The sequence below is a fragment of the Podarcis vaucheri genome (assembly GCF_965113315.1).
Source record: "Podarcis vaucheri genome assembly, chromosome: 3".
Taxonomy (NCBI): Eukaryota; Metazoa; Chordata; class Lepidosauria; order Squamata; family Lacertidae; genus Podarcis; species Podarcis vaucheri.
Window position 1 is genome coordinate 115,015,804 of NC_138761.1, and position 144,179 is coordinate 115,159,982.

A 144,179-nucleotide genomic window follows, 5' to 3' on the forward strand; every position below is an offset into this window, starting at 1 on the left:
GAACGTCAGATTTTTAGCAGAAATTGTGACCGCGCGGGTTAGGGATTTTTTCAAAAAACGTTGTCCAGACGTCGAGGGCTAATTCTGTTTCCGATGATAAAAACCCATCTGTTTCCACCGAAAAACATTTCAGGGGATCACTTGCAACACTTTGCCAACCTTTTTGAGGGAATTGCAGAACGTCAGATTTTTAGCAGAAATTGTGACCGCGCGGCTTAGGGATTTTTTCAAAAAAAGTTGTTCAGACGTCGAGGGCTAATTCTGTTTCCGATGATAAAAACCCATCTGTTTCCTCCGAAAAACATTTCAGGGGATCACTTGCAACCGTTTGCCAACATTTTTGAGTGAATTGCAGAACGTCAGATTTTTAGCAGAAATTGTGACCGCGCGGCTTAGGGATTTTTTCAAAAAAAGTTGTTCAGACGTCGAGGGCTAATTCTGTTTCCGATGATAAAAACCCATCTGTTTCCACCGAAAAACATTTCAGGGGATCACTTGCAACACTTTGCCAACATTTTTGAGTGAATTGCAGAACGTCAGATTTTTAGCAGAAATTGTGACCGCGCGGCTTAGGGATTTTTTCAAAAAAAGTTGTTCAGACGTCGAGGGCTAATTCTGTTTCCGATGATAAAAACCCATCTGTTTCCACCGAAAAACATTTCAGGGGATCACTTGCAACAGTTTGCCAACATTTTTGAGTGAATTGCAGAACGTCAGATTTTTAGCAGAAATTGTGACCGCGCGGGTTAGGGATTTTTTCAAAAAACGTTGTTCAGACGTCAAGGGCTAATTCTGTTTCCGATGATAAAAACCCATCTGTTTCCACCGAAAAACATTTCAGGGGATCACTTGCAACAGTTTGCCAACATTTTTGAGTGAATTGCAGAACGTCAGATTTTGAGCAGAACTTGTGACCGCGCGGCTTAGGGATTTTTTCAAAAAAAGTTGTTCAGACGTCGAGGGCTAATTCTGTTTCCGATGATAAAAACCCATCTGTTTCCACCGAAAAACATTTCAGGGGATCACTTGCAACACTTTGCCAACATTTTTGAGTGAATTGCAGAACGTCAGATTTTTAGCAGAAATTGTGACCGCGCGGCTTAGGGATTTTTTCAAAAAAAGTTGTTCAGACGTCGAGGGCTAATTCTGTTTCCGATGATAAAAACCCATCTGTTTCCACCGAAAAACATTTCAGGGGATGACTTGCAACAGTTTGCCAACATTTTTGAGTGAATTGCAGAACGTCAGATTTTGAGCAGAAATTGTGACCGCGCGGCTTAGGGATTTTTTCAAAAAAAGTTGTTCAGACGTCGAGGGCTAATTCTGTTTCCGATGATAAAAACCCATCTGTTTCCACCGAAAAACATTTCAGCGGATCACTTGCAACAGTTTGCCAACATTTTTGAGTGAATTGCAGAACGTCAGATTTTGAGCAGAACTTATGACCGCGCGGCTTAGGGATTTTTTCAAAAAAAGTTGTTCAGACGTCGAGGGCTAATTCTGTTTCCGATGATAAAAACCCATCTGTTTCCACCGAAAAACATTTCAGGGGATCACTTGCAACACTTTGCCAACATTTTTGAGGGAATTGCAGAACGTCAGATTTTTAGCAGAAATTGTGACCGCGCGGCTTAGGGATTTTTTCAAAAAAAGTTGTTCAGACGTCGAGGGCTAATTCTGTTTCCGATGATAAAAACCCATCTGTTTCCACCGAAAAACATTTCAGGGGATGACTTGCAACAGTTTGCCAACATTTTTGAGTGAATTGCAGAACGTCAGATTTTGAGCAGAAATTGTGACCGCGCGGCTTAGGGATTTTTTCAAAAAAAGTTGTTCAGACGTCGAGGGCTAATTCTGTTTCCGATGATAAAAACCCATCTGTTTCCACCGAAAAACATTTCAGCGGATCACTTGCAACAGTTTGCCAACATTTTTGAGTGAATTGCAGAACGTCAGATTTTGAGCAGAACTTATGACCGCGCGGCTTAGGGATTTTTTCAAAAAAAGTTGTTCAGACGTCGAGGGCTAATTCTGTTTCCGATGATAAAAACCCATCTGTTTCCACCGAAAAACATTTCAGGGGATCACTTGCAACACTTTGCCAACATTTTTGAGGGAATTGCAGAACGTCAGATTTTTAGCAGAAATTGTGACCGCGCGGCTTAGGGATTTTTTCAAAAAAAGTTGTTCAGACGTCGAGGGCTAATTCTGTTTCCGATGATAAAAACCCATCTGTTTCCACCGAAAAACATTTCAGGGGATCACTTGCAACACTTTGCCAACATTTTTGAGGGAATTGCAGAACGTCAGATTTTTAGCAGAAATTGTGACCGCGCGGCTTAGGGATTTTTTCAAAAAAAGTTGTTCAGACGTCAAGGGATAATTCTGTTTCCCATGATAAAAACCCATCTGTTTCCACCTAAAAACCTTTCAGGGGATCCTTTGCAACAGTTTGGGACCATTTTTGAGGGAATTGCAGAACGTCAGATTTTTAGCAGAAATTGTGACGGCGCGGCTTAGGGATTTTTTCAAAAAACGTTGTTCAGACGTCGAGGGCTAATTCTGTTTCCCATGATAAAAACCCATCTGTTTCCACCGAAAAACATTTCAGGGGATCATTTGCAACAGATTGTCAACATTTTTGAGTGAATTGCAGAACGTCAGATTTTTAGCAGAAATTGTGACCGCGCGGGTTAGGGATTTTTTCAAAAAAAGTTGTTCAGACGTCGAGGGCTAATTCTGTTTCCGATGATAAAAACCCATCTGTTTCCACCGAAAAACATTTCAGGGGATCCTTTGCAACAGTTTTGGACCATTTTTGAATGAATTGCAGAACGTCAGATTTTTAGCAGAAATTGTGACCGCGCGGGTTAGGGATTTTTTCAAAAAACGTTGTTCAGACCTCGAGGGCTAATTCTGTTTCCGATGATAAAAACCCATCTGTTTCCACAGAAAAACCTTTCAGGGGATCATTTGCAACAGTTTGGGACCATTTTTGAGTGAACTGCAGAACGTCAGACTTTTAGCAGAAATTGTGACCGCGCGGCTTAGGGATTTTTTCAAAAAAAGTTGTTCAGACGTCGAGGGCTAATTCTGTTTCCGATGATAAAAACCCATCTGTTTCCACCGAAAAACATTTCAGGGGATCACTTGCAACCGTTTGCCAACCTTTTTGAGTGAATTGCAGAACGTCAGATTTTTAGCAGAAATTGTGACCGCGCGGCTTAGGGATTTTTTCAAAAAAAGTTGTTCAGACGTCGAGGGCTAATTCTGTTTCCCATGATAAAAACCCATCTGTTTCCACCGAAAAACATTTCAGGGGATCATTTGCAACAGATTGTCAACATTTTTGAGTGAATTGCAGAACGTCAGATTTTTAGCAGAAATTGTGACCGCGCGGGTTAGGGATTTTTTCAAAAAAAGTTGTTCAGACGTCGAGGGCTAATTCTGTTTCCGATGATAAAAACCCATCTGTTTCCACCGAAAAGCATTTCAGGGGATCCTTTGCAACAGTTTTGGACCATTTTTGAATGAATTGCAGAACGTCAGATTTTTAGCAGAAATTGTGACCGCGCGGGTTAGGGATTTTTTCAAAAAAAGTTGTTCAGACGTCGAGGGCTAATTCTGTTTCCGATGATAAAAACCCATCTGTTTCCACCGAAAAACATTTCAGGGGATCACTTGCAACCGTTTGCCAACCTTTTTGAGTGAATTGCAGAACGTCAGATTTTTAGCAGAAATTGTGACCGCGCGGCTTAGGGATTTTTTCAAAAAAAGTTGTTCAGACGTCGAGGGCTAATTCTGTTTCCGATGATAAAAACCCATCTGTTTCCACCGAAAAACATTTCAGGGGATCACTTGCAACACTTTGCCAACATTTTTGAGGGAATTGCAGAACGTCAGATTTTTAGCAGAAATTGTGACCGCGCGGCTTAGGAATTTTTTTAAAAAAAGTTGTTCAGACGTTGAGGGCTAATTCTGTTTCCGATGATAAAAACCCATCTGTTTCCACCGAAAAACATTTCAGGGGATCACTTGCAACACTTTGCCAACATTTTTGAGGGAATTGCAGAACGTCAGATTTTTAGCAGAAATTGTGACCGCGCGGCTTAGGGATTTTTTCAAAAAAAGTTGTTCAGACGTCGAGGGATAATTCTGTTTCCGATGATAAAAACCCATCTGTTTCCTCCGAAAAACATTTCAGGGGATCACTTGCAACCGTTTGCCAACATTTTTGAGTGAATTGCAGAACGTCAGATTTTTAGCAGAAATTGTGACCGCGCGGCTTAGGGATTTTTTCAAAAAAAGTTGTTCAGACGTCGAGGGCTAATTCTGTTTCCGATGATAAAAACCCATCTGTTTCCACCGAAAAACATTTCAGGGGATCACTTGCAACCGTTTGCCAACATTTTTGAGTGAATTGCAGAACGTCAGATTTTTAGCAGAAATTGTGACCGCGCGGCTTAGGGATTTTTTCAAAAAAAGTTGTTCAGACGTCGAGGGCTAATTCTGTTTCCGATGATAAAAACCCATCTGTTTCCACCGAAAAACATTTCAGGGGATCACTTACAACAGTTTGCCAACATTTTTGAGTGAATTGCAGAACGTCAGATTTTGAGCAGAACTTGTGACTGCGCGGCTTAGGGATTTTTTCAAAAAAAGTTGTTCAGACGTCGAGGGCTAATTCTGTTTCTGATGATAAAAACCCATCTGTTTCCACCGAAAAACATTTCAGGGGATCACTTGCAACACTTTGCCAACATTTTTGAGGGAATTGCAGAACGTCAGATTTTTAGCAGAAATTGTGACCGCGCGGCTTAGGGATTTTTTCAAAAAAAGTTGTTCAGACGTCGAGGGCTAATTCTGTTTCCGATGATAAAAACCCATCTGTTTCCTCCGAAAAACATTTCAGGGGATCACTTGCAACCGTTTGCTAACATTTTTGAGTGAATTGCAGAACGTCAGATTTTTAGCAGAAATTGTGACCGCGCGGCTTAGGGATTTTTTCAAAAAAAGTTGTTCAGACGTCGAGGGCTAATTCTGTTTCCGATGATAAAAACCCATCTGTTTCCACCGAAAAACATTTCAGGGGATCACTTGCAACACTTTGCCAACATTTTTGAGTGAATTGCAGAACGTCAGATTTTTAGCAGAAATTGTGACCGCGCGGCGTAGGGATTTTTTCAAAAAAAGTTGTTCAGACGTCGAGGGCTAATTCTGTTTCCGATGATAAAAACCCATCTGTTTCCACCGAAAAACATTTCAGGGGATCACTTGCAACAGTTTGCCAACATTTTTGAGTGAATTGCAGAACGTCAGATTTTTAAAAGAAATTGTGCCCGCGCGGCTTAGGGATTTTTTCAAAAAAAGTTGTTCAGACGTCGAGGGCTAATTCTGTTTCCGATGATAAAAACCCATCTGTTTCCACCTAAAAACCTTTCAGGGGATCCTTTGCAACAGTTTGGGACCATTTTTGAATTCATTGCAGAACGTCAGATTTTTAGCAGAAATTGTGACCGCGCGGGTTAGGGATTTTTTCAAAAAACGTTGTTCAGACGTCGAGGGCTAATTCTGTTTCCCATGATAAAAACCCATCTGTTTCCACCTAAAAACATTTCAGGGGATCCTTTGCAACAGTTTGGGACCATTTTTGAATGAATTGCAGAACGTCTGATTTTTAGCAGAAATTGTGACCGCGCGGCTTAGGGATTTTTTCAAAAAACGTTGTTCAGACGTCGAGGGCTAATTCTGTTTCCGATGATAAAAACCCATCTGTTTCCACCGAAAAACATTTCAGGGGATCACTTGCAACCGTTTGCCAACATTTTTGAGTGAATTGCAGAACGTCAGATTTTTAGCAGAAATTGTGACCGCGCGGCTTAGGGATTTTTTCAAAAAAAGTTGTTCAGACGTCGAGGGCTAATTCTGTTTCCGATGATAAAAACCCATCTGTTTCCACCGAAAAACATTTCAGGGGATCACTCGCAACAGTTTGCCAACATTTTTGAGTGAATTGCAGAACGTCAGATTTTTAGCAGAAATTGTGCCCGTGCGGCTTAGGGATTTTTTCAAAAAAAGTTGTTCAGACGTTGAGGGCTAATTCTGTTTCCGATGATAAAAACCCATCTGTTTCCACCTAAAAACCTTTCAGGGGATCCTTTGCAACAGTTTGGGACCATTTTTGAATGAATTGCAGAACGTCAGATTTTTAGCAGAAATTGTGACCGCGCGGCTTAGGGATTTTTTCAAAAAACGTTGTTCAGACGTCGAGGGCTAATTCTGTTTCCGATGATAAAAACCCATCTGTTTCCACCGAAAAACATTTCAGGGGATCACTTGCAACACTTTGCCAACATTTTTGAGGGAATTGCAGAACGTCAGATTTTTAGCAGAAATTGTGACCGCGCGGCTTAGGGATTTTTTCAAAAAAAGTTGTTCAGACGTCGAGGGCTAATTCAGTTTCCGATGATAAAAACCCATCTGTTTCCTCCGAAAAACATTTCAGGGGATCACTTGCAACCGTTTGCTAACATTTTTGAGTGAATTGCAGAACGTCAGATTTTTAGCAGAAATTGTGACCGCGCGGCTTAGGGATTTTTTCAAAAAAAGTTGTTCAGACGTCGAGGGCTAATTCTGTTTCCGATGATAAAAACCCATCTGTTTCCACCGAAAAACATTTCAGGGGATCACTTGCAACACTTTGCCAACATTTTTGAGTGAATTGCAGAACGTCAGATTTTTAGCAGAAATTGTGACCGCGCGGCGTAGGGATTTTTTCAAAAAAAGTTGTTCAGACGTCGAGGGCTAATTCTGTTTCCGATGATAAAAACCCATCTGTTTCCACCGAAAAACATTTCAGGGGATCACTTGCAACAGTTTGCCAACATTTTTGAGTGAATTGCAGAACGTCAGATTTTTAACAGAAATTGTGCCCGCGCGGCTTAGGGATTTTTTCAAAAAAAGTTGTTCAGACGTCGAGGGCTAATTCTGTTTCCGATGATAAAAACCCATCTGTTTCCACCTAAAAACCTTTCAGGGGATCCTTTGCAACAGTTTGGTACCATTTTTGAATGAATTGCAGAACGTCAGATTTTTAGCAGAAATTGTGACCGCGCGGGTTAGGGATTTTTTCAAAAAACGTTGTTCAGACGTCGAGGGCTAATTCTGTTTCCCATGATAAAAACCCATCTGTTTCCACCTAAAAACCTTTCAGGGGATCCTTTGCAACAGTTTGGGACCATTTTTGAATGAATTGCAGAACGTCTGATTTTTAGCAGAAATTGTGACCGCGCGGCTTAGGGATTTTTTCAAAAAACGTTGTTCAGACGTCGAGGGCTAATTCTGTTTCCGATGATAAAAACCCATCTGTTTCAACCGAAAAAAATTTCAGGGGATCACTTGCAACCGTTTGCCAACATTTTTGAGTGAATTGCAGAACGTCAGATTTTTAGCAGAAATTGTGACCGCGCGGCTTAGGGATTTTTTCAAAAAAAGTTGTTCAGACGTCGAGGGCTAATTCTGTTTCCGATGATAAAAACCCATCTGTTTCCACCGAAAAACATTTCAGGGGATCACTCGCAACAGTTTGCCAACATTTTTGAGTGAATTGCAGAACGTCAGATTTTTAGCAGAAATTGTGCCCGTGCGGCTTAGGGATTTTTTCAAAAAAAGTTGTTCAGACGTCGAGGGCTAATTCTGTTTCCGATGATAAAAACCCATCTGTTTCCACCTAAAAACCTTTCAGGGGATCCTTTGCAACAGTTTGGGACCATTTTTGAATGAATTGCAGAACGTCAGATTTTTAGCAGAAATTGTGACCGCGCGGGTTAGGGATTTTTTCAAAAAACGTTGTTCAGACGTCGAGGGCTAATTCTGTTTCCGATGATAAAAACCCATCTGTTTCCACCGAAAAACATTTCAGGGGATCACTTGCAACAGTTTGCCAACATTTTTGAGTGAATTGCAGAACGTCAGATTTTGAGCAGAACTTGTGACCGCGCGGCTTAGTGATTTTTTCAAAAAAAGGTGTTCAGACGTCGAGGGCTAATTCTGTTTCCGATGATAAAAACCCATCTGTTTCCACCGAAAAACATTTCAGGGGATCACTTGCAACCGTTTGCCAACATTTTTGAGTGAATTGCAGAACGTCAGATTTTTAGCAGAAATTGTGACCGCGCGGCTTAGGGATTTTTTCAAAAAAAGTTGTTCAGACGTCGAGGGCTAATTCTGTTTCCGATGATAAAAACCCATCTGTTTCCACCTAAAAACGTTTCAGGGGATCCTTTGCAACAGTTTGGGACCATTTTTGAATGAATTGCAGAACGTCAGATTTTTAGCAGAAATTGTGACCGCGCGGGTTAGGGATTTTTTCAAAAAACGTTGTTCAGACGTCGAGGGCTAATTCTGTTTCCCATGATAAAAACCCATCTGTTTCCACCTAAAAACCTTTCAGGGGATCCTTTGCAACAGTTTGGGACCATTTTTGAATGAATTGCAGAACGTCTGATTTTTAGCAGAAATTGTGACCGCGCGGCTTAGGGATTTTTTCAAAAAACGTTGTTCAGACGTCGAGGGCTAATTCTGTTTCCCATGATAAAAACCCATCTGTTTCCACCGAAAAACATTTCAGGGGATCATTTAGAACAGATTGTCAACATTTTTGAGTGAATTGCAGAACGTCAGATTTTTAGCAGAAATTGTGACCGCGCGGGTTAGGGATTTTTTCAAAAAAAGTTGTTCAGACGTCGAGGGCTAATTCTGTTTCCGATGATAAAAACCCATCTGTTTCCACCGAAAAACATTTCAGGGGATCCTTTGCAACAGTTTTGGACCATTTTTGAATGAATTGCAGAACGTCAGATTTTTAGCAGAAATTGTGACCGCGCGTGTTACGGATTTTTTCAAAAAACGTTGTTCAGACCTCGAGGGCTAATTCTGTTTCCGATGATAAAAACCCATCTGTTTCCACAGAAAAACCTTTCAGGGGATCATTTGCAACAGTTTGGGACCATTTTTGAGTGAACTGCAGAACGTCAGACTTTTAGCAGAAATTGTGACCGCGCGGCTTAGGGATTTTTTCAAAAAAAGTTGTTCAGACGTCGAGGGCTAATTCTGTTTCCGATGATAAAAACCCATCTGTTTCCACCGAAAAACATTTCAGGGGATCACTTGCAACCGTTTGCCAACCTTTTTGAGTGAATTGCAGAACGTAAGATTTTTAGCAGAAATTGTGACCGCGCGGCTTAGGGATTTTTTCAAAAAAAGTTGTTCAGACGTCGAGGGCTAATTCTGTTTCCGATGATAAAAACCCATCTATTTCCACCGAAAAACATTTCAGGGGATCACTCGCAACAGTTTGCCAACATTTTTGAGTGAATTGCAGAACGTCAGATTTTTAGCAGAAATTGTGCCCGCGCGGCTTAGGGATTTTTTCAAAAAAAGTTGTTCAGACGTCGAGGGCTAATTCTGTTTCCGATGATAAAAACCCATCTGTTTCCACCTAAAAACCTTTCAGGGGATCCTTTGCAACAGTTTGGGACGATTTTTGAATGAATTGCAGAACGTCAGATTTTTAGCAGAAATTGTGACCGCGCGGGTTAGGGATTTTTTCAAAAAACGTTGTTCAGACGTCGAGGGCTAATTCTGTTTCCGATGATAAAAACCTATCTGTTTCCACCGAAAAACATTTCAGGGGATCACTTGCAACAGTTTGCCAACATTTTTGAGTGAATTGCAGAACGTCAGATTTTGAGCAGAACTTGTGACCGCGCGGCTTAGGGATTTTTTCAAAAAAAGTTGTTCAGACGTCGAGGGCTAATTCTCTTTCCGATGATAAAAACCCATCTGTTTCCACCGAAAAACATTTCAGGGGATCACTTGCAACAGTTTGCCAACATTTTTGAGGGAATTGCAGAACGTCAGATTTTTAGCAGAAATTGTGACCGCGCGGTTTAGGGATTTTTTCAAAAAAAGTTGTTCAGACGTCGAGGGCTAATTCTGTTTCCGATGATAAAAACCCATCTGTTTCCACCGAAAAACATTTCAGGGGATCACTTGCAACACTTTGCCAACATTTTTGAGTGAATTGCAGAACGTCAGATTTTTAGCAGAAATTGTGACCGCGCGGCTTAGGGATTTTTTCAAAAAAAGTTGTTCAGACGTCGAGGGCTAATTCTGTTTCCGATGATAAAAACCCATCTGTTTCCACCGAAAAACATTTCAGGGGATCCTTTGCAACAGTTTTGGACCATTTTTGAATGAATTGCAGAACGTCAGATTTTTAGCAGAAATTGTGACCGCGCGGCTTAGGGATTTTTTCAAAAAACGTTGTTCAGACCTCGAGGGCTAATTCTGTTTCCGATGATAAAAACCCATCTGTTTCCACCGAAAAACATTTCAGGGGATCACTTGCAACACTTTGCCAACATTTTTGAGTGAATTGCAGAACGTCAGATTTTTAGCAGAAATTGTGACCGCGCGGCTTAGGGATTTTTTCAAAAAAAGTTGTTCAGACGTCGAGGGCTAATTCTGTTTCCGATGATAAAAACCCATCTGTTTCCACCGAAAAACATTTCAGGGGATCCTTTGCAACAGTTTTGGACCATTTTTGAATGAATTGCAGAACGTCAGATTTTTAGCAGAAATTGTGACCGCGCGGCTTAGGGATTTTTTCAAAAAACGTTGTTCAGACCTCGAGGGCTAATTCTGTTTCCGATGATAAAAACCCATCTGTTTCCACCGAAAAACATTTCAGGGGATCACTTGCAACCGTTTGCCAACATTTTTGAGTGAATTGCAGAACGTCAGATTTTTAGCAGAAATTGTGACCGCGCGGGTTAGGGATTTTTTCAAAAAAAGTTGTTCAGACGTCGAGGGCTAATTCTGTTTCCGATGATAAAAACCCATCTGTTTCCACCGAAAAACATTTCAGGGGATCCTTTGCAACAGTTTTGGACCATTTTTGAATGAATTGCAGAACGTCAGATTTTTAACAGAAATTGTGACCGCGCGGGTTAGGGATTTTTTCAAAAAACGTTGTTCAGACCTCGAGGGCTAATTCTGTTTCCGATGATAAAAACCCATCTGTTTCCACAGAAAAACCTTTCAGGGGATCATTTGCAACAGTTTGGGACCATTTTTGAGTGAACTGCAGAACGTCAGACTTTTAGCAGAAATTGTGACCGCGCGGCTTAGGGATTTTTTCAAAAAAAGTTGTTCAGACGTCGAGGGCTAATTCTGTTTCCGATGATAAAAACCCATCTGTTTCCACCGAAAAACATTTCAGGGGATCACTTGCAACCGTTTGCCAACCTTTTTGAGTGAATTGCAGAACGTCAGATTTTTAGCAGAAATTGTGACCGCGCGGCTTAGGGATTTTTTCAAAAAAAGTTGTTCAGACGTCGAGGGCTAATTCTGTTTCCGATGATAAAAACCCATCTATTTCCACCGAAAAACATTTCAGGGGATCACTCGCAACAGTTTGCCAACATTTTTGAGTGAATTGCAGAACGTCAGATTTTTAGCAGAAATTGTGCCCGCGCGGCTTAGGGATTTTTTCAAAAAAAGTTGTTCAGACGTCGAGGGCTAATTCTGTTTCCGATGATAAAAACCCATCTGTTTCCACCTAAAAACCTTTCAGGGGATCCTTTGCAACAGTTTGGGACCATTTTTGAATGAATTGCAGAACGTCAGATTTTTAGCAGAAATTGTGACCGCGCGGGTTAGGGATTTTTTCAAAAAACGTTGTTCAGACGTCGAGGGCTAATTCTGTTTCCGATGATAAAAACCTATCTGTTTCCACCGAAAAACATTTCAGGGGATCACTTGCAACCGTTTGCCAACATTTTTGAGTGAATTGCAGAACGTCAGATTTTTAGCAGAAATTGTGACCGCGCGGCTTAGGGATTTTTTCAAAAAAAGTTGTTCAGACGTCGAGGGCTAATTCTGTTTCCGATGATAAAAACCCATCTGTTTCCTCCGAAAAACATTCCAGGGGATCGCTTGCAACCGTTTGCCAACATTTTTGAGTGAATTGCAGAACGTCAGATTTTGAGCAGAAATTGTGACCGCGCGGCTTAGGGATTTTTTCAAAAAAGGTTGTTGAGACGTCGAGGGCTAATTCTGTTTCCGATGATAAAAACCCATCTCTTTCCACCGAAAAACATTTCAGGGGATCAGTTGCAACACTTTGCCAACATTTTTGAGTGAATTGCAGAACGCCAGATTTTTAGCAGAAATTGTGACCGCGCGGCTTAGGGATTTTTCAAAAATAGTTCTTCATACGTCGAGGGCTAATTCTGTTTCCAATGATAAACACCCATCTGTTTCCACCGAAAAACATTTCAGGGGATCACTTGCAACACTTTGCCAACATTTTTGAGGGAATTGCAGAACGTCAGATTTTTAGCAGAAATTGTGACCGCGCGGCTTAGGGATTTTTTCAAAAAAAGTTGTCCAGACCTCGAGGGCTAATTCTGTTTCCGATGATAAAAACCCATCTGTTTCCACCGAAAAACATTTCAGGGGATCACTTGCAACAGTTTGCCAACATTTTTGAGTGAATTGCAGAACGTCAGATTTTTAGCAGAAATTGTGACCGCGCGGCTTAGGGATTTTTTCAAAAATTTGTCCAGACCTCGAGGGATAATTGTGTTTCCGATGATAAAAACCCATCTGTTTCCACAGAAAAACCTTTCAGGGGATCACTTGCAACACTTTGCCAACCTTTTTGAGGGAATTGCAGAACGTCAGATTTTTAGCAGAAATTGTGACCGCCCGGTTTAGGGATTTTTTCAAAAAAAGTTGTTCAGACGTCGAGGGCTAATTCTGTTTCCGATGATAAAAACCCATCTGTTTCCACTGAAAAACATTTCAGGGGATCACTTGCAACACTTTGCCAACATTTTTGAGTGAATTGCAGAACGTCAGATTTTTAGCAGAAATTGTGACCGCGCGGCTTAGGGATTTTTTCAAAAAAAGTTGTTCAGACGTCGAGGGCTAATTCTGTTTCCGATGATAAACACCCATCTGTTTCCACCGAAAAACATTTCAGGGGATCACTTGCAACACTTTGCCAACATTTTTGAGGGAATTGCAGAACGTCAGATTTTTAGCAGAAATTGTGACCGCGCGGCTTAGGGATTTTTTCAAAAAAAGTTGTCCAGACCTCGAGGGCTAATTCTGTTTCCGATGATAAAAACCCATCTGTTTCCACCGAAAAACATTTCAGGGGATCACTTGCAACAGTTTGCCAACATTTTTGAGTGAATTGCAGAACGTCAGATTTTTAGAAGAAATTGTGACCGCGCGGCTTAGGGATTTTTTCAAAAAAAGTTTTTCAGACGTCGAGGGCTAATTCTGTTTCCGATGATAAAAACCCATCTGTTTCCACCGAAAAACCTTTCAGGGGATCGTTTGCAACAGTTTGGCACCATTTTTGAGTGAATTGCAGAACGTCAGATTTTTAGCAGAAATTGTGACCGCGCGGCTTAGGGATTTTTTCAAAAAAAGTTGTTCAGACGTCGAGGGCTAATTCTGTTTCCGATGATAAAAACCCATCTGTTTCCACCGAAAAACATTTCAGGGGATCACTTGCAACACTTTGCCAACATTTTTGAGGGAATTGCAGAACGTCAGATTTTTAGCAGAACTTGTGACCGCGCGGCTTAGGGATTTTTTCAAAAGAAGTTGTCCAGACCTCGAGGGCTAATTCTGTTTCCGATGATAAAAACCCATCTGTTTCCACCGAAAAACCTTTCAGGGGATCACTTGCAACACTTTGCCAACCTTTTTGAGGGAATTGCAGAACGTCAGATTTTTAGCAGAAATTGTGACCGCGCAGCTTAGGGATTTTTTCAAAAAAAAGTTGTTCAGACGTCGAGGGCTAATTCTGTTTCCAATGATAAAAACCCATCTGTTTCCACCGAAAAACATTTCAGGGGATCACTTGCAACAGTTTGGCACCATTTTTGAGTGAATTGCAGAACGTCAGATTTTTAGCAGAAATTGTGACCGCGCGGCTTAGGGATTTTTTCAAAAAAAGTTGTCCAGACCTCGAGGGCTAATTCTGTTTCCGATGATAAAAACCCATCTGTTTCCACCGAAAAACATTTCAGGGGATCACTTGCAACAGTTTGCCAACATTTTTGAGTGAATTGCAGAACGTCAGATTTTTAGCAGAAATTGTGACCGCGCGGCTTAGGGATTTTTTCAAAAATTTGTCCAGACCTCGAGGGATAATTCTGTTTCCGATGATAAAAACCCATCTGTTTCCACAGAAAAACCTTTCAGGGGATCACTTGCAACACTTTGCCAACCTTTCTGAGGGAATTGCAGAACGTCAGATTTTTAGCAGAAATTGTGACCGCCCGGTTTAGGGATTTTTTCAAAAAAAGTTGTTCAGACGTCGAGGGCTAATTCTGTTTCCGATGATAAAAACCCATCTGTTTCCACTGAAAAACATTTCAGGGGATCACTTGCAACACTTTGCCAACATTTTTGAGTGAATTGCAGAACGTCAGATTTTTAGCAGAAATTGTGACCGCGCGGCTTAGGGATTTTTTCAAAAAAAGTTGTTCAGACGTCGAGGGCTAATTCTCTTTCCGATGATAAAAACCCATCTGTTTCCACCGAAAAACATTTCAGGGGATCACTTGCAACAGTTTGCCAACATTTTTGAGTGAATTGCAGAACGTCAGATTTTTAGCAGAAATTGTGACCGCGCGGCTTAGGGATTTTTTCAAAAATTTGTCCAGACCTCGAGGGATAATTCTGTTTCCGATGATAAAAACCCATCTGTTTCCACAGAAAAACCTTTCAGGGGATCACTTGCAACACTTTGCCAACCTTTCTGAGGGAATTGCAGAACGTCAGATTTTTAGCAGAAATTGTGACCGCCCGGTTTAGGGATTTTTTCAAAAAAAGTTGTTCAGACGTCGAGGGCTAATTCTGTTTCCGATGATAAAAACCCATCTGTTTCCACTGAAAAACATTTCAGGGGATCACTTGCAACACTTTGCCAACATTTTTGAGTGAATTGCAGAACGTCAGATTTTTAGCAGAAATTGTGACCGCGCGGCTTAGGGATTTTTTCAAAAAAAGTTGTTCAGACGTCGAGGGCTAATTCTCTTTCCGATGATAAAAACCCATCTGTTTCCACCGAAAAACATTTCAGGGGATCACTTGCAACACTTTGCCAACATTTTTGAGGGAATTGCAGAACGTCAGATTTTTAGCAGAAATTGTGACCGCGCGGTTTAGGGATTTTTTCAAAAAAAGTTGTTCAGACGTCGAGGGCTAATTCTGTTTCCGATGATAAAAACCCATCTGTTTCCACCGAAAAACATTTCAGGGGATCACTTGCAACACTTTGCCAACATTTTTGAGTGAATTGCAGAACGTCAGATTTTTAGCAGAAATTGTGACCGCGCGGCTTAGGGATTTTTTCAAAAAAAGTTGTTCAGACGTCGAGGGCTAATTCTGATTCCGATGATAAAAACCCATCTGTTTCCACCGAAAAACATTTCAGGGGATCCTTTGCAACAGTTTTGGACCATTTTTGAATGAATTGCAGAACGTCAGATTTTTAGCAGAAATTGTGACCGCGCGGCTTAGGGATTTTTTCAAAAAACGTTGTTCAGACCTCGAGGGCTAATTCTGTTTCCGATGATAAAAACCCATCTGTTTCCACCGAAAAACATTTCAGGGGATCACTTGCAACCGTTTGCCAACATTTTTGAGTGAATTGCAGAACGTCAGATTTTTAGCAGAAATTGTGACCGCGCGGGTTAGGGATTTTTTCAAAAAAAGTTGTTCAGACGTCGAGGGCTAATTCTGTTTCCGATGATAAAAACCCATCTGTTTCCACCGAAAAACATTTCAGGGGATCCTTTGCAACAGTTTTGGACCATTTTTGAATGAATTGCAGAACGTCAGATTTTTAACAGAAATTGTGACCGCGCGGGTTAGGGATTTTTTCAAAAAACGTTGTTCAGACCTCGAGGGATAATTCTGTTTCCGATGATAAAAACCCATCTGTTTCCACAGAAAAACCTTTCAGGGGATCACTTGCAACACTTTGCCAACCTTTTTGAGGGAATTGCAGAACGTCAGATTTTTAGCAGAAATTGTGACCGCGCGGCTTAGGGATTTTTTCAAAAAAAGTTGTTCAGACGTCGAGGGCTAATTCTGTTTCCGATGATAAAAACCCATCTGTTTCCACCGAAAAACATTTCAGGGGATCACTTGCAACCGTTTGCCAACCTTTTTGAGTGAATTGCAGAACGTCAGATTTTTAGCAGAAATTGTGACCGCGCGGCTTAGGGATTTTTTCAAAAAAAGTTGTTCAGACGTCGAGGGCTAATTCTGTTTCCGATGATAAAAACCCATCTATTTCCACCGAAAAACATTTCAGGGGATCACTCGCAACAGTTTGCCAACATTTTTGAGTGAATTGCAGAACGTCAGATTTTTAGCAGAAATTGTGCCCGCGCGGCTTAGGGATTTTTTCAAAAAAAGTTGTTCAGACGTCGAGGGCTAATTCTGTTTCCGATGATAAAAACCCATCTGTTTCCACCTAAAAACCTTTCAGGGGATCCTTTGCAACAGTTTGGGACCATTTTTGAATGAATTGCAGAACGTCAGATTTTTAGCAGAAATTGTGACCGCGCGGGTTAGGGATTTTTTCAAAAAACGTTGTTCAGACGTCGAGGGCTAATTCTGTTTCCGATGATAAAAACCTATCTGTTTCCACCGAAAAACATTTCAGGGGATCACTTGCAACCGTTTGCCAACATTTTTGAGTGAATTGCAGAACGTCAGATTTTTAGCAGAAATTGTGACCGCGCGGCTTAGGGATTTTTTCAAAAAAAGTTGTTCAGACGTCGAGGGCTAATTCTGTTTCCGATGATAAAAACCCATCTGTTTCCTCCGAAAAACATTCCAGGGGATCGCTTGCAACCGTTTGCCAACATTTTTGAGTGAATTGCAGAACGTCAGATTTTGAGCAGAAATTGTGACCGCGCGGCTTAGGGATTTTTTCAAAAAAGGTTGTTGAGACGTCGAGGGCTAATTCTGTTTCCGATGATAAAAACCCATCTCTTTCCACCGAAAAACATTTCAGGGGATCAGTTGCAACACTTTGCCAACATTTTTGAGTGAATTGCAGAACTCCAGATTTTTAGCAGAAATTGTGACCGCGCGCGGCTTAGGGATTTTTCAAAAATAGTTCTTCATACGTCGAGGGCTAATTCTGTTTCCAATGATAAACACCCATCTGTTTCCACCGAAAAACATTTCAGGGGATCACTTGCAACACTTTGCCAACATTTTTGAGGGAATTGCAGAACGTCAGATTTTTAGCAGAAATTGTGACCGCGCGGCTTAGGGATTTTTTCAAAAAAAGTTGTCCAGACCTCGAGGGCTAATTCTGTTTCCGATGATAAAAACCCATCTGTTTCCACCGAAAAACATTTCAGGGGATCACTTGCAACAGTTTGCCAACATTTTTGAGTGAATTGCAGAACGTCAGATTTTTAGCAGAAATTGTGACCGCGCGGCTTAGGGATTTTTTCAAAAATTTGTCCAGACCTCGAGGGATAATTGTGTTTCCGATGATAAAAACCCATCTGTTTCCACAGAAAAACCTTTCAGGGGATCACTTGCAACACTTTGCCAACCTTTTTGAGGGAATTGCAGAACGTCAGATTTTTAGCAGAAATTGTGACCGCCCGGTTTAGGGATTTTTTCAAAAAAAGTTGTTCAGACGTCGAGGGCTAATTCTGTTTCGAATGATAAAAACCCATCTGTTTCCACTGAAAAACATTTCAGGGGATCACTTGCAACACTTTGCCAACATTTTTGAGTGAATTGCAGAACGTCAGATTTTTAGCAGAAATTGTGACCGCGCGGCTTAGGGATTTTTTCAAAAAAAGTTGTTCAGACGTCGAGGGCTAATTCTGTTTCCGATGATAAACACCCATCTGTTTCCACCGAAAAACATTTCAGGGGATCACTCGCAACAGTTTGCCAACATTTTTGAGTGAATTGCAGAACGTCAGATTTTTAGCAGAAATTGTGACCGCGCGGCTTAGGGATTTTTTCAAAAAAAGTTGTCCAGACCTCGAGGGCTAATTCTGTTTCCGATGATAAAAACCCATCTGTTTCCACCGAAAAACATTTCAGGGGATCACTTGCAACAGTTTGCCAACATTTTTGAGTGAATTGCAGAACGTCAGATTTTTAGAAGAAATTGTGACCGCGCGGCTTAGGGATTTTTTCAAAAAAAGTTTTTCAGACGTCGAGGGCTAATTCTGTTTCCGATGATAAAAACCCATCTGTTTCCACCGAAAAACCTTTCAGGGGATCGTTTGCAACAGTTTGGCACCATTTTTGAGTGAATTGCAGAACGTCAGATTTTTAGCAGAAATTGTGACCGCGCGGCTTAGGGATTTTTTCAAAAAAAGTTGTTCAGACGTAGAGGGCTAATTCTGTTTCCGATGATAAAAACCCATCTGTTTCCACCGAAAAACCTTTCAGGCGATCGTTTGCAACAGTTTGGCACCATTTTTGAGTGAATTGCAGAACGTCAGATTTTTAGCAGAAATTGTGACCGCGCGGCTTAGGGATTTTTTCAAAAAAAGTTGTCCAGACCTCGAGGGCTAATTCTGTTTCCGATGATAAAAACCCATCTGTTTCCACCGAAAAACATTTCAGGGGATCACTTGCAACAGTTTGCCAACATTTTTGAGTGAATTGCAGAACGTCAGATTTTTAGCAGAAATTGTGACCGCGCGGCTTAGGGATTTTTTCAAAAATTTGTCCAGACCTCGAGGGATAATTCTGTTTCCGATGATAAAAACCCATCTGTTTCCACAGAAAAACCTTTCAGGGGATCACTTGCAACACTTTGCCAACCTTTCTGAGGGAATTGCAGAACGTCAGATTTTTAGCAGAAATTGTGACCGCCCGGTTTAGGGATTTTTTCAAAAAAAGTTGTTCAGACGTCGAGGGCTAATTCTGTTTCCGATGATAAAAACCCATCTGTTTCCACTGAAAAACATTTCAGGGGATCACTTGCAACACTTTGCCAACATTTTTGAGTGAATTGCAGAACGTCAGATTTTTAGCAGAAATTGTGACCGCGCGGCTTAGGGATTTTTTCAAAAAAAGTTGTTCAGACGTCGAGGGCTAATTCTGTTTCCGATGATAAATACCCATCTGTTTCCACCGAAAAACATTTCAGGGGATCACTTGCAACACTTTGCCAACATTTTTGAGGGAATTGCAGAACGTCAGATTTTTAGCAGAAATTGTGACCGCGCGGCTTAGGGATTTTTTCAAAAAAAGTTGTCCAGACCTCGAGGGCTAATTCTGTTTCCGATGATAAAAACCCATCTGTTTCCACCGAAAAACATTTCAGGGGATCACTTGCAACAGTTTGCCAACATTTTTGAGTGAATTGCAGAACGTCAGATTTTTAGCAGAAATTGTGACCGCGCGGCTTAGGGATTTTTTCAAAAAAAGTTTTTCAGACGTCGAGGGCTAATTCTGTTTCCAATGATAAAAACCCATCTGTTTCCACCGAAAAACCTTTCAGGGGATCGTTTGCAACAGTTTGGCACCATTTTTGAGTGAATTGCAGAACGTCAGATTTTTAGCAGAAATTGTGACCGCGCGGCTTAGGGATTTTTTAAAAAAAAGTTGTTCAGACGTAGAGGGCTAATTCTGTTTCCGATGATAAAAACCCATGTGTTTCCACCGAAAAATATTTCAGGGGATCACTTGCAACACTTTGCCAACATTTTTGAGTGAATTGCAGAACGTCAGATTTTTAGCAGAAATTGTGACCGCGCGGCTTAGGGATTTTTTCAAAAAAAGTTGTTCAGACGTCGAGGGCTAATTCTGTTTCCAATGATAAAAACCCATCTGTTTCCACCGAAAAACATTTCAAGGGATCACTTGCAACACTTTGCCAACTTTTTTGAGTGAATTGCAGAACGTCAGATTTTTAGCAGAACTTGTGACCTCGCGGCTTAGGGATTTTTTCAAAAAAAGTTGTCCAGACCTCGAGGGCTAATTCTGTTTCCGATGATAAAAACCCATCTGTTTCCACCGAAAAACCTTTCAGGGGATCACTTGCAACACTTTGCCAACTTTTTTGAGTGAATTGCAGAATGTCAGATTTTTAGCAGAAATTGTGACCGCGCGGCTTAGGGATTTTTTCAAAAAAAGTTGTCCAGACCTCGAGGGCTAATTCTGTTTCCGATGATAAAAACCCATCTGTTTCCACCGAAAAACATTTCAGGGGATCACTTGCAACACTTTGCCAACATTTTTGAGTAAATTGCAGAACGTCAGATTTTTAGCAGAAATTGTGACCGCGCGGCTTAGGGATTTTTTCAAAAAAAGTTGTTCAGACGTCGAGGGCTAATTCTGTTTCCGATGATAAAAACCCATGTGTTTCCACCGAAAAATATTTCAGGGGATCACTTGCAACACTTTGCCAACATTTTTGAGGGAATTGCAGAACGTCAGATTTTTAGCAGAAATTGTGACCGCGCGGCTTAGGGATTTTTTCAAAAAAAGTTGTTCAGACGTCGAGGGCTAATTCTGTTTCCAATGATAAAAACCCATCTGTTTCCACCGAAAAACATTTCAAGGGATCACTTGCAACAGTTTGCCAACATTTTTGAGTGAATTGCAGAACGTCATATTTTTAGCAGAAATTGTGACCGCGCGCGGCTTAGGGATTTTTCAAAAATAGTTCTTCATACGTCGAGGGCTAATTCTGTTTCCAATGATAAAAACCCATCTGTTTCCACCGAAAAACATTTCAGGGGATCACTTGCAACAGTTTGCCAACATTTTTGAGTGAGTTGCAGAACGTCAGATTTTTAGCAGAAATTGTGACCGCGCGGCTTAGGGATTTTTTCAAAAAAAGTTGTCCAGACCTCGAGGGCTAATTCTGTTTCCGATGATAAAAACCCATCTGTTTCCACCGAAAAACCTTTCAGGGGATCGTTTGCAACAGTTTGGCACCATTTTTGAGTGAATTGCAGAACGTCAGTTTTTTAGCAGAAATTGTGACCGCGCGGCTTAGGGATTTTTTCAAAAAAAGTTTTTCAGACGTAGAGGGCTAATTCTGTTTCAGATGATAAAAACCCATCTGTTTCCAACGAAAAACCTTTCAGGGGATCGTTTGCAACAGTTTGGCACCATTTTTGAGTGAATTGCAGAACGTCAGATTTTTAGCAGAAATTGTGACCGCGCGGCTTAGGGATTTTTTCAAAAAAAGTTGTTCAGACGTCGAGGGCTAATTCTGTTTCCGATGATAAAAACCCATCTGTTTCCACAGAAAAACCTTTCAGGGGATCACTTGCAACACTTTGCCAACATTTTTGAGGGAATTGCAGAAACTCAGATTTTTAGCAGAACTTGTGACCGCGCGGCTTAGGGATTTTTTTCAAAAAAAGTTGTCCAGACCTCGAGGGCTAATTCTGTTTCCAATGATAAAAACCCATCTGTTTCTACCGAAAAACATTTCAGGGGATCACTTGCAACAGTTTGCCAACATTTTTGAGTGAATTGCAGAACGTCAGATTTTTAGCAGAAATTGTGACCGCGCGGCTTAGGGATTTTTTCAAAAAAAGTTGTCCAGACCTCGAGGGCTAATTCTGTTTCCGATGATAAAAACCCATCTGTTTCCACCGAAAAACCTTTCAGGGGATCGTTTGCAACAGTTTGGCACCATTTTTGAGTGAATTGCAGAACGTCAGTTTTTTAGCAGAAATTGTGACCGCGCGGCTTAGGGATTTTTTCAAAAAAAGTTTTTCAGACGTAGAGGGCTAATTCTGTTTCAGATGATAAAAACCCATCTGTTTCCAACGAAAAACCTTTCAGGGGATCGTTTGCAACAGTTTGGCACCATTTTTGAGTGAATTGCAGAACGTCAGATTTTTAGCAGAAATTGTGACCGCGCGGCTTAGGGATTTTTTCAAAAAAAGTTGTTCCGACGTCGAGGGCTAATTCTGTTTCCGATGATAAAAACCCATCTGTTTCCACAGAAAAACCTTTCAGGGGATCATTTGCAACAGTTTGGGACCATTTTTGAGTGAACTGCAGAACGTCAGATTTTTAGCAGAAATTGTGAACACGCGGCTTAGGGATTTTTTCAAAAAAAGTTGTTCAGACGTCGAGGGCTAATTCTGTTTCCGATGATAAAAACCCATCTGTTTCCACCGAAAAACATTTCAGGGGATCACTTGCAACGGTTTGCCAACATTTTTGAGTAAATTGCAGAACGTCAGATTTTTAGCAGAAATTGTGACCGCGCGGCTTAGGGATTTTTTCAAAAAAAGTTGTTCAGACCTTGAGGGCTAATACTGTTTCTTATGATAAAAACCCATCTGTTTCCACCGAAAAACATTTCAGGGGATCACTTGCAACACTTTGCCAACATTTTTGAGTGAATTGCAGAACGTCAGATTTTTAGCAGAAATTGTGACCGCGCGGCTTAGGGATTTTTTCAAAAAAAGTTGTCCAGACCTCGAGGGCTAATTCTGTTTCCGATGATAAAAACCCATCTGTTTCCACAGAAAAATATTTCAGGGGATCACTTGCAACACTTTGCAAACCTTTTTGAGGGAATTGCAGATCGTCAGATTTTTAGCAGAAATTGTGACCGCGCGGCTTAGGGATTTTTTCAAAAAAAGTTTTTCAGACGTAGAGGGCTAATTCTGTTTCAGATGATAAAAACCCATCTGTTTCCAACGAAAAACCTTTCAGGGGATCGTTTGCAACAGTTTGGCACCATTTTTGAGTGAATTGCAGAACGTCAGATTTTTAGCAGAAATTGTGACCGCGCGGCTTAGGGATTTTTTCAAAAAAAGTTGTTCAGACGTCGAGGGCTAATTCTGTTTCCGATGATAAAAACCCATCTGTTTCCACAGAAAAACCTTTCAGGGGATCACTTGCAACACTTTGCCAACATTTTTGAGGGAATTGCAGAAACTCAGATTTTTAGCAGAACTTGTGACCGCGCGGCTTAGGGATTTTTTTCAAAAAAAGTTGTCCAGACCTCGAGGGCTAATTCTGTTTCCAATGATAAAAACCCATCTGTTTCTACCGAAAAACATTTCAGGGGATCACTTGCAACAGTTTGCCAACATTTTTGAGTGAATTGCAGAACGTCAGATTTTTAGCAGAAATTGTGACCGCGCGGCTTAGGGATTTTTTCAAAAAAAGTTGTCCAGACCTCGAGGGCTAATTCTGTTTCCGATGATAAAAACCCATCTGTTTCCACCGAAAAACCTTTCAGGGGATCGTTTGCAACAGTTTGGCACCATTTTTGAGTGAATTGCAGAACGTCAGTTTTTTAGCAGAAATTGTGACCGCGCGGCTTAGGGATTTTTTCAAAAAAAGTTTTTCAGACGTAGAGGGCTAATTCTGTTTCAGATGATAAAAACCCATCTGTTTCCAACGAAAAACCTTTCAGGGGATCGTTTGCAACAGTTTGGCACCATTTTTGAGTGAATTGCAGAACGTCAGATTTTTAGCAGAAATTGTGACCGCGCGGCTTAGGGATTTTTTCAAAAAAAGTTGTTCCGACGTCGAGGGCTAATTCTGTTTCCGATGATAAAAACCCATCTGTTTCCACAGAAAAACCTTTCAGGGGATCATTTGCAACAGTTTGGGACCATTTTTGAGTGAACTGCAGAACGTCAGATTTTTAGCAGAAATTGTGAACACGCGGCTTAGGGATTTTTTCAAAAAAAGTTGTTCAGACGTCGAGGGCTAATTCTGTTTCCGATGATAAAAACCCATCTGTTTCCACCGAAAAACATTTCAGGGGATCACTTGCAACGGTTTGCCAACATTTTTGAGTAAATTGCAGAACGTCAGATTTTTAGCAGAAATTGTGACCGCGCGGCTTAGGGATTTTTTCAAAAAAAGTTGTTCAGACCTTGAGGGCTAATACTGTTTCTTATGATAAAAACCCATCTGTTTCCACCGAAAAACATTTCAGGGGATCACTTGCAACACTTTGCCAACATTTTTGAGTGAATTGCAGAACGTCAGATTTTTAGCAGAAATTGTGACCGCGCGGCTTAGGGATTTTTTCAAAAAAAGTTGTCCAGACCTCGAGGGCTAATTCTGTTTCCGATGATAAAAACCCATCTGTTTCCACAGAAAAATATTTCAGGGGATCACTTGCAACACTTTGCAAACCTTTTTGAGGGAATTGCAGATCGTCAGATTTTTAGCAGAAATTGTGACCGCGCGGCTTAGGGATTTTTTCAAAAAAAGTTGTTCAGACGTCGAGGGCTAATTCTGTTTCCGATGATAAAAACCCATCTGTTTCCACCGAAAAACATTTCAGGAGATCACTTGCAACAGTTTGCCAACATTTTTGAGTGAATTGCAGAACGTCAGATTTTTAACAGAAATTGTGCCCGCGCGGCTTAGGGATTTTTTCAAAAAAAGTTGTTCAGACGTCGAGGGCTAATTCTGTTTCCGATGATAAAAACCCATCTGTTTCCACCTAAAAACCTTTCAGGGGATCCTTTGCAATACTTTGCCAACCTTTTTGAGGGAATTGCAGAACGTCAGATTTTTAGCAGAAATTGTGACCGCGCAGCTTAGGGATTTTTTCTAAAAAAGTTGTTCAGACGTCGAGGGCTAATTCTGTTTCCGATGATAAAAACCCATCTGTTTCCTCCGAAAAACATTCCAGGGGATCACTTGCAACCGTTTGCCAACATTTTTGAGTGAATTGCAGAACGTCAGATTTTTAGCAGAAATTGTGACCGCGCGGCTTAGGGATTTTTTCAAAAAAGGTTGTTGAGACGTCGAGGGCTAATTCTGTTTCCGATGATAAAAACCCATCTCTTTCCACCGAAAAACATTTCAGGGGATCAGTTGCAACACTTTGCCAACATTTTTGAGTGAATTGCAGAACGCCAGATTTTTAGCAGAAATTGTGACCGCGCGCGGCTTAGGGATTTTTCAAAAATAGTTCTTCATACGTCGAGGGCTAATTCTGTTTCCAATGATAAACACCCATCTGTTTCCACCGAAAAACATTTCAGGGGATCACTTGCAACACTTTGCCAACATTTTTGAGGGAATTGCAGAACGTCAGATTTTTAGCAGAAATTGTGACCGCGCGGCTTAGGGATTTTTTCAAAAAAAGTTGTCCAGACCTCGAGGGCTAATTCTGTTTCCGATGATAAAAACCCATCTGTTTCCACCGAAAAACATTTCAAGGGATCTCTTGCAACAGTTTGCCAACATTTTTGAGTGAATTGCAGAACGTCATATTTTTAGCAGAAATTGTGACCGCGCGCGGCTTAGGGATTTTTCAAAAATAGTTCTTCATACGTCGAGGGCTAATTCTGTTTCCAATGATAAAAACCCATCTGTTTCCACCGAAAAACATTTCAGGGGATCACTTGCAACAGTTTGCCAACATTTTTGAGTGAATTGCAGAACGTCAGATTTTTAGCAGAAATTGTGACCGCGCGGCTTAGGGATTTTTTCAAAAAAAGTTTTTCAGACGTCGAGGGCTAATTCTGTTTCAGATGATAAAAACCCATCTGTTTCCAACGAAAAACCTTTCAGGGGATCGTTTGCAACAGTTTGGCACCATTTTTGAGTGAATTGCAGAACGTCAGATTTTTAGCAGAAATTGTGACCGCGGGGCTTAGGGATTTTTTCAAAAAAAGTTGTTCAGACGTCGAGGGCTAATTCTGTTTCCGATTATAAAAACCCTACTGTTTCCACCGAAAAACATTTCAGGGGATCACTTGCAGCAATTTGCCAACATTTTTGAGTGAATTGCAGAACGTCAGATTTTTAGCAGAACTTGTGACCGCGCGGCTTAGGGATTTTTTCAAAAAAAGTTGTCCAGACCTCGAGGGCTAATTCTGTTTCCGATGATAAAAACCCATCTGTTTCCACCGAAAAACCTTTCAGGGGATCGTTTGCAACAGTTTGGCACCATTTTTGAGTGAATTGCAGAACGTCAGTTTTTTAGCAGAAATTGTGACCGCGCGGCTTAGGGATTTTTTCAAAAAAAGTTTTTCAGACGTAGAGGGCTAATTCTGTTTCAGATGATAAAAACCCATCTGTTTCCAACGAAAAACCTTTCAGGGGATCGTTTGCAACAGTTTGGCACCATTTTTGAGTGAATTGCAGAACGTCAGATTTTTAGCAGAAATTGTGACCGCGCGGCTTAGGGATTTTTTCAAAAAAAGTTGTTCAGACGTCGAGGGCTAATTCTGTTTCCGATGATAAAAACCCATCTGTTTCCACAGAAAAACCTTTCAGGGGATCATTTGCAACAGTTTGGGACCATTTTTGAGTGAACTGCAGAACGTCAGATTTTTAGCAGAAATTGTGACCGCGCGGCATAGGGATTTTTTCAAAAAACGTTGTTCAGACCTCGAGGGATAATTCTGTTTCCGATGATAAAAACCCATCTGTTTCCACAGAAAAACCTTTCAGGGGATCACTTGCAACACTTTGCCAACCTTTTTGAGGGAATTGCAGAACGTCAGATTTTTAGCAGAAATTGTGACCGCCCGGTTTAGGGATTTTTTCAAAAAAAGTTGTTCAGACGTCGAGGGCTAATTCTGTTTCCGATGATAAAAACCCATCTGTTTCCACTGAAAAACATTTCAGGGGATCACTTGCAACACTTTGCCAACATTTTTGAGTGAATTGCAGAACGTCAGATTTTTAGCAGAAATTGTGACCGCGCGGCTTAGGGATTTTTTCAAAAAAAGTTGTTCAGACGTCGAGGGCTAATTCTGTTTCCGATGATAAACACCCATCTGTTTCCACCGAAAAACATTTCAGGGGATCACTTGCAACACTTTGCCAACATTTTTGAGGGAATTGCAGAACGTCAGATTTTTAGCAGAAATTGTGACCGCGCGGCTTAGGGATTTTTTCAAAAAAAGTTGTCCAGACCTCGAGGGCTAATTCTGTTTCCGATGATAAAAACCCATCTGTTTGCACCGAAAAACATTTCAGGGGATCACTTGCAACAGTTTGCCAACATTTTTGAGTGAATTGCAGAACGTCAGATTTTTAGCAGAAATTGTGACCGCGCGGCTTAGGGATTTTTTCAAAAAAAGTTTTTCAGACGTCGAGGGCTAATTCTGTTTCCGATGATAAAAACCCATCTGTTTCCACCGAAAAACCTTTCAGGGGATCGTTTGCAACAGTTTGGCACCATTTTTGAGTGAATTGCAGAACGTCAGATTTTTAGCAGAAATTGTGACCGCGCGGCTTAGGGATTTTTTCAAAAAAAGTTGTTCAGACGTAGAGGGCTAATTCTGTTTCCGATGATAAAAACCCATCTGTTTCCACCGAAAAACCTTTCAGGCGATCGTTTGCAACAGTTTGGCACCATTTTTGAGTGAATTGCAGAACGTCAGATTTTTAGCAGAAATTGTGACCGCGCGGCTTAGGGATTTTTTCAAAAAAAGTTGTTCAGACGTCGAGGGCTAATTCTGTTTCCGATGATAAAAACCCATCTGTTTCCACCGAAAAACATTTCAGGGGATCACTTGCAACAGTTTGCCAACATTTTTGAGGGAATTGCAGAACGTCAGATTTTTAGCAGAACTTGTGACCGCGCGGCTTAGGGATTTTTTCAAAAGAAGTTGTCCAGACCTCGAGGGCTAATTCTGTTTCCGATGATAAAAACCCATCTGTTTCCACCGAAAAACCTTTCAGGGGATCACTTGCAACACTTTGCCAACTTTTTTGAGTGAATTGCAGAACGTCAGATTTTTAGCAGAAATTGTGACCGCGCGGCTTAGGGATTTTTTCAAAAAAAGTTGTCCAGACCTCGAGGGCTAATTCTGTTTCCGATGATAAAAACCCATCTGTTTCCACCGAAAAACATTTCAGGGGATCACTTGCAACACTTTGCCAACATTTTTGAGTGAATTGCAGAACGTCAGATTTTTAGCAGAAATTGTGACCGCGCGGCTTAGGGATTTTTTCAAAAAAAGTTGTTCAGACGTCGAGGGCTAATTCTGTTTCCGATGATAAAAACCCATCTGTTTCCACCGAAAAACATTTCAGGGGATCACTTGCAACAGTTTGGCACCATTTTTGAGTGAATTGCAGAACGTCAGATTTTTAGCAGAAATTGTGACCGCGCGGCTTAGGGATTTTTTCAAAAAAAGTTGTTCAGACGTAGAGGGCTAATTCTGTTTCCGATGATAAAAACCCATCTGTTTCCACCGAAAAACCTTTCAGGGGATCGTTTGCAACAGTTTGGCACCATTTTTGAGTGAATTGCAGAACGTCAGATTTTTAGCAGAAATTGTGACCGCGCGGCTTAGGGATTTTTTCAAAAAAAGTTGTTCAGACGTAGAGGGCTAATTCTGTTTCCGATGATAAAAACCCATCTGTTTCCACCGAAAAACATTTCAGGGGATCACTTGCAACGGTTTGCCAACATTTTTGAGTAAATTGCAGAACGTCAGATTTTTAGCAGAAATTGTGACCGCGCGGCTTAGGGATTTTTTCAAAAAAAGTTGTTCAGACGTCGAGGGCTAATTCTGTTTCCAATGATAAAAACCCATCTGTTTCCACCGAAAAACATTTCAAGGGATCACTTGCAACAGTTTGCCAACATTTTTGAGTGAATTGCAGAACGTCATATTTTTAGCAGAAATTGTGACCGCGCGCGGCTTAGGGATTTTTCAAAAATAGTTCTTCATACGTCGAGGGCTAATTCTGTTTCCAATGATAAAAACCCATCTGTTTCCACCGAAAAACATTTCAGGGGATCACTTGCAACAGTTTGCCAACAGTTTTGAGTGAATTGCAGAACGTCAGATTTTTAGCAGAAATTGTGACCGCGCGGCTTAGGGATTTTTTCAAAAAAAGTTTTTCAGACGTCGAGGGCTAATTCTGTTTCAGATGATAAAAACCCATCTGTTTCCAACGAAAAACCTTTCAGGGGATCGTTTGCAACAGTTTGGCACCATTTTTGAGTGAATTGCAGAACGTCAGATTTTTAGCAGAAATTGTGACCGCGGGGCTTAGGGATTTTTTCAAAAAAAGTTGTTCAGACGTCGAGGGCTAATTCTGTTTCCGATTATAAAAACCCTACTGTTTCCACCGAAAAACATTTCAGGGGATCACTTGCAGCAATTTGCCAACATTTTTGAGTGAATTGCAGAACGTCAGATTTTTAGCAGAAATTGTGACCGCGCGGCTTAGGGATTTTTTCAAAAAAAGTTGTTCAGACTTCGAGGGCTAATTCTGTTTCCACTGATAAAAACCCATCTGTTTCCACCGAAAAACATTTCAGGGGATCACTTGCAACACTTTGCCAACATTTTTGAGGGAATTGCAGAAACTCAGATTTTTAGCAGAACTTGTGACCGCGCGGCTTAGGGATTTTTTTCAAAAAAAGTTGTCCAGACCTCGAGGGCTAATTCTGTTTCCAATGATAAAAACCCATCTGTTTCTACCGAAAAACATTTCAGGGGATCACTTGCAACAGTTTGCCAACATTTTTGAGTGAATTGCAGAACGTCAGATTTTTAGCAGAAATTGTGACCGCGCGGCTTAGGGATTTTTTCAAAAAAAGTTGTCCAGACCTCGAGGGCTAATTCTGTTTCCGATGATAAAAACCCATCTGTTTCCACCGAAAAACCTTTCAGGGGATCGTTTGCAACAGTTTGGCACCATTTTTGAGTGAATTGCAGAACGTCAGATTTTTAGCAGAAATTGTGACCGCGCGGCTTAGGGATTGTTTCAAAAAAAGTTGTTCAGACGTAGAGGGCTAATTCTGTTTCCGATGATAAAAACCCATCTGTTTCCACCAAAAAACCTTTCAGGGGATCGTTTGCAACAGTTTGGCACCATTTTTGAGTGAATTGCAGAACGTCAGATTTTTAGCAGAAATTGTGACCGCGCGGCTTACGGATTTTTTCAAAAAAAGTTGTTCAGACGTCGAGGGCTAATTCTGTTTCCAATGATAAAAACCCATCTGTTTCCACCGAAAAACATTTCAAGGGATCACTTGCAACACTTTGCCAACATTTTTGAGGGAATTGCAGAACGTCAGATTTTTAGCAGAACTTGTGACCTCGCGGCTTAGGGATTTTTTCAAAAGAAGTTGTCCAGACCTCGAGGGCTAATTCTGTTTCCGATGATAAAAACCCATCTGTTTCCACCGAAAAACCTTTCAGGGGATCACTTGCAACACTTTGCCAACTTTTTTGAGTGAATTGCAGAACGTCAGATTTTTAGCAGAAATTGTGACCGCGCGGCTTAGGGATTTTTTCAAAAAAAGTTGTCCAGACCTCGAGGGCTAATTCTGTTTCCGATGATAAAAACCCATCTGTTTCCACCGAAAAACATTTCAGGGGATCACTTGCAACACTTTGCCAACCTTTTTGAGGGAATTGCAGAACGTCAGATTTTTAGCAGAAATTGTGACCGCGCAGCTTAGGGATTTTTTCAAAAAAAGTTGTTCAGACGTCGAGGGCTAATTCTGTTTCCAATGATAAAAACCCATCTGTTTCCACCGAAAAACATTTCAGGGGATCACTTGCAACGGTTTGCCAACATTTTTGAGTGAATTGCAGAACGTCAGATTTTTAGCAGAAATTGTGACCGCGCGGCTTAGGGATTTTTTCAAAAAAAGTTGTTCAGACGTCGAGGGCTAATTCTGTTTCCGATGATAAAAACCCATCTGTTTCCACCGAAAAAACATTTCAGGGGATCACTTGCAACAGTTTGGCACCATTTTTGAGTGAATTGCAGAACGTCAGATTTTTAGCAGAAATTGTGACCGCGCGGCTTAGGGATTTTTTCAAAAAAAGTTGTTCAGACGTAGAGGGCTAATTCTGTTTCCGATGATAAAAACCCATCTGTTTCCACCGAAAAACCTTTCAGGGGATCGTTTGCAACAGTTTGGCACCATTTTTGAGTGAATTGCAGAACGTCAGATTTTTAGCAGAAATTGTGACAGCGCGGCTTAGGGATTTTTTCAAAAAAAGTTGTTCAGACGTAGAGGGCTAATTCTGTTTCCGATGATAAAAACCTATCTGTTTCCACCGAAAAACATTTCAGGGGATCACTTGCAACGGTTTGCCAACATTTTTGAGTAAATTGCAGAACGTCAGATTTTTAGCAGAAATTGTGACCGCGCGGCTTAGGGATTTTTTCAAAAAAAGTTGTTCAGACGTCGAGGGCTAATTCTGTTTCCGATGATAAAAACCCATGTGTTTCCACCGAAAAATATTTCAGGGGATCACTTGCAACACTTTGCCAACATTTTTGAGTGAATTGCAGAACGTCATATTTTTAGCAGAAATTGTGACCGCGCGCGGCTTAGGGATTTTTCAAAAATAGTTCTTCATACGTCGAGGGCTAATTCTGTTTCCAATGATAAAAACCCATCTGTTTCCACCGAAAAACATTTCAGGGGATCACTTGCAACAGTTTGCCAACAGTTTTGAGTGAATTGCAGAACGTCAGATTTTTAGCAGAAATTGTGACCGCGCGGCTTAGGGATTTTTTCAAAAAAAGTTTTTCAGACGTCGAGGGCTAATTCTGTTTCAGATGATAAAAACCCATCTGTTTCCAACGAAAAACCTTTCAGGGGATCGTTTGCAACAGTTTGGCACCATTTTTGAGTGAATTGCAGAACGTCAGATTTTTAGGAGAAATTGTGACCGCGGGGCTTAGGGATTTTTTCAAAAAAAGTTGTTCAGACGTCGAGGGCTAATTCTGTTTCCGATTATAAAAACCCTACTGTTTCCACCGAAAAACATTTCAGGGGATCACTTGCAGCAATTTGCCAACATTTTTGAGTGAATTGCAGAACGTCAGATTTTTAGCAGAAATTGTGACCGCGCGGCTTAGGGATTTTTTCAAAAAAAGTTGTTCAGACTTCGAGGGCTAATTCTGTTTCCACTGATAAAAACCCATCTGTTTCCACCGAAAAACATTTCAGGGGATCACTTGCAACACTTTGCCAACATTTTTGAGGGAATTGCAGAAACTCAGATTTTTAGCAGAACTTGTGACCGCGCGGCTTAGGGATTTTTTTCAAAAAAAGTTGTCCAGACCTCGAGGGCTAATTCTGTTTCCAATGATAAAAACCCATCTGTTTCTACCGAAAAACATTTCAGGGGATCACTTGCAACAGTTTGCCAACATTTTTGAGTGAATTGCAGAACGTCAGATTTTTAGCAGAAATTGTGACCGCGCGGCTTAGGGATTTTTTCAAAAAAAGTTGTCCAGACCTCGAGGGCTAATTCTGTTTCCGATGATAAAAACCCATCTGTTTCCACCGAAAAACCTTTCAGGGGATCGTTTGCAACAGTTTGGCACCATTTTTGAGTGAATTGCAGAACGTCAGATTTTTAGCAGAAATTGTGACCGCGCGGCTTAGGGATTTTTTCAAAAAAAGTTGTTCAGACGTCGAGGGCTAATTCTGTTTCCGATGATAAAAACCCATCTGTTTCCACCGAAAAACATTTCAGGGGATCACTTGCAACAGTTTGCCAACATTTTTGAGTGAATTGCAGAACGTAAGATTTTGAGGAGAAATTGTGACCGCGCGGGTTAGGGATTTTTTCAAAAAAAGTTGTTGAGACGTCGAGGGCTAATTCTGTTTCCGATGATAAAAACCCATTTCTTTCCACCGAAAAACATTTCACGGGATCACTTGCAACACTTTACCAACATTTTTGAGGGAATTGCAGAACGTCAGATTTTTAGCAGAAATTGTGACCGCGCGGGTTAGGGATTTTTTCAAAAAAAGTTGTTGAGACGTCGAGGGCTAATTCTGTTTCCGATGATAAAAACCCATCTGTTTCCACCGAAAAACATTTCAGGGGATCACTTGCAACACTTTGCCAACATTTTTGAGGGAATTGCAGAACGTCAGATTTTTAGCAGAACTTGTGACCGCGCGGCTTAGGGATTTTTTTCAAAAAAAGTTGTCCAGACCTCGAGGGCTAATTCTGTTTCCGATGATAAAAACCCATCTGTTTCCACCGAAAAACATTTCAGGGGATCACTTGCAACACTTTGCCAACATTTTTGAGTGAATTGCAGAACGTCAGATTTTTAGCAGAAATTGTGACCGCGCGGCTTAGGGATTTTTTCAAAAAAAGTTGTTGAGACGTCGAGGGCTAATTCTGTTTCCGATGATAAAAACCCATCTGTTTCCACCGAAAAACATTTCAGGGGATCACTTGCAACACTTTGCCAACATTTTTGAGGGAATTGCAGAACGTCAGATTTTTAGCAGAACTTGTGACCGCGCGGCTTAGGGATTTTTTCAAAAAAAGTTGTCCAGACCTCGAGGGCTAATTCTGTTTCCGATGATAAAAACCCATCTGTTTCAACCGAAAAACATTTCAGGGGATCACTTGCAACACTTTGCCAACTTTTTTGAGTGAATTGCAGAACGTCAGATTTTTAGCAGAAATTGTGACCGCGCGGCTTAGGGATTTTTTCAAAAAAAGTTGTCCAGACCTCGAGGGATAATTCTGTTTCCGATGATAAAAACCCATCTGTTTCCACAGAAAAACCTTTCAGGGGATCACTTGCAACACTTTGCCAACCTTTTTGAGGTAATTGCAGAACGTCAGATTTTTAGCAGAAATTGTGACCGCCCAGCTTAGGGATTTTTTCAAAAAAAGTTGTTCAGACGTCGAGGGCTAATTCTGTTTCCGATGATAAAAACCCATCTGTTTCCACCGAAAAACATTTCAGGGGATCACTTGCAACACTTTGCCAACATTTTTGAGGGAATTGCAGAACGTCAGATTTTTAGCAGAACTTGTGACCGCGTGGCTTAGGGATTTTTTCAAAAAAAGTTGTCCAGACCTCGAGGGCTAATTCTGTTTCCGATGATAAAAACCCATCTGTTTCCACCGAAAAACATTTCAGGGGATCACTTGCAACACTTTGCCAACCTTTTTGAGGGAATTGCAGAACGTCAGATTTTTAGCAGAAATTGTGACCGCGCAGCTTAGGGATTTTTTCAAAAAAAGTTGTTGAGACGTCGAGGGCTAATTCTGTTTCCGATGATAAAAACCCATCTGTTTCCACCGAAAAACATTTCAGGGGATCACTTGCAACGGTTTGCCAACATTTTTGAGTGAATTGCAGAACGTCAGATTTTTAGCAGAAATTGTGACCGCGCGGCTTAGGGATTTTTTCAAAAAAAGTTGTTCAGACGTCGAGGGCTAATTCTGTTTCCGATGATAAAAACCCATCTGTTTCCACCGAAAAACATTTCAGGGGATCACGTGCAACACTTTGCCAACATTTTTGAGGGAATTGCAGAACGTCAGATTTTTAGCAGAAATTGTGACCGCGCGGCTTAGGGATTTTTTCAAAAAAAGTTGTTGAGAAGTCGAGGGCTAATTCTGTTTCCGATGATAAAAACCCATCTGTTTCCACCGAAAAACATTTCAGGGGATCACTTGCAACACTTTGCCAACTTTTTTGAGTGAATTGCAGAACGTCAGATTTTTAGTAGAAATTGTGACCGCGCGGCTTAGGGATTTTTTCAAAAAAAGTTGTCCAGACTTCGAGGGATAATTCTGTTTCCGATGATAAAAACCCATCTGTTTCCACAGAAAAACCTTTCAGGGGATCACTTGCAACACTTTGCCAACCTTTTTGAGGGAATTGCAGAACGTCAGATTTTTAGCAGAAATTGTGACCGCGCAGCTTAGGGATTTTTTCAAAAAAAGTTGTTCAGACGTCGAGGGCTAATTCTGTTTCCGATGATAAAAACCCATCTGTTTCCACTGAAAAACCTTTCAGGGGATCACTTGCAACAGTTTGCCAACATTTTTGAGTGAATTGCAGAACGTCAGATTTTTAGCAGAAATTGTGACCGCGCGGTTTAGGGATTTTTTCAAAAAAAGTTGTTCAGACGTCGAGGGCTAATTCTGTTTCCGATGATAAACACCAATCTGTTTCCACCGAAAAACATTTCAGGGGGTAACTTGCAACACTTTGCCAACATTTTTGAGTGAATTGCAGAACGTCAGATTTTTAGCAGAAATTGTGACCGCGCGGCTTAGGGATTTTTTCAAAAAAAGTTGTCCAGACCTCGAGGGCTAATTCTGTTTCCGATGATAAAAACCCATCTGTTTCCACCGAAAAACATTTCAGGGGATCACTTGCAACAGTTTGCCAACATTTTTGAGTGAATTGCAGAACGTCAGATTTTTAGCAGAAATTGTGACCGAGCGGCTTAGGGATTTTTTCAAAAAAAGTTGTTCAGACGTTGAGGGCTAATTCTGTTTCCGATGATAAAAACCCATCTGTTTCCACCGAAAAACATTTCAGGGGATCACTTGCAACACTTTGCCAACATTTTTGAGGGAATTGCAGAACGTCAGATTTTTAGCAGAACTTGTGACCGCGCGGCTTAGGGATTTTTTTCAAAAAAAGTTGTCCAGACCTCGAGGGCTAATTCTGTTTCCGATGATAAAAACCCATCTGTTTCCACCGAAAAACATTTCAGGGGATCACTTGCAACACTTTGCCAACTTTTTTGAGTGAATTGCAGAACGTCAGATTTTTAGCAGAAATTGTGACCGCGCGGCTTAGGGATTTTTTCAAAAAAAGTTGTCCAGACCTCGAGGGATAATTCTGTTTCCGATGATAAAAACCCATCTGTTTCCACTGAAAAACATTTCAGGGGATCACTTGCAACACTTTGCCAACATTTTTGAGTGAATTGCAGAACGTCAGATTTTTAGCAGAAATTGTGACCGCGCGGCTTAGGCATTTTTTCAAAAAAAGTTGTTCAGACGTCGAGGGCTAATTCTGTTTCCGATGATAAAAACCCATCTGTTTCCACCGAAAAACCTTTCAGGGCATCGTTTGCAACAGTTTGGCACCATTTTTGAGTGAATTGCAGAACGTCAGATTTTTAGCAGAAATTGTGACCGCGCGGCTTAGGGATTTTTTCAAAAAAAGTTGTTCAGACGTAGAGGGCTAATTCTGTTTCCGATGATAAAAACCCATCTGTTTCCACCGAAAAACATTTCAGGGGATCGTTTGCAACAGTTTGGCACCATTTTTGAGTGAATTGCAGAACGTCAGATTTTTAGCAGAAATTGTGACCGCGCGGCTTAGGGATTTTTTCAAAAAAAGTTGTTCAGACGTCGAGGGCTAATTCTGTTTCCGATGATAAAAACCCATCTGTTTCCACCGAAAAACCTTTCAGGGGATCGTTTGCAACGGTTTGGCACCATTTTTGAGTGAATTGCAGAACGTCAGTTTTTTAGCAGAAATTGTGACCGCGCGGCTTAGGGATTTTTTCAAAAAAAGTTTTTCAGACGTCGAGGGCTAATTCTGTTTCCGATGATAAAAACCCATCTGTTTCCACCGAAAAACCTTTCAGGGGATCGTTTGCAACAGTTTGGCACCATTTTTGAGTGAATCGCAGAACGTCAAATTTTTGCAGAAATTGTGACCGCGCGGCTTAGGGATTTTTTCAAAAAAAGTTGTTCAGACGTAGAGGGCTAATTCTGTTTCCGATGATAAAAACCAATCTGTTTCCACCGAAAAACATTTCAGGGGATCACTTGCAACACTTTGCCAACATTTTTGAGTGAATTGCAGAACGTCAGATTTTTAGCAGAACTTGTGACCACGCGGCTTAGGGATTTTTTCAAAAAAAGTTGTTCAGACGTCGAGGGCTAATTCTGTTTCCGATGATAAAAACCCATGTGTTTCCACTGAAAAACATTTCAGGGGATCACTTGCAACAGTTTGGCACCATTTTTGAGTGAATTGCAGAACGTCAGATTTTTAGCAGAAATTGTGACCGCGCGGCTTAGGGATTTCTTCAAAAAAAGTTGTTCAGACGTCGAGGGCTAATTCTGTTTCCAATGATAAAAACCCATCTGTTTCCACTGAAAAACATTTCAGGGGATCACTTGCAACACTTTGCCAACATTTTTGAGTGAATTGCAGAACGTCAGATTTTTAGCACAAATTGTGACCGCGCGGCTTAGGGATATTTTCAAAAAAAGTTGTTCAGACGTCGAGGGCTAATTCTGTTTCCGATTATAAAAACCCTTCTATTTCCACCGAAAAACATTTCAGGGGATCACTTGCAGCAATTTGCCAACATTTTTGAGTGAATTGCAGAACGTCAGATTTTTAGCAGAAATTGTGACCGCGCGGCTTAGGGATTTTTTCAAAAAAAGTTGTTCAGACGTCGAGGGCTAATTCTGTTTCCGATGATAAAAACCCATCTGTTTCCACCGAAAAACCTTTCAGGGGATCGTTTGCAACAGTTTGGCACCATTTTTGAGTGAATTGCAGAACGTCAGATTTTTAGCAGAAATTGTGACCGCGCGGCTTAGGGATTTTTTCAAAAAAAGTTGTTCAGACGTAGAGGGCTAATTCTGTTTCCGATGATAAAAACCCATCTGTTTCCACCGAAAAACATTTCAGGGGATCACTTGCAACGGTTTGCCAACATTTTTGAGTAAATTGCAGAACGTCAGATTTTTAGCAGAAATTGTGACCGCGCGGCTTAGGGATTTTTTCAAAAAAAGTTGTTCAGACGTCGAGGGCTAATTCTGTTTCCGATGATAAAAACCCATGTGTTTCCACCGAAAAACATTTCAGGGGATCACTTGCAACACTTTGCCAACATTTTTGAGTGATTTGCAGAACGTCAGATTTTTAGCAGAAATTGTGACCGCGCGGCTTAGGGATTTTTTCAAAAAAAGTTGTTCAGACGTCGAGGGCTAATTCTGTTTCCGATGATAAAAACCCATGTGTTTCCACTGAAAAACATTTCAGGGGATCACTTGCAACAGTTTGGCACCATTTTTGAGTGAATTGCAGAACGTCAGATTTTTAGCAGAAATTGTGACCGCGCGGCTTAGGGATTTCTTCAAAAAAAGTTGTTCAGACGTCGAGGGCTAATTCTGTTTCCAATGATAAAAACCCATCTGTTTCCACTGAAAAACATTTCAGGGGATCACTTGCAACACTTTGCCAACATTTTTGAGTGAATTGCAGAACGTCAGATTTTTAGCACAAATTGTGACCGCGCGGCTTAGGGATTTTTTCAAAAAAAGTTGTTCAGACGTCGAGGGCTAATTCTGTTTCCGATTATAAAAACCCTTCTATTTCCACCGAAAAACATTTCAGGGGATCACTTGCAGCAATTTGCCAACATTTTTGAGTGAATTGCAGAACGTCAGATTTTTAGCAGAAATTGTGACCGCGCGGCTTAGGGATTTTTTCAAAAAAAGTTGTTCAGACGTCGAGGGCTAATTCTGTTTCCAATGATAAAAACCCATCTGTTTCCACCGAAAAACATTTCAAGGGATCACTTGCAACAGTTTGCCAACATTTTTGAGTGAATTGCAGAACGTCAGATTTTTAGCAGAAATTGTGACCGCGCGCGGCTTAGGGATTTTTCAAAAATAGTTGTTCATACGTCGAGGGCTAATTCTGTTTCCAATGATAAAAACCCATCTGTTTCCACCGAAAAACATTTCAGGGGATCACTTGCAACAGTTTGCCAACATTTTTGAGTGAATTGCAGAACGTCAGATTTTTAGCAGAAATTGTGACCGCGCGGCTTAGGGATTTTTTCAAAAAAAGTTTTTCAGACGTCGAGGGCTAATTCTGTTTCCGATGATAAAAACCCATCTGTTTCCACCGAAAAACCTTTCAGGGGATCGTTTGCAACAGTTTGGCACCATTTTTGAGTGAATTGCAGAACATCAGATTTTTAGCAGAAATTGTGACCGCGCGGCTTAGGGCTTTTTTCAAAAAAAGTTGTTCAGACGTCGAGGGCTAATTCTGTTTCCGATTATAAAAACCCTTCTGTTTCCACCGAAAAACCTTTCAGGGGATCACTTGCAGCAGTTTGCCAACATTTTTGAGTGAATTGCACAACGTCAGATTTTTAGCAGAAATTGTGACCGCGCGGCTTAGGGATTTTTTCAAAAAAAGTTGTTCAGACGTCGAGGGCTAATTCTGTTTCCGATGATAAAAACCCATGTGTTTCCACCGAAAAACATTTCAGGGGATCACTTGCAACACTTTGCCAACATTTTTGAGTGAATTGCAGAACGTCAGATTTTTAGCAGAACTTGTGACCACGCGGCTTAGGGATTTTTTCAAAAAAAGTTGTTCAGACGTCGAGGGCTAATTCTGTTTCCGATTATAAAAACCCTTCTATTTCCACCGAAAAACATTTCAGGGGATCACTTGCAGCAATTTGCCAACATTTTTGAGTGAATTGCAGAACGTCAGATTTTTAGCAGAAATTGTGACCGCGCGGCTTAGGGATTTTTTCAAAAAAAGTTGTTCAGACGTCGAGGGCTAATTCTGTTTCCAATGATAAAAACCCATCTGTTTCCACCGAAAAACATTTCAAGGGATCACTTGCAACAGTTTGCCAACATTTTTGAGTGAATTGCAGAACGTCAGATTTTTAGCAGAAATTGTGACCGCGCGCGGCTTAGGGATTTTTCAAAAATAGTTGTTCATACGTCGAGGGCTAATTCTGTTTCCAATGATAAAAACCCATCTGTTTCCACCGAAAAACATTTCAGGGGATCACTTGCAACAGTTTGCCAACATTTTTGAGTGAATTGCAGAACGTCAGATTTTTAGCAGAAATTGTGACCGCGCGGCTTAGGGATTTTTTCAAAAAAAGTTTTTCAGACGTCGAGGGCTAATTCTGTTTCCGATGATAAAAACCCATCTGTTTCCACCGAAAAACCTTTCAGGGGATCGTTTGCAACAGTTTGGCACCATTTTTGAGTGAATTGCAGAACATCAGATTTTTAGCAGAAATTGTGACCGCGCGGCTTAGGGCTTTTTTCAAACAAAGTTGTTCAGACGTCGAGGGCTAATTCTGTTTCCGATTATAAAAACCCTTCTGTTTCCACCGAAAAACCTTTCAGGGGATCACTTGCAGCAGTTTGCCAACATTTTTGAGTGAATTGCACAACGTCAGATTTTTAGCAGAAATTGTGACCGCGCGGCTTAGGGATTTTTTCAAAAAAAGTTGTTCAGACGTCGAGGGCTAATTCTGTTTCCGATGATAAAAACCCATGTGTTTCCACCGAAAAACATTTCAGGGGATCACTTGCAACACTTTGCCAACATTTTTGAGTGAATTGCAGAACGTCAGATTTTTAGCAGAAATTGTGACCGCGCGGTTTAGGGATTTTTTCAAAAAAAGTTGTTCAGACGTCGAGGGCTAATTCTGTTTCCAATGATAAAAACCCATCTGTTTCCACCGAAAAACATTTCAGGGGATCACTTGCAACAGTTTGCCAACATTTTTGAGTGAATTGCAGAACGTCAGATTTTTAACAGAAATTGTGCCCGCGCGGCTTAGGGATTTTTTCAAAAAAAGTTGTTTAGACGTCTAGGGCTAATTCTGTTTCCGATGATAAAAACCCATCTGTTTCCACCTAAAAACCTTTTAGGGGATCCTTTGCAACAGTTTGGGACCATTTTTGAATGAATTGCAGAACGTCAGATTTTTAGCAGAAATTGTGACCGCGCGGGTTAGGGATTTTTTCAAAAAACGTTGTTCAGACGTCGAGGGCTAATTCTGTTTCCGATGATAAAAACCCATCTGTTTCCACCGAAAAACATTTCTGGGGATCATTTGCAACAGATTTCCAACATTTTTGAGTGAATTGCAGAACGTCAGATTTTTAGCAGAAATTGTGATCGCGCGGCTTAGGGATTTTTTCAAAAAAAGTTGTCCAGACCTCGAGGGCTAATTCTGTTTCCGATGATAAAAACCCATCTGTTTCCACAGAAAAACCTTTAAGGGGATCATTTGCAACAGTTTGGGACCATTTTTGAGTGAACTGCAGAACGTCAGATTTTTAGCAGAAATTGTGACCGCGCGGCTTAGGGATTTTTTCAAAAAAAGTTGTTCAGACGTCGAGGGCTAATTCTGTTTCCGATGATAAAAACCGATCTGTTTCCAACGAAAAACCTTTCAGGGGATCGTTTGCAACAGTTTGGCACCATTTTTGAGTGAATTGCAGAACGTCAGATTTTTAGCAGAAATTGTGACCGCGCGGCTTAGGGCTTTTTTCAAAAAAAGTTGTTCAGACGTCGAGGGCTAATTCTGTTTCCGATTATAAAAACCCTTCTGTTTCCACCGACAAACATTTCAGGGGATCACTTGCAGCAGTTTGCCAACATTTTTGAGTGAATTGCAGAACGTCAGATTTTTAGCAGAAATTGTGACCGCGCGGCTTAGAGATTTTTTCAAAAAAAGTTGTTCAGACGTCGAGGGCTAATTCTGTTTCCAATGATAAAAACCCATCTGTTTCCACCGAAAAACCTTTCAGGGGATCACTTGCAACAGTTTGGCACCATTTTTGAGTGAATTGCAGAACGTCAGATTTTTAGCAGAAATTGTGACCGCGCGGCTTAGGGATTTTTTCAAAAAAAGTTGTTCAGACGTCGAGGGCTAATTCTGTTTCCAATGATAAAAAGCCATCTGTTTCCACCGAAAAACATTTCAAGGGATCACTTGCAACAGTTTGCCAACATTTTTGAGTGAATTGCAGAACGTCAGATTTTTAGCAGAACTTGTGACCGCGCGGCTTAGGGATTTTTTCAAAAAAAGTTGTCCAGACCTCGAGGGCTAATTCTGTTTCCGATGATAAAAACCCATCTGTTTCCACCGAAAAACCTTTCAGGGGATCGTTTGCAACAGTTTGGCACCATTTTTGAGTGAATTGCAGAACGTCAGATTTTTAGCAGAAATTGTGACCGCGCGGCTTAGGGATTTTTTCAAAAAAAGTTTTTCAGACGTCGAGGGCTAATTCTGTTTCCGATGATAAAAACCCATCTGTTTCCACCGAAAAACCTTTCAGGGGATCGTTTGCAACAGTTTGGCACCATTTTTGAGTGAATTGCAGAACATCAGATTTTTAGCAGAAATTGTGACCGCGCGGCTTAGGGCTTTTTTCAAAAAAAGTTGTTCAGACGTCGAGGGCTAATTCTGTTTCCGATGATAAAAACCCTTCTGTTTCCACCGAAAAACATTTCAGGGGATCACTTGCAGCAGTTTGCCAACATTTTTGAGTGAATTGCAGAACGTCAGATTTTTAGCAGAAATTGTGACCGCGCGGCTTAGGGATTTTTTCAAAAAAAGTTGTTCAGACGTCGAGGGCTAATTCTGTTTCCAATGATAAAAACCCATCTGTTTCCACCGAAAAACATTTCAGGGGATCACTTGCAACAGTTTGCCAACATTTTTGAGTGAATTGCAGAACGTCAGATTTTTAACAGAAATTGTGCCCGCGCGGCTTAGGGATTTTTTCAAAAAAAGTTGTTTAGACGTCTAGGGCTAATTCTGTTTCCGATGATAAAAACCCATCTGTTTCCACCTAAAAACCTTTTAGGGGATCCTTTGCAACAGTTTGGGACCATTTTTGAATGAATTGCAGAACGTCAGATTTTTAGCAGAAATTGTGACCGCGCGGGTTAGGGATTTTTTCAAAAAACGTTGTTCAGACGTCGAGGGCTAATTCTGTTTCCGATGATAAAAACCCATCTGTTTCCACCGAAAAACATTTCTGGGGATCATTTGCAACAGATTTCCAACATTTTTGAGTGAATTGCAGAACGTCAGATTTTTAGCAGAAATTGTGATCGCGCGGCTTAGGGATTTTTTCAAAAAAAGTTGTCCAGACCTCGAGGGCTAATTCTGTTTCCGATGATAAAAACCCATCTGTTTCCACAGAAAAACCTTTAAGGGGATCAATTGCAACAGTTTGGGACCATTTTTGAGTGAACTGCAGAACGTCAGATTTTTAGCAGAAATTGTGACCGCGCGGCTTAGGGATTTTTTCAAAAAAAGTTGTTCAGACGTCGAGGGCTAATTCTGTTTCCGATGATAAAAACCCATCTGTTTCCAACGAAAAACCTTTCAGGGGATCGTTTGCAACAGTTTGGCACCATTTTTGAGTGAATTGCAGAACGTCAGATTTTTAGCAGAAATTGTGACCGCGCGGCTTAGGGCTTTTTTCAAAAAAAGTTGTTCAGACGTCGAGGGCTAATTCTGTTTCCGATTATAAAAACCCTTCTGTTTCCACCGACAAACATTTCAGGGGATCACTTGCAGCAGTTTGCCAACATTTTTGAGTGAATTGCAGAACGTCAGATTTTTAGCAGAAATTGTGACCGCGCGGCTTAGAGATTTTTTCAAAAAAAGTTGTTCAGACGTCGAGGGCTAATTCTGTTTCCAATGATAAAAACCCATCTGTTTCCACCGAAAAACCTTTCAGGGGATCACTTGCAAAAGTTTGGCACCATTTTTGAGTGAATTGCAGAACGTCAGATTTTTAGCAGAAATTGTGACCGCGCGGCTTAGGGATTTTTTCAAAAAAAGTTGTTCAGACGTCGAGGGCTAATTCTGTTTCCGATGATAAAAACCCATCTGTTTCCACCTAAAAACCTTTCAGGGGATCCTTTGCAACAGTTTGGGACCATTTTTGAATGGATTGCAGAACCTCAGATTTTTAGCAGAAATTGTGACCGCGCGTCTTAGGGATTTTTTCAAAAAAAGTTGTTCAGACGTCGAGGGCTAATTCTGTTTCCAGTGATAAAAACCCATCTGTTTCCACCGAAAAAGATTTCAGGGGATCACTTGCAACACTTTGCCAACATTTTTGAGTGAATTGCAGAACGTCAGATTTTTAGCAGAAATTGTGACCGCGCGGGTTAGGGATTTTTTCAAAAAACGTTGTTCAGACGTCGAGGGCTAATTCTGTTTCCAATGATAAAAACCCATCTGTTTCCACCGAAAAACATTTCAAGGGATCACTTGCAACAGTTTGCCAACATTTTTGAGTGAATTGCAGAACGTCAGATTTTTAGCAGAAATTGTGACCGCGCGCGGCTTAGGGATTTTTCAAAAATAGTTGTTCATACGTCGAGGGCTAATTCTGTTTCCAATGATAAAAACCCATCTGTTTCCACCGAAAAACATTTCAGGGGATCACTTGCAACAGTTTGCCAACATTTTTGAGTGAATTGCAGAACGTCAGATTTTTAGCAGAAATTGTGACCGCGCGGCTTAGGGATTTTTTCAAAAAAAGTTTTTCAGACGTCGAGGGCTAATTCTGTTTCCGATGATAAAAACCCATCTGTTTCCACCGAAAAACCTTTCAGGGGATCGTTTGCAACAGTTTGGCACCATTTTTGAGTGAATTGCAGAACGTCAGATTTTTAGCAGAAATTGTGACCGCGCGGCTTAGGGCTTTTTTCAAAAAAAGTTGTTCAGACGTCGAGGGCTAATTCTGTTTCCGATTATAAAAACCCTTCTGTTTCCACCGAAAAACATTTCAGGGGATCACTTGCAGCAGTTTGCCAACATTTTTGAGTGAATTGCAGAACGTCAGATTTTTAGCAGAAATTGTGACCGCGCGGCTTAGAGATTTTTTCAAAAAAAGTTGTTCAGACGTCGAGGGCTAATTCTGTTTCCAATGATAAAAACCCATCTGTTTCCACCGAAAAACCTTTCACGGGATCACTTGCAACAGTTTGGCACCATTTTTGAGTGAATTGCAGAACGTCAGATTTTTAGCAGAAATTGTGACCGCGCGGCTTAGGGATTTTTTCAAAAAAAGTTGTTCAGACGTCGAGGGCTATTTCTGTTTCCGATGATAAAAACCCATCTGTTTCCACCTAAAAACCTTTCAGGGGATCACTTGCAACAGTTTGCCAACATTTTTGAGTGAATTGCAGAACGTCAGATTTTTAGCAGAAATTGTGACCGCGCGCGGCTTAGGGATTTTTCAAAAATAGTTGTTCATACGTCGAGGGCTAATTTTGTTTCCAATGATAAAAACCCATCTGTTTCCACCGAAAAACATTTCAGGGGATCACTTGCAACAGTTTGCCAACATTTTTGAGTGAATTGCAGAACGTCAGATTTTTAGCAGAAATTGTGACCGCGCGGCTTAGGGATTTTTTCAAAAAAAGTTTTTCAGACGTCGAGGGCTAATTCTGTTTCCGATGATAAAAACCCATCTGTTTCCACCGAAAAACCTTTCAGGGGATCGTTTGCAACAGTTTGGCACCATTTTTGAGTGAATTGCAGAACGTCAGATTTTTAGCAGAAATTGTGACCGCGCGGCTTAGGGCTTTTTTCAAAAAAAGTTGTTCAGACGTCGAGGGCTAATTCTGTTTCCGATTATAAAAACCCTTCTGTTTCCACCGAAAAACATTTCAGGGGATCACTTGCAGCAGTTTGCCAACATTTTTGATTGAATTGCAGAACGTCAGATTTTTAGCAGAAATTGTGACCGCGCGGCTTAGGGATTTTTTCAAAAAAAGTTGTTCAGACGTCGAGGGCTATTTCTGTTTCCGATGATAAAAACCCATCTGTTTCCACCTAAAAACCTTTCAGGGGATCCTTTGCAACAGTTTGGGACCATTTTTGAATGGATTGCAGAACGTCAGATTTTTAGCAGAAATTGTGACCGCGCGTCTTAGGGATTTTTTCAAAAAAAGTTGTTCAGACGTCGAGGGCTAATTCTGTTTCCAGTGATAAAAACCCATCTGTTTCCACCGAAAAACATTTCAGGGGATCACTTGCAACACTTTGCCAACATTTTTGAGGGAATTGCAGAACGTCAGATTTTTAGCAGAAATTGTGACCGCGCGGCTTAGGGATTTTTTCAAAAAAAGTTGTTCAGACGTCGAGGGCTAATTCTGTTTCCGATGATAAAAACCCATGTGTTTCCACCGAAAAACATTTCAGGGGATCACTTGCAACAGTTTGGGACCATTTTTGAATGGATTGCAGAACGTCAGATTTTTAGCAGAAATTGTGACCGCGCGTCTTAGGGATTTTTTCAAAAAAAGTTGTTCAGACGTCGAGGGCTAATTCTGTTTCCAGTGATAAAAACCCATCTGTTTCCACCGAAAAACATTTCAGGGGATCACTTGCAACAGTTTGCCAACATTTTTGAGTGAATTGCAGAACGTCAGATTTTTAGCAGAAATTGTGACCGCGCGGCTTAGGGATTTTTTCAAAAAAAGTTGTCCAGACCTCGAGGGCTAATTCTGTTTCCGATGATAAAAACCCATCTGTTTCCACAGAAAAACCTTTAAGGGGATCATTTGCAACAGTTTGGGACCATTTTTGAGTGAACTGCAGAACGTCAGATTTTTAGCAGAAATTGTGACCGCGCGGCTTAGGGATTTTTTCAAAAAAAGTTGTTCAGACGTCGAGGGCTAATTCTGTTTCCGATGATAAAAACCCATCTGTTTCCAACGAAAAACCTTTCAGGGGATCGTTTGCAACAGTTTGGCACCATTTTTGAGTGAATTGCAGAACGTCAGATTTTTAGCAGAAATTGTGACCGCGCGGCTTAGGGCTTTTTTCAAAAAAAGTTGTTCAGACGTCGAGGGCTAATTCTGTTTCCGATTATAAAAACCCTTCTGTTTCCACCGACAAACATTTCAGGGGATCACTTGCAGCAGTTTGCCAACATTTTTGAGTGAATTGCAGAACGTCAGATTTTTAGCCGAAATTGTGATCGCGCGGCTTAGAGATTTTTTCAAAAAAAGTTGTTCAGACGTCGAGGGCTAATTCTGTTTCCAATGATAAAAACCCATCTGTTTCCACCGAAAAACCTTTCAGGGGATCACTTGCAACAGTTTGGCACCATTTTTGAGTGAATTGCAGAACGTCAGATTTTTAGCAGAAATTGTCACCGCGCGGCTTAGGGATTTTTTCAAAAAAAGTTGTTCAGACGTCGAGGGCTAATTCTGTTTCCGATGATAAAAACCCATCTGTTTCCACCTAAAAACCTTTCAGGGGATCCTTTGCAACAGTTTGGGACCATTTTTGAATGGATTGCAGAACGTCAGATTTTTAGCAGAAATTGTGATCGCGCGGCTTAGGGATTTTTTCAAAAAAAGTTGTCCAGACCTCGAGGGCTAATTCTGTTTCCGATGATAAAAACCCATCTGTTTCCACAGAAAAACCTTTAAGGGGATCATTTGCAACAGTTTGGGACCATTTTTGAGTGAACTGCAGAACGTCAGATTTTTAGCAGAAATTGTGACCGCGCGGCTTAGGGATTTTTTCAAAAAAAGTTGTTCAGACGTCGAGGGCTAATTCTGTTTCCGATGATAAAAACCGATCTGTTTCCAACGAAAAACCTTTCAGGGGATCGTTTGCAACAGTTTGGCACCATTTTTGAGTGAATTGCAGAACGTCAGATTTTTAGCAGAAATTGTGACCGCGCGGCTTAGGGCTTTTTTCAAAAAAAGTTGTTCAGACGTCGAGGGCTAATTCTGTTTCCGATTATAAAAACCCTTCTGTTTCCACCGACAAACATTTCAGGGGATCACTTGCAGCAGTTTGCCAACATTTTTGAGTGAATTGCAGAACGTCAGATTTTTAGCAGAAATTGTGACCGCGCGGCTTAGAGATTTTTTCAAAAAAAGTTGTTCAGACGTCGAGGGCTAATTCTGTTTCCAATGATAAAAACCCATCTGTTTCCACCGAAAAACCTTTCAGGGGATCACTTGCAACAGTTTGGCACCATTTTTGAGTGAATTGCAGAACGTCAGATTTTTAGCAGAAATTGTGACCGCGCGGCTTAGGGATTTTTTCAAAAAAAGTTGTTCAGACGTCGAGGGCTAATTCTGTTTCCAATGATAAAAAGCCATCTGTTTCCACCGAAAAACATTTCAAGGGATCACTTGCAACAGTTTGCCAACATTTTTGAGTGAATTGCAGAACGTCAGATTTTTAGCAGAACTTGTGACCGCGCGGCTTAGGGATTTTTTCAAAAAAAGTTGTCCAGACCTCGAGGGCTAATTCTGTTTCCGATGATAAAAACCCATCTGTTTCCACCGAAAAACCTTTCAGGGGATCGTTTGCAACAGTTTGGCACCATTTTTGAGTGAATTGCAGAACGTCAGATTTTTAGCAGAAATTGTGACCGCGCGGCTTAGGGATTTTTTCAAAAAAAGTTTTTCAGACGTCGAGGGCTAATTCTGTTTCCGATGATAAAAACCCATCTGTTTCCACCGAAAAACCTTTCAGGGGATCGTTTGCAACAGTTTGGCACCATTTTTGAGTGAATTGCAGAACATCAGATTTTTAGCAGAAATTGTGACCGCGCGGCTTAGGGCTTTTTTCAAAAAAAGTTGTTCAGACGTCGAGGGCTAATTCTGTTTCCGATGATAAAAACCCTTCTGTTTCCACCGAAAAACATTTCAGGGGATCACTTGCAGCAGTTTGCCAACATTTTTGAGTGAATTGCAGAACGTCAGATTTTTAGCAGAAATTGTGACCGCGCGGCTTAGGGATTTTTTCAAAAAAAGTTGTTCAGACGTCGAGGGCTAATTCTGTTTCCAATGATAAAAACCCATCTGTTTCCACCGAAAAACATTTCAGGGGATCACTTGCAACAGTTTGCCAACATTTTTGAGTGAATTGCAGAACGTCAGATTTTTAACAGAAATTGTGCCCGCGCGGCTTAGGGATTTTTTCAAAAAAAGTTGTTTAGACGTCTAGGGCTAATTCTGTTTCCGATGATAAAAACCCATCTGTTTCCACCTAAAAACCTTTTAGGGGATCCTTTGCAACAGTTTGGGACCATTTTTGAATGAATTGCAGAACGTCAGATTTTTAGCAGAAATTGTGACCGCGCGGGTTAGGGATTTTTTCAAAAAACGTTGTTCAGACGTCGAGGGCTAATTCTGTTTCCGATGATAAAAACCCATCTGTTTCCACCGAAAAACATTTCTGGGGATCATTTGCAACAGATTTCCAACATTTTTGAGTGAATTGCAGAACGTCAGATTTTTAGCAGAAATTGTGATCGCGCGGCTTAGGGATTTTTTCAAAAAAAGTTGTCCAGACCTCGAGGGCTAATTCTGTTTCCGATGATAAAAACCCATCTGTTTCCACAGAAAAACCTTTAAGGGGATCAATTGCAACAGTTTGGGACCATTTTTGAGTGAACTGCAGAACGTCAGATTTTTAGCAGAAATTGTGACCGCGCGGCTTAGGGATTTTTTCAAAAAAAGTTGTTCAGACGTCGAGGGCTAATTCTGTTTCCGATGATAAAAACCCATCTGTTTCCAACGAAAAACCTTTCAGGGGATCGTTTGCAACAGTTTGGCACCATTTTTGAGTGAATTGCAGAACGTCAGATTTTTAGCAGAAATTGTGACCGCGCGGCTTAGGGCTTTTTTCAAAAAAAGTTGTTCAGACGTCGAGGGCTAATTCTGTTTCCGATTATAAAAACCCTTCTGTTTCCACCGACAAACATTTCAGGGGATCACTTGCAGCAGTTTGCCAACATTTTTGAGTGAATTGCAGAACGTCAGATTTTTAGCAGAAATTGTGACCGCGCGGCTTAGAGATTTTTTCAAAAAAAGTTGTTCAGACGTCGAGGGCTAATTCTGTTTCCAATGATAAAAACCCATCTGTTTCCACCGAAAAACCTTTCAGGGGATCACTTGCAAAAGTTTGGCACCATTTTTGAGTGAATTGCAGAACGTCAGATTTTTAGCAGAAATTGTGACCGCGCGGCTTAGGGATTTTTTCAAAAAAAGTTGTTCAGACGTCGAGGGCTAATTCTGTTTCCGATGATAAAAACCCATCTGTTTCCACCTAAAAACCTTTCAGGGGATCCTTTGCAACAGTTTGGGACCATTTTTGAATGGATTGCAGAACCTCAGATTTTTAGCAGAAATTGTGACCGCGCGTCTTAGGGATTTTTTCAAAAAAAGTTGTTCAGACGTCGAGGGCTAATTCTGTTTCCAGTGATAAAAACCCATCTGTTTCCACCGAAAAAGATTTCAGGGGATCACTTGCAACACTTTGCCAACATTTTTGAGTGAATTGCAGAACGTCAGATTTTTAGCAGAAATTGTGACCGCGCGGGTTAGGGATTTTTTCAAAAAACGTTGTTCAGACGTCGAGGGCTAATTCTGTTTCCAATGATAAAAACCCATCTGTTTCCACCGAAAAACATTTCAAGGGATCACTTGCAACAGTTTGCCAACATTTTTGAGTGAATTGCAGAACGTCAGATTTTTAGCAGAAATTGTGACCGCGCGCGGCTTAGGGATTTTTCAAAAATAGTTGTTCATACGTCGAGGGCTAATTCTGTTTCCAATGATAAAAACCCATCTGTTTCCACCGAAAAACATTTCAGGGGATCACTTGCAACAGTTTGCCAACATTTTTGAGTGAATTGCAGAACGTCAGATTTTTAGCAGAAATTGTGACCGCGCGGCTTAGGGATTTTTTCAAAAAAAGTTTTTCAGACGTCGAGGGCTAATTCTGTTTCCGATGATAAAAACCCATCTGTTTCCACCGAAAAACCTTTCAGGGGATCGTTTGCAACAGTTTGGCACCATTTTTGAGTGAATTGCAGAACGTCAGATTTTTAGCAGAAATTGTGACCGCGCGGCTTAGGGCTTTTTTCAAAAAAAGTTGTTCAGACGTCGAGGGCTAATTCTGTTTCCGATTATAAAAACCCTTCTGTTTCCACCGAAAAACATTTCAGGGGATCACTTGCAGCAGTTTGCCAACATTTTTGAGTGAATTGCAGAACGTCAGATTTTTAGCAGAAATTGTGACCGCGCGGCTTAGAGATTTTTTCAAAAAAAGTTGTTCAGACGTCGAGGGCTAATTCTGTTTCCAATGATAAAAACCCATCTGTTTCCACCGAAAAACCTTTCACGGGATCACTTGCAACAGTTTGGCACCATTTTTGAGTGAATTGCAGAACGTCAGATTTTTAGCAGAAATTGTGACCGCGCGGCTTAGGGATTTTTTCAAAAAAAGTTGTTCAGACGTCGAGGGCTATTTCTGTTTCCGATGATAAAAACCCATCTGTTTCCACCTAAAAACCTTTCAGGGGATCACTTGCAACAGTTTGCCAACATTTTTGAGTGAATTGCAGAACGTCAGATTTTTAGCAGAAATTGTGACCGCGCGCGGCTTAGGGATTTTTCAAAAATAGTTGTTCATACGTCGAGGGCTAATTTTGTTTCCAATGATAAAAACCCATCTGTTTCCACCGAAAAACATTTCAGGGGATCACTTGCAACAGTTTGCCAACATTTTTGAGTGAATTGCAGAACGTCAGATTTTTAGCAGAAATTGTGACCGCGCGGCTTAGGGATTTTTTCAAAAAAAGTTTTTCAGACGTCGAGGGCTAATTCTGTTTCCGATGATAAAAACCCATCTGTTTCCACCGAAAAACCTTTCAGGGGATCGTTTGCAACAGTTTGGCACCATTTTTGAGTGAATTGCAGAACGTCAGATTTTTAGCAGAAATTGTGACCGCGCGGCTTAGGGCTTTTTTCAAAAAAAGTTGTTCAGACGTCGAGGGCTAATTCTGTTTCCGATTATAAAAACCCTTCTGTTTCCACCGAAAAACATTTCAGGGGATCACTTGCAGCAGTTTGCCAACATTTTTGATTGAATTGCAGAACGTCAGATTTTTAGCAGAAATTGTGACCGCGCGGCTTAGGGATTTTTTCAAAAAAAGTTGTTCAGACGTCGAGGGCTATTTCTGTTTCCGATGATAAAAACCCATCTGTTTCCACCTAAAAACCTTTCAGGGGATCCTTTGCAACAGTTTGGGACCATTTTTGAATGGATTGCAGAACGTCAGATTTTTAGCAGAAATTGTGACCGCGCGTCTTAGGGATTTTTTCAAAAAAAGTTGTTCAGACGTCGAGGGCTAATTCTGTTTCCAGTGATAAAAACCCATCTGTTTCCACCGAAAAACATTTCAGGGGATCACTTGCAACACTTTGCCAACATTTTTGAGGGAATTGCAGAACGTCAGATTTTTAGCAGAAATTGTGACCGCGCGGCTTAGGGATTTTTTCAAAAAAAGTTGTTCAGACGTCGAGGGCTAATTCTGTTTCCGATGATAAAAACCCATGTGTTTCCACCGAAAAACATTTCAGGGGATCACTTGCAACAGTTTGGGACCATTTTTGAATGGATTGCAGAACGTCAGATTTTTAGCAGAAATTGTGACCGCGCGTCTTAGGGATTTTTTCAAAAAAAGTTGTTCAGACGTCGAGGGCTAATTCTGTTTCCAGTGATAAAAACCCATCTGTTTCCACCGAAAAACATTTCAGGGGATCACTTGCAACAGTTTGCCAACATTTTTGAGTGAATTGCAGAACGTCAGATTTTTAGCAGAAATTGTGACCGCGCGGCTTAGGGATTTTTTCAAAAAAAGTTGTCCAGACCTCGAGGGCTAATTCTGTTTCCGATGATAAAAACCCATCTGTTTCCACAGAAAAACCTTTAAGGGGATCATTTGCAACAGTTTGGGACCATTTTTGAGTGAACTGCAGAACGTCAGATTTTTAGCAGAAATTGTGACCGCGCGGCTTAGGGATTTTTTCAAAAAAAGTTGTTCAGACGTCGAGGGCTAATTCTGTTTCCGATGATAAAAACCCATCTGTTTCCAACGAAAAACCTTTCAGGGGATCGTTTGCAACAGTTTGGCACCATTTTTGAGTGAATTGCAGAACGTCAGATTTTTAGCAGAAATTGTGACCGCGCGGCTTAGGGCTTTTTTCAAAAAAAGTTGTTCAGACGTCGAGGGCTAATTCTGTTTCCGATTATAAAAACCCTTCTGTTTCCACCGACAAACATTTCAGGGGATCACTTGCAGCAGTTTGCCAACATTTTTGAGTGAATTGCAGAACGTCAGATTTTTAGCCGAAATTGTGATCGCGCGGCTTAGAGATTTTTTCAAAAAAAGTTGTTCAGACGTCGAGGGCTAATTCTGTTTCCAATGATAAAAACCCATCTGTTTCCACCGAAAAACCTTTCAGGGGATCACTTGCAACAGTTTGGCACCATTTTTGAGTGAATTGCAGAACGTCAGATTTTTAGCAGAAATTGTCACCGCGCGGCTTAGGGATTTTTTCAAAAAAAGTTGTTCAGACGTCGAGGGCTAATTCTGTTTCCGATGATAAAAACCCATCTGTTTCCACCTAAAAACCTTTCAGGGGATCCTTTGCAACAGTTTGGGACCATTTTTGAATGGATTGCAGAACCTCAGATTTTTAGCAGAAATTGTGACCGCGCGTCTTAGGGATTTTTTCAAAAAAAGTTGTTCAGACGTCGAGGGCTAATTCTGTTTCCAGTGATAAAAACCCATCTGTTTCCACCGAAAAACATTTCAGGGGATCACTTGCAACAGTTTGCCAACATTTTTGAGTGAATTGCAGAACGTCAGATTTTTAGCAGAAATTGTGACCGCGCGGCTTAGGGATTTTTTCAAAAAAAGTTGTTCAGACGTCGAGGGCTAATTCTGTTTCCGATGATAAAAACCCATGTGTTTCCACCGAAAAAGATTTCAGGGGATCACTTGCAACACTTTGCCAACATTTTTGAGTGAATTGCAGAACGTCAGATTTTTAGCAGAAATTGTGACCGCGCGGGTTAGGGATTTTTTCAAAAAAAGTTGTTCAGACGTCGAGGGCTAATTCTGTTTCCGATGATAAAAACCCATGTGTTTCCACCGAAAAACATTTCAGGGGATCACTTGCAACAGTTTGGGACCATTTTTGAATGGATTGCAGAACGTCAGATTTTTAGCAGAAATTGTGACCGCGCGTCTTAGGGATTTTTTCAAAAAAAGTTGTTCAGACGTCGAGGGCTAATTCTGTTTCCAGTGATAAAAACCCATCTGTTTCCACCGAAAAACATTTCAGGGGATCACTTGCAACACTTTGCCAACATTTTTGAGGGAATTGCAGAACGTCAGATTTTTAGCAGAAATTGTGACCGCGCGGCTTAGGGATTTTTTCAAAAAAAGTTGTTCAGACGTCGAGGGCTAATTCTGTTTCCAGTGATAAAAACCCATCTGTTTCCACCGAAAAACATTTCAGGGGATCCCTTGCAACAGTTTGCCAACATTTTTGAGTGAATTGCAGAACGTCAGATTTTTAGCAGAAATTGTGACCGCGCGGCTTAGGGATTTTTTCAAAAAAAGTTGTTCAGACGTCGAGGGCTAATTCTGTTTCCGATGATAAAAACCCATGTGTTTCCACCGAAAAAGATTTCAGGGGATCACTTGCAACACTTTGCCAACATTTTTGAGTGAATTGCAGAACGTCAGATTTTTAGCAGAAATTGTGACCGCGCGGGTTAGGGATTTTTTCAAAAAACGTTGTTCAGACGTCGAGGGCTAATTCTGTTTCCGATGATAAAAACCCATCTGTTTCCACCGAAAAACATTTCTGGGGATCATTTGCAACAGATTTCCAACATTTTTGAGTGAATTGCAGAACGTCAGATTTTTAGCAGAAATTGTGATCGCGCGGCTTAGGGATTTTTTCAAAAAAAGTTGTCCAGACCTCGAGGGCTAATTCTGTTTCCGATGATAAAAACCCATCTGTTTCCACAGAAAAACCTTTCACGGGATCACTTGCAACAGTTTGGCACCATTTTTGAGTGAATTGCAGAACGTCAGATTTTTAGCAGAAATTGTGACCGCGCGGCTTAGGGATTTTTTCAAAAAAAGTTGTTCAGACGTCGAGGGCTAATTCTGTTTCCGATGATAAAAACCCATGTGTTTCCACCGAAAAACATTTCAGGGGATCACTTGCAACAGTTTGGGACCATTTTTGAATGGATTGCAGAACGTCAGATTTTTAGCAGAAATTGTGACCGCGCGTCTTAGGGATTTTTTCAAAAAAAGTTGTTCAGACGTCGAGGGCTAATTCTGTTTCCAGTGATAAAAACCCATCTGTTTCCACCGAAAAACATTTCAGGGGATCACTTGCAACACTTTGCCAACATTTTTGAGGGAATTGCAGAACGTCAGATTTTTAGCAGAAATTGTGACCGCGCGGCTTAGGGATTTTTTCAAAAAAAGTTGTTCAGACGTCGAGGGCTAATTCTGTTTCCAGTGATAAAAACCCATCTGTTTCCACCGAAAAACATTTCAGGGGATCACTTGCAACAGTTTGCCAACATTTTTGAGTGAATTGCAGAACGTCAGATTTTTAGCAGAAATTGTGACCGCGCGGCTTTGGGATTTTTTCAAAAAAAGTTGTTCAGACGTCGAGGGCTAATTCTGTTTCCGATGATAAAAACCCATGTGTTTCCACCGAAAAAGATTTCAGGGGATCACTTGCAACACTTTGCCAACATTTTTGAGTGAATTGCAGAACGTCAGATTTTTAGCAGAAATTGTGACCGCGCGGGTTAGGGATTTTTTCAAAAAACGTTGTTCAGACGTCGAGGGCTAATTCTGTTTCCGATGATAAAAACCCATCTGTTTCCACAGAAAAACCTTTCACGGGATCACTTGCAACAGTTTGGCACCATTTTTGAGTGAATTGCAGAACGTCAGATTTTTAGCAGAAATTGTGACCGCGCGGCTTAGGGATTTTTTCAAAAAAAGTTGTTCAGACGTCGAGGGCTATTTCTGTTTCCGATGATAAAAACCCATCTGTTTCCACCTAAAAACCTTTCAGGGGATCCTTTGCAACAGTTTGGGACCATTTTTGAATGGATTGCAGAACGTCAGATTTTTAGCAGAAATTGTGACCGCGCGTCTTAGGGATTTTTTCAAAAAAAGTTGTTCAGACGTCGAGGGCTAATTCTGTTTCCAGTGATAAAAACCCATCTGTTTCCACCGAAAAACATTTCAGGGGATCACTTGCAACACTTTGCCAACATTTTTGAGGGAATTGCAGAACGTCAGATTTTTAGCAGAAATTGTGACCGCGCGGCTTAGGGATTTTTTCAAAAAAAGTTGTTCAGACGTCGAGGGCTAATTCTGTTTCCGATGATAAAAACCCATGTGTTTCCACCGAAAAACATTTCAGGGGATCACTTGCAACAGTTTGGGACCATTTTTGAATGGATTGCAGAACGTCAGATTTTTAGCAGAAATTGTGACCGCGCGTCTTAGGGATTTTTTCAAAAAAAGTTGTTCAAACGTCGAGGGCTAATTCTGTTTCCAGTGATAAAAACCCATCTGTTTCCACCGAAAAACATTTCAGGGGATCACTTGCAACACTTTGCCAACATTTTTGAGGGAATTGCAGAACGTCAGATTTTTAGCAGAAATTGTGACCGCGCGGCTTAGGGATTTTTTCAAAAAAAGTTGTTCAGACGTCGAGGGCTAATTCTGTTTCCGATGATAAAAACCCATGTGTTTCCACCGAAAAACATTTCAGGGGATCACTTGCAACACTTTGCCAACATTTTTGAGTGAATTGCAGAACGTCAGATTTTTAGCAGAAATTGTGACCGCGCGGTTTAGGGATTTTTTCAAAAAAAGTTGTTCAGACGTCGAGGGCTAATTCTGTTTCCAATGATAAAAACCCATCTGTTTCCACCGAAAAACATTTCAGGGGATCACTTGCAACAGTTTGCCAACATTTTTGAGTGAATTGCAGAACGTCAGATTTTTAACAGAAATTGTGCCCGCGCGGCTTAGGGATTTTTTCAAAAAAAGTTGTTCAGACGTCGAGGGCTAATTCTGTTTCCAATGATAAAAACCCATCTGTTTCCACCTAAAAACCTTTTAGGGGATCCTTTGCAACAGTTTGGGACCATTTTTGAATGAATTGCAGAACGTCAGATTTTTAGCAGAAATTGTGACCGCGCGGGTTAGGGATTTTTTCAAAAAACGTTGTTCAGACGTCGAGGGCTAATTCTGTTTCCGATGATAAAAACCCATCTGTTTCCACCGAAAAACATTTCTGGGGATCATTTGCAACAGATTTCCAACATTTTTGAGTGAATTGCAGAACGTCAGATTTTTAGCAGAAATTGTGATCGCGCGGCTTAGGGATTTTTTCAAAAAAAGTTGTCCAGACCTCGAGGGCTAATTCTGTTTCCGATGATAAAAACCCATCTGTTTCCAACGAAAAACCTTTCAGGGGATCGTTTGCAACAGTTTGGCACCATTTTTGAGTGAATTGCAGAACGTCAGATTTTTAGCAGAAATTGTGACCGCGCGGCTTAGGGCTTTTTTCAAAAAAAGTTGTTCAGACGTCGAGGGCTAATTCTGTTTCCGATTATAAAAACCCTTCTGTTTCCACCGACAAACATTTCAGGGGATCACTTGCAGCAGTTTGCCAACATTTTTGAGTGAATTGCAGAACGTCAGATTTTTAGCAGAAATTGTGATCGCGCGGCTTAGAGATTTTTTCAAAAAAAGTTGTTCAGACGTCGAGGGCTAATTCTGTTTCCAATGATAAAAACCCATCTGTTTCCACCGAAAAACCTTTCAGGGGATCACTTGCAACAGTTTGGGACCATTTTTGAATGGATTGCAGAACCTCAGATTTTTAGCAGAAATTGTGACCGCGCGTCTTAGGGATTTTTTCAAAAAAAGTTGTTCAGACGTCGAGGGCTAATTCTGTTTCCGATGATAAAAACCCATCTGTTTCCACCTAAAAACCTTTCAGGGGATCCTTTGCAACAGTTTGGGACCATTTTTGAATGGATTGCAGAACCTCAGATTTTTAGCAGAAATTGTGACCGCGCGTCTTAGGGATTTTTTCAAAAAAAGTTGTTCAGACGTCGAGGGCTAATTCTGTTTCCAGTGATAAAAACCCATCTGTTTCCACCGAAAAACATTTCAGGGGATCACTTGCAACAGTTTGCCAACATTTTTGAGTGAATTGCAGAACGTCAGATTTTTAGCAGAAATTGTGACCGCGCGGCTTAGGGATTTTTTCAAAAAAAGTTGTTCAGACGTCGAGGGCTAATTCTGTTTCCGATGATAAAAACCCATGTGTTTCCACCGAAAAAGATTTCAGGGGATCACTTGCAACACGTTGCCAACATTTTTGAGTGAATTGCAGAACGTCAGATTTTTAGCAGAAATTGTGACCGCGCGGGTTAGGGATTTTTTCAAAAAACGTTGTTCAGACGTCGAGGGCTAATTCTGTTTCCGATGATAAAAACCCATCTGTTTCCACCGAAAAACATTTCTGGGGATCATTTGCAACAGATTTCCAACATTTTTGAGTGAATTGCAGAACGTCAGATTTTTAGCAGAAATTGTGATCGCGCGGCTTAGGGATTTTTTCAAAAAAAGTTGTCCAGACCTCGAGGGCTAATTCTGTTTCCGATGATAAAAACCCATCTGTTTCCACAGAAAAACCTTTCACGGGATCACTTGCAACAGTTTGGCACCATTTTTGAGTGAATTGCAGAACGTCAGATTTTTAGCAGAAATTGTGACCGCGCGGCTTAGGGATTTTTTCAAAAAAAGTTGTTCAGACGTCGAGGGCTATTTCTGTTTCCGATGATAAAAACCCATCTGTTTCCACCTAAAAACCTTTCAGGGGATCCTTTGCAACAGTTTGGGACCATTTTTGAATGGATTGCAGAACGTCAGATTTTTAGCAGAAATTGTGACCGCGCGTCTTAGGGATTTTTTCAAAAAAAGTTGTTCAGACGTCGAGGGCTAATTCTGTTTCCAGTGATAAAAACCCATCTGTTTCCACCGAAAAACATTTCAGGGGATCACTTGCAACACTTTGCCAACATTTTTGAGGGAATTGCAGAACGTCAGATTTTTAGCAGAAATTGTGACCGCGCGGCTTAGGGATTTTTTCAAAAAAAGTTGTTCAGACGTCGAGGGCTAATTCTGTTTCCGATGATAAAAACCCATGTGTTTCCACCGAAAAACATTTCAGGGGATCACTTGCAACAGTTTGGGACCATTTTTGAATGGATTGCAGAACGTCAGATTTTTAGCAGAAATTGTGACCGCGCGTCTTAGGGATTTTTTCAAAAAAAGTTGTTCAGACGTCGAGGGCTAATTCTGTTTCCAGTGATAAAAACCCATCTGTTTCCACCGAAAAACATTTCAGGGGATCACTTGCAACACTTTGCCAACATTTTTGAGGGAATTGCAGAACGTCAGATTTTTAGCAGAAATTGTGACCGCGCGGCTTAGGGATTTTTTCAAAAAAAGTTGTTCAGACGTCGAGGGCTAATTCTGTTTCCAGTGATAAAAACCCATCTGTTTCCACCGAAAAACATTTCAGGGGATCCCTTGCAACAGTTTGCCAACATTTTTGAGTGAATTGCAGAACGTCAGATTTTTAGCAGAAATTGTGACCGCGCGGCTTAGGGATTTTTTCAAAAAAAGTTGTTCAGACGTCGAGGGCTAATTCTGTTTCCGATGATAAAAACCCATGTGTTTCCACCGAAAAAGATTTCAGGGGATCACTTGCAACACTTTGCCAACATTTTTGAGTGAATTGCAGAACGTCAGATTTTTAGCAGAAATTGTGACCGCGCGGGTTAGGGATTTTTTCAAAAAACGTTGTTCAGACGTCGAGGGCTAATTCTGTTTCCGATGATAAAAACCCATCTGTTTCCACCGAAAAACATTTCTGGGGATCATTTGCAACAGATTTCCAACATTTTTGAGTGAATTGCAGAACGTCAGATTTTTAGCAGAAATTGTGATCGCGCGGCTTAGGGATTTTTTCAAAAAAAGTTGTCCAGACCTCGAGGGCTAATTCTGTTTCCGATGATAAAAACCCATCTGTTTCCACAGAAAAACCTTTCACGGGATCACTTGCAACAGTTTGGCACCATTTTTGAGTGAATTGCAGAACCTCAGATTTTTAGCAGAAATTGTGACCGCGCGGCTTAGGGATTTTTTCAAAAAAAGCTGTTCAGACGTCGAGGGCTAATTCTGTTTCCGATGATAAAAACCCATGTGTTTCCACCGAAAAACATTTCAGGGGATCACTTGCAACAGTTTGGGACCATTTTTGAATGGATTGCAGAACGTCAGATTTTTAGCAGAAATTGTGACCGCGCGTCTTAGGGATTTTTTCAAAAAAAGTTGTTCAGACGTCGAGGGCTAATTCTGTTTCCAGTGATAAAAACCCATCTGTTTCCACCGAAAAACATTTCAGGGGATCACTTGCAACACTTTGCCAACATTTTTGAGGGAATTGCAGAACGTCAGATTTTTAGCAGAAATTGTGACCGCGCGGCTTAGGGATTTTTTCAAAAAAAGTTGTTCAGACGTCGAGGGCTAATTCTGTTTCCAGTGATAAAAACCCATCTGTTTCCACCGAAAAACATTTCAGGGGATCACTTGCAACAGTTTGCCAACATTTTTGAGTGAATTGCAGAACGTCAGATTTTTAGCAGAAATTGTGACCGCGCGGCTTAGGGATTTTTTCAAAAAAAGTTGTTCAGACGTCGAGGGCTAATTCTGTTTCCGATGATAAAAACCCATGTGTTTCCACCGAAAAAGATTTCAGGGGATCACTTGCAACACTTTGCCAACATTTTTGAGTGAATTGCAGAACGTCAGATTTTTAGCAGAAATTGTGACCGCGCGGGTTAGGGATTTTTTCAAAAAACGTTGTTCAGACGTCGAGGGCTAATTCTGTTTCCGATGATAAAAACCCATCTGTTTCCACCGAAAAACATTTCTGGGGATCATTTGCAACAGATTTCCAACATTTTTGAGTGAATTGCAGAACGTCAGATTTTTAGCAGAAATTGTGATCGCGCGGCTTAGGGATTTTTTCAAAAAAAGTTGTCCAGACCTCGAGGGCTAATTCTGTTTCCGATGATAAAAACCCATCTGTTTCCACAGAAAAACCTTTCACGGGATCACGTGCAACAGTTTGGCACCATTTTTGAGTGAATTGCAGAACGTCAGATTTTTAGCAGAAATTGTGACCGCACGGCTTAGGGATTTTTTCAAAAAAAGTTGTTCAGACGTCGAGGGCTATTTCTGTTTCCGATGATAAAAACCCATCTGTTTCCACCTAAAAACCTTTCAGGGGATCCTTTGCAACAGTTTGGGACCATTTTTGAATGGATTGCAGAACGTCAGATTTTTAGCAGAAATTGTGACCGCGCGTCTTAGGGATTTTTTCAAAAAAAGTTGTTCAGACGTCGAGGGCTAATTCTGTTTCCAATGATAAAAACCCATCTGTTTCCACCTAAAAACCTTTTAGGGGATCCTTTGCAACAGTTTGGGACCATTTTTGAATGAATTGCAGAACGTCAGATTTTTAGCAGAAATTGTGACCGCGCGGGTTAGGGATTTTTTCAAAAAACGTTGTTCAGACGTCGAGGGCTAATTCTGTTTCCGATGATAAAAACCCATCTGTTTCCACCGAAAAACATTTCTGGGGATCATTTGCAACAGATTTCCAACATTTTTGAGTGAATTGCAGAACGTCAGATTTTTAGCAGAAATTGTGATCGCGCGGCTTAGGGATTTTTTCAAAAAAAGTTGTCCAGACCTCGAGGGCTAATTCTGTTTCCGATGATAAAAACCCATCTGTTTCCACAGAAAAACCTTTAAGGGGATCATTTGCAACAGTTTGGGACCATTTTTGAGTGAACTGCAGAACGTCAGATTTTTAGCAGAAATTGTGACCGCGCGGCTTAGGGATTTTTTCAAAAAAAGTTGTTCAGACGTCGAGGGCTAATTCTGTTTCCGATGATAAAAACCCATCTGTTTCCACCGAAAAACATTTCTGGGGATCATTTGCAACAGATTTCCAACATTTTTGAGTGAATTGCAGAACGTCAGATTTTTAGCAGAAATTGTGATCGCGCGGCTTAGGGATTTTTTCAAAAAAAGTTGTCCAGACCTCGAGGGCTAATTCTGTTTCCGATGATAAAAACCCATCTGTTTCCACAGAAAAACCTTTCACGGGATCACTTGCAACAGTTTGGCACCATTTTTGAGTGAATTGCAGAACCTCAGATTTTTAGCAGAAATTGTGACCGCGCGGCTTAGGGATTTTTTCAAAAAAAGCTGTTCAGACGTCGAGGGCTAATTCTGTTTCCGATGATAAAAACCCATGTGTTTCCACCGAAAAACATTTCAGGGGATCACTTGCAACAGTTTGGGACCATTTTTGAATGGATTGCAGAACGTCAGATTTTTAGCAGAAATTGTGACCGCGCGTCTTAGGGATTTTTTCAAAAAAAGTTGTTCAGACGTCGAGGGCTAATTCTGTTTCCAGTGATAAAAACCCATCTGTTTCCACCGAAAAACATTTCAGGGGATCACTTGCAACACTTTGCCAACATTTTTGAGGGAATTGCAGAACGTCAGATTTTTAGCAGAAATTGTGACCGCGCGGCTTAGGGATTTTTTCAAAAAAAGTTGTTCAGACGTCGAGGGCTAATTCTGTTTCCAGTGATAAAAACCCATCTGTTTCCACCGAAAAACATTTCAGGGGATCACTTGCAACAGTTTGCCAACATTTTTGAGTGAATTGCAGAACGTCAGATTTTTAGCAGAAATTGTGACCGCGCGGCTTAGGGATTTTTTCAAAAAAAGTTGTTCAGACGTCGAGGGCTAATTCTGTTTCCGATGATAAAAACCCATGTGTTTCCACCGAAAAAGATTTCAGGGGATCACTTGCAACACTTTGCCAACATTTTTGAGTGAATTGCAGAACGTCAGATTTTTAGCAGAAATTGTGACCGCGCGGGTTAGGGATTTTTTCAAAAAACGTTGTTCAGACGTCGAGGGCTAATTCTGTTTCCGATGATAAAAACCCATCTGTTTCCACCGAAAAACATTTCTGGGGATCATTTGCAACAGATTTCCAACATTTTTGAGTGAATTGCAGAACGTCAGATTTTTAGCAGAAATTGTGATCGCGCGGCTTAGGGATTTTTTCAAAAAAAGTTGTCCAGACCTCGAGGGCTAATTCTGTTTCCGATGATAAAAACCCATCTGTTTCCACAGAAAAACCTTTCACGGGATCACGTGCAACAGTTTGGCACCATTTTTGAGTGAATTGCAGAACGTCAGATTTTTAGCAGAAATTGTGACCGCACGGCTTAGGGATTTTTTCAAAAAAAGTTGTTCAGACGTCGAGGGCTATTTCTGTTTCCGATGATAAAAACCCATCTGTTTCCACCTAAAAACCTTTCAGGGGATCCTTTGCAACAGTTTGGGACCATTTTTGAATGGATTGCAGAACGTCAGATTTTTAGCAGAAATTGTGACCGCGCGTCTTAGGGATTTTTTCAAAAAAAGTTGTTCAGACGTCGAGGGCTAATTCTGTTTCCAATGATAAAAACCCATCTGTTTCCACCTAAAAACCTTTTAGGGGATCCTTTGCAACAGTTTGGGACCATTTTTGAATGAATTGCAGAACGTCAGATTTTTAGCAGAAATTGTGACCGCGCGGGTTAGGGATTTTTTCAAAAAACGTTGTTCAGACGTCGAGGGCTAATTCTGTTTCCGATGATAAAAACCCATCTGTTTCCACCGAAAAACATTTCTGGGGATCATTTGCAACAGATTTCCAACATTTTTGAGTGAATTGCAGAACGTCAGATTTTTAGCAGAAATTGTGATCGCGCGGCTTAGGGATTTTTTCAAAAAAAGTTGTCCAGACCTCGAGGGCTAATTCTGTTTCCGATGATAAAAACCCATCTGTTTCCACAGAAAAACCTTTAAGGGGATCATTTGCAACAGTTTGGGACCATTTTTGAGTGAACTGCAGAACGTCAGATTTTTAGCAGAAATTGTGACCGCGCGGCTTAGGGATTTTTTCAAAAAAAGTTGTTCAGACGTCGAGGGCTAATTCTGTTTCCGATTATAAAAACCCTTCTGTTTCCACCGACAAACATTTCAGGGGATCACTTGCAGCAGTTTGCCAACATTTTTGAGTGAATTGCAGAACGTCAGATTTTTAGCAGAAATTGTGACCGCGCGGCTTAGAGATTTTTTCAAAAAAAGTTGTTCAGACGTCGAGGGCTAATTCTGTTTCCAATGATAAAAACCCATCTGTTTCCACCGAAAAACCTTTCAGGGGATCACTTGCAACAGTTTGGCACCATTTTTGAGTGAATTGCAGAACGTCAGATTTTTAGCAGAAATTGTGACCGCGCGGCTTAGGGATTTTTTCAAAAAAAGTTGTTCAGACGTCGAGGGCTAATTCTGTTTCCGATGATAAAAACCCATCTGTTTCCACCTAAAAACCTTTCAGGGGATCCTTTGCAACAGTTTGGGACCATTTTTGAATGGATTGCAGAACCTCAGATTTTTAGCAGAAATTGTGACCGCGCGTCTTAGGGATTTTTTCAAAAAAAGTTGTTCAGACGTCGAGGGCTAATTCTGTTTCCAGTGATAAAAACCCATCTGTTTCCACCGAAAAACATTTCAGGGGATCACTTGCAACAGTTTGCCAACATTTTTGAGTGAATTGCAGAACGTCAGATTTTTAGCAGAAATTGTGCCCGCGCGGCTTAGGGATTTTTTCAAAAAAAGTTGTTCAGACGTCGAGGGCTAATTCTGTTTCCGATGATAAAAACCCATGTGTTTCCACCGAAAAAGATTTCAGGGGATCACTTGCAACACTTTGCCAACATTTTTGAGTGAATTGCAGAACGTCAGATTTTTAGCAGAAATTGTGACCGCGCGGGTTAGGGATTTTTTCAAAAAACGTTGTTCAGACGTCGAGGGCTAATTCTGTTTCCGATGATAAAAACCCATCTGTTTCCACCGAAAAACATTTCTGGGGATCATTTGCAACAGATTTCCAACATTTTTGAGTGAATTGCAGAACGTCAGATTTTTAGCAGAAATTGTGATCGCGCGGCTTAGGGATTTTTTCAAAAAAAGTTGTCCAGATCTCGAGGGCTAATTCTGTTTCCGATGATAAAAACCCATCTGTTTCCACAGAAAAACCTTTCAGGGGATCACTTGCAACAGTTTGCCAACATTTTTGAGTGAATTGCAGAACGTCAGATTTTTAGCAGAAATTGTGACCGCGCGGCTTAGGGATTTTTTCAAAAAAAGTTGTTCCGACGTTGAGGGCTAATTCTGTTTCCGATGATAAAAACCCATCTGTTTCCACCGAAAAAACTTTCAGGGGATCATTTGCAACAGTTTGGGACCATTTTTGAGTGAACTGCAGAACGTCAGATTTTTAGCAGAACTTGTGACCGCGCGGCTTAGGGATTTTTTCAAAAAAAGTTGTTGAGACGTCGAGGGCTAATTCTGTTTCCAATGATAAAAACCCATCTGTTTCCACCGAAAAACCTTTCAGGGGATCACTTGCAACAGTTTGGCACCATTTTTGAGTGAATTGCAGAACGTCAGATTTTTAGCAGAAATTGTGACCGCGCGGCTTAGGGATTTTTTCAAAAAAAGTTGTTCAGACGTCGAGGGCTAATTCTGTTTCCGATGATAAAAACCCATCTGTTTCCACCGAAAAACATTTCAGGGGATCACTTGCAACACTTTGCCAACATTTTTGAGGGAATTGCAGAACGTCAGATTTTTAGCAGAAATTGTGACCGCGCGGCTTAGGGATTTTTTCAAAAAAAGTTGTTCAGACGTCGAGGGCTAATTCTGTTTCCGATGATAAAAACCCATGTGTTTCCACCGAAAAACATTTCAGGGGATCACTTGCAACAGTTTGCCAACATTTTTGAGTGAATTGCAGAATGTCAGATTTTTAACAGAAATTGTGCCCGCGCAGCTTAGGGATTTTTTCAAAAAAAGTTGTTCAGACGTCTAGGGCTAATTCTGTTTCCGATGATAAAAACCCATCTGTTTCCACCTAAAAACCTTTTAGGGGATCCTTTGCAACAGGTTGGGGCCATTTTTGAATGAATTGCAGAACGTCAGATTTTTAGCAGAAATTGTGACCGCGCGGCTTAGGGATTTTTTCAAAAAAAGTTGTTCCGACGTTGAGGGCTAATTCTGTTTCCGATGATAAAAACCCATCTGTTTCCACCGAAAAAACTTTCAGGGGATCATTTGCAACAGTTTGGGACCATTTTTGAGTGAACTGCAGAACGTCAGATTTTTAGCAGAACTTGTGACCGCGCGGGTTAGGGATTTTTTCAAAAAAAGTTGTTGAGACGTCGAGGGCTAATTCTGTTTCCGATGATAAAAACCCATCTGTTCCCACCGAAAAACATTTCAGGGGATCACTTGCAACAGTTTGCCAACATTTTTGAGTGAATTGCAGAACGTCAGATTTTTAGCAGAAATTGTGACCGCGCGGGTTAGGGATTTTTTCAAAAAACGTTGTTGAGACGTCGAGGGCTAATTCTGTTTCCGATGATAAAAACCCATCTGTTTCCACCGAAAAACATTTCAGGGGATCACTTGCAACACTTTGCCAACATTTTTGAGGGAATTGCAGAACGTCAGATTTTTAGCAGAAATTGTGACCGCGCGGCTTAGGGATTTTTTCAAAAAAAGTTGTTCAGACGTCGAGGGCTAATTCTGTTTCCGATGATAAAAACCCATGTGTTTCCACCGAAAAACATTTCAGGGGATCACTTGCAACAGTTTGCCAACATTTTTGAGTGAATTGCAGAACGTCAGATTTTTAACAGAAATTGTGCCCGCGCAGCTTAGGGATTTTTTCAAAAAAAGTTGTTCAGACGTCTAGGGCTAATTCTGTTTCCGATGATAAAAACCCATCTGTTTCCACCTAAAAACCTTTTAGGGGATACTTTGCAACAGTTTGGGACCATTTTTGAATGAATTGCAGAACGTCAGATTTTTAGCAGAAATTGTGACCGCGCGGGTTAGGGATTTTTTCAAAAAACGTTGTTCAGACGCCGAGGGCTAATTCTGTTTCCGATGATAAAAACCCATCTGTTTCCACCGAAAAACATTTCTGGGGATCATTTGCAACAGATTGCCAACATTTTTGAGTGAATTGCAGAACGTCAGATTTTTAGCAGAAATTGTGCCCGCGCAGCTTAGGGATTTTTTCAAAAAAAGTTGTCCAGACCTCGAGGGCTAATTCTGTTTCCAATGATAAAAACCCATCTGTTTCCACAGAAAAACCTTTCAGGGGATCATTTGCAACAGTTTGGGACCATTTTTGAGTGAACTGCAGAACGTCAGATTTTTAGCAGAAATTGTGACCTTAGGGATTTTTTCAAAAAATGTTGTTCAGACGTCGAGGGCTAATTCTGTTTCTGATGATAAAAACCCATCTGTTTCCACCGAAAAACATTTCAGGGGATCACTTGCAACAGTTTACCAACATTTTTGAGTGAATTGCAGAACGTCAGATTTTGAGCAGAAATTGTGACCGCGCGGGTTAGGGATTTTTTCAAGAAACGTTGTTGAGACGTCGAGGGAAAATTCTGTTTCCGATGATAAAAACCCATGTGTTTCCACCGAAAAAGATTTCAGGGGATCACTTGCAACACTTTGCCAACATTTTTGAGTGAATTGCAGAACGTCAGATTTTTAGCAGAAATTGTGACCGCGCGGGTTAGGGATTTTTTCAAAAAACGTTGTTCAGACGTCGAGGGCTAATTCTGTTTCCGATGATAAAAACCCATCTGTTTCCACCGAAAAACATTTCTGGGGATCATTTGCAACAGATTTCCAACATTTTTGAGTGAATTGCAGAACGTCAGATTTTTAGCAGAAATTGTGATCGCGCGGCTTAGGGATTTTTTCAAAAAAAGTTGTCCAGACCTCGAGGGCTAATTCTGTTTCCGATGATAAAAACCCATCTGTTTCCACAGAAAAACCTTTAAGGGGATCAATTGCAACAGTTTGGGACCATTTTTGAGTGAACTGCAGAACGTCAGATTTTTAGCAGAAATTGTGACCGCGCGGCTTAGGGATTTTTTCAAAAAAAGTTGTTCAGACGTCGAGGGCTAATTCTGTTTCCGATGATAAAAACCCATCTGTTTCCAACGAAAAACCTTTCAGGGGATCGTTTGCAACAGTTTGGCACCATTTTTGAGTGAATTGCAGAACGTCAGATTTTTAGCAGAAATTGTGACCGCGCGGCTTAGGGCTTTTTTCAAAAAAAGTTGTTCAGACGTCGAGGGCTAATTCTGTTTCCGATTATAAAAACCCTTCTGTTTCCACCGACAAACATTTCAGGGGATCACTTGCAGCAGTTTGCCAACATTTTTGAGTGAATTGCAGAACGTCAGACTTTTAGCAGAAATTGTGACCGCGCAGCTTAGGGATTTTTTCAAAAAAAGTTGTCCAGACCTCGAGGGCTAATTCTGTTTCCAATGATAAAAACCCATCTGTTTCCACAGAAAAACCTTTCAGGGGATCATTTGCAACAGTTTGGGACCATTTTTGAGTGAACTGCAGAACGTCAGATTTTTAGCAGAAATTGTGACCTTAGGGATTTTTTCAAAAAATGTTGTTCAGACGTCGAGGGCTAATTCTGTTTCTGATGATAAAAACCCATCTGTTTCCACCGAAAAACATTTCAGGGGATCACTTGCAACAGTTTACCAACATTTTTGAGTGAATTGCAGAACGTCAGATTTTGAGCAGAAATTGTGACCGCGCGGGTTAGGGATTTTTTCAAGAAACGTTGTTGAGACGTCGAGGGAAAATTCTGTTTCCGATGATAAAAACCCATGTGTTTCCACCGAAAAAGATTTCAGGGGATCACTTGCAACACTTTGCCAACATTTTTGAGTGAATTGCAGAACGTCAGATTTTTAGCAGAAATTGTGACCGCGCGGGTTAGGGATTTTTTCAAAAAACGTTGTTCAGACGTCGAGGGCTAATTCTGTTTCCGATGATAAAAACCCATCTGTTTCCACCGAAAAACATTTCTGGGGATCATTTGCAACAGATTTCCAACATTTTTGAGTGAATTGCAGAACGTCAGATTTTTAGCAGAAATTGTGATCGCGCGGCTTAGGGATTTTTTCAAAAAAAGTTGTCCAGACCTCGAGGGCTAATTCTGTTTCCGATGATAAAAACCCATCTGTTTCCACAGAAAAACCTTTAAGGGGATCAATTGCAACAGTTTGGGACCATTTTTGAGTGAACTGCAGAACGTCAGATTTTTAGCAGAAATTGTGACCGCGCGGCTTAGGGATTTTTTCAAAAAAAGTTGTTCAGACGTCGAGGGCTAATTCTGTTTCCGATGATAAAAACCCATCTGTTTCCAACGAAAAACCTTTCAGGGGATCGTTTGCAACAGTTTGGCACCATTTTTGAGTGAATTGCAGAACGTCAGATTTTTAGCAGAAATTGTGACCGCGCGGCTTAGGGCTTTTTTCAAAAAAAGTTGTTCAGACGTCGAGGGCTAATTCTGTTTCCGATTATAAAAACCCTTCTGTTTCCACCGACAAACATTTCAGGGGATCACTTGCAGCAGTTTGCCAACATTTTTGAGTGAATTGCAGAACGTCAGACTTTTAGCAGAAATTGTGACCGCGCGGCTTAGAGATTTTTTCAAAAAAAGTTGTTCAGACGTCGAGGGCTAATTCTGTTTCCAATGATAAAAACCCATCTGTTTCCACCGAAAAACCTTTCAGGGGATCACTTGCAAAGGTTTGGCACCATTTTTGAGTGAATTGCAGAACGTCAGATTTTTAGCAGAAATTGTGACCGCGCGGCTTAGGGATTTTTTCAAAAAAAGTTGTTCAGACGTCGAGGGCTAATTCTGTTTCCGATGATAAAAACCCATCTGTTTCCACCGAAAAACATTTCAAGGGATCACTTGCAACAGTTTGCCAACATTTTTGAGTGAATTGCAGAACGTCAGATTTTTAGCAGAAATTGTGACCGCGCGCGGCTTAGGGATTTTTCAAAAATAGTTGTTCATACGTCGAGGGCTAATTCTGTTTCCAATGATAAAAACCCATCTGTTTCCACCGAAAAACATTTCAGGGGATCACTTGCAACAGTTTGCCAACATTTTTGAGTGAATTGCAGAACGTCAGATTTTTAGCAGAAATTGTGACCGCGCGGCTTAGGGATTTTTTCAAAAAAAGTTTTTCAGACGTCGAGGGCTAATTCTGTTTCCGATGATAAAAACCCATCTGTTTCCACCGAAAAACCTTTCAGGGGATCGTTTGCAACAGTTTGGCACCATTTTTGAGTGAATTGCAGAACGTCAGATTTTTAGCAGAAATTGTGACCGCGCGGCTTAGGGCTTTTTTCAAAAAAAGTTGTTCAGACGTCGAGGGCTAATTCTGTTTCCGATTATAAAAACCCTTCTGTTTCCACCGAAAAACATTTCAGGGGATCACTTGCAGCAGTTTGCCAACATTTTTGAGTGAATTGCAGAACGTCAGATTTTTAGCAGAAATTGTGACCGCGCGGCTTAGAGATTTTTTCAAAAAAAGTTGTTCAGACGTCGAGGGCTAATTCTGTTTCCAATGATAAAAACCCATCTGTTTCCACCGAAAAACCTTTCACGGGATCACTTGCAACAGTTTGGCACCATTTTTGAGTGAATTGCAGAACGTCAGATTTTTAGCAGAAATTGTGACCGCGCGGCTTAGGGATTTTTTCAAAAAAAGTTGTTCAGACGTCGAGGGCTATTTCTGTTTCCGATGATAAAAACCCATCTGTTTCCACCTAAAAACCTTTCAGGGGATCACTTGCAACAGTTTGCCAACATTTTTGAGTGAATTGCAGAACGTCAGATTTTTAGCAGAAATTGTGACCGCGCGCGGCTTAGGGATTTTTCAAAAATAGTTGTTCATACGTCGAGGGCTAATTTTGTTTCCAATGATAAAAACCCATCTGTTTCCACCGAAAAACATTTCAGGGGATCACTTGCAACAGTTTGCCAACATTTTTGAGTGAATTGCAGAACGTCAGATTTTTAGCAGAAATTGTGACCGCGCGGCTTAGGGATTTTTTCAAAAAAAGTTTTTCAGACGTCGAGGGCTAATTCTGTTTCCGATGATAAAAACCCATCTGTTTCCACCGAAAAACCTTTCAGGGGATCGTTTGCAACAGTTTGGCACCATTTTTGAGTGAATTGCAGAACGTCAGATTTTTAGCAGAAATTGTGACCGCGCGGCTTAGGGCTTTTTTCAAAAAAAGTTGTTCAGACGTCGAGGGCTAATTCTGTTTCCGATTATAAAAACCCTTCTGTTTCCACCGAAAAACATTTCAGGGGATCACTTGCAGCAGTTTGCCAACATTTTTGATTGAATTGCAGAACGTCAGATTTTTAGCAGAAATTGTGACCGCGCGGCTTAGGGATTTTTTCAAAAAAAGTTGTTCAGACGTCGAGGGCTATTTCTGTTTCCGATGATAAAAACCCATCTGTTTCCACCTAAAAACCTTTCAGGGGATCCTTTGCAACAGTTTGGGACCATTTTTGAATGGATTGCAGAACGTCAGATTTTTAGCAGAAATTGTGACCGCGCGTCTTAGGGATTTTTTCAAAAAAAGTTGTTCAGACGTCGAGGGCTAATTCTGTTTCCAGTGATAAAAACCCATCTGTTTCCACCGAAAAACATTTCAGGGGATCACTTGCAACACTTTGCCAACATTTTTGAGGGAATTGCAGAACGTCAGATTTTTAGCAGAAATTGTGACCGCGCGGCTTAGGGATTTTTTCAAAAAAAGTTGTTCAGACGTCGAGGGCTAATTCTGTTTCCGATGATAAAAACCCATGTGTTTCCACCGAAAAACATTTCAGGGGATCACTTGCAACAGTTTGGGACCATTTTTGAATGGATTGCAGAACGTCAGATTTTTAGCAGAAATTGTGACCGCGCGTCTTAGGGATTTTTTCAAAAAAAGTTGTTCAGACGTCGAGGGCTAATTCTGTTTCCAGTGATAAAAACCCATCTGTTTCCACCGAAAAACATTTCAGGGGATCACTTGCAACAGTTTGCCAACATTTTTGAGTGAATTGCAGAACGTCAGATTTTTAGCAGAAATTGTGACCGCGCGGCTTAGGGATTTTTTCAAAAAAAGTTGTCCAGACCTCGAGGGCTAATTCTGTTTCCGATGATAAAAACCCATCTGTTTCCACAGAAAAACCTTTAAGGGGATCATTTGCAACAGTTTGGGACCATTTTTGAGTGAACTGCAGAACGTCAGATTTTTAGCAGAAATTGTGACCGCGCGGCTTAGGGATTTTTTCAAAAAAAGTTGTTCAGACGTCGAGGGCTAATTCTGTTTCCGATGATAAAAACCCATCTGTTTCCAACGAAAAACCTTTCAGGGGATCGTTTGCAACAGTTTGGCACCATTTTTGAGTGAATTGCAGAACGTCAGATTTTTAGCAGAAATTGTGACCGCGCGGCTTAGGGCTTTTTTCAAAAAAAGTTGTTCAGACGTCGAGGGCTAATTCTGTTTCCGATTATAAAAACCCTTCTGTTTCCACCGACAAACATTTCAGGGGATCACTTGCAGCAGTTTGCCAACATTTTTGAGTGAATTGCAGAACGTCAGATTTTTAGCAGAAATTGTGATCGCGCGGCTTAGAGATTTTTTCAAAAAAAGTTGTTCAGACGTCGAGGGCTAATTCTGTTTCCAATGATAAAAACCCATCTGTTTCCACCGAAAAACCTTTCAGGGGATCACTTGCAACAGTTTGGCACCATTTTTGAGTGAATTGCAGAACGTCAGATTTTTAGCAGAAATTGTCACCGCGCGGCTTAGGGATTTTTTCAAAAAAAGTTGTTCAGACGTCGAGGGCTAATTCTGTTTCCGATGATAAAAACCCATCTGTTTCCACCTAAAAACCTTTCAGGGGATCCTTTGCAACAGTTTGGGACCATTTTTGAATGGATTGCAGAACCTCAGATTTTTAGCAGAAATTGTGACCGCGCGTCTTAGGGATTTTTTCAAAAAAAGTTGTTCAGACGTCGAGGGCTAATTCTGTTTCCAGTGATAAAAACCCATCTGTTTCCACCGAAAAACATTTCAGGGGATCACTTGCAACAGTTTGCCAACATTTTTGAGTGAATTGCAGAACGTCAGATTTTTAGCAGAAATTGTGACCGCGCGGCTTAGGGATTTTTTCAAAAAAAGTTGTTCAGACGTCGAGGGCTAATTCTGTTTCCGATGATAAAAACCCATGTGTTTCCACCGAAAAAGATTTCAGGGGATCACTTGCAACACTTTGCCAACATTTTTGAGTGAATTGCAGAACGTCAGATTTTTAGCAGAAATTGTGACCGCGCGGGTTAGGGATTTTTTCAAAAAAAGTTGTTCAGACGTCGAGGGCTAATTCTGTTTCCGATGATAAAAACCCATGTGTTTCCACCGAAAAACATTTCAGGGGATCACTTGCAACAGTTTGGGACCATTTTTGAATGGATTGCAGAACGTCAGATTTTTAGCAGAAATTGTGACCGCGCGTCTTAGGGATTTTTTCAAAAAAAGTTGTTCAGACGTCGAGGGCTAATTCTGTTTCCAGTGATAAAAACCCATCTGTTTCCACCGAAAAACATTTCAGGGGATCACTTGCAACACTTTGCCAACATTTTTGAGGGAATTGCAGAACGTCAGATTTTTAGCAGAAATTGTGACCGCGCGGCTTAGGGATTTTTTCAAAAAAAGTTGTTCAGACGTCGAGGGCTAATTCTGTTTCCAGTGATAAAAACCCATCTGTTTCCACCGAAAAACATTTCAGGGGATCCCTTGCAACAGTTTGCCAACATTTTTGAGTGAATTGCAGAACGTCAGATTTTTAGCAGAAATTGTGACCGCGCGGCTTAGGGATTTTTTCAAAAAAAGTTGTTCAGACGTCGAGGGCTAATTCTGTTTCCGATGATAAAAACCCATGTGTTTCCACCGAAAAAGATTTCAGGGGATCACTTGCAACACTTTGCCAACATTTTTGAGTGAATTGCAGAACGTCAGATTTTTAGCAGAAATTGTGACCGCGCGGGTTAGGGATTTTTTCAAAAAACGTTGTTCAGACGTCGAGGGCTAATTCTGTTTCCGATGATAAAAACCCATCTGTTTCCACCGAAAAACATTTCTGGGGATCATTTGCAACAGATTTCCAACATTTTTGAGTGAATTGCAGAACGTCAGATTTTTAGCAGAAATTGTGATCGCGCGGCTTAGGGATTTTTTCAAAAAAAGTTGTCCAGACCTCGAGGGCTAATTCTGTTTCCGATGATAAAAACCCATCTGTTTCCACAGAAAAACCTTTCACGGGATCACTTGCAACAGTTTGGCACCATTTTTGAGTGAATTGCAGAACGTCAGATTTTTAGCAGAAATTGTGACCGCGCGGCTTAGGGATTTTTTCAAAAAAAGTTGTTCAGACGTCGAGGGCTAATTCTGTTTCCGATGATAAAAACCCATGTGTTTCCACCGAAAAACATTTCAGGGGATCACTTGCAACAGTTTGGGACCATTTTTGAATGGATTGCAGAACGTCAGATTTTTAGCAGAAATTGTGACCGCGCGTCTTAGGGATTTTTTCAAAAAAAGTTGTTCAGACGTCGAGGGCTAATTCTGTTTCCAGTGATAAAAACCCATCTGTTTCCACCGAAAAACATTTCAGGGGATCACTTGCAACACTTTGCCAACATTTTTGAGGGAATTGCAGAACGTCAGATTTTTAGCAGAAATTGTGACCGCGCGGCTTAGGGATTTTTTCAAAAAAAGTTGTTCAGACGTCGAGGGCTAATTCTGTTTCCAGTGATAAAAACCCATCTGTTTCCACCGAAAAACATTTCAGGGGATCACTTGCAACAGTTTGCCAACATTTTTGAGTGAATTGCAGAACGTCAGATTTTTAGCAGAAATTGTGACCGCGCGGCTTTGGGATTTTTTCAAAAAAAGTTGTTCAGACGTCGAGGGCTAATTCTGTTTCCGATGATAAAAACCCATGTGTTTCCACCGAAAAAGATTTCAGGGGATCACTTGCAACACTTTGCCAACATTTTTGAGTGAATTGCAGAACGTCAGATTTTTAGCAGAAATTGTGACCGCGCGGGTTAGGGATTTTTTCAAAAAACGTTGTTCAGACGTCGAGGGCTAATTCTGTTTCCGATGATAAAAACCCATCTGTTTCCACCGAAAAACATTTCTGGGGATCATTTGCAACAGATTTCCAACATTTTTGAGTGAATTGCAGAACGTCAGATTTTTAGCAGAAATTGTGATCGCGCGGCTTAGGGATTTTTTCAAAAAAAGTTGTCCAGACCTCGAGGGCTAATTCTGTTTCCGATGATAAAAACCCATCTGTTTCCACAGAAAAACCTTTCACGGGATCACTTGCAACAGTTTGGCACCATTTTTGAGTGAATTGCAGAACGTCAGATTTTTAGCAGAAATTGTGACCGCGCGGCTTAGGGATTTTTTCAAAAAAAGTTGTTCAGACGTCGAGGGCTATTTCTGTTTCCGATGATAAAAACCCATCTGTTTCCACCTAAAAACCTTTCAGGGGATCCTTTGCAACAGTTTGGGACCATTTTTGAATGGATTGCAGAACGTCAGATTTTTAGCAGAAATTGTGACCGCGCGTCTTAGGGATTTTTTCAAAAAAAGTTGTTCAGACGTCGAGGGCTAATTCTGTTTCCAGTGATAAAAACCCATCTGTTTCCACCGAAAAACATTTCAGGGGATCACTTGCAACACTTTGCCAACATTTTTGAGGGAATTGCAGAACGTCAGATTTTTAGCAGAAATTGTGACCGCGCGGCTTAGGGATTTTTTCAAAAAAAGTTGTTCAGACGTCGAGGGCTAATTCTGTTTCCGATGATAAAAACCCATGTGTTTCCACCGAAAAACATTTCAGGGGATCACTTGCAACAGTTTGGGACCATTTTTGAATGGATTGCAGAACGTCAGATTTTTAGCAGAAATTGTGACCGCGCGTCTTAGGGATTTTTTCAAAAAAAGTTGTTCAGACGTCGAGGGCTAATTCTGTTTCCAGTGATAAAAACCCATCTGTTTCCACCGAAAAACATTTCAGGGGATCACTTGCAACACTTTGCCAACATTTTTGAGGGAATTGCAGAACGTCAGATTTTTAGCAGAAATTGTGACCGCGCGGCTTAGAGATTTTTTCAAAAAAAGTTGTTCAGACGTCGAGGGCTAATTCTGTTTCCGATGATAAAAACCCATGTGTTTCCACCGAAAAACATTTCAGGGGATCACTTGCAACACTTTGCCAACATTTTTGAGTGAATTGCAGAACGTCAGATTTTTAGCAGAAATTGTGACCGCGCGGTTTAGGGATTTTTTCAAAAAAAGTTGTTCAGACGTCGAGGGCTAATTCTGTTTCCAATGATAAAAACCCATCTGTTTCCACCGAAAAACATTTCAGGGGATCACTTGCAACAGTTTGCCAACATTTTTGAGTGAATTGCAGAACGTCAGATTTTTAACAGAAATTGTGCCCGCGCGGCTTAGGGATTTTTTCAAAAAAAGTTGTTCAGACGTCGAGGGCTAATTCTGTTTCCAATGATAAAAACCCATCTGTTTCCACCTAAAAACCTTTTAGGGGATCCTTTGCAACAGTTTGGGACCATTTTTGAATGAATTGCAGAACGTCAGATTTTTAGCAGAAATTGTGACCGCGCGGGTTAGGGATTTTTTCAAAAAACGTTGTTCAGACGTCGAGGGCTAATTCTGTTTCCGATGATAAAAACCCATCTGTTTCCACCGAAAAACATTTCTGGGGATCATTTGCAACAGATTTCCAACATTTTTGAGTGAATTGCAGAACGTCAGATTTTTAGCAGAAATTGTGATCGCGCGGCTTAGGGATTTTTTCAAAAAAAGTTGTCCAGACCTCGAGGGCTAATTCTGTTTCCGATGATAAAAACCCATCTGTTTCCAACGAAAAACCTTTCAGGGGATCGTTTGCAACAGTTTGGCACCATTTTTGAGTGAATTGCAGAACGTCAGATTTTTAGCAGAAATTGTGACCGCGCGGCTTAGGGCTTTTTTCAAAAAAAGTTGTTCAGACGTCGAGGGCTAATTCTGTTTCCGATTATAAAAACCCTTCTGTTTCCACCGACAAACATTTCAGGGGATCACTTGCAGCAGTTTGCCAACATTTTTGAGTGAATTGCAGAACGTCAGATTTTTAGCAGAAATTGTGATCGCGCGGCTTAGAGATTTTTTCAAAAAAAGTTGTTCAGACGTCGAGGGCTAATTCTGTTTCCAATGATAAAAACCCATCTGTTTCCACCGAAAAACCTTTCAGGGGATCACTTGCAACAGTTTGGGACCATTTTTGAATGGATTGCAGAACCTCAGATTTTTAGCAGAAATTGTGACCGCGCGTCTTAGGGATTTTTTCAAAAAAAGTTGTTCAGACGTCGAGGGCTAATTCTGTTTCCGATGATAAAAACCCATCTGTTTCCACCTAAAAACCTTTCAGGGGATCCTTTGCAACAGTTTGGGACCATTTTTGAATGGATTGCAGAACCTCAGATTTTTAGCAGAAATTGTGACCGCGCGTCTTAGGGATTTTTTCAAAAAAAGTTGTTCAGACGTCGAGGGCTAATTCTGTTTCCAGTGATAAAAACCCATCTGTTTCCACCGAAAAACATTTCAGGGGATCACTTGCAACAGTTTGCCAACATTTTTGAGTGAATTGCAGAACGTCAGATTTTTAGCAGAAATTGTGACCGCGCGGCTTAGGGATTTTTTCAAAAAAAGTTGTTCAGACGTCGAGGGCTAATTCTGTTTCCGATGATAAAAACCCATGTGTTTCCACCGAAAAAGATTTCAGGGGATCACTTGCAACACGTTGCCAACATTTTTGAGTGAATTGCAGAACGTCAGATTTTTAGCAGAAATTGTGACCGCGCGGGTTAGGGATTTTTTCAAAAAACGTTGTTCAGACGTCGAGGGCTAATTCTGTTTCCGATGATAAAAACCCATCTGTTTCCACCGAAAAACATTTCTGGGGATCATTTGCAACAGATTTCCAACATTTTTGAGTGAATTGCAGAACGTCAGATTTTTAGCAGAAATTGTGATCGCGCGGCTTAGGGATTTTTTCAAAAAAAGTTGTCCAGACCTCGAGGGCTAATTCTGTTTCCGATGATAAAAACCCATCTGTTTCCACAGAAAAACCTTTCACGGGATCACTTGCAACAGTTTGGCACCATTTTTGAGTGAATTGCAGAACGTCAGATTTTTAGCAGAAATTGTGACCGCGCGGCTTAGGGATTTTTTCAAAAAAAGTTGTTCAGACGTCGAGGGCTATTTCTGTTTCCGATGATAAAAACCCATCTGTTTCCACCTAAAAACCTTTCAGGGGATCCTTTGCAACAGTTTGGGACCATTTTTGAATGGATTGCAGAACGTCAGATTTTTAGCAGAAATTGTGACCGCGCGTCTTAGGGATTTTTTCAAAAAAAGTTGTTCAGACGTCGAGGGCTAATTCTGTTTCCAGTGATAAAAACCCATCTGTTTCCACCGAAAAACATTTCAGGGGATCACTTGCAACACTTTGCCAACATTTTTGAGGGAATTGCAGAACGTCAGATTTTTAGCAGAAATTGTGACCGCGCGGCTTAGGGATTTTTTCAAAAAAAGTTGTTCAGACGTCGAGGGCTAATTCTGTTTCCGATGATAAAAACCCATGTGTTTCCACCGAAAAACATTTCAGGGGATCACTTGCAACAGTTTGGGACCATTTTTGAATGGATTGCAGAACGTCAGATTTTTAGCAGAAATTGTGACCGCGCGTCTTAGGGATTTTTTCAAAAAAAGTTGTTCAGACGTCGAGGGCTAATTCTGTTTCCAGTGATAAAAACCCATCTGTTTCCACCGAAAAACATTTCAGGGGATCACTTGCAACACTTTGCCAACATTTTTGAGGGAATTGCAGAACGTCAGATTTTTAGCAGAAATTGTGACCGCGCGGCTTAGGGATTTTTTCAAAAAAAGTTGTTCAGACGTCGAGGGCTAATTCTGTTTCCAGTGATAAAAACCCATCTGTTTCCACCGAAAAACATTTCAGGGGATCCCTTGCAACAGTTTGCCAACATTTTTGAGTGAATTGCAGAACGTCAGATTTTTAGCAGAAATTGTGACCGCGCGGCTTAGGGATTTTTTCAAAAAAAGTTGTTCAGACGTCGAGGGCTAATTCTGTTTCCGATGATAAAAACCCATGTGTTTCCACCGAAAAAGATTTCAGGGGATCACTTGCAACACTTTGCCAACATTTTTGAGTGAATTGCAGAACGTCAGATTTTTAGCAGAAATTGTGACCGCGCGGGTTAGGGATTTTTTCAAAAAACGTTGTTCAGACGTCGAGGGCTAATTCTGTTTCCGATGATAAAAACCCATCTGTTTCCACCGAAAAACATTTCTGGGGATCATTTGCAACAGATTTCCAACATTTTTGAGTGAATTGCAGAACGTCAGATTTTTAGCAGAAATTGTGATCGCGCGGCTTAGGGATTTTTTCAAAAAAAGTTGTCCAGACCTCGAGGGCTAATTCTGTTTCCGATGATAAAAACCCATCTGTTTCCACAGAAAAACCTTTCACGGGATCACTTGCAACAGTTTGGCACCATTTTTGAGTGAATTGCAGAACCTCAGATTTTTAGCAGAAATTGTGACCGCGCGGCTTAGGGATTTTTTCAAAAAAAGTTGTTCAGACGTCGAGGGCTAATTCTGTTTCCGATGATAAAAACCCATGTGTTTCCACCGAAAAACATTTCAGGGGATCACTTGCAACAGTTTGGGACCATTTTTGAATGGATTGCAGAACGTCAGATTTTTAGCAGAAATTGTGACCGCGCGTCTTAGGGATTTTTTCAAAAAAAGTTGTTCAGACGTCGAGGGCTAATTCTGTTTCCAGTGATAAAAACCCATCTGTTTCCACCGAAAAACATTTCAGGGGATCACTTGCAACACTTTGCCAACATTTTTGAGGGAATTGCAGAACGTCAGATTTTTAGCAGAAATTGTGACCGCGTGGCTTAGGGATTTTTTCAAAAAAAGTTGTTCAGACGTCGAGGGCTAATTCTGTTTCCAGTGATAAAAACCCATCTGTTTCCACCGAAAAACATTTCAGGGGATCACTTGCAACAGTTTGCCAACATTTTTGAGTGAATTGCAGAACGTCAGATTTTTAGCAGAAATTGTGACCGCGCGGCTTAGGGATTTTTTCAAAAAAAGTTGTTCAGACGTCGAGGGCTAATTCTGTTTCCGATGATAAAAACCCATGTGTTTCCACCGAAAAAGATTTCAGGGGATCACTTGCAACACTTTGCCAACATTTTTGAGTGAATTGCAGAACGTCAGATTTTTAGCAGAAATTGTGACCGCGCGGGTTAGGGATTTTTTCAAAAAACGTTGTTCAGACGTCGAGGGCTAATTCTGTTTCCGATGATAAAAACCCATCTGTTTCCACCGAAAAACATTTCTGGGGATCATTTGCAACAGATTTCCAACATTTTTGAGTGAATTGCAGAACGTCAGATTTTTAGCAGAAATTGTGATCGCGCGGCTTAGGGATTTTTTCAAAAAAAGTTGTCCAGACCTCGAGGGCTAATTCTGTTTCCGATGATAAAAACCCATCTGTTTCCACAGAAAAACCTTTCACGGGATCACGTGCAACAGTTTGGCACCATTTTTGAGTGAATTGCAGAACGTCAGATTTTTAGCAGAAATTGTGACCGCACGGCTTAGGGATTTTTTCAAAAAAAGTTGTTCAGACGTCGAGGGCTATTTCTGTTTCCGATGATAAAAACCCATCTGTTTCCACCTAAAAACCTTTCAGGGGATCCTTTGCAACAGTTTGGGACCATTTTTGAATGGATTGCAGAACGTCAGATTTTTAGCAGAAATTGTGACCGCGCGTCTTAGGGATTTTTTCAAAAAAAGTTGTTCAGACGTCGAGGGCTAATTCTGTTTCCAATGATAAAAACCCATCTGTTTCCACCTAAAAACCTTTTAGGGGATCCTTTGCAACAGTTTGGGACCATTTTTGAATGAATTGCAGAACGTCAGATTTTTAGCAGAAATTGTGACCGCGCGGGTTAGGGATTTTTTCAAAAAACGTTGTTCAGACGTCGAGGGCTAATTCTGTTTCCGATGATAAAAACCCATCTGTTTCCACCGAAAAACATTTCTGGGGATCATTTGCAACAGATTTCCAACATTTTTGAGTGAATTGCAGAACGTCAGATTTTTAGCAGAAATTGTGATCGCGCGGCTTAGGGATTTTTTCAAAAAAAGTTGTCCAGACCTCGAGGGCTAATTCTGTTTCCGATGATAAAAACCCATCTGTTTCCACAGAAAAACCTTTAAGGGGATCATTTGCAACAGTTTGGGACCATTTTTGAGTGAACTGCAGAACGTCAGATTTTTAGCAGAAATTGTGACCGCGCGGCTTAGGGATTTTTTCAAAAAAAGTTGTTCAGACGTCGAGGGCTAATTCTGTTTCCGATTATAAAAACCCTTCTGTTTCCACCGACAAACATTTCAGGGGATCACTTGCAGCAGTTTGCCAACATTTTTGAGTGAATTGCAGAACGTCAGATTTTTAGCAGAAATTGTGACCGCGCGGCTTAGAGATTTTTTCAAAAAAAGTTGTTCAGACGTCGAGGGCTAATTCTGTTTCCAATGATAAAAACCCATCTGTTTCCACCGAAAAACCTTTCAGGGGATCACTTGCAACAGTTTGGCACCATTTTTGAGTGAATTGCAGAACGTCAGATTTTTAGCAGAAATTGTGACCGCGCGGCTTAGGGATTTTTTCAAAAAAAGTTGTTCAGACGTCGAGGGCTAATTCTGTTTCCGATGATAAAAACCCATCTGTTTCCACCTAAAAACCTTTCAGGGGATCCTTTGCAACAGTTTGGGACCATTTTTGAATGGATTGCAGAACCTCAGATTTTTAGCAGAAATTGTGACCGCGCGTCTTAGGGATTTTTTCAAAAAAAGTTGTTCAGACGTCGAGGGCTAATTCTGTTTCCAGTGATAAAAACCCATCTGTTTCCACCGAAAAACATTTCAGGGGATCACTTGCAACAGTTTGCCAACATTTTTGAGTGAATTGCAGAACGTCAGATTTTTAGCAGAAATTGTGCCCGCGCGGCTTAGGGATTTTTTCAAAAAAAGTTGTTCAGACGTCGAGGGCTAATTCTGTTTCCGATGATAAAAACCCATGTGTTTCCACCGAAAAAGATTTCAGGGGATCACTTGCAACACTTTGCCAACATTTTTGAGTGAATTGCAGAACGTCAGATTTTTAGCAGAAATTGTGACCGCGCGGGTTAGGGATTTTTTCAAAAAACGTTGTTCAGACGTCGAGGGCTAATTCTGTTTCCGATGATAAAAACCCATCTGTTTCCACCGAAAAACATTTCTGGGGATCATTTGCAACAGATTTCCAACATTTTTGAGTGAATTGCAGAACGTCAGATTTTTAGCAGAAATTGTGATCGCGCGGCTTAGGGATTTTTTCAAAAAAAGTTGTCCAGATCTCGAGGGCTAATTCTGTTTCCGATGATAAAAACCCATCTGTTTCCACAGAAAAACCTTTCAGGGGATCACTTGCAACAGTTTGCCAACATTTTTGAGTGAATTGCAGAACGTCAGATTTTTAGCAGAAATTGTGACCGCGCGGCTTAGGGATTTTTTCAAAAAAAGTTGTTCCGACGTTGAGGGCTAATTCTGTTTCCGATGATAAAAACCCATCTGTTTCCACCGAAAAAACTTTCAGGGGATCATTTGCAACAGTTTGGGACCATTTTTGAGTGAACTGCAGAACGTCAGATTTTTAGCAGAACTTGTGACCGCGCGGCTTAGGGATTTTTTCAAAAAAAGTTGTTGAGACGTCGAGGGCTAATTCTGTTTCCAATGATAAAAACCCATCTGTTTCCACCGAAAAACCTTTCAGGGGATCACTTGCAACAGTTTGGCACCATTTTTGAGTGAATTGCAGAACGTCAGATTTTTAGCAGAAATTGTGACCGCGCGTCTTAGGGATTTTTTCAAAAAAAGTTGTTGAGACGTCGAGGGCTAATTCTGTTTCCAGTGATAAAAACCCATCTGTTTCCACCTAAAAACCTTTCAGGGGATCCTTTGCAACAGTTTGGGACCATTTTTGAATGGATTGCAGAACCTCAGATTTTTAGCAGAAATTGTGACCGCGCGTCTTAGGGATTTTTTCAAAAAAAGTTGTTCAGACGTCGAGGGCTAATTCTGTTTCCAGTGATAAAAACCCATCTGTTTCCACCGAAAAACATTTCAGGGGATCACTTGCAACAGTTTGCCAACATTTTTGAGTGAATTGCAGAACGTCAGATTTTTAGCAGAAATTGTGACCGCGCGGCTTAGGGATTTTTTCAAAAAAAGTTGTTCAGACGTCGAGGGCTAATTCTGTTTCCGATGATAAAAACCCATGTGTTTCCACCGAAAAAGATTTCAGGGGATCACTTGCAACACTTTGCCAACATTTTTGAGTGAATTGCAGAACGTCAGATTTTTAGCAGAAATTGTGACCGCGCGGGTTAGGGATTTTTTCAAAAAACGTTGTTCAGACGTCGAGGGCTAATTCTGTTTCCGATGATAAAAACCCATCTGTTTCCACCGAAAAACATTTCTGGGGATCATTTGCAACAGATTTCCAACATTTTTGAGTGAATTGCAGAACGTCAGATTTTTAGCAGAAATTGTGATCGCGCGGCTTAGGGATTTTTTCAAAAAAAGTTGTTCAGACGTCGAGGGCTAATTCTGTTTCCGATGATAAAAACCCATGTGTTTCCACCGAAAAAGATTTCAGGGGATCACTTGCAACACTTTGCCAACATTTTTGAGTGAATTGCAGAACGTCAGATTTTTAGCAGAAATTGTGACCGCGCGGGTTAGGGATTTTTTCAAAAAACGTTGTTCAGACGTCGAGGGCTAATTCTGTTTCCGATGATAAAAACCCATCTGTTTCCACCGAAAAACATTTCTGGGGATCATTTGCAACAGATTTCCAACATTTTTGAGTGAATTGCAGAACGTCAGATTTTTAGCAGAAATTGTGATCGCGCGGCTTAGGGATTTTTTCAAAAAAAGTTGTCCAGATCTCGAGGGCTAATTCTGTTTCCGATGATAAAAACCCATCTGTTTCCACAGAAAAACCTTTCAGGGGATCACTTGCAACAGTTTGCCAACATTTTTGAGTGAATTGCAGAACGTCAGATTTTTAGCAGAAATTGTGACCGCGCGGCTTAGGGATTTTTTCAAAAAAAGTTGTTCCGACGTTGAGGGCTAATTCTGTTTCCGATGATAAAAACCCATCTGTTTCCACCGAAAAAACTTTCAGGGGATCATTTGCAACAGTTTGGGACCATTTTTGAGTGAACTGCAGAACGTCAGATTTTTAGCAGAACTTGTGACCGCGCGGCTTAGGGATTTTTTCAAAAAAAGTTGTTGAGACGTCGAGGGCTAATTCTGTTTCCAATGATAAAAACCCATCTGTTTCCACCGAAAAACCTTTCAGGGGATCACTTGCAACAGTTTGGCACCATTTTTGAGTGAATTGCAGAACGTCAGATTTTTAGCAGAAATTGTGACCGCGCGGCTTAGGGATTTTTTCAAAAAAAGTTGTTCAGACGTCGAGGGCTAATTCTGTTTCCGATGATAAAAACCCATCTGTTTCCACCTAAAAACCTTTCAGGGGATCCTTTGCAACAGTTTGGGACCATTTTTGAATGGATTGCAGAACCTCAGATTTTTAGCAGAAATTGTGACCGCGCGTCTTAGGGATTTTTTCAAAAAAAGTTGTTCAGACGTCGAGGGCTAATTCTGTTTCCAGTGATAAAAACCCATCTGTTTCCACCGAAAAACATTTCAGGGGATCACTTGCAACAGTTTGCCAACATTTTTGAGTGAATTGCAGAACGTCAGATTTTTAGCAGAAATTGTGACCGCGCGGCTTAGGGATTTTTTCAAAAAAAGTTGTTCAGACGTCGAGGGCTAATTCTGTTTCCGATGATAAAAACCCATGTGTTTCCACCGAAAAAGATTTCAGGGGATCACTTGCAACACTTTGCCAACATTTTTGAGTGAATTGCAGAACGTCAGATTTTTAGCAGAAATTGTGACCGCGCGGGTTAGGGATTTTTTCAAAAAACGTTGTTCAGACGTCGAGGGCTAATTCTGTTTCCGATGATAAAAACCCATCTGTTTCCACCGAAAAACATTTCTGGGGATCATTTGCAACAGATTTCCAACATTTTTGAGTGAATTGCAGAACGTCAGATTTTTAGCAGAAATTGTGATCGCGCGGCTTAGGGATTTTTTCAAAAAAAGTTGTCCAGATCTCGAGGGCTAATTCTGTTTCCGATGATAAAAACCCATCTGTTTCCACAGAAAAACCTTTCAGGGGATCACTTGCAACAGTTTGCCAACATTTTTGAGTGAATTGCAGAACGTCAGATTTTTAGCAGAAATTGTGACCGCGCGGCTTAGGGATTTTTTCAAAAAAAGTTGTTCCGACGTTGAGGGCTAATTCTGTTTCCGATGATAAAAACCCATCTGTTTCCACCGAAAAAACTTTCAGGGGATCATTTGCAACAGTTTGGGACCATTTTTGAGTGAACTGCAGAACGTCAGATTTTTAGCAGAACTTGTGACCGCGCGGCTTAGGGATTTTTTCAAAAAAAGTTGTTGAGACGTCGAGGGCTAATTCTGTTTCCGATGATAAAAACCCATCTGTTCCCACCGAAAAACATTTCAGGGGATCACTTGCAACAGTTTGCCAACATTTTTGAGTGAATTGCAGAACGTCAGATTTTGAGCAGAAATTGTGACCGCGCGGGTTAGGGATTTTTTCAAAAAAAGTTGTTGAGACGTCGAGTGCTAATTCTGTTTCCGATGATAAAAACCCATCTGTTTCCACCGAAAAACATTTCAGGGGATCACTTGCAACACTTTGCCAACATTTTTGAGGGAATTGCAGAACGTCAGATTTTTAGCAAAAATTGTGACCGCGCGGCTTAGGGATTTTTTCAAAAAAAGTTGTTCAGACGTCGAGGGCTAATTCTGTTTCCGATGATAAAAACCCATGTGTTTCCACCGAAAAACATTTCAGGGGATCACTTGCAACAGTTTGCCAACATTTTTGAGTGAATTGCAGAATGTCAGATTTTTAACAGAAATTGTGCCCGCGCAGCTTAGGGATTTTTTCAAAAAAAGTTGTTCAGACGTCTAGGGCTAATTCTGTTTCCGATGATAAAAACCCATCTGTTTCCACCTAAAAACCTTTTAGGGGATCCTTTGCAACAGGTTGGGGCCATTTTTGAATGAATTGCAGAACGTCAGATTTTTAGCAGAAATTGTGACCGCGCGGCTTAGGGATTTTTTCAAAAAAAGTTGTTCCGACGTTGAGGGCTAATTCTGTTTCCGATGATAAAAACCCATCTGTTTCCACCGAAAAAACTTTCAGGGGATCATTTGCAACAGTTTGGGACCATTTTTGAGTGAACTGCAGAACGTCAGATTTTTAGCAGAACTTGTGACCGCGCGGGTTAGGGATTTTTTCAAAAAAAGTTGTTGAGACGTCGAGGGCTAATTCTGTTTCCGATGATAAAAACCCATCTGTTCCCACCGAAAAACATTTCAGGGGATCACTTGCAACAGTTTGCCAACATTTTTGAGTGAATTGCAGAACGTCAGATTTTTAGCAGAAATTGTGACCGCGCGGGTTAGGGATTTTTTCAAAAAACGTTGTTGAGACGTCGAGGGCTAATTCTGTTTCCGATGATAAAAACCCATCTGTTTCCACCGAAAAACATTTCAGGGGATCACTTGCAACACTTTGCCAACATTTTTGAGGGAATTGCAGAACGTCAGATTTTTAGCAGAAATTGTGACCGCGCGGCTTAGGGATTTTTTCAAAAAAAGTTGTTCAGACGTCGAGGGCTAATTCTGTTTCCGATGATAAAAACCCATGTGTTTCCACCGAAAAACATTTCAGGGGATCACTTGCAACAGTTTGCCAACATTTTTGAGTGAATTGCAGAACGTCAGATTTTTAACAGAAATTGTGCCCGCGCAGCTTAGGGATTTTTTCAAAAAAAGTTGTTCAGACGTCTAGGGCTAATTCTGTTTCCGATGATAAAAACCCATCTGTTTCCACCTAAAAACCTTTTAGGGGATACTTTGCAACAGTTTGGGACCATTTTTGAATGAATTGCAGAACGTCAGATTTTTAGCAGAAATTGTGACCGCGCGGGTTAGGGATTTTTTCAAAAAACGTTGTTCAGACGCCGAGGGCTAATTCTGTTTCCGATGATAAAAACCCATCTGTTTCCACCGAAAAACATTTCTGGGGATCATTTGCAACAGATTGCCAACATTTTTGAGTGAATTGCAGAACGTCAGATTTTTAGCAGAAATTGTGCCCGCGCAGCTTAGGGATTTTTTCAAAAAAAGTTGTCCAGACCTCGAGGGCTAATTCTGTTTCCAATGATAAAAACCCATCTGTTTCCACAGAAAAACCTTTCAGGGGATCATTTGCAACAGTTTGGGACCATTTTTGAGTGAACTGCAGAACGTCAGATTTTTAGCAGAAATTGTGACCTTAGGGATTTTTTCAAAAAATGTTGTTCAGACGTCGAGGGCTAATTCTGTTTCTGATGATAAAAACCCATCTGTTTCCACCGAAAAACATTTCAGGGGATCACTTGCAACAGTTTACCAACATTTTTGAGTGAATTGCAGAACGTCAGATTTTGAGCAGAAATTGTGACCGCGCGGGTTAGGGATTTTTTCAAGAAACGTTGTTGAGACGTCGAGGGAAAATTCTGTTTCCGATGATAAAAACCCATGTGTTTCCACCGAAAAAGATTTCAGGGGATCACTTGCAACACTTTGCCAACATTTTTGAGTGAATTGCAGAACGTCAGATTTTTAGCAGAAATTGTGACCGCGCGGGTTAGGGATTTTTTCAAAAAACGTTGTTCAGACGTCGAGGGCTAATTCTGTTTCCGATGATAAAAACCCATCTGTTTCCACCGAAAAACATTTCTGGGGATCATTTGCAACAGATTTCCAACATTTTTGAGTGAATTGCAGAACGTCAGATTTTTAGCAGAAATTGTGATCGCGCGGCTTAGGGATTTTTTCAAAAAAAGTTGTCCAGACCTCGAGGGCTAATTCTGTTTCCAATGATAAAAACCCATCTGTTTCCACAGAAAAACCTTTCAGGGGATCACTTGCAACAGTTTGCCAACATTTTTGAGTGAATTGCAGAACGTCAGATTTTTAGCAGAAATTGTGACCGCGCGGCTTAGGGATTTTTTCAAAAAAAGTTGTTCCGACGTTGAGGGCTAATTCTGTTTCCGATGATAAAAACCCATCTGTTTCCACCGAAAATCTTTCAGGGGATCATTTGCAACAGTTTGGGACCATTTTTGAGTGAACTGCAGAACGTCAGATTTTTAGCAGAACTTGTGACCGCGCGGCTTAGGGATTTTTTCAAAAAAAGTTGTTGAGACGTCGAGGGCTAATTCTGTTTCCGATGATAAAAACCCATCTGTTTCCACCGAAAAACATTTCAGGGGATCACTTGCAACAGTTTGCCAACATTTTTGAGTGAATTGCAGAACGTCAGATTTTGAGCAGAAATTGTGACCGCGCGGGTTAGGGATTTTTTCAAAAAAAGTTGTTGAGACGTCGAGGGCTAATTCTGTTTCCGATGATAAAAACCCATCTGTTTCCACCGAAAAACATTTCAGGGGATCACTTGCAACACTTTGCCAACATTTTTGAGGGAATTGCAGAACGTAAGATTTTTAGCAGAAATTGTGACCGCGCGGCTTAGGGATTTTTTCAAAAAAAGTTGTTCAGACGTCGAGGGCTAATTCTGTTTCCGATGATAAAAACCCATCTGTTTCCACCGAAAAACATTTCTGGGGATCATTTGCAACAGATTTCCAACATTTTTGAGTGAATTGCAGAACGTCAGATTTTTAGCAGAAATTGTGATCGCGCGGCTTAGGGATTTTTTCAAAAAAAGTTGTCCAGACCTCGAGGGCTAATTCTGTTTCCAATGATAAAAACCCATCTGTTTCCACAGAAAAACCTTTCAGGGGATCACTTGCAACAGTTTGCCAACATTTTTGAGTGAATTGCAGAACGTCAGATTTTTAGCAGAAATTGTGACCGCGCGGCTTAGGGATTTTTTCAAAAAAAGTTGTTCCGACGTTGAGGGCTAATTCTGTTTCCGATGATAAAAACCCATCTGTTTCCACCGAAAATCTTTCAGGGGATCATTTGCAACAGTTTGGGACCATTTTTGAGTGAACTGCAGAACGTCAGATTTTTAGCAGAACTTGTGACCGCGCGGCTTAGGGATTTTTTCAAAAAAAGTTGTTGAGACGTCGAGGGCTAATTCTGTTTCCGATGATAAACACCCATCTGTTTCCACCGAAAAACATTTCAGGGGATCACTTGCAACAGTTTGCCAACATTTTTGAGTGAATTGCAGAACGTCAGATTTTGAGCAGAAATTGTGACCGCGCGTCTTAGGGATTTTTTCAAAAAAAGTTGTTGAGACGTCGAGGGCTAATTCTGTTTCCGATGATAAAAACCCATCTGTTTCCACCGAAAAACATTTCAGGGGATCACTTGCAACACTTTGCCAACATTTTTGAGGGAATTGCAGAACGTCAGATTTTTAGCAGAAATTGTGACCGCGCGGCTTAGGGATTTTTTCAAAAAAAGTTGTTCAGACGTCGAGGGCTAATTCTGTTTCCGATGATAAAAACCCATGTGTTTCCACCGAAAAACATTTCAGGGGATCACTTGCAACACTTTGCCAACATTTTTGAGTGAATTGCAGAACGTCAGATTTTTAACAGAAATTGTGCCCGCGCAGCTTAGGGATTTTTTCAAAAAAAGTTGTTCAGACGTCTAGGGCTAATTCTGTTTCCGATGATAAAAACCCATCTGTTTCCACCTAAAAACCTTTTAGGGGATACTTTGCAACAGTTTGGGACCATTTTTGAATGAATTGCAGAACGTCAGATTTTTAGCAGAAATTGTGACCGCGCGGGTTAGGGATTTTTTCAAAAAACGTTGTTCAGACGCCGAGGGCTAATTCTGTTTCCGATGATAAAAACCCATCTGTTTCCACAGAAAAACCTTTCAGGGGATCATTTGCAACAGTTTGGGACCATTTTTGAGTGAACTGCAGAACGTCAGATTTTTAGCAGAAATTGTGACCTTAGGGATTTTTTCAAAAAATGTTGTTCAGACGTCGAGGGCTAATTCTGTTTCTGATGATAAAAACCCATCTGTTTCCACCGAAAAACATTTCAGGGGATCACTTGCAACAGTTTACCAACATTTTTGAGTGAATTGCAGAACGTCAGATTTTGAGCAGAAATTGTGACCGCGCGGGTTAGGGATTTTTTCAAGAAACGTTGTTGAGACGTCGAGGGAAAATTCTGTTTCCGATGATAAAAACCCATGTGTTTCCACCGAAAAAGATTTCAGGGGATCACTTGCAACACTTTGCCAACATTTTTGAGTGAATTGCAGAACGTCAGATTTTTAGCAGAAATTGTGACCGCGCGGGTTAGGGATTTTTTCAAAAAACGTTGTTCAGACGTCGAGGGCTAATTCTGTTTCCGATGATAAAAACCCATCTGTTTCCACCGAAAAACATTTCTGGGGATCATTTGCAACAGATTTCCAACATTTTTGAGTGAATTGCAGAACGTCAGATTTTTAGCAGAAATTGTGATCGCGCGGCTTAGGGATTTTTTCAAAAAAAGTTGTCCAGACCTCGAGGGCTAATTCTGTTTCCAATGATAAAAACCCATCTGTTTCCACAGAAAAACCTTTCAGGGGATCACTTGCAACAGTTTGCCAACATTTTTGAGTGAACTGCAGAACGTCAGATTTTTAGCAGAAATTGTGACCGCGCGGCTTAGGGATTTTTTCAAAAAAAGTTGTTGAGACGTCGAGGGCTAATTCTGTTTCCGATGATAAAAACCCATCTGTTTCCACCGAAAAACATTTCAGGGGATCACTTGCAACAGTTTGCCAACATTTTTGAGTGAATTGCAGAACGTCAGATTTTGAGCAGAAATTGTGACCGCGCGGGTTAGGGATTTTTTCAAAAAAAGTTGTTGAGACGTCGAGGGCTAATTCTGTTTCCGATGATAAAAACCCATCTGTTTCCACCGAAAAACATTTCAGGGGATCACTTGCAACACTTTGCCAACATTTTTGAGGGAATTGCAGAACGTAAGATTTTTAGCAGAAATTGTGACCGCGCGGCTTAGGGATTTTTTCAAAAAAAGTTGTTCAGACGTCGAGGGCTAATTCTGTTTCCGATGATAAAAACCCATCTGTTTCCACCGAAAAACATTTCTGGGGATCATTTGCAACAGATTTCCAACATTTTTGAGTGAATTGCAGAACGTCAGATTTTTAGCAGAAATTGTGATCGCGCGGCTTAGGGATTTTTTCAAAAAAAGTTGTCCAGACCTCGAGGGCTAATTCTGTTTCCAATGATAAAAACCCATCTGTTTCCACAGAAAAACCTTTCAGGGGATCACTTGCAACAGTTTGCCAACATTTTTGAGTGAATTGCAGAACGTCAGATTTTTAGCAGAAATTGTGACCGCGCGGCTTAGGGATTTTTTCAAAAAAAGTTGTTCCGACGTTGAGGGCTAATTCTGTTTCCGATGATAAAAACCCATCTGTTTCCACCGAAAATCTTTCAGGGGATCATTTGCAACAGTTTGGGACCATTTTTGAGTGAACTGCAGAACGTCAGATTTTTAGCAGAACTTGTGACCGCGCGGCTTAGGGATTTTTTCAAAAAAAGTTGTTGAGACGTCGAGGGCTAATTCTGTTTCCGATGATAAAAACCCATCTGTTTCCACCGAAAAACATTTCAGGGGATCACTTGCAACAGTTTGCCAACATTTTTGAGTGAATTGCAGAACGTCAGATTTTGAGCAGAAATTGTGACCGCGCGGGTTAGGGATTTTTTCAAAAAAAGTTGTTGAGACGTCGAGGGCTAATTCTGTTTCCGATGATAAAAACCCATCTGTTTCCACCGAAAAACATTTCAGGGGATCACTTGCAACACTTTGCCAACATTTTTGAGGGAATTGCAGAACGTAAGATTTTTAGCAGAAATTGTGACCGCGCGGCTTAGGGATTTTTTCAAAAAAAGTTGTTCAGACGTCGAGGGCTAATTCTGTTTCCGATGATAAAAACCCATGTGTTTCCACCGAAAAACATTTCAGGGGATCACTTGCAACAGTTTGCCAACATTTTTGAGTGAATTGCAGAACGTCAGATTTTTAACAGAAATTGTGCCCGCGCAGCTTAGGGATTTTTTCAAAAAAAGTTGTTCAGACGTCTAGGGCTAATTCTGTTTCCGATGATAAAAACCCATCTGTTTCCACCTAAAAACCTTTTAGGGGATCCTTTGCAACAGTTTGGGACCATTTTTGAATGAATTGCAGAACGTCAGATTTTTAGCAGAAATTGTGACCGCGCGGGTTAGGGATTTTTTCAAAAAACGTTGTTCAGACGCCGAGGGCTAATTCTGTTTCCGATGATAAAAACCCATCTGTTTCCACCGAAAAACATTTCTGGGGATCATTTGCAACAGATTGCCAACATTTTTGAGTGAATTGCAGAACGTCAGATTTTTAGCAGAAATTGTGCCCGCGCAGCTTAGGGATTTTTTCAAAAAAAGTTGTCCAGACCTCGAGGGCTAATTCTGTTTCCAATGATAAAAACCCATCTGTTTCCACAGAAAAACCTTTCAGGGGATCATTTGCAACAGTTTGGGACCATTTTTGAGTGAACTGCAGAACGTCAGATTTTTAGCAGAAATTGTGACCGCGCGGCTTAGGGATTTTTTCAAAAAATGTTGTTCAGACGTCGAGGGCTAATTCTGTTTCTGATGATAAAAACCCATCTGTTTCCACCGAAAAACATTTCAGGGGATCACTTGCAACAGTTTGCCAACATTTTTGAGTGAATTGCAGAACGTCAGATTTTGAGCAGAAATTGTGACCGCGCGGGTTAGGGATTTTTTCAAGAAACGTTGTTGAGACGTCGAGGGAAAATTCTGTTTCCGATGATAAAAACCCATCTGTTTCCACCGAAAAACATTTCAGGGGATCACTTGCAACACTTTGCCAACATTTTTGAGGGAATTGCAGAACGTCATATTTTTAGCAGAACTTGTGACCGCGCGGCTTAGGGATTTTTTCAAAAAAAAGTTGTTCAGACGTCGAGGGCTAATTCTGTTTCCGATGATAAAAACCAATCTGTTTCCACCGAAAAACATTTCAGGGGATCACTTGCAACAGTTTGCCAACATTTTTGAGTGAATTGCAGAACGTCAGATTTTGAGCAGAAATTGTGACCGCGCGGGTTAGGGATTTTTTCAAAAAAAGTTGTTGAGACGTCGAGGGCTAATTCTGTTTCCGATGATAAAAACCCATCTGTTTCCACCGAAAAACATTTCAGGGGATCACTTGCAACACTTTGCCAACATTTTTGAGGGAATTGCAGAACGTAAGATTTTTAGCAGAAATTGTGACCGCGCGGCTTAGGGATTTTTTCAAAAAAAGTTGTTCAGACGTCGAGGGCTAATTCTGTTTCCGATGATAAAAACCCATGTGTTTCCACCGAAAAACATTTCAGGGGATCACTTGCAACAGTTTGCCAACATTTTTGAGTGAATTGCAGAACGTCAGATTTTTAACAGAAATTGTGCCCGCGCAGCTTAGGGATTTTTTCAAAAAAAGTTGTTCAGACGTCTAGGGCGAATTCTGTTTCCGATGATAAAAACCCATCTGTTTCCACCTAAAAACCTTTTAGGGGATCCTTTGCAACAGTTTGGGACCATTTTTGAATGAATTGCAGAACGTCAGATTTTTAGCAGAAATTGTGACCGCGCGGCTTAGGGATTTTTTCAAAAAAAAGTTGTTCAGACGTCGAGGGCTAATTCTGTTTCCGATGATAAAAACCAATCTGTTTCCACCGAAAAACATTTCAGGGGATCACTTGCAACACTTTGCCAACATTTTTTAGTGAATTGCACAATGTCAGATTTTTAGCAGAAATTGTGACCGCGCGGCTTAGGGATTTTTTCAAAAAAAGTTGTTCCGACGTTGAGGGCTAATTCTGTTTCCGATGATAAAAACCCATCTGTTTCCACCGAAAAACCTTTCAGGGGATCACTTGCAACAGTTTGCCAACATTTTTGAGTGAACTGCAGAACGTCAGATTTTTAGCAGAAATTGTGATCGCGCGGCTTAGGGATTTTTTCAAAAAAAGTTGTCCAGACCTCGAGGGCTAATTCTGTTTCCGATGATAAAAACCCATCTGTTTCCACAGAAAAACCTTTCAGGGGATCATTTGCAACAGTTTGGGACCATTTTTGAGTGAACTGCAGAACGTCAGATTTTGAGCAGAAATTGTGACCGCGCAGCTTAGGGATTTTTTCAAAAAATGTTGTTCAGACGTCGAGGGCTAATTCTGTTTCCGATGATAAAAACCCATCTGTTTCCACCGAAAAACATTTCAGGGGATCACTTGCAACACTTTGCCAACATTTTTGAGGGAATTGCAGAACGTCAGATTTTTAGCAGAACTTGTGACCGCGCGGCTTAGGGATTTTTTTCAAAAAAAAGTTGTTCAGACGTCGAGGGCTAATTCTGTTTCCGATGATAAAAACCCATCTGTTTCCACCGAAAAACATTTCAGGGGATCACTTGCAACACTTTGCCAACATTTTTGAGTGAATTGCACAACGTCAGATTTTTAGCAGAAATTGTGACCGCGCGGCTTAGTGATTTTTTCAAAAAAAGTTGTTCCGACGTTGAGGGCTAATTCTGTTTCCGATGATAAAAACCCATCTGTTTCCACCGAAAAACCTTTCAGGGGATCAATTGCAACAGTTTGCCAACATTTTTGAGTGAACTGCAGAACGTCAGATTTTGAGCAGAAATTGTAACCGCGCGGCTTAGGAATTTTTTCAAAAAAAGTTGTTGAGACGTCGAGGGCTAATTCTGTTTCCGATGATAAAAACCCATCTGTTTCCACCGAAAAACATTTCAGGGGATCACTTGCAACACTTTGCCAACATTTTTGAGGGAATTGCAGAACGTCAGATTTTTAGCAGAAATTGTGACCGCGCGGCTTAGGGATTTTTTCAAAAAAAGTTGTCCAGACCTCGAGGGCTAATTCTGTTTCCGATGATAAAAACCCATCTGTTTCCACCGAAAAACATTTCAGGGGATCATTTGCAACAGTTTGGGAACATTTTTGAGTGAACTGCAGAACGTCAGATTTTGAGCAGAAATTGTGACCGCGCAGCTCAGGGATTTTTTCAAAAAATGTTGTTCAGACGTCGAGGGCTAATTCTGTTTCTGAGGATAAAAACCCATCTGTTTCCACCGAAAAACATTTCAGGGGATCACTTGCAACACTTTGCCAACATTTTTGAGGGAATTGCAGAACGTCAGATTTTTAGCAGAACTTGTGACCGCGCGGTTTAGGGATTTTTTCAAAAAAAAGTTGTTCAGACGTCGAGGGCTAATTCTGTTTCCGATGATAAAAACCCATCTGTTTCCACCGAAAAACATTTCAGGGGATCACTTGCAACAGTTTGCCAACATTTTTGAGTGAATTGCACAACGTCAGATTTTGAGCAGAAATTGTGACCGCGCGGGTTAGGGATTTTTTCAAGAAACGTTGTTGAGACGTCGAGGGAAAATTCTGTTTCCGATGATAAAAACCCATCTGTTTCCACCGAAAAACATTTCAGGGGATCACTTGCAACACTTTGCCAACATTTTTGAGGGAATTGCAGAACGTCAGATTTTTAGCAGAACTTGTGACCGCGCGGCTTACGGATTTTTTCAAAAAAAAGTTGTTCAGACGTCGAGGGCTAATTCTGTTTCCGATGATAAAAACCAATCTGTTTCCACCGAAAAACATTTCAGGGGATCACTTGCAACACTTTGCCAACATTTTTTAGTGAATTGCACAACGTCAGATTTTTAGCAGAAATTGTGACCACGCGGCTTAGGGATTTTTTCAAAAAAAGTTGTTCCGACGTTGAGGGCTAATTCTGTTTCCGATGATAAAAACCCATCTGTTTCCACCGAAAAACCTTTCAGGGGATCACTTGCAACAGTTTGCCAACATTTTTGAGTGAACTGCAGAACGTCAGATTTTTAGCAGAAATTGTGATCGCGCGGCTTAGGGATTTTTTCAAAAAAAGTTGTCCAGACCTCGAGGGCTAATTCTGTTTCCGATGATAAAAACCCATCTGTTTCCACAGAAAAACCTTTCAGGGGATCATTTGCAACAGTTTGGGACCATTTTTGAGTGAACTGCAGAACGTCAGATTTTGAGCAGAAATTGTGACCGCGCAGCTTAGGGATTTTTTCAAAAAATGTTGTTCAGACGTCGAGGGCTAATTCTGTTTCCGATGATAAAAACCCATCTGTTTCCACCGAAAAACATTTCAGGGGATCACTTGCAACACTTTGCCAACATTTTTGAGGGAATTGCAGAACGTCAGATTTTTAGCAGAACTTGTGACCGCGCGGCTTAGGGATTTTTTCAAAAAAAAGTTGTTCAGACGTCGAGGGCTAATTCTGTTTCCGATGATAAAAACCCATCTGTTTCCACCGAAAAACATTTCAGGGGATCACTTGCAACACTTTGCCAACATTTTTGAGTGAATTGCACAACGTCAGATTTTTAGCAGAAATTGTGACCGCGCGGCTTAGTGATTTTTTCAAAAAAAGTTGTTCCGACGTTGAGGGCTAATTCTGTTTCCGATGATAAAAACCCATCTGTTTCCACCGAAAAACCTTTCAGGGGATCACTTGCAACAGTTTGCCAACATTTTTGAGTGAACTGCAGAACGTCAGATTTTGAGCAGAAATTGTAACCGCGCGGCTTAGGGATTTTTTCAAAAAAAGTTGTTGAGACGTCGAGGGCTAATTCTGTTTCCGATGATAAAAACCCATCTGTTTCCACCGACAAACATTTCAGGGGATCACTTGCAACAGTTTGCCAACATTTTTGAGTGAATTGCAGAACGTCAGATTTTGAGCAGAAATTGTGACCGCGCGGGTTAGGGATTTTTTCAAAAAAAGTTGTTGAGACGTCGAGAGCTAATTCTGTTTCCGATGATAAAAACCCATCTGTTTCCACCGAAAAACATTTCAGGGGATCACTTGCAACACTTTGCCAACATTTTTGAGTGAATTGCAGAACGTCAGATTTTTAACAGAAATTGTGCCCGCGCAGCTTAGGGATTTTTTCAAAAAAAGTTGTTCAGACGTCTAGGGCTAATTCTGTTTCCGATGATAAAAACCCATCTGTTTCCACCTAAAAACCTTTTAGGGGATCCTTTGCAACAGTTTGGGACCATTTTTGAATGAATTGCAGAACGTCAGATTTTTAGCAGAAATTGTGACCGCGCGGGTTAGGGATTTTTTCAAAAAACGTTGTTCAGACGCCGAGGGCTAATTCTGTTTCCGATGATAAAAACCCATCTGTTTCCACCGAAAAACATTTCTGGGGATCATTTGCAACAGATTGCCAACATTTTTGAGTGAATTGCAGAACGTCAGATTTTTAGCAGAAATTGTGACCGCGCGGCTTAGTGATTTTTTCAAAAAAAGTTGTTCCGACGTTGAGGGCTAATTCTGTTTCCGATGATAAAAACCCATCTGTTTCCACCGAAAAACCTTTCAGGGGATCAATTGCAACAGTTTGCCAACATTTTTGAGTGAACTGCAGAACGTCAGATTTTGAGCAGAAATTGTAACCGCGCGGCTTAGGAATTTTTTCAAAAATGTTGTTGAGACGTCGAGGGCTAATTCTGTTTCCGATGATAAAAACCCATCTGTTTCCACCGAAAAACATTTCAGGGGATCACTTGCAACACTTTGCCAACATTTTTGAGGGAATTGCAGAACGTCAGATTTTTAGCAGAAATTGTGACCGCGCGGCTTAGGGATTTTTTCAAAAAAAGTTGTCCAGACCTCGAGGGCTAATTCTGTTTCCGATGATAAAAACCCATCTGTTTCCACCGAAAAACATTTCAGGGGATCATTTGCAACAGTTTGGGAACATTTTTGAGTGAACTGCAGAACGTCAGATTTTGAGCAGAAATTGTGACCGCGCAGCTTAGGGATTTTTTCAAAAAATGTTGTTCAGACGTCGAGGGCTAATTCTGTTTCTGATGATAAAAACCCATCTGTTTCCACCGAAAAACATTTCAGGGGATCACTTGCAACACTTTGCCAACATTTTTGAGGGAATTGCAGAACGTCAGATTTTTAGCAGAACTTGTGACCGCGCGGCTTAGGGATTTTTTCAAAAAAAAGTTGTTCAGACGTCGAGGGCTAATTCTGTTTCCGATGATAAAAACCCATCTGTTTCCACCGAAAAACATTTCAGGGGATCACTTGCAACACTTTGCCAACATTTTTGAGTGAATTGCACAACGTCAGATTTTTAGCAGAAATTGTGACCGCGCGGCTTAGTGATTTTTTCAAAAAAAGTTGTTCCGACGTTGAGGGCTAATTCTGTTTCCGATGATAAAAACCCATCTGTTTCCACCGAAAAACCTTTCAGGGGATCACTTGCAACAGTTTGCCAACATTTTTGAGTGAACTGCAGAACGTCAGATTTTGAGCAGAAATTGTAACCGCGCGGCTTAGGAATTTTTTCAAAAAAAGTTGTTGAGACGTCGAGGGCTAATTCTGTTTCCGATGATAAAAACCCATCTGTTTCCACCGAAAAACATTTCAGGGAATCACTTGCAACACTTTGCCAACATTTTTGAGTGAATTGCAGAACGTCAGATTTTTAGCAGAAATTGTGACCGCGCGGCTTAGGGATTTTTTCAAAAAAAGTTGTTCAGACGTTGAGGGCTAATTCTGTTTCCGATGATAAAAACCCATCTGTTTCCACCGAAAAACCTTTCAGGGGATCGTTTGCTACAGTTTGGCACCATTTTTGAGTGAATTGCAGAACGTCAGATTTTTAGCAGAAATTGTGACCGCGCGGTTTAGGGATTTTTTCAAAAAAAGTTGTTCAGACGTAGAGGGCTAATTATGTTTCCGATGATAAAAACCCATCTGTTTCCACCGAAAAACCTTTCAGGGGATCACTTGCAACACTTTGCCAACATTTTTGAGGGAATTGCAGAACGTCAGATTTTTAGCAGAACTTGTGACCGCGCGGCTTAGGGATTTTTTCAAAAAAAAGTTGTTCAGACGTCGAGGGCTAATTCTGTTTCCGATGATAAAAACCCATCTGTTTCCACCGAAAAACATTTCAGGGGATCACTTGCAACAGTTTGCCAACATTTTTGAGTGAATTGCACAACGTCAGATTTTTAGCAGAAATTGTGACCGCGCGGCTTAGTGATTTTTTCAAAAAAAGTTGTTCCGACGTTGAGGGCTAATTCTGTTTCCGATGATAAAAACCCATCTGTTTCCACAGAAAAACCTTTCAGGGGATCATTTGCAACAGTTTGGGACCATTTTTGAGTGAACTGCAGAACGTCAGATTTTGAGCAGAAATTGTGACCGCGCAGCTTATGGATTTTTTCAAAAAATTTTGTTCAGACGTCGAGGGCTAATTCTGTTTCCGATGATAAAAACCCATCTGTTTCCACCGAAAAACATTTCAGGGGATCACTTGCAACACTTTGCCAACATTTTTGAGGGAATTGCAGAACGTCAGATTTTTAGCAGAAATTGTGACCGCGCGGCTTAGGGATTTTTTCAAAAAAAGTTGTTCAGACGTCGAGGGCTAATTCTGTTTCCGATGATAAAAACCCATCTGTTTCCACCGAAAAACATTTCAGGGAATCACTTGCAACACTTTGCCAACATTTTTGAGTGAATTGCAGAACGTCAGATTTTTAGCAGAAATTGTGACCGCGCGGCTTAGGGATTTTTTCAAAAAAAGTTGTTCAGACGTTGAGGGCTAATTCTGTTTCCGATGATAAAAACCCATCTGTTTCCACCGAAAAACCTTTCAGGGGATCGTTTGCAACAGTTTGGCACCATTTTTGAGTGAATTGCAGAACGTCAGATTTTTAGCAGAAATTGTGACCGCGCGGTTTAGGGATTTTTTCAAAAAAAGTTGTTCAGACGTAGAGGGCTAATTATGTTTCCGATGATAAAAACCCATCTGTTTCCACCGAAAAACCTTTCAGGGGATCACTTGCAACACTTTGCCAACATTTTTGAGGGAATTGCAGAACGTCAGATTTTTAGCAGAACTTGTGACCGCGCGGCTTAGGGATTTTTTCAAAAAAAAGTTGTTCAGACGTCGAGGGCTAATTCTGTTTCCGATGATAAAAACCCATCTGTTTCCACCAAAAAACATTTCAGGGGATCACTTGCAACAGTTTGCCAACATTTTTGAGTGAATTGCACAACGTCAGATTTTTAGCAGAAATTGTGACCGCGCGGCTTAGTGATTTTTTCAAAAAAAGTTGTTCCGACGTTGAGGGCTAATTCTGTTTCCGATGATAAAAACCCATCTGTTTCCACCGAAAAACATTTCAGGGGATCACTTGCAACACTTTGCCAACATTTTTGAGGGAATTGCAGAACGTCAGATTTTTAGCAGAACTTGTGACCGCGCGGCTTAGGGATTTTTTCAAAAAAAGTTGTCCAGACCTCGAGGGCTAATTCTGTTTCCGATGATAAAAACCCATCTGTTTCCACCGAAAAACCTTTCAGGGGATCATTTGCAACAGTTTGGGACCATTTTTGAGTGAACTGCAGAACGTCAGATTTTGAGCAGAAATTGTGACCGCGCGGCTTAGGGATTTTTTCAAAAAATGTTGTTCAGACGTCGAGGGCTAATTCTGTTTCTGATGATAAAAACCCATCTGTTTCCACCGAAAAACATTTCAGGGGATCACTTGCAACACTTTGCCAACATTTTTGAGGGAATTGCAGAACGTCAGATTTTTAGCAGAACTTGTGACCGCGCGGCTTAGGGATTTTTTCAAAAAAAAGTTGTTCAGACGTCGAGGGCGAATTCTGTTTCCGATGATAAAAACCCATCTGTTTCCACCGAAAAACATTTCAGGGGATCACTTGCAACAGTTTGCCAACATTTTTGAGTGAATTGCACAACGTCAGATTTTTAGCAGAAATTGTGACCGCGCGGCTTAGTGATTTTTTCAAAAAAAGTTGTTCCGACGTTGAGGGCTAATTCTGTTTCCGATGATAAAAACCCATCTGTTTCCACCGAAAAACATTTCAGGGGATCACTTGCAACACTTTGCCAACATTTTTGAGGGAATTGCAGAACGTCAGATTTTTAGCAGAACTTGTGACCGCGCGGCTTAGGGATTTTTTCAAAAAAAGTTGTCCAGACCTCGAGGGCTAATTCTGTTTCCGATGATAAAAAGCCATCTGTTTCCACAGAAAAACCTTTCAGGGGATCATTTGCAACAGTTTGGGACCATTTTTGAGTGAACTGCAGAACGTCAGATTTTGAGCAGAAATTGTGACCGCGCGGCTTAGGGATTTTTTCAAAAAATGTTGTTCAGACGTCGAGGGCTAATTCTGTTTCTGATGATAAAAACCCATCTGTTTCCACCGAAAAACATTTCAGGGGATCACTTGCAACACTTTGCCAACATTTTTGAGGGAATTGCAGAACGTCAGATTTTTAGCAGAACTTGTGACCGCGCGGCTTAGGGATTTTTTCAAAAAAAAGTTGTTCAGACGTCGAGGGCTAATTCTGTTTCCGATGATAAAAACCCATCTGTTTCCACCGAAAAACATTTCAGGGGATCACTTGCAACACTTTGCCAATATTTTTGAATGAATTGCAGAACGTCAGATTTTTAGCAGAAATTGTGACCGCGCGGCTTAGTGATTTTTTCCAAAAAAGGTGTTCCGACGTTGAGGGCTAATTCTGTTTCCGATGATAAAAACCCATCTGTTTCCACCGAAAAACCTTTCAGGGGATCACTTGCAACACTTTGCCAACATTTTTGAGTGAACTGCAGAACGTCAGATTTTGAGCAGAAATTGTAACCGCGCGGCTTAGGAATTTTTTCAAAAAAAGTTGTTGAGACGTCGAGGGCTAATTCTGTTTCCGATGATAAAACCCCATCTGTTTCCACCGAAAAACATTTCAGGGGATCACTTGCAACACTTTGCCAACATTTTTGAGGGAATTGCAGAACGTCAGATTTTTAGCAGAAATTGTGACCGCGCGGCTTAGGGATTTTTTCAAAAAAAGTTGTTCAGACGTCGAGGGCTAATTCTGTTTCCGATGATAAAAACCCATCTGTTTCCACCGAAAAACATTTCAGGGAATCACTTGCAACACTTTGCCAACATTTTTGAGTGAATTGCCGAACGTCAGATTTTTAGCAGAAATTGTGACCGCGCGGCTTAGGGATTTTTTCAAAAAAAGTTGTTCAGACGTCGAGGGCTAATTCTGTTTCTGATGATAAAAACCCATCTGTTTCCACCGAAAAACCTTTCAGGGGATCACTTGCAACAGTTTGCCAACATTTTTGAGTGAACTGCAGAACGTCAGATTTTTAGCAGAAATTGTGATCGCGCGGCTTAGGGATTTTTTCAAAAAAAGTTGTCCAGACCTCGAGGGCTAATTCTGTTTCCGATGATAAAAACCCATCTGTTTCCACCGAAAAACATTTCAGGGGATCACTTGCAACACTTTGCCAACATTTTTGAGTGAATTGCAGAACGTCAGATTTTTAGCAGAAATTGTGACTGCGCGGCTTAGTGATTTTTTCCAAAAAAGGTGTTCCGACGTTGAGGGCTAATTCTGTTTCCGATGATAAAAACCCATCTGTTTCGACCGAAAAACCTTTCAGGGGATCACTTGCAACAGTTTGCCAACATTTTTGAGTGAACTGCAGAACGTCAGATTTTGAGCAGAAATTGTAACCGCGCGGCTTAGGAATTTTTTCAAAAAAAGTTGTTGAGACGTCGAGGGCTAATTCTGTTTCCGATGATAAAAACCCATCTGTTTCCACCGAAAAACATTTCAGGGGATCACTTGCAACACTTTGCCAACATTTTTGAGGGAATTGCAGAACGTCAGATTTTTAGCAGAAATTGTGACCGCGCGGCTTAGGGATTTTTTCAAAAAAAGTTGTTCAGACGTCAAGGGCTAATTCTGTTTCCGATGATAAAAACCCATCTGTTTCCACCGAAAAACATTTCAGGGAATCACTTGCCACACTTTGCCAACATTTTTGAGTGAATTGCAGAACGTCAGATTTTTAGCAGAAATTGTGACCGCGCGGCTTAGTGATTTTTTCAAAAAAAGTTGTTCAGACGTAGAGGGCTAATTATGTTTCCGATGATAAAAACCCATCTGTTTCCACCGAAAAACCTTTCAGGGGATCACTTGCAACAGTTTGCCAACATTTTTGAGTGAACTGCAGAACGTCAGATTTTTAGCAGAAATTGTGATCGCGCGGCTTAGGGATTTTTTCAAAAAAAGTTGTTCCGACGTTGAGGGCTAATTCTGTTTCCGATGATAAAAACCCATCTGTTTCCACAGAAAAACCTTTCAGGGGATCATTTGCAACAGTTTGGGAACATTTTTGAGTGAACTGCAGAACGTCAGATTTTGAGCAGAAATTGTGACCGCGCAGCTTAGGGATTTTTTCAAAAAATGTTGTTCGGACGTCGAGGGCTAATTCTGTTTCTGATGATAAAAACCCATCTGTTTCCACCGAAAAAAATTTCAGGGGATCACTTGCAACACTTTGCCAACATTTTTGAGGGAATTGCAGAACGTCAGATTTTTAGCAGAACTTGTGACCGCGCGGCTTAGGGATTTTTTCAAAAAAAAGTTGTTCCGACGTTGAGGGCTAATTCTGTTTCCGATGATAAAAACCCATCTGTTTCCACTGAAAAACATTTCAGGGGATCACTTGCCACACTTTGCCAACATTTTTGAGTGAATTGCAGAACGTCAGATTTTTAGCAGAAATTGTGACCGCGCGGCTTAGTGATTTTTTCAAAAAAAGTTGTTCAGACGTAGAGGGCTAATTATGTTTCCGATGATAAAAACCCATCTGTTTCCACCGAAAAACCTTTCAGGGGATCACTTGCAACAGTTTGCCAACATTTTTGAGTGAACTGCAGAACGTCAGATTTTTAGCAGAAATTGTGATCGCGCGGCTTAGGGATTTTTTCAAAAAAAGTTGTTCCGACGTTGAGGGCTAATTCTGTTTCCGATGATAAAAACCCATCTGTTTCCACAGAAAAACCTTTCAGGGGATCATTTGCAACAGTTTGGGAACATTTTTGAGTGAACTGCAGAACGTCAGATTTTGAGCAGAAATTGTGACCGCGCAGCTTAGGGATTTTTTCAAAAAATGTTGTTCGGACGTCGAGGGCTAATTCTGTTTCTGATGATAAAAACCCATCTGTTTCCACCGAAAAAAATTTCAGGGGATCACTTGCAACACTTTGCCAACATTTTTGAGGGAATTGCAGAACGTCAGATTTTTAGCAGAACTTGTGACCGCGCGGCTTAGGGATTTTTTCAAAAAAAAGTTGTTCCGACGTTGAGGGCTAATTCTGTTTCCGATGATAAAAACCCATCTGTTTCCACTGAAAAACATTTCAGGGGATCACTTGCAACACTTTGCCAACATTTTTGAGTGAACTGCAGAACGTCAGATTTTGAGCAGAAATTGTGACCGCGCGGCTTAGGAATTTTTTCAAAAAAAGTTGTTGAGACGTTGAGGGCTAATTCTGTTTCCGATGATAAAAACCCATCTGTTTCCACCGAAAAACATTTCAGGGGATCACTTGCAACACTTTGCCAACATTTTTGAGGGAATTGCAGAACGTCAGATTTTTAGCAGAAATTGTGACCGCGCGGCTTAGGGATTTTTTCAAAAAAAGTTGTTCAGACGTCGAGGGCTAATTCTGTTTCCGATGATAAAAACCCATCTGTTTCCACCGAAAAACATTTCAGGGAATCACTTGCAACACTTTGCCAACATTTTTGAGTCAATTGCAGAACGTCAGATTTTTAGCAGAAATTGTGACCGCGCGGCTTAGGGATTTTTTCAAAAAAAGTTGTTCAGACGTTGAGGTCTAATTCTGTTTCCGATGATAAAAACCCATCTGTTTCCACCGAAAAACCTTTCAGGGGATCGTTTGCAACAGTTTGGCACCATTTTTGAGTGAATTGCAGAACGTCAGATTTTTAGCAGAAATTGTGACCGCGCGGCTTAGGGATTTTTTCAAAAAACGTTGTTCAGACGTAGAGGGCTAATTATGTTTCCGATGATAAAAACCCATCTGTTTCCACCGAAAAACCTTTCAGGGGATCACTTGCAACAGTTTGCCAACATTTTTGAGTGAACTGCAGAACGTCAGATTTTTAGCAGAAATTGTGATCTCGCGGCTTAGGGATTTTTTCAAAAAAAGTTGTTCAGACGTCGAGGGCTAATTCTGTTTCCGATGATAAAAACCCATCTGTTTCCACCGAAAAACATTTCAGGGAATCACTTGCCACACTTTGCCAACATTTTTGAGTGAATTGCAGAACGTCAGATTTTTAGCAGAAATTGTGACCGCGCGGCTTAGGAATTTTTTCAAAAAAAGTTGTTGAGACGTTGAGGGCTAATTCTGTTTCCGATGATAAAAACCCATCTGTTTCCACCGAAAAACATTTCAGGGGATCACTTGCAACACTTTGCCAACATTTTTGAGGGAATTGCAGAACGTCAGATTTTTAGCAGAAATTGTGACCGCGCGGCTTAGGGATTTTTTCAAAAAAAGTTGTTCAGACGTCGAGGGCTAATTCTGTTTCCGATGATAAAAACCCATCTGTTTCCACCGAAAAACATTTCAGGGAATCACTTGCAACACTTTGCCAACATTTTTGAGTCAATTGCAGAACGTCAGATTTTTAGCAGAAATTGTGACCGCGCGGCTTAGGGATTTTTTCAAAAAAAGTTGTTCAGACGTTGAGGTCTAATTCTGTTTCCGATGATAAAAACCCATCTGTTTCCACCGAAAAACCTTTCAGGGGATCGTTTGCAACAGTTTGGCACCATTTTTGAGTGAATTGCAGAACGTCAGATTTTTAGCAGAAATTGTGACCGCGCGGCTTAGGGATTTTATCAAAAAACGTTGTTCAGACGTAGAGGGCTAATTATGTTTCCGATGATAAAAACCCATCTGTTTCCACCGAAAAACCTTTCAGGGGATCACTTGCAACAGTTTGCCAACATTTTTGAGTGAACTGCAGAACGTCAGATTTTTAGCAGAAATTGTGATCTCGCGGCTTAGGGATTTTTTCAAAAAAAGTTGTCCAGACCTCGAGGGCTAATTCTGTTTCCGATGATAAAAACCCATCTGTTTCCACAGAAAAACCTTTCAGGGGATGACTTGCAACAGTTTGCCAACATTTTTGAGTGAACTGCAGAACGTCAGATTTTTAGCAGAAATTGTGACCGCGCGGCTTAAGGATTTTTTCAAAAAATGTTGTTCAGACGTCGAGGGCTAATTCTGTTTCTGATGATAAAAACCCATCTGTTTCCACCGAAAAACATTTCAGGGGATCACTTGCAACAGTTTGCCAACATTTTTGAGTGAACTGCAGAACGTCAGATTTTTAGCAGAAATTGTGACCGCGCGGCTTAAGGATTTTTTCAAAAAATGTTGTTCAGACGTCGAGGGCTAATTCTGTTTCCGATGATAAAAACCCATCTGTTTCCACCGAAAAACATTTCAGGGAATCACTTGCCACACTTTGCCAACATTTTTGAGTGAATTGCAGAACGTCAGATTTTTAGCAGAAATTGTGACCGCGCGGCTTAGTGATTTTTTCAAAAAAAGTTGTTCAGACGTAGAGGGCTAATTATGTTTCCGATGATAAAAACCCATCTGTTTCCACCGAAAAACCTTTCAGGGGATCACTTGCAACAGTTTGCCAACATTTTTGAGTGAACTGCAGAACGTCAGATTTTTAGCAGAAATTGTGATCGCGCGGCTTAGGGATTTTTTCAAAAAAAGTTGTTCCGACGTTGAGGGCTAATTCTGTTTCCGATGATAAAAACCCATCTGTTTCCACAGAAAAACCTTTCAGGGGATCATTTGCAACAGTTTGGGAACATTTTTGAGTGAACTGCAGAACGTCAGATTTTGAGCAGAAATTGTGACCGCGCAGCTTAGGGATTTTTTCAAAAAATGTTGTTCGGACGTCGAGGGCTAATTCTGTTTCTGATGATAAAAACCCATCTGTTTCCACCGAAAAAAATTTCAGGGGATCACTTGCAACACTTTGCCAACATTTTTGAGGGAATTGCAGAACGTCAGATTTTTAGCAGAACTTGTGACCGCGCGGCTTAGGGATTTTTTCAAAAAAAAGTTGTTCCGACGTTGAGGGCTAATTCTGTTTCCGATGATAAAAACCCATCTGTTTCCACTGAAAAACATTTCAGGGGATCACTTGCAACACTTTGCCAACATTTTTGAGTGAACTGCAGAACGTCAGATTTTGAGCAGAAATTGTGACCGCGCGGCTTAGGAATTTTTTCAAAAAAAGTTGTTGAGACGTCGAGGGCTAATTCTGTTTCCGATGATAAAAACCCATCTGTTTCCACCGAAAAACATTTCAGGGGATCACTTGCAACACTTTGCCAACATTTTTGAGGGAATTGCAGAACGTCAGATTTTTAGCAGAAATTGTGACCGCGCGGCTTAGGGATTTTTTCAAAAAAAGTTGTTCAGACGTCGAGGGCTAATTCTGTTTCCGATGATAAAAACCCATCTGTTTCCACCGAAAAACATTTCAGGGAATCACTTGCAACACTTTGCCAACATTTTTGAGTCAATTGCAGAACGTCAGATTTTTAGCAGAAATTGTGACCGCGCGGCTTAGGGATTTTTTCAAAAAAAGTTGTTCAGACGTTGAGGTCTAATTCTGTTTCCGATGATAAAAACCCATCTGTTTCCACCGAAAAACCTTTCAGGGGATCGTTTGCAACAGTTTGGCACCATTTTTGAGTGAATTGCAGAACGTCAGATTTTTAGCAGAAATTGTGACCGCGCGGCTTAGGGATTTTTTCAAAAAACGTTGTTCAGACGTAGAGGGCTAATTATGTTTCCGATGATAAAAACCCATCTGTTTCCACCGAAAAACCTTTCAGGGGATCACTTGCAACAGTTTGCCAACATTTTTGAGTGAACTGCAGAACGTCAGATTTTTAGCAGAAATTGTGATCTCGCGGCTTAGGGATTTTTTCAAAAAAAGTTGTCCAGACCTCGAGGGCTAATTCTGTTTCCGATGATAAAAACCCATCTGTTTCCACAGAAAAACCTTTCAGGGGATGACTTGCAACAGTTTGCCAACATTTTTGAGTGAACTGCAGAACGTCAGATTTTTAGCAGAAATTGTGACCGCGCGGCTTAAGGATTTTTTCAAAAAATGTTGTTCAGACGTCGAGGGCTAATTCTGTTTCTGATGATAAAAACCCATCTGTTTCCACCGAAAAACATTTCAGGGGATCACTTGCAACAGTTTGCCAACATTTTTGAGTGAATTGCAGAACGTCAGATTTTGAGCAGAAATTGTGACCGCGCGGGTTAGGGATTTTTTCAAGAAACGTTGTTGACACGTCGAGGGAAAATTCTGTTTCCGATGATAAAAACCCACCTGTTTCCACCGAAAAACATTTCAGGGGATCACTTGCAACACTTTGCCAACATTTTTGAGGGAATTGCAGAACGTCAGATTTTTAGCAGAAATTGTGACCGCGCGGCTTAGGGATTTTTTCAAAAAAAGTTGTTCAGACGTCGAGGGCTAATTCTGTTTCCGATGATAAAAACCCATGTGTTTCCACCGAAAAACATTTCAGGGGATCACTTGCAACAGTTTGCCAACATTTTTGAGTGAACTGCAGAACGTCAGATTTTTAGCAGAAATTGTGATCTCGCGGCTTAGGGATTTTTTCAAAAAAAGTTGTCCAGACCTCGAGGGCTAATTCTGTTTCCGATGATAAAAACCCATCTGTTTCCACAGAAAAACCTTTCAGGGGATCATTTGCAACAGTTTGGGACCATTTTTGAGTGAACTGCAGAACGTCAGATTTTGAGCAGAAATTGTGACCGCGCAGCTTAGGGATTTTTTCAAAAAATGTTGTTCAGACGTCGAGGGCTAATTCTGTTTCCGATGATAAAAACCCATCTGTTTCCACCGAAAAACATTTCAGGGGATCACTTGCAACACTTTGCCAACATTTTTGAGGGAATTGCAGAACGTCAGATTTTTAGCAGAACTTGTGACCGCGCGGCTTAGGGATTTTTTCAAAAAAAAGTTGTTCAGACGTCGAGGGCTAATTCTGTTTCCGATGATAAAAACGCATCTGTTTCCACCGAAAAACATTTCAGGGGATCACTTGCAACACTTTGCCAACATTTTTGAGTGAATTGCACAACGTCAGATTTTTAGCAGAAATTGTGACCGCGCGGCTTAGTGATTTTTTCAAAAAAAGTTGTTCCGACGTTGAGGGCTAATTCTGTTTCCGATGATAAAAACCCATCTGTTTCCACCGAAAAACATTTCAGGGGATCACTTGCAACACTTTGCCAACATTTTTGAGGGAATTGCAGAACGTCAGATTTTTAGCAGAACTTGTGACCGCGCGGCTTAGGGATTTTTTCAAAAAAAAGTTGTTCAGACGTCGAGGGCGAATTCTGTTTCGATGATAAAAACCCATCTGTTTCCACCGAAAAACATTTCAGGGGATCACTTGCAACACTTTGCCAACATTTTTTAGTGAATTGCACAACGTCAGATTTTTAGCAGAAATTGTGACCGCGCGGCTTAGTGATTTTTTCAAAAAAAGTTGTTCTGACGTTGAGGGCTAATTCTGTTTCCGATGATAAAAACCCATCTGTTTCCACCGAAAAACATTTCACGGGATCACTTGCAACACTTTGCCAACATTTTTGAGGGAATTGCAGAACGTCAGATTTTTAGCAGAACTTGTGACCGCGCGGCTTAGGGATTTTTTCAAAAAAAAGTTGTTCAGACGTCAAGGGCTAATTCTGTTTCCGATGATAAAAACCAATCTGTTTCCACCGAAAAACATTTCAGGGGATCACTTGCAACACTTTGCCAACATTTTTTAGTGAATTGCACAACGTCAGATGTTTAGCAGAAATTGTGACCGCGCGGCTTAGTGATTTTTTCCAAAAAAGGTGTTCCGACGTTGAGGGCTAATTCTGTTTCCGATGATAAAAACCCATCTGTTTCCACCGAAAAACCTTTCAGGGGATCACTTGCAACAGTTTGCCAACATTTTTGATTGAACTGCAGAACGTCAGATTTTTAGCAGAAATTGTGATCGCGCGGCTTAGGGATTTTTTCAAAAAAAGTTGTCCAGACCTCGAGGGCTAATTCTGTTTCCGATGATAAAAACCCATCTGTTTCCACAGAAAAACCTTTCAGGGGATCATTTGCAACAGTTTGGGACCATTTTTGAGTGAACTGCAGAACGTCAGATTTTGAGCAGAAATTGTGACCGCGCGGCTTAGGGATTTTTTCAAAAAATGTTGTTCAGACGTCGTGGGCTAATTCTGTTTCTGATGATAAAAACCCATCTGTTTCCACCGAAAAACATTTCAGGGGATCACTTGCAACACTGCCAACATTTTTGAGTGAATTGCAGAACGTCAGATTTTTAGCAGAACTTGTGACCGCGCGGCTTAGGGATTTTTTCAAAAAAAAGTTGTTCAGACGTCGAGGGCTAATTCTGTTTCCGATGATAAAAACCCATGTGTTTCCACCGAAAAACATTTCAGGGGATCACTTGCAACACTTTGCCAACATTTTTGAGTGATTTGCAGAACGTCAGATTTTTAGCAGAAATTGTGACCGCGCGGCTTAGGGATTTTTTCAAAAAAAGTTGTTCCGACGTTGAGGGCTAATTCTGTTTCCGATGATGAAAACCCATCTGTTTTCACCGAAAAACCTTTCAAGGGATCACTTGCAACAGTTTGCCAACATTTTTGAGTGAACTGCAGAACGTCAGATTTTGAGCAGAAATTGTAACCGCGCGGCTTAGGAATTTTTTCAAAAAAAGTTGTTGAGACGTCGAGGGCTAATTCTGTTTCCGATGATAAAAACCCATCTGTTTCCACCGAAAAACATTTCAGGGGATCACTTGCAACACTTTGCCAACATTTTTGAGGGAATTGCAGAACGTCAGATTTTTAGCAGAAATTGTGACCGCGCGGCTTAGGGATTTTTTCAAAAAAAGTTGTTCAGACGTCGAGGGCTAATTCTGTTTCCGATGATAAAAACCCATCTGTTTCCACCGAAAAACATTTCAGGGAATCACTTGCAACACTTTGCCAACATTTTTGAGTGAATTGCAGAACGTCAGATTTTTAGCAGAAATTGTGACCGCGCGGCTTAGGGATTTTTTCAAAAAAAGTTGTTCAGACGTAGAGGGCTAATTATGTTTCCGATGATAAAAACCCATCTGTTTCCACCGAAAAACCTTTCAGGGGATCACTTGCAACAGTTTGCCAACATTTTTGAGTGAACTGCAGAACGTCAGATTTTTAGCAGAAATTGTGATCGCGCGGCTTAGGGATTTTTTCAAAAAAAAGTTGTTCAGACGTCGAGGGCTAATTCTGTTTCCGATGATAAAAACCAATCTGTTTCCACCGAAAAACATTTCAGGGGATCACTTGCAACACTTTGCCAACATTTTTTAGTGAATTGCACAACGTCAGATGTTTAGCAGAAATTGTGACCGCGCGGCTTAGTGATTTTTTCCAAAAAAGGTGTTCCGACGTTGAGGGCTAATTCTGTTTCCGATGATAAAAACCCATCTGTTTCCACCGAAAAACCTTTCAGGGGATCACTTGCAACAGTTTGGCAACATTTTTGAGTGAACTGCAGAACGTCAGATTTTTAGCAGAAATTGTGATCGCGCGGCTTAGGGATTTTTTCAAAAAAAGTTGTCCAGACCTCGAGGGCTAATTCTGTTTCCGATGATAAAAACCCATCTGTTTCCACAGAAAAACCTTTCAGGGGATCATTTGCAACAGTTTGGGACCATTTTTGAGTGAACTGCAGAACGTCAGATTTTGAGCAGAAATTGTGACCGCGCGGCTTAGGGATTTTTTCAAAAAATGTTGTTCAGACGTCGTGGGCTAATTCTGTTTCTGATGATAAAAACCCATCTGTTTCCACCGAAAAACATTTCAGGGGATCACTTGCAACACTTTGCCAACATTTTTGAGGGAATTGCAGAACGTCAGATTTTTAGCAGAACTTGTGACCGCGCGGCTTAGGGATTTTTTCAAAAAAAAGTTGTTCAGACGTCGAGGGCTAATTCTGTTTCCGATGATAAAAACCCATCTGTTTCCACCGAAAAACATTTCAGGGGATCACTTGCAACACTGCCAACATTTTTGAGTGAATTGCAGAACGTTAGATTTTTAGCAGAAATTGTGACCGCGCGGCTTAGGGATTTTTTCAAAAAAAGTTGTTCCGACGTTGAGGGCTAATTCTGTTTCCGATGATAAAAACCCATCTGTTTTCACCGAAAAACCTTTCAAGGGATCACTTGCAACAGTTTGCCAACATTTTTGAGTGAACTGCAGAACGTCAGATTTTGAGCAGAAATTGTAACCGCGCGGCTTAGGAATTTTTTCAAAAAAAGTTGTTGAGACGTCGAGGGCTAATTCTGTTTCCGATGATAAAAACCCATCTGTTTCCACCGAAAAACATTTCAGGGGATCACTTGCAACACTTTGCCAACATTTTTGAGGGAATTGCAGAACGTCAGATTTTTAGCAGAAATTGTGACCGCGCGGCTTAGGGATTTTTTCAAAAAAAGTTGTTCAGACGTCGAGGGCTAATTCTGTTTCCGATGATAAAAACCCATCTGTTTCCACCTAAAAACCTTTCAGGGGATCCTTTGCAACAGTTTGGGACCATTTTTGAATGAATTGCAGAACGTCAGATTTTTAGCAGAAATTGTGACCGCGCGTGTTAGCGATTTTTTCAAAAAACGTTCAGACGTCGAGGGCTAATTCTGTTTCCGATGATAAAAACCCATCTGTTTCCACAGAAAAACCTTTCAGGGGATCATTTGCAACAGTTTGGGAACATTTTTGAGTGAACTGCAGAACGTCAGATTTTGAGCAGAAATTGTGACCGCGCAGCTTAGGGATTTTTTCAAAAAATGTTGTTCAGACGTCGAGGGCTAATTCTGTTTCTGATGATAAAAACCCATCTGTTTCCACCGAAAAACATTTCAGGGGATCACTTGCAACACTTTGCCAACATTTTTGAGGGAATTGCAGAACGTCAGATTTTTAGCAGAACTTGTGACCGCGCGGCTTAGGGATTTTTTCAAAAAAAAGTTGTTCAGACGTCGAGGGCTAATTCTGTTTCGATGATAAAAACCCATCTGTTTCCACCGAAAAACATTTCAGGGGATCACTTGCAACACTTTGCCAACATTTTTTAGTGAATTGCACAACGTCAGATTTTTAGCAGAAATTGTGACCGCGCGGCTTAGTGATTTTTTCAAAAAAAGTTGTTCCGACGTTGAGGGCTAATTCTGTTTCCGATGATAAAAACCCATCTGTTTCCACCGAAAAACATTTCAGGGGATCACTTGCAACACTTTGCCAACATTTTTGAGGGAATTGCAGAACGTCAGATTTTTAGCAGAACTTGTGACCGCGCGGCTTAGGGATTTTTTCAAAAAAAAGTTGTTCAGACGTCGAGGGCTAATTCTGTTTCGATGATAAAAACCCATCTGTTTCCACCGAAAAACATTTCAGGGGATCACTTGCAACACTTTGCCAACATTTTTTAGTGAATTGCACAACGTCAGATTTTTAGCAGAAATTGTGACCGCGCGGCTTATTGATTTTTTCAAAAAAAGTTGTTCCGACGTTGAGGGCTAATTCTGTTTCCGATGATAAAAACCCATCTGTTTCCACCGAAAAACATTTCACGGGATCACTTGCAACACTTTGCCAACATTTTTGAGGGAATTGCAGAACGTCAGATTTTTAGCAGAACTTGTGACCGCGCGGCTTAGGGATTTTTTCAAAAAAAAGTTGTTCAGACGTCGAGGGCTAATTCTGTTTCCGATGATAAAAACCAATCTGTTTCCACCGAAAAACATTTCAGGGGATCACTTGCAACACTTTGCCAACATTTTTAGTGAATTGCACAACGTCAGATGTTTAGCAGAAATTGTGACCGCGCGGCTTAGTGATTTTTTCCAAAAAAGGTGTTCCGACGTTGAGGGCTAATTCTGTTTCCGATGATAAAAACCCATCTGTTTCCACCGAAAAACATTTCAAGGGATCACTTGCAACAGTTTGCCAACATTTTTGAGTGAACTGCAGAACGTCAGATTTTGAGCAGAAATTGTAACCGCGCGGCTTAGGAATTTTTTCAAAAAAAGTTGTTGAGACGTCGAGGGCTAATTCTGTTTCCGATGATAAAAACCCATCTGTTTCCACCGAAAAACATTTCAGGGGATCACTTGCAACACTTTGCCAACATTTTTGAGGGAATTGCAGAACGTCAGATTTTTAGCAGAAATTGTGACCGCGCGGCTTAGGGATTTTTTCAAAAAAAGTTGTTCAGACGTCGAGGGCTAATTCTGTTTCCGATGATAAAAACCCATCTGTTTCCACCGAAAAACATTTCAGGGAATCACTTGCAACACTTTGCCAACATTTTTGAGTGAATTGCAGAACGTCAGATTTTTAGCAGAAATTGTGACCGCGCGGCTTAGGGATTTTTTCAAAAAAAGTTGTTCAGACGTTGAGGGCTAATTCTGTTTCCGATGATAAAAACCCATCTGTTTCCACAGAAAAACCTTTCAGGGGATCATTTGCAACAGTTTGGGAACATTTTTGAGTGAACTGCAGAACGTCAGATTTTGAGCAGAAATTGTGACCGCGCAGCTTAGGGATTTTTTCAAAAAATGTTGTTCAGACGTCGAGGGCTAATTCTGTTTCTGATGATAAAAACCCATCTGTTTCCACCGAAAAACATTTCAGGGGATCACTTGCAACACTTTGCCAACATTTTTGAGGGAATTGCAGAACGTCAGATTTTTAGCAGAACTTGTGACCGCGCGGCTTAGGGATTTTTTCAAAAAAAAGTTGTTCAGACGTCGAGGGCTAATTCTGTTTCGATGATAAAAACCCATCTGTTTCCACCGAAAAACATTTCAGGGGATCACTTGCAACACTTTGCCAACATTTTTTAGTGAATTGCACAACGTCAGATTTTTAGCAGAAATTGTGACCGCGCGGCTTATTGATTTTTTCAAAAAAAGTTGTTCCGACGTTGAGGGCTAATTCTGTTTCCGATGATAAAAACCCATCTGTTTCCACCGAAAAACATTTCACGGGATCACTTGCAACACTTTGCCAACATTTTTGAGGGAATTGCAGAACGTCAGATTTTTAGCAGAACTTGTGACCGCGCGGCTTAGGGATTTTTTCAAAAAAAAGTTGTTCAGACGTCGAGGGGTAATTCTGTTTCCGATGATAAAAACCAATCTGTTTCCACCGAAAAACATTTCAGGGGATCACTTGCAACACTTTGCCAACATTTTTTAGTGAATTGCACAACGTCAGATGTTTAGCAGAAATTGTGACCGCGCGGCTTAGTGATTTTTTCCAAAAAAGGTGTTCCGACGTTGAGGGCTAATTCTGTTTCCGATGATAAAAACCCATCTGTTTCCACCGAAAAACCTTTCAGGGGATCACTTGCAACAGTTTGCCAACATTTTTGAGTGAACTGCAGAACGTCAGATTTTTAGCAGAAATTGTGATCGCGCGGCTTAGGGATTTTTTCAAAAAAAGTTGTCCAGACCTCGAGGGCTAATTCTATTTCCGATGATAAAAACCCATCTGTTTCCACCGAAAAACATTTCAGGGAATCACTTGCAACACTTTGCCAACATTTTTGAGTGAATTGCAGAACGTCAGATTTTTAGCAGAAATTGTGACCGCGCGGCTTAGGGATTTTTTTAAAAAAAGTTGTTCAGACGTTGAGGGCTAATTCTGTTTCCGATGATAAAAACCTATCTGTTTCCACCGAAAAACCTTTCAGGGGATCACTTGCAACAGTTTGCCAACATTTTTGAGTGAACTGCAGAACGTCAGATTTTTAGCAGAAATTGTGATCGCGCGGCTTAGGGATTTTTTCAAAAAAAGTTGTTGAGACGTCGAGGGCTAATTCTGTTTCCGATGATAAAAACCCATCTGTTTCCACAGAAAAACCTTTCAGGGGATCATTTGCAACAGTTTGGGAACATTTTTGAGTGAACTGCAGAACGTCAGATTTTGAGCAGAAATTGTGACCGCGCAGCTTAGGGATTTTTTCAAAAAATGTTGTTCAGACGTCGAGGGCTAATTCTGTTTCTGATGATAAAAACCCATCTGTTTCCACCGAAAAACATTTCAGGGGATCACTTGCAACACTTTGCCAACATTTTTGAGGGAATTGCAGAACGTCAGATTTTTAGCAGAACTTGTGACCGCGCGGCTTAGGGATTTTTTCAAAAAAAAGTTGTTCAGACGTCGAGGGCTAATTCTGTTTCGATGATAAAAACCCATCTGTTTCCACCGAAAAACATTTCAGGGGATCACTTGCAACACTTTGCCAACATTTTTTAGTGAATTGCACAACGTCAGATTTTTAGCAGAAATTGTGACCGCGCGGCTTAGTGATTTTTTCAAAAAAAGTTGTTCCGACGTTGAGGGCTAATTCTGTTTCCGATGATAAAAACCCATCTGTTTCCACCGAAAAACATTTCAGGGGATCACTTGCAACACTTTGCCAACATTTTTGAGGGAATTGCAGAACGTCAGATTTTTAGCAGAACTTGTGACCGCGCGGCTTAGGGATTTTTTCAAAAAAAAGTTGTTCAGACGTCGAGGGCTAATTCTGTTTCGATGATAAAAACCCATCTGTTCCCACCGAAAAACATTTCAGGGGATCACTTGCAACACTTTGCCAACATTTTTTAGTGAATTGCACAACGTCAGATTTTTAGCAGAAATTGTGACCGCGCGGCTTATTGATTTTTTCAAAAAAAGTTGTTCCGACGTTGAGGGCTAATTCTGTTTCCGATGATAAAAACCCATCTGTTTCCACCGAAAAACATTTCACGGGATCACTTGCAACACTTTGCCAACATTTTTGAGGGAATTGCAGAACGTCAGATTTTTAGCAGAACTTGTGACCGCGCGGCTTAGGGATTTTTTCAAAAAAAAGTTGTTCAGACGTCGAGGGCTAATTCTGTTTCCGATGATAAAAACCAATCTGTTTCCACCGAAAAACATTTCAGGGGATCACTTGCAACACTTTGCCAACATTTTTAGTGAATTGCACAACGTCAGATGTTTAGCAGAAATTGTGACCGCGCGGCTTAGTGATTTTTTCCAAAAAAGGTGTTCCGACGTTGAGGGCTAATTCTGTTTCCGATGATAAAAACCCATCTGTTTCCACCGAAAAACATTTCAAGGGATCACTTGCAACAGTTTGCCAACATTTTTGAGTGAACTGCAGAACGTCAGATTTTGAGCAGAAATTGTAACCGCGCGGCTTAGGAATTTTTTCAAAAAAAGTTGTTGAGACGTCGAGGGCTAATTCTGTTTCCGATGATAAAAACCCATCTGTTTCCACCGAAAAACATTTCAGGGGATCACTTGCAACACTTTGCCAACATTTTTGAGGGAATTGCAGAACGTCAGATTTTTAGCAGAAATTGTGACCGCGCGGCTTAGGGATTTTTTCAAAAAAAGTTGTTCAGACGTCGAGGGCTAATTCTGTTTCCGATGATAAAAACCCATCTGTTTCCACCGAAAAACATTTCAGGGAATCACTTGCAACACTTTGCCAACATTTTTGAGTGAATTGCAGAACGTCAGATTTTTAGCAGAAATTGTGACCGCGCGGCTTAGGGATTTTTTCAAAAAAAGTTGTTCAGACGTTGAGGGCTAATTCTGTTTCCGATGATAAAAACCCATCTGTTTCCACTGAAAAACCTTTCAGGGGATCACTTGCAACAGTTTGCCAACATTTTTGAGTGAACTGCAGAACGTCAGATTTTTAGCAGAAATTGTGATCGCGCGGCTTAGGGATTTTTTCAAAAAAAGTTGTTGAGACGTCGAGGGCTAATTCTGTTTCCGATGATAAAAACCCATCTGTTTCCACAGAAAAACCTTTCAGGGGATCATTTGCAACAGTTTGGGAACATTTTTGAGTGAACTGCAGAACGTCAGATTTTGAGCAGAAATTGTGACCGCGCAGCTTAGGGATTTTTTCAAAAAATGTTGTTCAGACGTCGAGGGCTAATTCTGTTTCTGATGATAAAAACCCATCTGTTTCCACCGAAAAACATTTCAGGGGATCACTTGCAACACTTTGCCAACATTTTTGAGGGAATTGCAGAACGTCAGATTTTTAGCAGAACTTGTGACCGCGCGGCTTAGGGATTTTTTCATAAAAAAGTTGTTCAGACGTCGAGGGCTAATTCTGTTTCGATGATAAAAACCCATCTGTTTCCACCGAAAAACATTTCAGGGGATCACTTGCAACACTTTGCCAACATTTTTTAGTGAATTGCACAACGTCAGATTTTTAGCAGAAATTGTGACCGCGCGGCTTATTGATTTTTTCAAAAAAAGTTGTTCCGACGTTGAGGGCTAATTCTGTTTCCGATGATAAAAACCCATCTGTTTCCACCGAAAAACATTTCACGGGATCACTTGCAACACTTTGCCAACATTTTTGAGGGAATTGCAGAACGTCAGATTTTTAGCAGAACTTGTGACCGCGCGGCTTAGGGATTTTTTCAAAAAAAAGTTGTTCAGACGTCGAGGGGTAATTCTGTTTCTGATGATAAAAACCAATCTGTTTCCACCGAAAAACATTTCAGGGGATCACTTGCAACACTTTGCCAACATTTTTTAGTGAATTGCACAACGTCAGATGTTTAGCAGAAATTGTGACCGCGCGGCTTAGTGATTTTTTCCAAAAAAGGTGTTCCGACGTTGAGGGCTAATTCTGTTTCCGATGATAAAAACCCATCTGTTTCCACCGAAAAACCTTTCAGGGGATCACTTGCAACAGTTTGCCAACATTTTTGAGTGAACTGCAGAACGTCAGATTTTGAGCAGAAATTGTGATCGCGCGGCTTAGGGATTTTTTCCAAAAAAGTTGTTGAGACGTCGAGGGCTAATTCTGTTTCCGATGATAAAAACCCATCTGTTTCCACCGAAAAACATTTCAGGGTATCACTTGCAACACTTTGCCAACATTTTTGAGTGAATTGGAGAACGTCAGATTTTTAGCAGAAATTGTGACCGCGCGGCTTAGGGATTTTTTCAAAAAAAGTTGTTCAGACGTCGAGGGCTAATTCTGTTTCCGATGATAAAAACCCATCTGTTTCCACCGAAAAACATTTCAGGGAATCACTTGCAACACTTTGCCAACATTTTTGAGTGAATTGCAGAACGTCAGATTTTTAGCAGAAATTGTGACCGCGCGGCTTAGGGATTTTTTCAAAAAAAGTTGTTCAGACGTAGAGGGCTAATTATGTTTCCGATGATAAAAACCCATCTGTTTCCACCGAAAAACCTTTCAGGGGATCACTTGCAACAGTTTGCCAACATTTTTGAGTGAACTGCAGAACGTCAGATTTTTAGCAGAAATTGTGATCGCGCGACTTAGGGATTTTTTCAAAAAAAGTTGTCCAGACCTCGAGGGCTAATTCTGTTTCCGATGATAAAAACCCATCTGTTTCCACAGAAAAACCTTTCAGGGGATCATTTGCAACAGTTTGGGAACATTTTTGAGTGAACTGCAGAACGTCAGATTTTGAGCAGAAATTGTGACCGCGCGGCTTAGGGATTTTTTCAAAAAATGTTGTTCAGACGTCGAGGGCTAATTCTGTTTCTGATGATAAAAACCCATCTGTTTCCACCGAAAAACATTTCAGGGGATCACTTGCAACACTTTGCCAACATTTTTGAGGGAATTACAGAACGTCAGATTTTTAGCAGAACTTGTGACCGCGCGGCTTAGGGATTTTTTCAAAAAAAAGTTGTTCCGACGTTGAGGGCTAATTCTGTTTCCGATGATAAAAACCCATCTGTTTCCACTGAAAAACATTTCAGGGGATCACTTGCAACACTTTGCGAACATTTTTGAGTGAACTGCAGAACGTCAGATTTTGAGCAGAAATTGTGACCGCGCGGCTTAGGAATTTTTTCAAAAAAAGTTGTTGAGACGTCGAGGGCTAATTCTGTTTCCGATGATAAAAACCCATCTGTTTCCACCGAAAAACATTTCAGGGGATCACTTGCAACACTTTGCCAACATTTTTGAGGGAATTGCAGAACGTCAGATTTTTAGCAGAAATTGTGACCGCGCGGCTTAGGGATTTTTTCAAAAAAAGTTGTTCAGACGTCGAGGGCTAATTCTGTTTCCTATGATAAAAACCCATCTGTTTCCACCGAAAAACATTTCAGGGAATCACTTGCTACACTTTGCCAACATTTTTGAGTGAATTGCAGAACGTCAGATTTTTAGCAGAAATTGTGACCGCGCGGCTTAGGGATTTTTTCAAAAAAAGTTGTTCAGACGTAGAGGGCTAATTATGTTTCCGATGATAAAAACCCATCTGTTTCCACCGAAAAACCTTTCAGGGGATCACTTGCAACAGTTTGCCAACATTTTTGAGTGAACTGCAGAACGTCAGATTTTTAGCAGAAATTGTGATCGCGCGGCTTAGGGATTTTTTCAAAAAAAGTTGTCCAGACCTCGAGGGCTAATTCTGTTTCCGATGATAAAAACCCATCTGTTTCCACAGAAAAACCTTTCAGGGGATCATTTGCAACAGTTTGGGAACATTTTTGAGTGAACTGCAGAACGTCAGATTTTGAGCAGAAATTGTGACCGCGCAGCTTAGGGATTTTTTCAAAAAATGTTGTTCAGACGTCGAGGGCTAATTCTGTTTCTGATGATAAAAACCCATCTGTTTCCACCGAAAAACATTTCAGGAGATCACTTGCAACACTTTGCCAACATTTTTGAGGGAATTGCAGAACGTCAGATTTTTAGCAGAAATTGTGACCGCGCGGCTTAGGGATTTTTTCAAAAAAAGTTGTTCAGACGTTGAGGGCTAATTCTGTTTCCGATGATAAAAACCCATCTGTTTCCACCGAAAAACATTTCAGGGAATCACTTGCTACACTTTGCCAACATTTTTGAGTGAATTGCAGAACGTCAGATTTTTAGCAGAAATTGTGACCGCGCGGCTTAGGGATTTTTTCAAAAAAAGTTGTTCAGACGTTGAGGGCTAATTCTGTTTCCGATGATAAAAACCCATCTGTTTCCACCGAAAAACCTTTCAGTGGACCGTTTGCAACAGTTTGGCACCATTTTTGAGTGAATTGCAGAACGTCAGATTTTTAGCAGAAATTGTGACCGCGCGGCTTAGGGATTTTTTCAAAAAAAGTTGTTCAGACGTAGAGGGCTAATTATGTTTCCGATGATAAAAACCCATCTGTTTCCACCGAAAAACATTTCAGGGGATCACTTGCAACACTTTGCCAACATTTTTTAGTGAATTGCACAACGTCAGATTTTTAGCAGAAATTGTGATCTCGCGGCTTAGGGATTTTTTCAAAAAAAGTTGTCCAGACCTCGAGGGCTAATTCTGTTTCCGATGATAAAAACCCATCTGTTTCCACAGAAAAACCTTTCAGGGGATCATTTGCAACAGTTTGGGACCATTTTTGAGTGAACTGCAGAACGTCAGATTTTGAGCAGAAATTGTGACCGCGCAGCTTAGGGATTTTTTCAAAAAATGTTGTTCAGACGTCGAGGGCTAATTCTGTTTCTGATGATAAAAACCCATCTGTTTCCACCGAAAAACATTTCAGGGGAACACTTGCAACACTTTGCCAACATTGTTGAGGGAATTGCAGAACGTCAGATTTTTAGCAGAACTTGTGACCGCGCGGCTTAGTGATTTTTTCAAAAAAAGTTGTTCCGACGTTGAGGGCTAATTCTGTTTCCGATGATAAAAACCCATCTGTTTCCACCGAAAAACATTTCAGGGGATCACTTGCAACAGTTTGCCAACATTTTTGAGTGAACTGCAGAACGTCAGATTTTTAGCAGAAATTGTGATCTCGCGGCTTAGGGATTTTTTCAAAATAGTTGTCCAGACCTCGAGGGCTAATTCTGTTTCCGATGATAAAAACCCATCTGTTTCCACAGAAAAACCTTTCAGGGGATCATTTGCAACAGTTTGGGACCATTTTTGAGTGAACTGCAGAACGTCAGATTTTGAGCAGAAATTGTGACCGCGCAGCTTAGGGATTTTTTCAAAAAATGTTGTTCAGACGTCGAGGGCTAATTCTGTTTCTGATGATAAAAACCCATCTGTTTCCACCGAAAAACATTTCAGGGGAACACTTGCAACACTTTGCCAACATTGCTGAGGGAATTGCAGAACGTCAGATTTTTAGCAGAACTTGTGACCGCGCGGCTTAGTGATTTTTTCAAAAAAAGTTGTTCCGACGTTGAGGGCTAATTCTGTTTCCGATGATAAAAACCCATCTGTTTCCACTGAAAAACATTTCAGGGGATCACTTGCAACACTTTGCCAACATTTTTGAGGGAATTGCAGAACGTCAGATTTTTAGCAGAACTTGTGACCGCGCGGCTTAGGGATTTTTTCAAAAAAAAGTTTTTCAGACGTCGAGGGCTAATTCTGTTTCCGATGATAAAAACCCATCTGTTTCCACCGAAAAACCTTTCAGGGGATCACTTGCAACAGTTTGCCAACATTTTTGAGTGAACTGCAGAACGTCAGCTTTTTAGCAGAAATTGTGATCGCGCGGCTTAGGGATTTTTTCAAAAAAAGTTGTCCAGACCTCGAGGGCTAATTCTGTTTCCGATGATAAAAACCCATCTGTTTCCACAGAAAAACCTTTCAGGGGATCATTTGCAACAGTTTGGGACCATTTTTGAGTGAACTGCAGAACGTCAGATTTTGAGCAGAAATTGTGACCGCGCAGCTTAGGGATTTTTTCAAAAAATGTTGTTCAGACGTCGAGGGCTAATTCTGTTTCTGATGATAAAAACCCATCTGTTTCCACCGAAAAACATTTCAGGGGATCACTTGCAACACTTTGCCAACATTTTTGAGGCAATTGCAGAACGTCAGATTTTTAGCAGAAATTGTGACCGCGCGGCTTAGGGATTTTTTCAAAAAAAGTTGTTCAGACGTCGAGGGCTAATTCTGTTTCCGATGATAAAAACCCATCTGTTTCCACCTAAAAACCTTTCAGGGGATCCTTTGCAACAGTTTGGGACCATTTTTGAATGAATTGCAGAACGTCAGATTTTTAGCAGAAATTGTGACCGCGCGGCTTAGGGATTTTTTCAAAAAAAGTTGTTCAGACGTAGAGGGCTAATTATGTTTCCGATGATAAAAACCCATCTGTTTCCACCGAAAAACATTTCAGGGGATCACTTGCAACAGTTTGCCAACATTTTTGAGTGAATTGCAGAAGGTCAGATTTTTAGCAGAAATTGTGACCGCGCGGCTTAGGGATTTTTTCAAAAAAAGTTGTCCAGACCTCGAGGGCTAATTCTGTTTCCGATGATAAAAACCCATCTGTTTCCACCGAAAAACATTTCAGGGGATCACTTGCAACAGTTTGCCAACATTTTTGAGTGAATTGCAGAACGTCAGATTTTTAGCAGAAATTGTGACCGCGCGGCTTAGGGATTTTTTCAAAAAAAGTTGTTCAGACGTCGAGGGCTAATTCTGTTTCCGATGATAAAAACCCATCTGTTTCCACCGAAAAACCTTTCAGGGGATCGTTTGCAACAGTTTGGCACCATTTTTGAGTGAATTGCAGAACGTCAGATTTTTAGCAGAAATTGTGACCGCGCGGCTTAGGGATTTTTTCAAAAAAAGTTGTTCAGACGTAGAGGGCTAATTCTGTTTCCGATGATAAAAACCCATCTGTTTCCACCGAAAAACATTTCAGGGGATCATTTGCAACGGTTTGCCAACATTTTTGAGTGAATTGAAGAACGTCATATTTTTAGCACAAGTTGTGACCGCGCGGCTTAGGGATTTTTTCAAAAAAAGTTGTTCAGACGTCGAGGGCTAATTCTGTTTCCGATGATAAAAACCCATCTGTTTCCACCTAAAAACCTTTCAGGTGATCCTTTGCAACAGTTTGGGACCATTTTTGAATGAATTGCAGAACGTCAGATTTTTAGCAGAAATTGTGACCGCGCGGCTTAGGGTTTTTTCAAAAAAAGTTGTTCAGACGTCGAGGGCTAATTCTGTTTCCAATGATAAAAACCCATCTGTTTCCACCGAAAAACATTTCAAGGGATCACTTGCAACAGTTTGCCAACATTTTTGAGTGAATTGCAGAACGTCAGATTTTTAACAGAAATTGTGCCCGCGCGGCTTAGGGATTTTTTCAAAAAAAGTTGTCCAGACCTCGAGGGCTAATTCTGTTTCTGATGATAAAAACCCATCTGTTTCCACCGAAAAACCTTTCAGGGGATCGTTTGCAACAGTTTGACACCATTTTTGAGTGAATTGCAGAACGTCAGATTTTTAGCAGAAATTGTGACCGCGCGGCTTAGGAATTTTTTCAAAAAAAGTTGTTGAGACGTCGAGGGCTAATTCTGTTTCCGATGATAAAAACCCATCTGTTTCCACCGAAAAACATTTCAGGGAATCACTTGCTACAATTTGCCAACATTTTTGAGTGAATTGCAGAACGTCAGATTTTTAGCAGAAATTGTGACCGCGCGGCTTAGGGATTTTTTCAAAAAAAGTTGTTCAGACGTTGAGGGCTAATTCTGTTTCCGATGATAAAAACCCATCTGTTTCCACCGAAAAACCTTTCAGTGGACCGTTTGCAACAGTTTGGCACCATTTTTGAGTGAATTGCAGAACGTCAGATTTTTAGCAGAAATTGTGACCGCGCGGCTTAGGGATTTTTTCAAAAAAAGTTGTTCAGACGTAGAGGGCTAATTATGTTTCCGATGATAAAAACCCATCTGTTTCCACCGAAAAACATTTCAGGGGATCACTTGCAACACTTTGCCAACATTTTTTAGTGAATTGCACAACGTCAGATTTTTAGCAGAAATTGTGATCTCGCGGCTTAGGGATTTTTTCAAAAAAAGTTGTCCAGACCTCGAGGGCTAATTCTGTTTCCGATGATAAAAACCCATCTGTTTCCACAGAAAAACCTTTCAGGGGATCATTTGCAACAGTTTGGGACCATTTTTGAGTGAACTGCAGAACGTCAGATTTTGAGCAGAAATTGTGACCGCGCAGCTTAGGGATTTTTTCAAAAAATGTTGTTCAGACGTCGAGGGCTAATTCTGTTTCTGATGATAAAAACCCATCTGTTTCCACCGAAAAACATTTCAGGGGAACACTTGCAACACTTTGCCAACATTGTTGAGGGAATTGCAGAACGTCAGATTTTTAGCAGAACTTGTGACCGCGCGGCTTAGTGATTTTTTCAAAAAAAGTTGTTCCGACGTTGAGGGCTAATTCTGTTTCCGATGATAAAAACCCATCTGTTTCCACCGAAAAACATTTCAGGGGATCACTTGCAACAGTTTGCCAACATTTTTGAGTGAACTGCAGAACGTCAGATTTTTAGCAGAAATTGTGATCTCGCGGCTTAGGGATTTTTTCAAAATAGTTGTCCAGACCTCGAGGGCTAATTCTGTTTCCGATGATAAAAACCCATCTGTTTCCACAGAAAAACCTTTCAGGGGATCATTTGCAACAGTTTGGGACCATTTTTGAGTGAACTGCAGAACGTCAGATTTTGAGCAGAAATTGTGACCGCGCAGCTTAGGGATTTTTTCAAAAAATGTTGTTCAGACGTCGAGGGCTAATTCTGTTTCTGATGATAAAAACCCATCTGTTTCCACCGAAAAACATTTCAGGGGAACACTTGCAACACTTTGCCAACATTGCTGAGGGAATTGCAGAACGTCAGATTTTTAGCAGAACTTGTGACCGCGCGGCTTAGTGATTTTTTCAAAAAAAGTTGTTCCGACGTTGAGGGCTAATTCTGTTTCCGATGATAAAAACCCATCTGTTTCCACTGAAAAACATTTCAGGGGATCACTTGCAACACTTTGCCAACATTTTTGAGGGAATTGCAGAACGTCAGATTTTTAGCAGAACTTGTGACCGCGCGGCTTAGGGATTTTTTCAAAAAAAAGTTGTTCAGACGTCGAGGGCTAATTCTGTTTCCGATGATAAAAACCCATCTGTTTCCACCGAAAAACCTTTCAGGGGATCACTTGCAACAGTTTGCCAACATTTTTGAGTGAACTGCAGAACGTCAGATTTTTAGCAGAAATTGTGATCGCGCGGCTTAGGGATTTTTTCAAAAAAAGTTGTCCAGACCTCGAGGGCTAATTCTGTTTCCGATGATAAAAACCCATCTGTTTCCACAGAAAAACCTTTCAGGGGATCATTTGCAACAGTTTGGGACCATTTTTGAGTGAACTGCAGAACGTCAGATTTTGAGCAGAAATTGTGACCGCGCAGCTTAGGGATTTTTTCAAAAAATGTTGTTCAGACGTCGAGGGCTAATTCTGTTTCTGATGATAAAAACCCATCTGTTTCCACCGAAAAACATTTCAGGGGATCACTTGCAACACTTTGCCAACATTTTTGAGGGAATTGCAGAACGTCAGATTTTTAGCAGAAATTGTGACCGCGCGGCTTAGGGATTTTTTCAAAAAAAGTTGTTCAGACGTCGAGGGCTAATTCTGTTTCCGATGATAAAAACCCATCTGTTTCCACCTAAAAACCTTTCAGGGGATCCTTTGCAACAGTTTGGGACCATTTTTGAATGAATTGCAGAACGTCAGATTTTTAGCAGAAATTGTGACCGCGCGGCTTAGGGATTTTTTCAAAAAAAGTTGTTCAGACGTAGAGGGCTAATTATGTTTCCGATGATAAAAACCCATCTGTTTCCACCGAAAAACATTTCAGGGGATCACTTGCAACAGTTTGCCAACATTTTTGAGTGAATTGCAGAAGGTCAGATTTTTAGCAGAAATTGTGACCGCGCGGCTTAGGGATTTTTTCAAAAAAAGTTGTCCAGACCTCGAGGGCTAATTCTGTTTCCGATGATAAAAACCCATCTGTTTCCACCGAAAAACATTTCAGGGGATCACTTGCAACAGTTTGCCAACATTTTTGAGTGAATTGCAGAACGTCAGATTTTTAGCAGAAATTGTGACCGCGCGGCTTAGGGATTTTTTCAAAAAAAGTTGTTCAGACGTCGAGGGCTAATTCTGTTTCCGATGATAAAAACCCATCTGTTTCCACCGAAAAACCTTTCAGGGGATCGTTTGCAACAGTTTGGCACCATTTTTGAGTGAATTGCAGAACGTCAGATTTTTAGCAGAAATTGTGACCGCGCGGCTTAGGGATTTTTTCAAAAAAAGTTGTTCAGACGTAGAGGGCTAATTCTGTTTCCGATGATAAAAACCCATCTGTTTCCACCGAAAAACATTTCAGGGGATCATTTGCAACGGTTTGCCAACATTTTTGAGTGAATTGAAGAACGTCATATTTTTAGCACAAGTTGTGACCGCGCGGCTTAGGGATTTTTTCAAAAAAAGTTGTTCAGACGTCGAGGGCTAATTCTGTTTCCGATGATAAAAACCCATCTGTTTCCACCTAAAAACCTTTCAGGTGATCCTTTGCAACAGTTTGGGACCATTTTTGAATGAATTGCAGAACGTCAGATTTTTAGCAGAAATTGTGACCGCGCGGCTTAGGGTTTTTTCAAAAAAAGTTGTTCAGACGTCGAGGGCTAATTCTGTTTCCAATGATAAAAACCCATCTGTTTCCACCGAAAAACATTTCAAGGGATCACTTGCAACAGTTTGCCAACATTTTTGAGTGAATTGCAGAACGTCAGATTTTTAACAGAAATTGTGCCCGCGCGGCTTAGGGATTTTTTCAAAAAAAGTTGTCCAGACCTCGAGGGCTAATTCTGTTTCTGATGATAAAAACCCATCTGTTTCCACCGAAAAACCTTTCAGGGGATCGTTTGCAACAGTTTGACACCATTTTTGAGTGAATTGCAGAACGTCAGATTTTTAGCAGAAATTGTGACCGCGCGGCTTAGGAATTTTTTCAAAAAAAGTTGTTGAGACGTCGAGGGCTAATTCTGTTTCCGATGATAAAAACCCATCTGTTTCCACCGAAAAACATTTCAGGGAATCACTTGCAACACTTTGCCAACATTTTTGAGTGAATAGCAGAACGTCAGATTTTTAGCAGAAATTGTGACCGCGCGGCTTAGGGATTTTTTCAAAAAAAGTTGTCCAGACCTAGAGGGCTAATTCTGTTTCCGATGATAAAAACCCATCTGTTTCCACAGAAAAACCTTTCAGGGGATCATTTGCAACAGTTTGGGACCATTTTTGAGTGAACTGCAGAACGTCAGATTTTTAGCAGAAATTATGACCGCGCGGCTTAGGGTTTTTTCAAAAAAAGTTGTTCAGACGTCGAGCGCTAATTCTGTTTCCAATGATAAAAACCCATCTGTTTCCACCGAAAAACATTTCAAGGGATCACTTGCAACAGTTTGCCAACATTTTTGAGTGAATTGCAGAACGTCAGATTTTTAACAGAAATTGTGCCCGCGCGGCTTAGGGATTTTTTCAAAAAAAGTTGTTCAGACGTCGAGGGCTAATTCTGTTTCCGATGATAAAAACCCATCTGTTTCCACCTAAAAACCTTTCAGGGGATCCTTTGCAACAGTTTGGGACCATTTTTGAATGAATTGCAGAACGTCAGATTTTTAGCAGAAATTGTGACCGCGCGGGTTAGGGATTTTTTCAAAAAACGATGTTCAGACGTCGAGGGCTAATTCTGTATCCGATGATAAAAACCCATCTGTTTCCACCGAAAAACATTTCTGGGGATCATTTGCAACAGATTGCCAACATTTTTGAGTGAATTGCAGAACGTCAGATTTTTAGCAGAAATTGTGATTGCGCGGCTTAGGGATTTTTTCAAAAAAAGTTGTCCAGACCTCGAGGGCTAATTCTGTTTCTGATGATAAAAACCCATCTGTTTCCACCGATAAACCTTTCAGGGGATCGTTTGCAACAGTTTGGCACCATTTTTGAGTGAATTGCAGAACGTCAGATTTTTAGCAGAAATTGTGACCGCGCGGCTTAGGGATTTTTTCAAAAAAAAGTTGTTCAGACGTCGAGGGCTAATTCTGTTTCCGATGGTAAAAACCCATCTGTTTCCACCGAAAAACATTTCAGGGGATCACTTGCAACACTTTGCCAACATTTTTGAGTGAATTGCACAACGTCAGATTTTTAGCAGAAATTGTGACCGCGCGCGGCTTAGTGATTTTTTCAAAAAAAGTTGTTCCGACGGTGAGGGCTAATTCTGTTTCCGATGGTAAAAACCCATCTGTTTCCACCGAATAACCTTTCAGGGGATCACTTGCAACAGTTTGCCAACATTTTTGAGTGAACTGCAGAACGTCAGATTTTGAGCAGAAATTGTGACCGCGCGGCTTAGTGATTTTTTCAAAAAAAGTTGTTGAGACGTCGAGGGCTAATTCTGTTTCCGATGATAAAAACCCATCTGTTTCCACCGAAAAACATTTCAGGGGATCACTTGCAACAGTTTGCCAACATTTTTGAGTGAATTGCAGAACGTCAGATTTTTAGCAGAAATTGTGACCGGGCGGCTTAGGGATTTTTTAAAAAAAAGTTGTTCAGACGTCGAGGGCTAATTCTGTTTCCGATGATAAAAACCCATCTGTTTCCACCGAAAAACCTTTCAGGGGATCGTTTGCAACAGTTTGGCACCATTTTTGAGTGAATTGCAGAACGTCAGATTTTTAGCAGAAATTGTGACCGCGCGGCTTAGGGATTTTTTCAAAAAAAGTTGTTCAGACGTAGAGGGCTAATTCTGTTTCCGATGATAAAAACCCATCTGTTTCCACCGAAAAACATTTCAGGGGATCATTTGCAACGGTTTGCCAACATTTTTGAGTGAATTGAAGAACGTCATATTTTTAGCAGAAGTTGTGACCGCGCGGCTTAGGGATTTTTTCAAAAAAAGTTTTTCAGACGTTGAGGGCTAATTCTGTTTCCGATGATAAAAACCCATCTGTTTCCACCGAAAAACATTTCAAGGGATCACTTGCAACAGTTTGCCAACATTTTTGAGTGAATTGCAGAACGTCAGATTTTTAACAGAAATTGTGACCGCGCGCGGCTTAGGGATTTTTTCAAAAAAAGTTGTTCAGACGTCGAGGGCTAATTCTGTTTCCGATGATAAAAACCCATCTGTTTCCACCTAAAAACCTTTCAGGGGATCCTTTGCAACAGTTTGGGACCATTTTTGAATGGATTGCAGAACGTTAGATTTTTAGCAGAAATTGTGACCGCGCGGCTTAGGGATTTTTTCAAAAAAAGTTGTTCAGACGTAGAGGGCTAATTCTGTTTCCGATGATAAAAACCCATCTGTTTCCACCGAAAAACATTTCAGGGGATCATTTGCAACGGTTTGCCAACATTTTTGAGTGAATTGAAGAACGTCATATTTTTAGCAGAAATTGTGACCGCGCGGCTTAGGGATTTTTTCAAAAAAAGTTGTCCAGACCTCGAGGGCTAATTCTGTTTCCGGTGATAAAAACCCATCTGTTTCCACCGAAAAACATTTCTGGGGATCATTTGCAACAGATTGCCAACATTTTTGAGTGAATTGCAGAACGTCAGATTTCGAGCAGAAATTGTGACCGCGCGGGTTAGGGATTTTTTCAAAAAAAGTTGTTCAGACGTCGAGGGCTAATTCTGTTTCCGATGATAAAAACCCATCTGTTTCCACCGAAAAACCTTTCAGGGGATCGTTTGCAACAGTTTGGCACCATTTTTGAGTGAATTGCAGAACGTCAGATTTTTAGCAGAAATTGTGACAACGCGGCTTAGGGATTTTTTCAAAAAAAGTTGTTCTGACGTAGAGGGCTAATTCTGTTTCCGATGATAAAAACCCATCTGTTTCCACCGAAAAACATTTCAGGGGATCGTTTGCAACACTTTGCCAACATTTTTGAGTGAATTGCAGAACGTCAGATTTTTAGCAGAAGTTGTGACCGCGCGGCTTAGGGATTTTTTCAAAAAAAGTTGTTCAGACGTCGAGGGCTAATTCTATTTCCGATGATAAAAACCCATCTGTTTCCACCTAAAAACCTTTCAGGGGATCCTTTGCAACAGTTTGGGACCATTTTTGAATGAATTGCAGAACGTCAGATTTTTAGCAGAAATTGTGACCGCGCGGCTTAGGGATTTTTTCAAAAAAAGTTGTTCAGACGTCGAGGGCTAATTCTGTATCCGATGATAAAAACCCACCTGTTTCCACCGAAAAACATTTCTGGGGATCATTTGCAACAGATTGCCAACATTTTTGAGTGAATTGCAGAACGTCAGATTTTTAGCAGAAATTGTGATCGCGCGGCTTAGGGATTTTTTCAAAAAAAGTTGTCCAGACCTCGAGGGCTAATTCTGTTTCCGATGATAAAAACCCATCTGTTTCCACAGAAAAACCTTTCAGGGGATCATTTGCAACAGTTTGGGACCATTTTTGAGTGAACTGCAGAACGGCAGATTTTTAGCAGAAATTGTGACCGCGCGGCTTAGGGATTTTTTCAAAAAAAGTTGTTCAGACTTCGAGGGCTAATTCTGTTTCCGATGATAAAAACCCATCTGTTTCCACCGAAAAACATTTCAGGGGATCACTTGCAACAGTTTGCCAACATTTTTGAGTGAATTGCAGAACGTCAGATTTTGAGCAGAAATTGTGACCGCGCGGGTTAGGGATTTTTTCAAAAAAAGTTGTTCAGACGTCGAGGGCTAATTCTGTTTCCGATGATAAAAACCCATCTGTTTCCACCGAAAAACCTTTCAGGGGATCGTTTGCAACAGTTTGGCACCATTTTTGAGTGAATTGCAGAACGTCAGATTTTTAGCAGAAATTGTGACCGCGCGGCTTAGGGATTTTTTCAAAAAAAGTTGTTCTGACGTAGAGGGCTAATTCTGTTTCCGATGGTAAAAACCCATCTGTTTCCACCGAAAAACATTTCAGGGGATCACTTGCAACAGATTGCCAACATTTTTGAGTGAATTGCACAACGTCAGATTTTTAGCAGAAATTGTGATCGCGCGGCTTAGGGATTTTTTCAAAAAAAGTTGTTCAGACGTCGAGGGCTAATTCTGTTTCCGATGATAAAAACCCATCTGTTTCCACCTAAAAACCTTTCAGGGGATCCTTTGCAACAGTTTGGGACCATTTTTGAATGAATTGCAGAACGTCAGATTTTTAGCAGAAATTGTGACCGCGCGGCTTAGGGATTTTTTCAAAAAAAGTTGTTCAGACGTCGAGGGCTAATTCTGTTTCCGATGATAAAAACCCATCTGTTTCCGCCGAAAAACATTTCAGGGGATCACTTGCAACACTTTGCCAACATTTTTGAGTGAATTGCAGAACGTCAGATTTTTAGCAGAAATTGTGATCGCGCGGCTTAGGGATTTTTTCAAAAAAAGTTGTCCAGACCTCGAGGGCTAATTCTGTTTCCGATGATAAAAACCCATCTGTTTCCACAGAAAAACCTTTCAGGGGATCATTTGCAACAGTTTGGGACCATTTTTGAGTGAACTGCAGAACGGCAGATTTTTAGCAGAAATTGTGACCGCGCGGCTTAGGGATTTTTTCAAAAAAAGTTGTTCAGACATCGAGGGCTAATTCTGTTTCCGATGATAAAAACCCATCTGTTTCCACCGAAAAACCTTTCAGGGGATCACTTGCAACAGTTTGCCAACATTTTTGAGTGAATTGCAGAACGTCAGATTTTGAGCAGAAATTGTGACCGCGCGGGTTAGGGATTTTTTCAAAAAAAGTTGTTCAGACGCCGAGGGCTAATTCCGTTTCCGATGATAAAAACCCATCTGTTTCCACCGAAAAACATTTCAGGGGATCGTTTGCAACAGTTTGGCACCATTTTTGAGTGAATTGCAGAACGTCAGATTTTTAGCAGAAATTGTGACCGCGCGGCTTAGGGATTTTTTCAAAAAAAGTTGTTCAGACGCCGAGGGCTAATTCCGTTTCCGATGATAAAAACCCATCTGTTTCCACCGAAAAACATTTCAGGGGATCACTTGCAACAGTTTGGGACCATTTTTGAGTGAATTGCAGAACGTCAGATTTTTAACAGAAATTGTGCCCGCGCGGCTAAGGGATTTTTTCAAAAAAAGTTGTTCAGACGTCGAGGGCTAATTCTGTTTCCGATGATAAAAACCCATCTGTTTCCACCTAAAAACCTTTCAGGGGATCCTTTGCAACAGTTTGGGACCATTTTTGAATGAATTGCAGAACGTCAGATTTTTAGCAGAAATTGTGACCGCGCGGGTTAGGGATTTTTTCAAAAAACGTTGTTCAGACGTCGAGGGCTAATTCTGTATCCGATGATAAAAACCCATCTGTTTCCACCGAAAAACCTTTCTGGGGATCACTTGCAACAGATTGCCAACATTTTTGAGTGAATTGCAGAACGTCAGATTTTTAGCAGAAATTGTGACCGCGCGGCTTAGGGATTTTTTCAAAAAAAGTTGTTCAGACGCCGAGGGCTAATTCCGTTTCCGATGATAAAAACCCATCTGTTTCCACTGAAAAACATTTCAGGGGATCACTTGCAACAGTTTGGGACCATTTTTGAGTGAATTGCAGAACGTCAGATTTTTAACAGAAATTGTGCCCGCGCGGCTAAGGGATTTTTTCAAAAAAGTTGTTCAGACGTAGAGGGCTAATTCTGTTTCCGATGATAAAAACCCATCTGTTTCCATCTAAAAACCTTTCAGGGGATCCTTTGCAACAGTTTGGGACCATTTTTGAATGAATTGCAGAACGTCAGATTTTTAGCAGAAATTGTGACCGCGCGGGTTAGGGATTTTTTCAAAAAACGTTGTTCAGACGTCGAGGGCTAATTCTGTATCCGATGATAAAAACCCATCTGTTTCCACCGAAAAACATTTCTGGGGATCATTTGCAACAGATTGCCAACATTTTTGAGTGAATTGCAGAACGTCAGATTTTTAGCAGAAATTGTGATCGCGCGGCTTAGGGATTTTTTCAAAAAAAGTTGTCCAGACCTCGAGGGCTAATTCTGTTTCCGATGATAAAAACCCATCTGTTTCCACAGAAAAACCTTTCAGGGGATCATTTGCAACAGTTTGGGACCATTTTTGAGTGAACTGCAGAACGTCAGATTTTTAGCAGAAATTGTGACCGCGCGGCTTAGGGATTTTTTCAAAAAAAGTTGTTCAGACGTCGAGGGCTAATTCTGTTTCCGATGATAAAAACCCATCTGTTTCCACCGAAAAACATTTCAGGGGATCACTTGCAACAGTTTGCCAACATTTTTGAGTGAATTGCAGAACGTCAGATTTTGAGCAGAAATTGTGACCGCGCGGCTTAGGGATTTTTTCAAAAAAAGTTGTTCAGACGTCGAGGGCTAATTCTGTTTCCGATGATAAAAACCCATCTGTTTCCACCGAAAAACATTTCAGGGGATCACTTGCAACACTTTGCCAACATTTTTGAGTGAATTGCAGAACGTCAGATTTTTAGCAGAAATTGTGACCGCGCGGCTTAGGGATTTTTTCAAAAAAAGTTGTTCAGACGATGAGGGCTAATTCTGTTTCCGATGATAAAAACCCATCTGTTTCCACCGAAAAACCTTTCAGGGGATCGTTTGCAACGGTTTGGCACCATTTTTGAGTGAATTGCAGAACGTCAGATTTTTAGCAGAAATTGTGCCCACGCGGCTTAGGGATTTTTTCAAAAAATGTTGTTCAGACGTCGAGGTCTAATTCTGTTTCCAATGATAAAAACCCATCTGTTTCCACCGAAAAACATTTCAGGGGATCACTTGCAACAGTTTGCCAACATTTTTGAGTGAATTGCAGAACGTCAGATTTTTAGCAGAAATTGTGACCGCGCGGCTTACGGATTTTTTCAAAAAAAGTTGTCCAGACCTCGAGGGCTAATTCTGTTTCCGATGATAAAAACCCATCTGTTTCCACCTAAAAACCTTTCAGGGGATCCTTTGCAACAGTTTGGGACCATTTTTGAATGGATTGCAGAACATCAGATTTTTAGCAGAAATTGTGACGGCGCGGCTTAGGGATTTTTTCAAAAAAAGTTGTTCAGACGTCGAGGGCTAATTCTGTTTCCAGTGATAAAAACCCATCTGTTTCCACCGAAAAACCTTTCAGGGGATCACTTGCAACAGTTTGCCAACATTTTTGAGTGAATTGCAGAACGTCAGATTTTTAGCAGAAATTGTGACCGCGCGGCTTAGGGATTTTTTCAAAAAAAGTTGTTCAGACGTCGAGGGCTAATTCTGTTTCCGATGATAAAAACCCATCTGTTTCCACTGAAAAACATTTCAGGGGATCGTTTGCAACAGTTTGGCACCATTTCTGAGTTAATTGCAGAACGTCAGATTTTTAGCAGAAATTTTGACCGCGCGGCTTAGGGATTTTTTCAAAAAAAGGTGTTCAGACGTCGAGGGCTAATTCTTTTTCCGATGATAAAAGCACATCTGTTTCCACTAAAAAACATTTCAGGGGATCATTTGCAACAGTTTGCTAACATTTTTGAGTGAATTGCAGAACGTCAGATTTTTAGCAGAAATTGTGACCGCGCGGCTTACGGATTTTTTCAAAAAAAGTTGTTCAGGCGTCAAGGGCTAATTCTGTTTCCGATGATAAAAACCCATCTGTTTCCACTAAAAAACATTTCAGGGGATCGTTTGCAACAGTTTGGCACCATTTTTGAGTGAATTGCAGAACGTCAGATTTTTAGCAGAAATTGTGACCGCACGGCTTAGAGATTTTTTCAAAAAAAGTTGTTCAGACGTAGATGGCTAAATCTGTTTCCGATGATAAAAACCCATCTGTTTCCACCGAAAAACATTTCAGGGGATCACTTGCAACGGTTTGCCAACATTTTTGAGTGAATTGCAGAACGTCAGATTTTTAGCAGAAACTGTGACCACGCGGCTTAGGGATTTTTTCAAAAAAAGTTGTTCAGACGTCGAGGGCTAATTCTGTTTCCGATGATAAAAACCCATCTGTTTCCACCGAAAAACCTTTCAGGGGATCGTTTGTAACAGTTTGGCACCATTTTTGAGTGAATTGCAGAACGTCAGATTTTTAGCAGAAATTGTGACCGCGCGGCTTAGGGATTTTTTCAAAAAAAGTTGTTCAGACGTAGAGGGCTAAATCTGTTTCTGATGATAAAAACCCATCTGTTTCCACCGAAAAACATTTCAGGGGATCACTTGCAACGGTTTGCCAACATTTTTGAGTGAATTGCAGAACGTCAGATTTTTAGCAGAAATTGTGACCACGCGCGGCTTAGGGATTTTTTCAAAAAAAGTTGTTCAGACGTCGAGGGCTAATTCTGTTTCCGATGATAAAAACCCATCTGTTTCCACCTAAAAACCTTTCAGGGGATCCTTTGCAACAGTTTGGGACCATTTTTGAATGGATTGCAGAACATCAGATTTTTAGCAGAAATTGTGACCGCGCGGCTTAGGGATTTTTTCAAAAAAAGTTGTTCAGACGTCGAGGGCTAATTCTGTTTCCAGTGATAAAAACCCATCTGTTTCCACCGAAAAACCTTTCAGGGGATCACTTGCAACAGTTTGCCAACATTTTTGAGTGAATTGCAGAACGTCAGATTTTTAGCAGAAATTGTGACCGCGCGGCTTAGGGATTTTTTCAAAAAAAGTTGTTCAGACGTCGAGGGCTAATTCTCTTTCCGATGATAAAAACCCATCTGTTTCCACCGAAAAAAATTTCAGGGGATCACTTGCAACGGTTTGCCAACATTTTTGAGTGAATTGCAGAAAGTCAGATTTTTAGCAGAAATTGTGACCGCGTGGCTTAGGGATTTTTTCAAAAAAAGTTGTTCAGACGTCGAGGGCTAATTCTGTTTCCGATGATAAAAACCCATGTGTTTCCACCGAAAAACATTTCAGGGGATCACTTGCAACACTTTGCCAACATTTTTGAGGGAATTGCAGAACGTCAGATTTTTAGCAGAAATTGTGACCGCGTGGCTTAGGGATTTTTTCAAAAAAAGTTGTTCAGACGTCGAGGGCTAATTCTGTTTCCGATGATAAAAACCCATCTGTTTCCACCTAAAAGCCTTTCAGGGGATCCTTTGCAACAGTTTGGGACCATTTTTAAATGAATTGCAGAACGTCAGATTTTTAGCAGAAATTGTGACCGCGCGGGTTAGCGATTTTTTCAAAAAACGTTGTTCAGACGTCGAGGGCTAATTCTGTTTCTGATTATAAAAACCCATCTGTTTCCACAGAAAAACCTTTCAGGGGATCATTTGCAACAGTTTGGGACCATTTTTGAGTGAACTGCAGAACGTCAGATTTTTAGCAGAAATTGTGACTGCGCGCCTTAGGGATTTTTTCAAAAAAAGTTGTTCAGACGTCGAGGGCTAATTCTGTTTCCGATGATAAAAACCCATCTGTTTCCACCAAAAAACATTTCAGGGGATCACTTGCAACACTTTGCCAACATTTTTGAGGGAATTGCAGAACATCAGATTTTTAGCAGAAATTGTGACCGCGCGGCTTAGGTATTTTTTCAAAAAAGTTGTTCAGACGTCGAGGGCTAATTCTGTTTCCGATGATAAAAACCCATCTGTTTCCACCGAAAAACCTTTCAGGGGATCGTCTGCCACAGTTTGGCACCATTTTTGAGTGAATTGCAGAACGTCAGATTTTTAGCAGAAATTGTGACCGCGCGGCTTAGGGATTTTTTCAAAAAAAGTTGTTCCGACGTCGAGGGATAATTCTGTTTCCAATGATAAAAACCCATCTGTTTCCACCGAAAAACATTTCAAGGGATCACTTGCAACACTTTGCCAACATTTTTGAGTGAATTGCAGAACGTCAGATTTTTAGCAGAAATTGTGACCGCGCGGGTTAGGGTTTTTTTCAAAAAACGTTGTTCAGACGTCGAGGGCTAATTCTGTTTCCGATGATAAAAACCCATCTGTTTCCACAGAAAAACCTTTCAGGGGATCATTTGCAACAGTTTGGGACCATTTTTGAGTGAACTGCAGAACGTCAGATTTTTAGCAGAAATTGTGACCGCGCGGCTTAGGGATTTTTTCAAAAAAAGTTGTTCAGACGTCGAGGGCTAATTCTGTTTCCGATGATAAAAACCCATCTGTTTCCACTAAAAAACATTTCAGGGGATCGTTTGCAACAGTTTGGCACCATTTTTGAGTGAATTGCAGAACGTCAGATTTTTAGCAGAAATTGTGACCGCGCGGCTTAGAGATTTTTTCAAAAAAAGTTGTTCAGACGTAGAGGGCTAAATCTGTTTCCGATGATAAAAACCCATCTGTTTCCACCGAAAAACATTTCAGGGGATCACTTGCAACGGTTTGCCAACATTTTTGAGTGAATTGCAGAACGTCAGATTTTTAGCAGAAATTGTGACCGCGTGGCTTAGGGATTTTTTCAAAAAAAGTTGTTCAGACGTCGAGGGCTAATTCTGTTTCCGATGATAAAAACCCATCTGTTTCCACCTAAAAGCCTTTCAGGGGATCCTTTGCAACAGTTTGGGACCATTTTTAAATGAATTGCAGAACGTCAGATTTTTAGCAGAAATTGTGACCGCGCGGGTTAGCGATTTTTTCAAAAAACGTTGTTCAGACGTCGAGGGCTAATTCTGTTTCTGATTATAAAAACCCATCTGTTTCCACAGAAAAACCTTTCAGGGGATCATTTGCAACAGTTTGGGACCATTTTTGAGTGAACTGCAGAACGTCAGATTTTTAGCAGAAATTGTGACTGCGCGCCTTAGGGATTTTTTCAAAAAAAGTTGTTCAGACGTCGAGGGCTAATTCTGTTTCCGATGATAAAAACCCATCTGTTTCCACCAAAAAACATTTCAGGGGATCACTTGCAACACTTTGCCAACATTTTTGAGGGAATTGCAGAACATCAGATTTTAAGCAGAAATTGTGACCGCGCGGCTTAGGTATTTTTTCAAAAAAGTTGTTCAGACGTCGAGGGCTAATTCTGTTTCCGATGATAAAAACCCATCTGTTTCCACCGAAAAACCTTTCAGGGGATCGTCTGCCACAGTTTGGCACCATTTTTGAGTGAATTGCAGAACGTCAGATTTTTAGCAGAAATTGTGACCGCGCGGCTTAGGGATTTTTTCAAAAAAAGTTGTTCCGACGTCGAGGGATAATTCTGTTTCCAATGATAAAAACCCATCTGTTTCCACCGAAAAACATTTCAAGGGATCACTTGCAACACTTTGCCAACATTTTTGAGTGAATTGCAGAACGTCAGATTTTTAGCAGAAATTGTGACCGCGCGGGTTAGGGTTTTTTTCAAAAAACGTTGTTCAGACGTCGAGGGCTAATTCTGTTTCCGATGATAAAAACCCATCTGTTTCCACAGAAAAACCTTTCAGGGGATCATTTGCAACAGTTTGGGACCATTTTTGAGTGAACTGCAGAACGTCAGATTTTTAGCAGAAATTGTGACCGCGCGGCTTAGGGATTTTTTCAAAAAAAGTTGTTCAGACGTCGAGGGCTAATTCTGTTTCCGATGATAAAAACCCATCTGTTTCCACTAAAAAACATTTCAGGGGATCGTTTGCAACAGTTTGGCACCATTTTTGAGTGAATTGCAGAACGTCAGATTTTTAGCAGAAATTGTGACCGCGCGGCTTAGAGATTTTTTCAAAAAAAGTTGTTCAGACGTAGAGGGCTAAATCTGTTTCCGATGATAAAAACCCATCTGTTTCCACCGAAAAACATTTCAGGGGATCACTTGCAACGGTTTGCCAACATTTTTGAGTGAATTGCAGAACGTCAGATTTTTAGCAGAAACTGTGACCACGCGGCTTAGGGATTTTTTCAAAAAAAGTTGTTCAGACGTCGAGGGCTAATTCTGTTTCCGATGATAAAAACCCATCTGTTTCCACCGAAAAACCTTTCAGGGGATCGTTTGTAACAGTTTGGCACCATTTTTGAGTGAATTGCAGAACGTCAGATTTTTAGCAGAAATTGTGACCGCGCGGCTTAGGGATTTTTTCAAAAAAAGTTGTTCAGACGTAGAGGGCTAAATCTGTTTCCGATGATAAAAACCCATCTGTTTCCACCGAAAAACATTTCAGGGGATCACTTGCAACGGTTTGCCAACATTTTTGAGTGAATTGCAGAACGTCAGATTTTTAGCAGAAATTGTGACCGCGCGCGGCTTAGGGATTTTTTCAAAAAAAGTTGTTCAGACGTCGAGGGCTAATTCTGTTTCCGATGATAAAAACCCATCTGTTTCCACCTAAAAACCTTTCAGGGGATCCTTTGCAACAGTTTGGGACCATTTTTGAATGGATTGCAGAACATCAGATTTTTAGCAGAAATTGTGACCGCGCGGCTTAGGGATTTTTTCAAAAAAAGTTGTTCAGACGTCGAGGGCTAATTCTGTTTCCAGTGATAAAAACCCATCAGTTTCCACCGAAAAACCTTTCAGGGGATCACTTGCAACAGTTTGCCAACATTTTTGAGTGAATTGCAGAACGTCAGATTTTTAGCAGAAATTGTGACCGCGCGGCTTAGGGATTTTTTCAAAAAAAGTTGTTCAGACGTCGAGGGCTAATTCTGTATCCGATGATAAAAACCCATCTGTTTCCACCGAAAAAAATTTCAGGGGATCACTTGCAACGGTTTGGCACCATTTTTGAGTGAATTGCAGAACGTCAGATTTTTAGCAGAAATTGTGACCGCGCGGCTAAGGGATTTTTTCAAAAAAAGTTGTTCAGACGTCGAGGGCTAATTCTGTTTCCGATGATAAAAACCCATCTGTTTCCACCTAAAAACCTTTCAGGGGATCCTTTGCAACAGTTTGGGACCATTTTTGAATGAATTGCAGAACGTCAGATTTTTAGCAGAAATTGTGACCGCGCGGCTTAGGGATTTTTTCAAAAAAAGTTGTTCCGACGTCGAGGGCTAATTCTGTTTCCAATGATAAAAACCCATCTGTTTCCACCGAAAAACATTTCAAGGGATCACTTGCAACACTTTGCCAACATTTTTGAGTGAATTGCAGAACGTCAGATTTTTAGCAGAAATTGTGACCGCGCGGGTTAGGGTTTTTTTCAAAAAACGTTGTTCAGACGTCGAGGGCTAATTCTGTTTCCGATGATAAAAACCCATCTGTTTCCACAGAAAAACCTTTCAGGGGATCATTTGCAACAGTTTGGGACCATTTTTGAGTGAACTGCAGAACGTCAGATTTTTAGCAGAAATTGTGACCGCGCGGCTTAGGGATTTTTTCAAAAAAAGTTGTTCAGACGTCGAGGGCTAATTCTGTTTCCGATGATAAAAACCCATCTGTTTCCACTAAAAAACATTTCAGGGGATCGTTTGCAACAGTTTGGCACCATTTTTGAGTGAATTGCAGAACGTCAGATTTTTAGCAGAAATTGTGACCGCGCGGCTTAGAGATTTTTTCAAAAAAAGTTGTTCAGACGTAGAGGGCTAAATCTGTTTCCGATGATAAAAACCCATCTGTTTCCACCGAAAAACATTTCAGGGGATCACTTGCAACGGTTTGCCAACATTTTTGAGTGAATTGCAGAACGTCAGATTTTTAGCAGAAACTGTGACCACGCGGCTTAGGGATTTTTTCAAAAAAAGTTGTTCAGACGTCGAGGGCTAATTCTGTTTCCGATGATAAAAACCCATCTGTTTCCACCGAAAAACCTTTCAGGGGATCGTTTGTAACAGTTTGGCACCATTTTTGAGTGAATTGCAGAACGTCAGATTTTTAGCAGAAATTGTGACCGCGCGGCTTAGGGATTTTTTCAAAAAAAGTTGTTCAGACGTAGAGGGCTAAATCTGTTTCCGATGATAAAAACCCATCTGTTTCCACCGAAAAACATTTCAGGGGATCACTTGCAACGGTTTGCCAACATTTTTGAGTGAATTGCAGAACGTCAGATTTTTAGCAGAAATTGTGACCGCGCGCGGCTTAGGGATTTTTTCAAAAAAAGTTGTTCAGACGTCGAGGGCTAATTCTGTTTCCGATGATAAAAACCCATCTGTTTCCACCTAAAAACCTTTCAGGGGATCCTTTGCAACAGTTTGGGACCATTTTTGAATGGATTGCAGAACATCAGATTTTTAGCAGAAATTGTGACCGCGCGGCTTAGGGATTTTTTCAAAAAAAGTTGTTCAGACGTCGAGGGCTAATTCTGTTTCCGATGATAAAAACCCATCTGTTTCCACCGAAAAACATTTCAGGGGATCACTTGCAACGGTTTGGCACCATTTTTGAGTGAATTGGAGAACGTCAGATTTTTAGCAGAAATTGTGACCGCGCGGCTTAGGGATTTTTTCAAAAAAAGTTGTTCAGACGTCGAGGGCTAATTCTGTTTCCGATGATAAAAACCCATCTGTTTCCACTAAAAACCTTTCAGGGGATCCTTTGCAACAGTTTGGGACCATTTTTGAATGAATTGCAGAACGTCAGATTTTTAGCAGAAATTGTGACCGCGCGGGTTAGGGATTTTTTCAAAAAAAGTTGTTCAGACGCCGAGGGCTAATTCTGTTTCCGATGATAAAAACCCATCTGTTTCCACCGAAAAACCTTTCAGGGGATCGTTTGCAACAGTTTGGCACCATTTTTGAGTGAATTGCAGAACGTCAGATTTTTAGCAGAAATTGTGACCGCGCGGCTTAGGGATTTTTTCAAAAAAAGTTGTTTAGACGTCGAGGGCTAATTCTGTTTCCGATGATAAAAACCCATGTGTTTCCACCGAAAAACATTTCAGGGGATCACTTGCAACACTTTGCCAACATTTTTGAGTGAATTGCAGAACGTCAGATTTTTAGCAGAAATTGTGACCGCGCGGCTTAGGGATTTTTTCAAAAAAAGTTGTTCAGACGTCGAGGGCTAATTCTGTTTCCAATGATAAAAACCCATCTGTTTCCACCGAAAAACATTTCAGGGGATCACTTGCAACAGTTTGCCAACATTTTTGAGTGAATTGCAGAACGTCAGATTTTTAACAGAAATTGTGCCCGCGCGGCTTAGCGATTTTTTCAAAAAACGTTGTTCAGACGTCGAGGGCTAATTCTGTTTCCGATGATAAAAACCCATCTGTTTCCACCTAAAAGCCTTTCAGGGGATCCTTTGCAACAGATTGGGACCATTTTTAAATGAATTGCAGAACGTCAGATTTTTAGCAGAAATTGTGACCGCGCGGGTTAGCGATTTTTTCAAAAAACGTTGTTCAGACGTCGAGGGCTAATTCTGTTTCCGATGATAAAAACCCATCTGTTTCCACCTAAAGGCCTTTCAGGGGATCCTTTGCAACAGTTTGGGACCATTTTTAAATGAATTGCAGAACGTCAGATTTTTAGCAGAAATTGTGACCGCGCGGGTTAGGGATTTTTTCAAAAAACGTTGTTCAGACGTCGAGGGCTAATTCTGTTTCTGATTATAAAAACCCATCTGTTTCCACAGAAAAACCTTTCAGGGGATCATTTGCAACAGTTTGGGACCATTTTTGAGTGAACTGCAGAACGTCAGATTTTTAGCAGAAATTGTGACTGCGCGCCTTAGGGATTTTTTCAAAAAAAGTTCTTCAGACGTCGAGGGCTAATTCTGTTTCCGATGATAAAAACCCATCTGTTTCCACCGAAAAACATTTCAGGGGATCACTTGCAACGGTTTGGCACCATTTTTGAGTGAATTGCAGAACGTCAGATTTTTAGCAGAAATTGTGACCGCGCGGGTTAGCGATTTTTTCAAAAAACGTTGTTCAGACGTCGAGGGCTAATTCTGTTTCCGATGATAAAAACCCATCTGTTTCCACCTAAAAGCCTTTCAGAGGATCCTTTGCAACAGTTTGGGACCATTTTTAAATGAATTGCAGAACGTCAGATTTTTAGCAGAAATTGTGACCGCGCGGGTTAGGGATTTTTTCAAAAAACGTTGTTCAGACGTCGAGGGCTAATTCTGTTTCTGATTATAAAAACCCATCTGTTTCCACAGAAAAACCTTTCAGGGGATCATTTGCAACAGTTTGGGACCATTTTTGAGTGAACTGCAGAACGTCAGATTTTTAGCAGAAATTGTGACTGCGCGCCTTAGGGATTTTTTCAAAAAAAGTTGTTCAGACGTCGAGGGCTAATTCTGTTTCCGATGATAAAAA